Consider the following 144,179-nt stretch of genomic DNA (forward strand, 5'->3'; position numbering starts at 1 on the left):
TAAATGGAAAGGCAGTATCACTGACTTTAAGCAAATGGTAACCTAAAAATAAATACTATGGAAATGAAACAATGCCAAAAAATTATAGTCAGATGCCCTTGCCTGCCAAAGCATTGAGGCTTGCTAAATCCAAGTGTTTCTCTCTCTCTCTCTCTGCTAAAATGGGAGATTTAGCAAGACTTAAGAGAGGTATTTTTGACGGAGTTATCAAAGATAATCAGAAGTGAAAGAAAAAGAAGAAAACAGTCCCTGTGGATTTAGGGTTTGGGGTCAGAAACGCCCATGCCCTAATTCATCATTGAAGGGCAGGAACTCAAGGCAAGAGCCTGGAGGTGGGAGTTGCTGCATAAGCCATGGAGGTGAGCTGCTTACTGGCTTGCTCTTCACGACTTGCTGAACCTGCTTTCTTATAGAATCCAGGACTGCCGGCCCAGGGATGACACCACCCACAATGGGTTAGGTCTCCCCACCTCAATCATTAGTCAAGAAAATGTTCTACAGACTTGTCTAGAGGCTAATCTGATGGAGGCAGTTCTCTTTTTCCACATGACTCTCTCTTTGATCAAGTTGACATAAAACTAGTCAGCACAACAAATACAAGGAGAAAAGGTGGCAAGGATTACCAGAGAAGAGGGAAACAGCAAGAAAGTGATCTCTGGAAGGTTTCCTGGCGGGCCATGATCACCTTGGACCTATTACATAGGTCTACTCAAGCCTGGGTCTTTAGTAGTCTCCAGCTCCTGCCTCCAAAGTTAGCCCCATGGCAGCTCTGGAAACTGCTCCTTTAGAGCTAAGGAGAACAATTCTCTTTCTTACTGCAGGTGTGTTTTGTTCTTCTGTCCCGTAAGGGCTGCCATCTGGGATCCATGGTTTACAAGCTCTCCAGTGAGGGGGCTATTGTACAATAGTATCCTTAAGGAGGAGAGCAATGCTTATGGGGCTCGCTTTTCTGCCTTGTTCTAACAAGCCACCCTCTGTGCCTCTTCCTTGTGGAACCTCATACCACAACACAAGAACCTCTGGCCACAGCTGGAAGAACTCACAGCCCTGGACTCTGGGTGATTGTGCCTATAACTATCCCGATGCTGCAGGAATTTCACACAGGAAGGGGTACCACATCATCGCAAAGGCAAAGGCCAGCTTCATCCAGCAAAGATGGCCCTGACAACCGTCAGCAAGTTAGAATTGAAAACTCCCAGGTCAAGTGACCTTGAATGATAGTCTGCAGCAAGATGACACCAGGTTGTGCTACTTTAGAAAGAATTACCTAAACATTTCTTCTCCCAATATTATGGTTCCCACTTTAATAATAATAATAAAAAGTAATTTTAGTTTTTTAATTCATAATTTCTTTTTATGTCCATTTTATGTCCATGAGAGTTTTGTCTGCATGTGTGTCTCCGTGAAAACATTGGATTCCCTGGAACTGGAGTTACAGACAGTTGTGAGCTGCCAGGTCGGTGCCGGGAATTGAACCTGGTTCCTCTGGAAGAACGGCTCTGAGCCATCTATCTAGTCCCCAAGTATCTTTATAATGCAGGTAAGTTCCAGGTACTGCCTTGACAACTCAGAGATGAGTCACAGATGGTGGGTACCTCCTACCTAGATCATGGTTTGGTGCAAACGTCCCCCGTACCTTTTTATGTATGGGTCTAGGTTGCCAGATAAGCTTCGGGGAAGCGATTGGATGCTGAGGTCTTGACCTATATGTGGACAGATTTACTGATGAGCATGACTAAAGGTTACAGTAAAGAGTTAGAGGGTGCTACGGGAAGGGTGCAGGTCACTGGGAACATGTCCTGGGGCTATACGGTGCCTTCACCCCTTCCTGTGTACCCTTTCTCTGCTTCTAAGCTGCTGAGTTTTCATATGCTATTCCCATCCAGACAGACCAACACCCCTGAAACCATGAGCTAGCCAAATAATTCTCTTTACGTTGTTTTCTGGGCGTTCTGGCCACAGTGATGCAAAAGTACCTACTTTAGTCACTGAGATGGGGGCGGTATAGACTTCTGGAGCAGGAGGCAGGAGAGAGACCTGGACAAGGAACTGCACTTCTTTTTTTAAACCAAAACATCTTTTTAAAAGTTCCCATTTTGGCCAGGCAGGGGTAGTACATGCCCTTAATCCCAGCACTTGGGAGACAGAGGCACGTGAGTTGGAGGCCAGCCTGGTCTACAGAGTGAGTTCTAGGACAGCCAGGGCTACACAGAGAAACCCTGTCTCAAAAAGCAAAAAAAAAAAAAAGTTCAATTTTGAACCCCTCCTTTTAAGAAGTTCTTTATCAGCTAACTTGTACAAGTTTAGGATCCGTGTGTTTCTTTTCACCTAAGACACAGACCTGCTGATTAGAGAGGATAGTGAGTCTGACCTGAGAGATACCAGCATTCAAGAAGCCTGCTCAGACACATGAGAAAGGAACCTGCCTACAGACAGGGTTTCTGTTTTTACATTTTAATTGATTTGTTGTATGGGCATGTCTGCCATGATTCACATACGGAGTTCAGAAATCAACCGGTGTGAGCTGGTTCTTTCCCTCCACCAAGTGGGTTCAAGAGACCCAACTTGGGTCATCGGCATGGGCAGCAAGTGACTTTAACCACTTGAACTATCTTGCCAGGCCTAGCTGTGGGTGGAGCCACCCTACCCTGGGTATCTGTTACCATCTCTGCTGACCTCTGGTCTTCTTCAGGGTTGGAAAGGGCTAATCACCACCCCGCCCCTACTTACTAGTCTCCTCTGTGCTGCTGAGAATGCTGAACACAGATGGTACCCAGCTTGCCAAGACCACACATATAGCTAGAGAGATGGAGACAGGACCTCCTAATGCTTGTCCCTATCCTTTCCATGACTACACACTTCCCATTGCTCAGCTTCCAAATTTCAGTCATAGTTGGATGCTGTAGTAAGGGTGCAGCTGGACTCCAGGACGAGGAACAGTTCTCAGAGGCATTCAGGACCATACACCCACAGAAGAAGGAACCCAGGATCAGAAGGCCACAGCCATGCCATAGGTTCCATAAATTAAGCCGCTAAACATGCCCAACTTGCTCTAATTACCCAGAAGGCTGGCAGAGTCTGAAGGCTGCAGGCTTCATGGTGGGGTCATGGTGTGAGTCTAGCTTGTTATACGATCTCTGAGGAGCGATAAGAGAGGCGCGTTGCTTTTCCCAAACGCCATCTAGATGAAGTTCAGGATTAGACCACCCAGAAAGCGCCTGTGCTGTGCCACACTTCATAGAACACACGCAACATCTGCTGTTCCCAGCTGTGAGGGGATGCTGCTGACACAGAGGACATATCCAAGCCTGCGGTGTGGGCGGAGAAGCCAGGTGTTGGCTTGTGTTCTCGGGATCTGTATGTCCGCAGCTCTCAGAGGCTCAGGTCCTCAGCCTCTCATTCATAAAGTGCTAGTTTGGACTGTGTTTGTCTGCTGGGGTCACCACAGCAAAACATAAAGCCTGGGAACCTTAAGTGGCAAAAACATATAGTCTCAGTAATGAAGGCTGGGAGTCCAAGACAAGTGTCAGCAGAGTGAGGACCTCTCTCTCTCTCTCTCTCTCTCTCTCTCTCTCTCTCTCTCTCTCTCTCATATTTCTGGAGGTTTACTGGTAATCTCGACACTCCTGGTTGGTGTACCTACCACCATATCTATGCCTCCAGCAACACATCCTGTGTCTGGGTCCCAATTCCCCTTTTGTGTAAAGACACTGGTCACATTGGCTTGAAGGACACCGAATGACCCCGTGTTAACTAATTTTACTTTCAGTGACCTCGTGTGCAAAGGGCACCTCACAGACTAAGGTGGAGCAGGTGAAGCCACCACACCCTCTGCATTTCTTGCCATCTCTTCTGGTCTCCAGCCTCCTTCCAGGTTAGAAGGAGATAGTCTCCTTCTCCAGTTTCCTCATTACTGCCCTTGACAGATGTGGCCCCTCTACCTAGATGTGGCCCTCTCTGTCCAGATGTGACCCCCTCTACCCAGATGCAGCCCCTCTATCCAGATGTGGCCCTCTTTGTCCAGATGTGACCCCCTCTTCCCAGATGCGGCCCCTCTATCTAGATGTGGCCCTCTCTGTCCAGATGTGACTCATCTACCCAGATGCAGCCCCTCTATCCAGATGTGGGTTTTCTATCCAGATGCGGGTTCTCTATCCAGATGTGGCTCCTCTATTTGGACTTTCCAGACTTGGGGACCACAAGCTGAATTCTGTGTTTTAAAGTCTAGAGGATGGAAAGTTAGTTCTGCTGCCAAAGGCTCTAGCTGCTCTTCCAGAGGACGGTGGCTCTGATTCCCAGCACTCACATCAGGTGTCTTACAACCAAACTCCAGTTCCAGGGGATCTGCCACACCCTTCTGGGCTCTGCAGCCACTGCACACATGTGGTACAGACATAAAACATAAAAGTAAAATTACAGGGGGCTGGAGAGATGGCTCAGTGGTTAAGAGCATTGCCTTCTCTTCCAAAGGTCCTGAGTTCAATTCCCAGCAACCACATGGTGGCTCACAACCATCTGTAATGAGGTCTGGTGCCCTCTTCTGGCCTGTAGACATACACACAGATAGAATATTGTATACAAATAAATAAATAAATATTTTTTTAAAAAAAAGTAAAATTACAAGGTACACAGGTGGGAGCAAAACATAAAATAAAATTAAAATTTTATCCAATATGATATTTTATCAAAGCAATAAAAAATATGCCGAGAGTATCCATGCACCTTTTATAACCACCTTTTATTGCATGTTTAAAACTTTATATAGTGCCACCCAACTGACTACTCCCTCCGTAGTCTCTTTCTACTCCACAACTGATCTCTGAGACACATTCATGCCGGTACATACGTCTACAGTTCTGAGACATTCATGTCGGTACATACGTCTACAGTTCTGAGACATCTTTATGCCGGTACAATACGTCTATAGTTCATTCATTTTAGATGCTGAATAAATGGGCAGCTAAAACAACTTCTCTTTTTTCCTTTTGTTTCGTTGTTGTAGCTGGCCTTGCAAAAAGATTCTTTTCCTATCAGGTTTCTTGTTCTCCTCTACAACACAGACTCGGGAGTGAACCCGGAACGAGGAGAACATCCTCAGTTCTTCTGGCTGCTCCTAACCACCTCTCAAAAGCGGCTTCTATGGCTCTGCCTCCTACCAGTGTACCTGTGAACTCCACCCCACCCCATTAGAGCTGGTTTTATCAGACCATGTACAATTGTGCCAAGCTAATGGGTATGAAATGGGATGTTGATGGGATTTTAATTTGCATTTTTCATTTTCAGCAGGGAAAGTTAAGCCTTCTTTCTTGGCTTTATTTAAATGGTCTAATCCTTAGATATCTCTCCTGGTGATTCAGGGGAAGAACAGATTAGCTTTAAATTGAATTCTGGCTCCCAGTAACTAAGTCCTCCAACTCTCCTCATCCATGGGAAAGAAATCCGGTTACCTGAATTGTCTGTACCAGTTGACCTGGTGGAGGGTGAAGGATATAGCAAGGAAAGGGGCTAATTCTACCCTACTCCACCAGGACGGCTGAAGGCAGACAGTGCCCCTGGTGGTAAGCTATAGTATGGCAAGTACCGTAAAGTTTTAGAGCATTAATCGCATTAATCTTAGCCAGGCTCAGTGGCACAGAGCAATAATCCCAGGAATTTGGGAGGCTGAGGCAAGAGAAGTACAAATTCAAAGCCAGCCTGGAATACATAGAAAAACCCTGTAAACAGATGGGGAGGGAGGGAGATGGGAAGGGAGGGTGGGTGAGAGAGAAAAAGAGAGAGGGGGAAAGAGGATGAATATATTGGTTTCAGTATTTTAACTTACCTCCTGCTAAAGTCTGCAATGTCTGTCTAGCTGACCCTTCCCAAGATGGCTTTACCTAGAGACGCACAGAGTCACTCTGTGAAGCCTAAAAATAACACAGCCTTGAAACTGTGGGGTGCTCCTGACCCCATGGCTCCCACTCAGAGCTTCCACTTCAGCTAACCTGACCTTTGAACCAGGCCCCTTTCGTTGGGGCTGACAAACATCATCTTATTTTTTTTTTAATATTTTCTTTTAAATCCTCATTTAATAGAAGAAGTAGGGGCCAGGGAGATGAGGATAGTGAGGACCACTCAGCCTCCAGAAAGGCAGCTGTTTGGCTCCTAGGTCAGACCGCAGTGAGCTGGATATGGGGCATCAAGAGTGTCCACTCACCTGAGGGCACGCAGCATGTTCTTGCTGGTCTTCTCCCTGCATAGAGCCTCGTTAGTGGGCAGACGGGGGGGGGGGGGTGGCAGGAAGTCTCCTCATCCTGCAAACACACAGGACTTTCTCAGAGAGAAAAAGACGAAAGGATGACATCTGCCAGAGCACCCTGGGGCCTGCCAAGGCGGGCCCTGCTTAGCTGTGCTCAGGCCAGGACAGAATTTGGCTTTAACCAAACCCTAAGTGGAGAGCCAAAGCAAACAATAGCAGGACCCCTGCCCCGCCCAGGTCCTTACCACAGTACCTGGTGACTGGGACGTCCCCTGGGAGCTGTCTTTGCAGGAAATGGCCTCAGAGCACAAAGGAAGAGCCTGTGTGTGACCAGTGTCAGGAAGGCTCTGGTCTCCAGGAAGGAAAAACAGAGCCAGGACTAAAATCACAACACTTGGCAACAGGGAGTCTCCAGGGCACGGGGCACCTGATGAGTGACATGCAGGAAGCATGCAGGGGAGGGGGTGGATGCTTGGCTGGATCCGGTCCCATCCACGTTTCCCTGGCCATGCTGGGTGGGACACTTTCTCCAGTCTGGAAGCAGGAACAAAGATGGAGCTGGAGCCAACAGTCCTCTCTTCTTCTGCAAGACAAGATCCTGTGGTTGATTCGCTGATGGGTTCCATCACAGCCCCAGGACAGAATCACTTCGATATCATTGCCTGGGGCTAGCTTTAAAAACTATTTTTATATACGTATGTTGTATTTACATCATCTCCCTCTCCTCCCCAGCTCCTCCCACATCTCTCAAGCTTCTCAAGTCCATGGCCCCTTTGTCTTTAAGTATTATCATTACATATGTAATCAAAGAAATATGCTAACACAACCTGCTGCACCCATTTAGTGTTGCTTAAATGTACACTGTTTCTTTAGGGCTGACCACTTGGATAATGAATTAGGGCCTCATCTCTGGAGACAACTGATTCTCCCTCCCTCGGCAGTCTTTAATTGCCTGGAGCACTTCACTTAGGGGTGAGGCTGCACGGCTAGCATCTTTTAAAACTTCTGTTTTAGAGTTCGTACCATAAGAATAGCAGCTGCCTTTGCAGACAGCCACAGATACTGTAATGGCCCAGTGAAACATCGCGTTCAACCGCAAGTCCTGCACACTTGCCCAGTGCTCTCACAAATGTCAGCTGAAGCCACACGGCTCGCACAGTCTTGAGAGGATGATGATGCAGCCGTGTAGGGACCCAGCACTCCCAGGGCAGATGCTCAGAGCTGGAGAGGGGTGAGCCCAGAATAGGATCACTGTCCTTCCTACCTTGGTCCCACCTGCAGGTACTGAGCACCGGTCTCTTGCTGAGCACCGTGATGGAGGAACGCTAAGCGACAGAGCAAAGTTTCCACCTCCGATGTCGTGATGACAGTGCTGTGGGAGGAAGCGTCTAGACAGTGAAGAGACTGAGCGAAAGAAAGAGGTACTGACAGAGATCAGACCAAATGAGCATGCCTGATAGGCTTCCTGGGGGGAGAGGAGCCCTATACAGGTGACCAAAGAAAGAAGATGAGCTGAGTCTCAGGTGGGCCCTGTTGCCTCTTATCAGGGAGGAGTTGGAGTAAGAAGCAAGCAAGGCTTTGGAAATCAGCCCCTCCCTCTATACCCCTACCCCATCCCACCCCACCCCATTGGGAAACACTTGTTTAGCCAAGACTCCCATCTCCTCAACACTGAGGACCTTCCTTGCCCACTTTCCCACGGCCTTCCCTCCAGCATCAGCCCTTCTAAGGCCTGAATGTACTTTAAACCCAACTCCTTCCCCCACCTCTCCTGAGTCCTGCACCCAGGCCAGCCCCACTGTTGGGAGGAGACACTGGCTCTGCTCCGGTCCGGTGGGGGCGGATGGAAGAGGGGGAATGGGCTGCCCCTCCGCTGTTATTTTTGTTACCCACCCTATCAGCTGTGTGACCCTCTCCTTCCCACCCACATAGAAGGAGGAGGACCAGGTTCACCCAAGCATGGAACTTCTCAGGACCCACCAAGGAACTACCAGCTGGTACTGGGGTTCAGAGGAGCACAAGAAGTCCAAAAGTCAGGGACGTCCATTGGAGCCCCCCAGCCCTGTTTCAGGGTACCAGAGCTACACTGGGCACACCGCCCAGAACAGTGTTACAGCTCCAAAGTCCCTTTTGGGTGGAAAAACATAAAATATAAGGTGTGTGATTCCCTATCTTGCGACTATAAACCCTTCTGGTAAGGCAGATCCTGTCTTCCCAAATTTCTGCGTTGTCGCTGGGGTTTTCACACTCCTCCAGAGAAAAAGAGAGGCTGGGACTAGCAGTCCCCTGCCTCAGGACCCGACTGTGGAAGAGGGTGAGAGGAGCTGGGGCACACAGGCCCGCCCCAACGTGCAATGTCAGATTGATTAAGTTCCTCACGGTCCTGAGCTCCCTAATGTTTTTCTCTGAAATGTCTCAGCTCTAAACGATCGTGACCCAAGGCAATTTACAGTTTCTTCCATTTTTTTTAATGAAGTCTGATTTAATAGTCGGAATGGTTAATGGCCTCGTCTGTCACACATAATAAAACAGAGCCTAATTGTGTTTTAAAAAGGCCCTTTTGGTATGAACAGAAGCAACTTGATTGAATTGTGAGAGGGCTTTGGTGTGTGCTAAGATGGCTCGTGCTGAGTTGCCGTTCCGTTCTCCCCTCACCCGCCATCATCCTCTCTACTACAGGAATTTCCGAACTCCCCAAACCAGTTCAGATTCATGCTGTCTTGGCTGGCCTCCTCAGGATGCCCCCATCTCAATGCTCACAGGGATTCACACAGCCTCTTCTAATTATAGCCCTCCAGGCCCTCCCACGGCAGCAAATGTCCTGTACCCATTTCATACCTGGGAAAGCCAAGGCTGGCTTGTGCCCAAGTCTCCAGGGTGGTGGTGAGTCAGGGCCTTGGCAGCTGGCCCTCCTGCCCAGCCGGATCTTGAAAAGCTTTCTTCCGCTGTGGCTGGAGAAGGCCTACAGCCAGGCAGGTCTTGACATGAGTCCTGCCCTCTCAGAACCATTGTGGTGAGCCACAGAACCTAAAACCCATGGGGAGACTGCAGCAAAGAAGAGCCATTCACCAGGAACTGGGAGTTCATTTAAAGGGACCTGAGATACGTTTTCAGATCCTTGAGCAAATAGGGTTCTGTAAAGTATATACATGGTGCCCTCCTGTAGGAGAGACTGGAGAGTCACAGAGGCAAGACAGGGCTGCCACCCTGCCCTGCTACTGCCCCTGATATGTCAGTAACAACTGTGCAAACCTAGCCTGGCTCTTCCGCCAGGCACAGCGGTTTGTGGAGGTCAATGGGCCAAGGGAAGTCTGGCAGGGATGGCTGTCCCTAGGAAGGAGGACAGTGAAAAGGGCACTGGGCTCAGGATCCTATGACAAGACTGGCCCTAGGTTGCTCCTTTTCATCAACTCGCCCTGTGCCCTTCCCAGAGGACCAGCCCTGTCTGTAAAACACACCCTGGTCCTTTCCAAATCTGGGGACTTTGTGAGGTCACCTCCACACAAACCGGAAGACTATGGGAACTTTAAACAACATCTTGGAAGATAGCATTGCCCCTCCCCATCTTATAGTCACATAACCCCAACTTCAGTGAAAATCCAACTGAGGGTGAACAAGGGGCCCAGCTGAGCCTGTACTGAATGCGACAGCTGAAGGGCAAAAGGACACGTAGGTCTTTGGCCAGAAGGGCCAGAGACTGGGAGAAGCATGCAGAAATGACAGCAAATTCCTCTGCGCACGGTTGGGTAAGAGGCAGTCCATGGCTGGGCAGGGACCCCTGGCTTCTCCAATGGGATGGTAGGGGTGGTCTTGGTCCCAGGCAACTCAAGATACAGACACAGAGTAAGGATGGAGCTGTAGTCAGATAGAGTGGGGCTACAGTCAGACAGAGTAGGACTACAGCCAGACAAAATGGGGCTACAGTCAGACAGGGTGGGACCACAGTCAGAGTGGGGCTACAGTCAGACAGAGTAGGACTACAGCCAGACAAAATGGGGCTACAGTCAGACAGGGTGGGACCACAGTCAGAGTGGGGCTACAGTCAGACAGGGTGGGACCACAGTCAGAGTGGGGCTACAGTCAGACAGAGTGGGGCTACAGTCAGGCAGATTGGGGCTATAGTCAGGTTGGGCTACAGTCGGACAGAATGAGGCTACAGCCAGACAGGGTGGGACCACAGTCAGACAGAGTGGGGTTACAGTGAGTCAGAGTGGGGCTACAGTTGGACAGAGTAGGACTACAGCCAGACAAAATGGGGCTACAGTCAGACAGGGTGGGACCACAGTCAGAGTGGGGCTACAGTCAGATAGGGTGGGGCTACAGTCAGACAGTGGGGCTGCAATCAGTGAGAGTAGGGTTGTAGACAGAGTGGAGCCGTAGTCAGACAGAGTGGGGCTACAGTCAGACAGAGTGGGGCTACAGTCAGACAGGGAGGGACCACAGTCAGACAGAGTGGGGCTACAGTCAGACAGAGTGGGGCTACAGTCAGACAGAGTGGGGCTACAGTCAGACAGAGTGGGGCTACAGTCAGACAGGGAGGGACCACAGTCAGACAGAGTGGGGCTACAGTCAGACAGAGTGGGGCTACAGTCAGACAGAGTGGGGCTACAGTCAGACAGAGTGGGGCTACAGTCAGACAGAGTGGGGCTACAGTCAGACAGAGTGGGGCTACAGTCAGACAGAGTGGGGCTACAGTCAGACAGAGTGGGACCACAGTCAGAGTGGGGCTACAGTCAGACAGTGGGGCTGCAATCAGTGAGAGTAGGGTTGTAGACAGAGTAGAGCTGTAATCAGTCAGAGTGGGGCCTGGACAACACAGTTTCCACAATAATATGGCCCCTGTTTCTGTCTGGATGTATGCGGAGGATGAGTGGCCCCACAGGACTGTCCTCCTCTATGAATGTGTGTGGTGTGTTAAGAGCAGAAATCCCACAGCAGGCAGGGAGCTTATTGTCCCCCACTTCCCTCCCTCTATCTCCAGTGTGCTGGAATGAAGGCCGAGCAGGGCTGGGGAGGGGGCTTAGTTGGGTAAGAGTGAGGACCTGAGTCTGAATCCCCAGCTGCCAGGTACAAGAGCCATCAAGGGAGTGAGTTCCCATAATCCAACACTTAGGAGGCAGGGGTCACTGGTACTTACTAGTAACCAGCCTAACCCTAGGCTCAGTGAGAGGAATAAGGTGGAGAATGATAAAGCAAATCACTCAACAGTGTCTTCTGCCCTTTGTGTGTGCACAGGCATGGGAGAGGAGATAAGTTCTACTTAGGCACAGTTGTGTATTCTCGAGTTCAAGACCAGTCAGGGACAGCACTGCAAGGTTCCAACACATAAGCAAAACAAAAACTTTAGAAAAACCAGAAGCTTTTTCTTTTGATGCCAAAAGTTCTGACTAGACACAAGAACACATTCTCCTTGGGGACCTGAGCAGGGAAATGATTTGTTCCTGCTTGTCTCTGGCACCATCTTGTAAACATGAAGGAGTGTCCCACAGGGTGAGCTGGATGCTTCACTTGCTTTCTGTTTCCTTACTTAGTCTCTAATAAACATGCCCTCACTTGGTGTCCTGTGTCCCCTACCCTTGGGTCCCCCACTATTGTTTGTAACAAGGGCCCCTCTCCCTCTCTGTGCCACATGCAGACAGAGAAAGACGGCTGAAGAGACTTCAGGACAGGTGGTCTTTTCAGTCAGCATTGAGCCAACAGCTCCAGCGCTCAGGGCTTTCCACTCCCAAGGATCACGTGGCGTTCCAACCAGGTCCAGAGAGCTCTGGGCTGTGGCTCTGCCCCTATTTTCTTCGCGCCAGCACCCAGACTGGTGTATCCGCCTCCCTGCGACGTAGAAGTCTTGAGCAGAGGCACCAGGGAACATGGCATACTCGTATGGTCTCATAAGCTCCTGCTTGCATAGTTTGCTGCAGGTTTAGCGCTCAGGGTTGGTGGCATCATGCGGGTAGTATAGCTTTTCCTCAGAGGGCCTGCAGAATGTTTTTGTGCAAATGCTGGGCTCTGGAGGTGCCAGCAACATTCTCCGGTGCTCAGTTCCCTCATACTTACATCACTTTTGTGTCTTCTCGGTTTTTCTCGATGTGTGACAGCCCTCCCCTTCGTTCCAGCCAGTTAGTCTTTCCTACTTGTTCAGCCAGCGGCAGCTCTCCACCGCTCTTGTGTGCCCCACGCTTCTACCCTTTCCCTTATTCCCCACTTTAGTCTCCTGCTGCCTATCACGGCAGGCACAGCCCACTGCTTTTCTCTCTCGGCTGAGTCCTTCTCTGAGAATCAGATGTGTTTCTCAGCCCTCGTCTACAGAAACCCCCACTCGTCCACCTTATTCCTCTGCACTTATTACTGGCAAAACTCTGGAAACGGTCTCACTGTCCTGTCTCAAGTTCCTCAGCTCATTCTTTTTGGTCTGAATCCCTCGGGATTTTGGTGCACTGCTTACAGAAACCGGTATTATGTTGTCACCAACAATGCCCATAATTCTAATCTAATAGTCTTTCCGTTCATTTGTTTTGTTTTGTTTTGTTTAGTTTTACTCGCCAGTAATATTTGAAACCCTCTTTTCCTCCATGCAAGGTCAGCTCAAGAACATTAGCCCTCCAACATCACCCCCACCCGGTCTCCTTACCAGTGTCAACCCTTGAACTTTAGATGATCCATGAAAACGTCTATACCCCATTGCTAGCCATGTGCATTGCCTAAGTGGCCATCGGTTACCCAGCACTGGGGTCCACCTTCCTTCTCCAGCCTTGTCACCCCCCGACTTCTCACTGACATGCCCCGCTGCTAAGCCAACAGCTCCATTGGAACGGAGGAAACATATTAAGAACTCAGCTCTGGTTGCCCCTTATCCCTTCGTCCCATTCCCCATTCTTCTGGTGGGACTGGGTTATCAGCAACTTCGTACTCAAAGTGAAAACACCAGCATCCCCCATTGAGAGCAATCAGTTTGCCTCATCTTCAGAGTCCATCCTACAGCTCGCTGCTTCTCCTTCACTGCCACCACCATTTCATCTGGCTCATTTTGGCAAGGACCCTTCAGCTGAGCTCTCCATGACCAATCAACGGCTTCTCACAGTTCCCCAAGAGCTTGTGGCACAGAACAAAAGCCACGGTGTTCACCATGACTGGCAAAGGCTCCTGAGATCGGGCCCATCACTGCCATTTCTCTTTATCCCTCAGAGGCTTCCAGTTACACCTCGGCCACCCTGGATGTCCCCAGACTCCCTCAGCATCTCCCTCCTCAGCTGTGCCCCTTGTAGACAGCCACACAGCTTGCTGCGATGGGCCTCTGCTCGTACATCCTCTACCGGAGTCTTTCCCAATCACTTCTCGAGCTTTTGCCTAAGGCGGACTGGAGAGGATGGTTTCCTGACTCTTCTCTAGAAAATGGTTTCCTCCCAATGTCCCGTTACTCTCCTATCCAGTTGATTTATTTGTATATTGTTTATCGCTGTGTACACTCCTCCTCCTCCTTCTCCAAATTAATACGTAAATTCTATCATTCTGCACTTGTGTGCCCCAAAACTAAGGAGCCATCCGGGCACTCGCTCCAGGAAGAAGAAAAGAAGAACACAATGGCAGGCGTATTAGCCCTCTCTCCCTCAACCCTGGCTTGTTCTATTGCAGAACTCAGTATTGACTTTTCCTCTGGAAGACGGGGAGGAAGCCTGAAGACAGCCCCTGTTACTGTGAGCTCCACCCAGTGCTCTCTCGTGCAGTCTTGAATTTCACTCACATTCTCTTGTGGACCAGGTTTTCTCCTCCATCACTCCATCAGCTAAGATCCTGTGTGCTCACTGATGGCCTTCAGCTCCAGTCCCTCACTTGGGGACTGTCAGTATCAGGGGACATTTGACTAACTGACCTGTTTGTCCTCTGTAGTGGGAGGCTGCTCATTCGTTTCCTGGCCCAGACCCGAATAATCACACAGAAACTATATTAATTACACCACTGTTTGTCCTGTTATCTCAGGCTTCCTAATAACTAACTCTTACGTCTTAAACTAACCCATTTCTATTAATCTGTGTATCACCTCGAGGCTGTAGCTTACTGTAAAAGGTTTCTGGGCGGCTTTCTTCTTCAGCAGCTCTATGGCATCTCCCTGACTCCACCTAGTCTCTCAATATAACTCTTACAGCCTGGTTATATTCTGCCCTGTTATAGGCCAAAGCAGCTTCTTTATTAGCCAATGCTAATAAAACATATTCATAGCATACAGAAGGGAATCCCACATCAGTCCTCCAACCTCACTGGCAGCTCCATGTCCTTGGCTGGCTCCTCGCCACCTTCCCAAGCTCACTGCAGGGGTACCCCTGAGCAGCATGCCTTTCTCTGTGTATCTATAATCTTGGCCCCCTCACCCATGCCAGGGCTCTGTTCATACATACTCCTGTGTGTGACTCACCCTAATCAACAGCATTCTTTCTCTCCAGCCTGAAAGCTGCCCTGACCAGCTAGGGTTGAGTGACTTCTGAATGACACCTTCTCTAGTTTGCTGGGCATTTGATGCTTTGTTGATGAAGTACATGTTTCAGAATATGAAATTATAGGTTGACATAATTTTGTTATTGTGTTGTTTTCTTTTAGCACTTAAAAATTTATTGTCTGGTGACTTACTTTTGTGGTGAGACACTAGCCATCATTCCCCGGGCAGGCCTCTGCATGCACTATGCCATCTTTCCCTTTGACCTTTGAAAGATTATTTTCTTAGTTCTGATCACTTACCTAACAGTTTGACTGTGTGCTTATATAGAGATTATTTGTGTTTGTCCTGTATAGGGTTTATTGATATTCCAGACCTATAGGATGCTATTTTTGAGGAAACTTGGAAAATTTGAAGGAAGTAGTAATTATTTTTCCTGCTGACCGCTTCTCTTCCCCTTCTGACATTGTAATTACGTGTGGACTAAACCTGATGACCCAGGTCGGTGAAGCTGTATTCTTTTTTTCAATTAAAATGTTTTAGATTTCACTATTCTATTGCATGAATGTTTTTCCTGTACGTATGTTTGTGCATCACACTCTCACCTGGGGCTCTCAGAGGCCAGAAGAGGGCACTGGATCCCCTGGAGCTGCATTTATAGGCCAAAGTGCGCCACCATACAGATGCTGGGATTTGAACCTGGATTCTCTAAAATTATCTTTTGTCTGTGTTCTTCATTTAAATGATTTCAAGATTGCTGGCCTTTTCTTTGATTAATATCTGTCTTAGTTAGAGTTACTATTGTGATGAAACGCCATGACCAAAGCAGCTTGGGGAGGAAAAGGCTTATGTGGTTCACCTTCCACAGCAATGTCCATCACTGAAGGAAGTCAGGGCAGGAACTCAGCAGGGCAGGATCCTGAAGACAGGAGCTGACGCAGAGGCCATGGAGGGGTCCTCACTGGTTTGCTGTCCCTGCTTTTTTTATAGAACGGAACCACCAGCCCAGGGGTGTTCCCACCCACAATGAGCTGGGCCCTCCCATATTAATCACTAATTAAGAAAATGTTCTACTCTCTTGCCTGTATCCCCATAGTACACAGGCATTTTCTCAGTTGAACCCCCTCCTCTCTGATGATTCTAGCTTGTGTCAAGCTGACATAAAACTAGCCAGCACAGTATCTGTGGACACTTTATTAGATACGTTACATCTTCTGATTCTGAAATTTTGATTGGGGTCTTATAGTTTCCATGTATTCCTGTTGGCTCCTCAAAACAGTGACCAATCCCAGCACTCTGGAGACAAAGGCAGGCGAATTTCTGTGAATTCTGAGTCTGTATAAGAAAGCCAGCTGAGTTAGCCATGGGGAACAAGTCCATAAGCAGTATTTTTCCACGGCCTCTGCACTTGTTCCTGCTTCCACGTTCCTGTCCTGCTTGAGTTCCTGCCTTGGCTTCCCTCAGTGATGGACTGTGATTGGGACATGTAAGCCATAAAAACCCTTTTTTTCCTAAACTGTCTATGGTCATGGCATTTATCACAGTATTAGAAACTTAACTAAGGCAGTGAGCATGTGACATCGGCCCCTTCTTTAAAAAGCCAAAGAGACAGATAACAAAACATCTACCACTTTTACAATAGTTTCTAAAGTTTATTGTTGCTCTTTTGTTTATAATTATTTCATAGGCCTTCAGAGCTTGAGATTTGTTTTGATGTTCCACCATGATTATGGTGGGGTTCTGTGGAAGATAAACCACAGGAAAGGCACTGAAGAGATGTCTTCTCATATTTCACAGCAGAAGGCCGTACTGGTTACTGCAGATTGGTCTGCCATATCTTTCCAATTATCTAGCCCCCCAACCATGTTTCACCCACTAGTTTTGGTGTTCACTGGTGGATCCAGCCTGAACCAGTTAGCACAATGGTAGCTAGGTAATGGTGATTTACTCAGATTTATTGGCTGGCATCATTTGTGAGAAGATGCTCTATTTTCTCCACTGGAAACCATTCTAGGGTTTGATATTAATGTCAACTCCTCTGAGATCTGAAGTTATGGATTTTAGATAGAAAATCTATACAATATGGGAGACATTAAGATCAGATATGATCATGGAGGACCCGGTAAACATAGAACCTTGAAGGCGGGACAAAGTTGGCACATTCCAGGGCAAACGAGAAGGTCAGGGAAACTGAAACACAGCAGTGTCTCTAAGGGGTAAGAGCAGAGAGTGGCATGTGTAGGGCATGGGGAGCTTGTGGGGCAGGTTAAGGGGCTCTGGCTTCGTCCTTACAGCAACAGAGAAATAATGAGGGATATGAGGTGATCTGACTTGCTTTTTTGAAAGATCACATTTCTCTTACTAACTAGTCCCTTTTTAGGAGGAAGAAAACTTGGTTGAACTAGTTTTTTTCCAATGCCTTGGGTTAAGGAGGACAGGTACCCTTAGTCATAGCTACTGGTGGTGTACAATGTAGAGCTTTATGGAGGCAATTCTGCAGTAACTCAAAATTGCAAACAATTTGGCCCAACAATTCTACCACAGAGAATTTGTCCTATTTGCATATGCAAAATGACATAAGTATAATGTTACTCAATGAAACATAATTTATAATAGTAAAACACTGGCAACAATATGTGTTCGACAGCAGGGGACTAATTGAATATGTTATAACGATTTCACACAGTGGAATATTATGCAGTTGGCAAAAGAAATGAGTGCATTCTTAACTCAGTAACATGAAATAATTTCTAAGAAATAATAAATGACACAGACTCTAGAACAAATAGAGCATTTAAGGAGGGATGAATCATACAGTTGTGTCTCTGGTCATGAGCTCCATCTTGGAAGGATAGAATATAAACTGGTAATGGTGATGTCTTTGAGGGGGAATAAAGAGACTTTAATGGCTACTCTCTTACAGACTTTTCCCATTTCATTCTCTGCATGTTCATTTCCTATTGAAAAGTAGGAAGAACATTAGAAGATCTTTTGTCACGTAGGTGGGAAGCAGCAAGAATTGGCTATCGTTCGAGGCCCGTGTGGCCTGACACAGCTGATATGAGCAGGGGATAAGTGTCCTGTCCTCCACGGCCATCTGCGTTCCAAAGAACTCATCTCCCCAAGACAAGGGCACTGTCAAGACCGAGGGCAGATGGTGACGAGTGGGGAGGAAATCTTCATTCTCCAAGTGCCAACCTGGTACTGACCCAGTTCTCATCAGTATCATCATTGAAACAAATCCACTTGCCCCATGCCCTAGCCCGTATTCTGTGCTCCTTCTGCCAGCACAGGAGCCGTAGCATGGGATCTTCTCCCTCCAGTCATCCTCTTGCCTGCTGCCCAGCTTTGCCTTGGAAATCAGTTAACTCATTTATTCTCTGATATCACATACACACACACACATGCACACATGCACACACGCACACACGCACGCACACACACACACACACACACGGGTGCACACCTCTGTTCTCCCAAGGACTGCCACCACAGCATCTCATCCCACGTGACCTCTCAGGGTCACCCTCCAGATCCCTACCCCTCTCTCACATACCCACACACATCACCTCACTCACCAGGCTCAAAATGTACCTATCTCTCATCTTGTATTTTATAGAGGGCCCACATAATCACATAGGAAAATTATAATAATAAATGCCCTATTGATAACTGAACTCATACGTTCAGTGCCATTTCCCAATATGTTTACTGTGCTATTATTCTTTATCAAACTGCAGCTCAGTATTCTGTGCAAAATCACACGTCACATAGTACTCTAACAGAACACTTCCACCTGAACCTCTAGAATTCTTTGCTTCAGGTAACATACATCTCTTATATATACAGAATAAGCCTTTCCTAAGCATATACCAGAAAGCTTACTCCCAAGAGGGTTCAGTTTCTAAAACCAAAGGGATTATCTACATTTTTAAAAAGTTGTTGTTGTTTGTTTGTTTGTTTTAGATAGAATCTCTCTAAGTAGTCCTGACTGAACCGGAACATGCTATGTAGCCCAGGCTGGCCTCACATTCCTAAAGATCCTCTTTCTTCTGCCCTCCAAGAGCTGGGATTAAAGACATTTGCCACCACACTAGCTCAATATCCACATTTTAAAACTTCATTCCACTCACCAGCTTATGAAGCCCCTTGGGAATCACTATGTGTTGCTCCTGGTGTCCCCCTCTTACCATCTTGAGACTAGGAAGAAGTCAAAATTCCCTCAGACCGTCTCCTGAAGACATCAAGCTATCCTAAAAGGCCAGAAGCCATACTGACCCATCTTGAGACTAGGAAGAAGTCAAAATTACCTCAGACAGTCTCCTGAAGACATCGAGCTATCCTAAAAGGCCAGAAGCCTTACTGACCCATCTTGAGACTAGGAAGAAGTCAAAATTACCTCAGACAGTCTCCTGAAGACATCAAGCTATCCTAAAAGGCCAGAAGCCATACTGACCCATCTTGAGACTAGGAAGAAGTCAGAATTACCTCAGACCGTCTCCTGAAGACATCAAGCTATCCTAAAAGGCCAGAAGCCATACTGACCCATCTTGAGACTAGGAAGAAGTCAAAATTACCTCAGACCGTCTCCTGAAGACATCAAGCTATCCTAAAAGGCCAGAAGCCTTACTGACATTGCTTCTTGCTTCTTTGCACACAATCACGTCCAGTCCCCATCATCTTTCTCACAATTTCTTAGAAGATCAGATAAGCCATCCAATTTATTAAAGTCCCAGGAACTTAGCTTACAAGACTCCATTTTGATTTGGACTGTTGGGGTCTGAACACCAACTCAGTCCAAAGCAGTGGCTCCCATGGATTTTATCTGCCAGCTCTTAACGTGGTATCCGGCACATGAGCCTTACCCAAGACCACCTACACACTTCTGTGCTCAAAACATTTCTAGGCTTCTCTGCCCAAACTGATATAAGGTTTATTTATGAGCCACAAGGAAAAGGCAGTCTCATTACTTCACTTCTGCTTTCATTGCCAGCACCAAATGGCACCTTATATGGCAACCAACTGAATAATTTGTGGTTGTTCCAGCAGTCTGCCTGCTGGCCTAGAAAAGAACTTGAGGTGCTGGCAGACCTCAACACTCAGCAACACCCTTACACTATCACTGCCGGATGGGCACGGTGCCCTGTGGCATCTTGATGAGGATGGAGGTCAGCTGTGATACTACAGAGACAGTATCTGATTATACAGCCAGCCTGCAAGCATTGCTTAAAGCCCATGGCAGATGTCTGTTAGTGGCCAAAAGCTATCTGCTTTCCAGGCCAGAGGCAGGCAGTGGGAGGTGGGAGGGGGCTGGTATTCTTTATTCCTTCCCTAGGAAAGCTGAGCAAGGCATAAGTTAAGGAAAGCCACAGGGGGCTGCAGAGTAGAATAGCCAGACTAGGTGTGCTACAAAACTCCGAAAAGGGGGCTCCCTGCCTGCACCCACCTCTCTCAGTACCCAAGGAGGACCCAGAGACAGAAAGACCATTAAGTCTGTTCCAGGTCTCTCAGATACCTTTTCCCACCAGGTCAGAGCCTGAGAAAGGGGAGTGGCTCATCTTCTAAGAGCTTGATTGGCAGCCGATGTTCTCCTGTCTGTAATCCTCTTAAAATTGCCCCTGCTTCCCCAACCATTGCTGAGTGCAGCCCCACTCTCCTTGCCTGATGAGCGAGTTTGTAGGGAGCTGTCATGCTTTCCCACCATGTACCTGTTACTGAAGTGGACAGCTCTGTTATAATCCCCAGACCAATAGGAACAAGCTAGCACTTCCTTTTGACCCAGTCTGGAATTCTTGAATATAGGAGTTAAGTGGACTCCAGGAGGGAGTCTCCCACAGATACCCAGCTGCTAACAACTATCCCAAAGTTAATGTTCTCACAAGGGCTAGTGATCATACAGTCAAAACACATTTCTTTTCAGACGTAAAGTCAGAGGGCTGCCCACACCATCCGAGCTAAGTGCCATCATGTAACACCATATACCAGGTAAACAGGCCTGAGGTATAGGCTTCTTGTCCTAGAAAGAAACTACCTTACTAGGAAGGCCAAGAACAGGGCAGGTTTCAAATTATATATATATATATATATATATATATATATATATATATATATATATATATATGTTTTGCTCCCTCATGTTTTGCTCCCACTCCCATCGCCCCGCCCTACCCAGAGCCCATACTTCTGTGTAACAGGGCTCTTGGTCAACCCTCCCAGCTTTCTTCCCCACTTTGGTCATTCTGACAGCTCCCCTGCAACCTCTGTGCTGCAGATCCCCCACACTGCCTTATGATTTCCTCTGGTGGCAACCAGCAGCCAAGGGTCTCCCCATAGGGACAGTATTTCTCCCACAGTGGCCTGGCTGGTCAACTAACACATTTGATTTTAGACCTGCAATTAAAATATCCTCATGCACCAGCAAAAGCCATGACTGACCTCTCACGCTTTTTATGGCATTAGAAAACTTTTATGTGCCTATGTGTGTGCACGTATGAGGGAGAGGTGTTGTATTTGCCATGGTGCGTGTGTGGGTGTCAGAGGTCAACTTGCAGGAGCGAGTTCCCGCCCACTCTGTATGACCTGGGGATTGAACTCAGGGTGGTCAGGCTTTGCAGGCAGGTGCCTTTGCCCACTGAGCTATCACATCACACCCACTCGTCACCCTGACGACGACCCTCTTGAACCGCTTTCTACACTCAGCATCATCTTCCATATACCACATGTTTCAAATCATGGTTTCCCATGCCAGAGCAAAGCCAGTGTCTTCCCAGAGATGGTGATGACTGACCTCTGGGTTCCTGTTGTAGCATACACCTCCATACCGCAAGTAGTAGAGAGACATGAGGTGCCATTAGGACAACAGTACAGGGATGGGATGTAGCTCAGTGGGAGAGTGGTTGCTTAGCATGCACGGATCCTCATTTTGATCCCTAGCAATGCAAAAAAAAAAAAAAAAAAAAAAAACCAAGCTCACACATACAGAGAAAGGAAACCAAACTGCAGTAGCTACAGTTTTAGCTGAGACCCATGTAGTGTCTAGCTGCTACTTCCAAATGTGCACTAACAATAAGATGCTCTCCACAGGTTTTCAGGGTCAGGCTGAGGACCTCCACACTTACAGTCTGCCCATCCATGGCCAACAGGTACTTCACAGCTCATTAGAACTTGTAATCCCAAAAAAGCAAAGGACAGCCACCGATCAACATGGACCCTGTTTTAGGGTTTCTGTTGCTGTGAAGAGACACCATGACCATAGCAACTCTTATAAAGGAAACATTTAATTGGGGTGGCTCAGTTCCAGTTCAGAGGTTCAGTCTATTATCATGAAGCATGGTGACTGAAATGAAGCCATGGGACTGATGATGTGCTGGGGTCCTACATCTTGCAGGCAACAGGAAATAGTCTCAAAGTCATATTGAGAGAAACTTTGAGACCTCAAAGCCTGCTCCCACAGAGACACACTTCCTCCAACAAGGCGACACCTACTTCAACAAGGTCACACTACCTAAAAGGGCCATTCTCTGTGCGCTTCTGGGGAGCAATTACATTCACATCACCACATTCCACTCCCTGGTCCTCATAAGGTGTAAATAATATCATAGTGCAAAATGCATTTAGTCCAACTTCAGAAGCCCCCATAGTCTATCACAGTTTCAACAATGTTTAAAAGTCCAAAGTTCGCCTAGCAGTGGTAGCACACACCTCTAATCCCAGCACTTTGGAAGCAGAGGTAGGCAGATCTCTGTGAATTCAAGGCCAGTCTGGTCTACAGAGTGAGTTCCAGGACAGGCCACAAAGCTACACAGAGAAACCCTGTCTTGAAGAAAAAGAAAAAAGAAAATAAAAAAGTCCAAAGATTCAATGCAATTTCTTAACTGTAATCTCCTGTAAAATCCAAATAAAAACAAAGATCACACACTTTCAATATTTAATGACACAGACTAATCATTACTATTTCAAAATGTAGAGAAGAGAGCATAGTGGGGAAATACTGGACCAAAGCAAGACCAAAAACCAGGTGGAAAAACTCCAAACTCTGCATTTCCAATGTTCTGATCTCCAACACTGTTTATCTCTGTTGACTGCTGCACACTACCTTCCCTTAGGCTGGTTCCACTCCCTGTTAGCAGCTCTCTTCACAGGGATCTCACGACTCTGGCATCTCTAACATCTTGGGGTCTCCAAGGCAATCCAGGCAAATCTTCACAGCGTCACCTAATGGTCTCTCTAGGCCTCCCTTCAGGGACACCCTGACACTAGCCTCAGCAGCTTTCTTTTTTTTTTTTTTTTTTTTTTTTTTTTTGGTTTTTCGAGACAGGGTTTCTCTGTAGCTTTGGAGCCTGTCCTGGAACTCGCTCTGTAGACCAGGCTGGTCTCAAACTCACAGAGATCCGCCTGCCTTAGGCACAGAGGCAAATTCCATAACCCGCTTCTTCTGTCCTTAACTCCAAAGCCAGTGCCATGTGGCAGAACCCGCCACATTCTGTTGTCTGCTGGAGCACATGGCCCCATGTTCCATTACATCTTCATCAGCTCTCTGGTTTTGATTGTTACTTTTACTGCCTAAGCTTAGCTGTGTTGAACTTGCTCTGTAGACCAGGCTAGCCTCAAACTCAGAACTCTGCCAGTCTCTGTTCCTAGTGCTGGGATTAAATGTGTGCACACACCACCACACCCAGCTCTAAGTTTTCTTTAGTTCCTTTTCACGAACTAGAAACTTAGCTGGGTAGGATCTTGCCCTGAAGTCACCACTCCCTTTATTCCATTTCTTAATCCGTTTATCTTCTTGAACACAGGATTTAGTTCCATTCCACTGCCTGGTACTCCTTTTTTTTTCTTAAATTTTATATTTTGTAATTTACTCTGCTTGGCTTGTTCCTTTTCATTATAAATCTTCATTAGAGTTACCGCTAATATCCACACAACAGAGTCTATACTAGGCTGTTTTGAGATTTCCTCTACCAAGAGAATTAATCCAAAATTCTTTAACTGCAGGCAAATTTTTTGGACAAGGGTAAAAAGCACTTTCTTCACCAAAATATCATAAGAACAATCTCTAGGCACTTCTCCCCTGTAACTTCTTGAGCCCCCACATTTCTTCTCCCCACAGTCCATCAAATCACATTTAACACTATTGTCTTCCATGATCCTATTGTTATGGTCCATAGGGACAGAACCCAAGGCCTACATTGATGCTCCACCACTGAGCCATTCTCCCCAATCCAGAAATGGCTATATAACATCTTTTGATGGACTAAACTTGCTCTTTGATAATTTCATACATGTATATAATATACTGATCGCATGCCTACTCTCTCTTCTCTTTCCTACTCAGGTAGACCTCCTCCTCCCGACATGTCCCTTCTCCACACATCTTTTTATGTACGACTCACTGATTTTAACCAGGATTATCTGTGAACAGTTTTGGAACTAGCCATTGAGACTACAGGGCTCCCTGTTGAGCGTGCAATGGAATACAATGACTGCCTCTTCTCTCCAGAGATAGTAGCCCATAGTTACCAGGGAGGAGTCCAGCCCTATGAAGCCTGTTTCCAATCCATGCCTAGCAGTCAACAGGCCCAGGACAATGCAAGTCAAATGCCAGCACCAAGAGACCCTCTTCCATCTCTTCTCCTCCCTATCTTCCCACTTCATTTTCCTTTCTGCTCCCTTTCCCCATGTTCCGAGTCTTAGGGTGGTGCAAATGCTCTGTTTAGGTCTAAGCACATGGCTCTTCTCAACACCTTGAGCAGCAATGAATCTCTGCACTCACTGCTTTTCTAGGCCTGGGCTGCCAATGTGCGCATTCAGCGTTCAAAGGCAAGTGTGCTGAGTAAGGGAACTCTAAACTTTAAGAGTTCCCTTCACACAGCAAGAACAACTTTGGAGAACTAAACATGAGCTGTATACTCTAAGCCTTAGATGGAAGACACCTGGGTAAGATGTAGAGGCATCTGGTTGGAGGAAATGGGTTCACTTCCAGCCAGAGAAAAGGTCTCAAAAAGAGAAAGCAGGGTAAAATAAGACCACCACCATGGCTGTGTCCCTTCCCTCTCAGAGCCAAGCACCCAAGGGTAACTGTGGAAAATGAAAAAGTGACCGTCAAGATGGATGAGCCCCAAATTAGACATGATTGGCTGTCTGAACAGCCTTAGTTGGGAACAACAGAGATGGGAAATAGCAAAACTGTCTTTTTAGTCACTCTTTTCTTTGGGTGGGGGGTTGTTTTGTTTTTTGACACAGGGTTTCGCTGTAGCTTTGGAACCTGCCCTGGACCTAGCTCTTGTAGACCAGGCTGGTCTCGAGATTCGCCTGCCTCTGCCTCCTGAGTGTTGGGATTAAAGGCGTGCACCACCACCACCCTGCATCTTTTCACTTCTAGAGGAGTCACAGAGCCTGTGAACCATAGGAAATGGAGGTGGAGCTGCAAATGGTGAAGTAATGGAATTCTATAGATGCCTTGCTAAGGGCTCAGAGCACAACTTAGCAAACTTGGGACTTGACTTCTGCCTGAGCTAAAGTGTCAAGAGAGGAGCTTGAGGAGGGGTGTTTTAGCCACAGTAGGGACGGCAGGAGTCACCATTTGAGTTATGAAGGTGCACCTCACCAATGGTCTCATAGGTCTAGGGATCAGTCAGTTTCCCTAGAGAATGTTAGCACCCATTAAGGAAACAGGAAGAACAGTGAAAATGCTGACATATTTTTTTTTTTTTTGAAACAGGGTTTCTCTGGGTAGCCCTGCCTGTCCTTGAACTTGCTCTACAGAGGCTGGCCTCAAAGTCAAGAGATCCACCTGCCTCTGCCTCTTGAGTGCTGGGATCATAGGCATGTGCCACCACAGCTAGGGACCCTTTTTTTTGGGGGGGGGATCCGAACTCTACTTACTACTCAACAATTTGAGATGCTTTTATGTAATTAGCTTTTTATAGGTTTTAAATTTTTATGTTTGCATGAATATACTGTCTTAGTTACTGTTCTATTGCTGTGAAAAGACACCATGACCAAGATAACTCTTACAAAAGCAAGCATTTAACTTACAATTTTAGAGTCCATGATCATCATGATGGGAAGCACACAGACATGGTGTTGGTGCAGTAGCTGAGAGCTTTACATCCTGATTCATAGGCAGCAGGCAGACACACTGGGACTAGCGTGGGATGATGAAAACTAAGTTTGAACCCAGTGAAATACTTTCCTTCAAGGCCACATCCCCTAATCTCTTTCAGACAATTCCACTATCTGGGGAACCAAGCATTCAAATGAGTCTATGGGGACCATTATCATTCAAACCACAAGTGTATGTATCACATGCATGCAGAGCCTGTGAAGCTCAGGAGAGGGCATCAGATGCCCTGAGAATGGAATTACAGATGGTTTTGATTTTGAACTGCCATGTGGGTACTAGGAATTGAATCCAGGTTCCCTGAAGAGCAGCTGGTACTCTTAAGCACTGAGCCATCCTACCCTAATTGTGAAGCTATAGAAAACACCCAAAAATTAATACCCTAAAAGTACTTTTAATTGCAAACATTTAAAATGACATAAGCTGACCTAGCATCTGAGCAACTTATCAAAACCTTAACAATTGTTCACATCCTCATGCTATATTAACTAGTTCAACACTATATACATATCTGACGAACTGTTCAGTGTATTTGAATGCTGTTGCTAGTTGAGCAAACTCTAGCTCATTGTACATTTTGATTTGCAATGGACAAAATGTTTTGCTCCAAACACACTTACAGAAAAAAAAATGTTTAAAGAAAAACCAAACACACGAAACATTTTAGTTTTTATATTTAATCCCAAATACCAAATTTTATAGAACAAAAAAGACCTTTTCAGTCCCTAACCTAAGCTAAAAAGTTATATTTTACAAATCTATTATGGCTTGATGTTTGGATTCCTACACTTTTTTATCTTCTTGTGACTGGTAATTTCTGTTGAATGGCCTTCGGGAGAAGCACCAACTATTTCCTGTTGTGTACACATATAACATTAACTATAGAGAAAAATACACACCAAACAATGGTTCTCTCCGGCTGTTGGACTTCAGGTGATTTTTGTTAGTGGCGGTACTTTTGAATTATATAGTAGTTAAAAAAAAATCTGACACTAGCTGCCAGTTAAAGACCACAAAATATTTTGATGTATTTACAGTAATGTGATTGTCAAATAAGTTTTGGGACTTGCAGGCAGAATGTGGGGCAAGGGAACCCATTTAAATATATATCAAGCAATGCCCTCAGTCTTCTAAAACCACAATAAGTAATGCTGGGCACAATAAAAGTGATCAACTTGGGAACTCTGACCTCATTGACCACAGAAGCTAGCTAGACTCTGGTAATATAGAACAGGTAGGCATGGGCAAGGGCAAGGGCAGCTAGCCTTAAAGAACAAACAAAACCCAATACAGCATCACGGTGAAAGCATGCCAGATTTTTATGTCACATCACTGCTGAACCTTATCAATAATGCTTCCTTAAGCACATGAAGCTTCTGCAAGTGGACAGCAGAAGTACAGGAGGGAAATCCCACGCAGGCTCTGGAAGTGGCATCAGTGTCGCTACGCAGAAGTTGTTTCTCTGGATCCTTCTGCCTGAGTTATAACGTGAGAACTTTATTCTAAAGAGAACCAGAAGCTCTAGAAACACAACAGCCAGGTACACTAGTAATTCTGAGTGAGAGCAAACCTTTGGTTTTAACTCTTTGCAGGGCGTTATAAAGATGTGTATTGATTTTATGTTCTATAAATTAAGACACTTTGAACCAAATGAACGTTGTAAACTCTGAGGTATATTCAGTCTCTCCATCCGCCTCTTGCCTGGCCACTATTCAGCAACAAACCAAGGGCCTGGCAGAGGGATTTCCAAGACCCCAACTCCCCACATTCCTTGTGGTTTTCTCCATGCTTTGTTCAACTCAGAAATGAAGCCCTTTTCACCGTGTACCTGACCTCATGGCTTACTTTTGATCGGTGCTAGTTAGCATGGATTGTGCAGACTCAATGGTCTTGTGGACTGGGCATGGTCACTGTTGTCCAGCCTTTGAGAATGCACTAGAGTGAGGACAAAGTACACAGTGCCAAGTACTACTACTGAGGGCACAATATGGCCGAGCAGGCAAGATTGTTCTAGACACCCAGGGTAAGCAGAATGCTGCTGCCACACAGCTGACACTTGCTGCTGAGGTTCTGTGGTTGTTTAATCCCTTCCTCCGAGTTTGACACTCAGTTACTATCTCCCCGCTTTTCAGACGGTGAAGTTAACTAGTACATCGACTCCACGCTCTCTATGTTCAGAGCTCAAATGCTCACATTTCACCCTCTAACCATCTTCAGGATCGATACCCCATTATGAGAGAATTCAGGAAACGGAAATTTAAGACAGAATAATGAAATGCTTTAATCACAGAAGTAGGCACAATCAGACCTCTGATCCTTCACTACATGGGAAATGACAACCAAGGCTTACAACTATTACAACGTTCTGTTTAAATATCTGAAGGCTGAAGGCCTTTGAGATTTGCCCCATCACTGAAGATAGTGATAATTATAGCACACTTTTCAAGCACTTCTTCCTGTGTTCTTAAACAGTCTTTAGATGCTGCTACTTCTTCTGTTGAGAAACACTCAGGACACTTGTAAATCATACAGATTCTCCCATGACCCAGAAACTTGAATCTGTATTATTATGTTAAGCACATGAAGAACTACTACCCTCAGTGGCCATGCTGGTTGGAGTAAAGGCATACCTGTGGCTGTAATGGTCAGACATAAACTGGAAAAGTTCTGGACACACAGAACACTCATTCACTTGTGATGGAAATCTCACTCTCCTGGCATTTCTGTACTTAGCAAGTACGAACAATTATTTTGTGATAATGTATTTTTCTAAAGGTTTCTTTAATTATAGAGGGGTAGGAACAGAATGTAAAAAAGTAAAAGCAGGACAGAGGAAGAAGTTGACATTCTGGCAAATAAAACTGTACCATGCTATATATAAATTGTTATAAAGGCTGAGCACCAAAATCTAGTCCTCCAAAGTTTAGTTTGATTTTATTCACCTGTATTTGGTTTTATTTAAACCTTAAATATTGGGGCACTTAAATAATAGGATGGGGGACAGAATGCTTTTAAAAGTTAAAATTTTGTAACATTTTTATCAGTGATTCTCATTTTGGAAACAGTACTTTTCTGTGCCTCTTGCTTCCCTTAGCAGGTAGCCTGAAGTTCCTCCTTTAACAACTGCAGAGCACTGCAAGAAACCACGGTGCTTTACAGGCCACTAATTCTGTTACAGATGAAAGCATTCAATTATTTCTATAAAATTCAATTCCATACAGAATGCGTTCAAGGTTGACCAACAGTGTTCTAAAATGCCATACACCAGAGCCTGACTTCAAAGTTGAAATGAAGTAACTGTAGTTCTTAGGTAAAACTTTTAACAGAAAGGGGCAGCTAGACACTACTACTAAAATACTTAATTCCAATGGAAAATGGGCTCATTTCAATCTTCACTTTTCCAATGCAGTACACTTTTATGCATATAACCACTTCGGAGTCATATGTACAAGCATGGCATTTACATAACACAGTATAATTAAATAGTGCCAGTAACAAGTCAAAGGGGACAAGATCTCTTACTAAAACTTACATTTAAAAGCAGAGGACACAAACCTGTAGCTGAAGTTCAGCCAGCAAGGCTTCCACAGCAAATTGCTGTTGGGCAAGTGGTTAAAGACTGGCAATTTAATACCATCAAACACACTCAAGACTCTCAGGGAGTTCCCAAACAAATTTCAGCCATGTAAACAACATTTTCTGGTGCAGAGAGGTTACTGGTGCAACGCGGCACACTGCACTCCAGAGCACCCCATCTTCAGCTGATGTCCCCCACAGCCATGTTCCTGACTGCTCAGAAGCAGAGTCTCAGCAGGTAGACCTAAGCCACCTGTGGCATTGACCTCCAGACTGTTATCAGATGTGATCTTTATCGAAGCTTATGGTTGACAATCTTCTGATCCGCACTTTCAAGGGATGCTTAATAAGAAATGTCTGGGGTTTCTTCCACAGTCATTCATGCTGTGGGACAATGGTTTTACCCTGTAAAGATCTGTTTCTTGTACTTGCTTAATAAAATGCTGATTGGCCAGTAGCCAGGCAGAAAGTATAGGCAGGGTGACCAGGCAGGAAGTAGAGGTGGGACAAAGAGAACAGGAGAATTCTGGGAAGAGGAAAGAGTCAGCCTGCAGTTGTCATCCAGAGGAAGCAAGATGTGACTGCCTCGCCAAAAGAAGGTACCAAGCCACATGGCTAACACAGACAAGAATACTGAGTGAAGTTGTAGTCTGTAAGAATTGGTTAATAAGAAGCCTGAGCTACCAGACCACCAGTTTATAATTAATGTAGACCTCTGTGTATTTCTTTGCGACTTAATGACTGTGGGACATGGTGGGACAGAAACCTCAGTCAACACATCTGCAAAAGGTGCATTCTAAGACCTCATGCTAACCCACTCCAAATTACTCCCTAAATCAAATCCTTAATGCACTCACCATATCCTCAGAAGCACCTTTTCTTTGTTCTGGGATCACATCTCTTCTCATTTTCAGAACTTTTATAGTAATGAACAGTACTAATGAGGCAGAAAAAGCCAAAACAAGAGAAAAAAAACTCCTGACAAGTTGCAATCGCAAATCTTACTTACATTTTAACTATTATTGTAAACATTCTACTCTCAAGCTTCCTGGGAAAAATGCTTGGTCTATCACTCACTGACTTAGCCCTGAACTTACTTGAAGCCACACACAATGACCTTGACTTCTATTAATGTTTAAGAATGCAAATACTATAGTCCTTATGTGTGCAGTGCAGTATGAACTTTTTTTTCAACAAAGGATCAGTTAAAAGGATTTTTACAAATATTCATAAAGCTCTTCCTATCTGTGACCATCTCAATTTTAGAACTTGATATTTTGATGAAGTCTGTCAAAAATGAAGGTGGAGCCCACGAGATGATGGGAAGGAGCCAAGAGGAGTGGAAGGGAAGGAGGAAGACCCAAGTGCTCTTAGGTTCTTATTCTATGTATGGTTTAAGTGTGGGCACGCATGTGGAAATCAGAAGACCACTCTGTAGTCAGTTTTCTCTTCACCTTTCTGTGAGTTTGGGGGATCAAGTTTAGGGTTAGGAGTTTGCATAGCAAGGGCCTTTATCCATTGGGTCCTCTTGCTAGCCTCTAAGTATATACCTGAATAGCCAATGTAGTCTTAACCCTACTACCTCTTGGACATGTGTGGTACTGAACAATGGCTTCACCGGATGATATCAGCTGATTGATACAAGTTTCCTGTAGTGAAGGAATTCAATTTACACTGTGGAAAAGAGGGATGTGCAAGCAGTAAGAGCCCAAATACAAGGCTTAATGATTCCCCATGTTCTTCTGCCACTTCATACAAACACGGTCACGTGATCTCTAATACAAAGAACCAGCAGGACAGCAGGCTGGTCAACAGCTGTCCTAAGGCAGGGATGGACACTCGTCATACTACCTCAAGAGATGCTGCAGCAAGAATGTTAGCAAGGGTCTTTTCTACTGTTTACAGTTGGGTGTTACAGCAATTTTAGTAGTAAACCAGTTTAGGTTTTTCTCCCAATAATATATAAAAAGTATTAACTTAATGCTTAGCCTGTTCAATGCCAAATAGGGTTCTGCACCTCAGCTTTTGAGGTTCTCTTTTTCTTAACTCTGAAGTGTGGTTAAAATGACTTGCAGAATGACCACAAATGAGGAAAACACAGATTCAGCCATAGGAAGCATGGCTCAACCAGGATGCTTTTCAATTACTTCATGATGATTACGATGTACCTGCAAGATTAGGTTCTCTGGTACTTTTCAAGGAGACCTTAAAAAAAAAATAGAAACTGCACGCTGGCACGCATGTACACACACACACATTTTCAGGGCTAGCTTGAATTTCACCATATTTTGTTTAAATGTAAATGTTATCTACTATCACTAATTTGCCACAGGCATACTGAAATTAAAGCAAGAAACTAGTACTATGCAGTGTGCTTTGGGTAAGTAGGGCCAACCTGTCTGAGAAAGGAACAAAGCAAGTTTTTCTGTGTGTCACAATTTAAACACACACACTCTCTCATACCTACACATGCAAAATCCACATTTTTTTGCATTCATATAATATAGACTGTAGACACCAGAAAAAAAAGATCACCTTACACCAAAATCAAAACAAATCTGATCCCATCATGACATGGAAAATAACTCAAATGTTCTTTTTAATGCTAGGAAAATCGACCACCTTCCAATGGCAACAGTACACAGTAGAGCAAAAGTAGAAAGAGAACACACAGAGATGCACACAGATCGGTATAAAAATTGACCAGAAATCACAGAACATTTAGGCAACATTTTCTTAAGCAGAACTATTTCTTTAATACATTAAATAGACTAAGTATTTGGTGTGGATGGAAAATAAGTATTTCACAATTTTTACTTGAAACCATCTAAAAAGCCTCAGCTCACTGTTTAATTAAAAAAATAACCAAAAAACCAAAACAACAATAACAACAACAACAAAAAATCCACGTCATTGTCTTGACATTCGTGAAGAGAAGGTTCACAAATAACACACTTAACATCTCTATCATCACAGTGTGCAGAGATTGGTCACTAGGGACTACCAGAGAACAGCAACAAGGTCCACGTCTGCCATACTACATTACGGAGTCCATGGCGTCTTAGAAAACCCTTGGCTCCCACACTCAAAGTCTAGCTGGTAAGCACCTTGAGAGTAGGAGGACGTAAGACTTGAGAGCAAACGGCTCCAACTCTATCAGGGCACTGATTCCTTTACCTACTTTTGGTTGACACATTAAGTAATTTTAAGACAATGTTCACCAAAAAACACAGTATCACATTCTGGCTTCTTGAGCAGGACAAACTGGGAAATAAACCAAAGCATCGAAGACCATGTTTTCCCCTATGAGAAAGAAAATCTATCATTACATTGTTTCCATGTTACAAAACATTTAAACTTCACCTCATAAGGACACCACTGTACTCACACCTACACAGACCCATAGCATCTAGTTGCTACCCTCCAATTTCCTTTTTTCCATTTCTCTTTTTCCAATCAACTCTATTTGCTACTTTTGTTATTTATTGTAAATCTTAGGTTGCATTCATAGTAGTAAGCGATTAGAGGGGCACACAGGTCAATCCTGGAAATACTGGAAACGTTGACAACCATGAGGCAACCCACTGCAGTATCAATTATAATGACATCAAGGACAGAATAAATCCTGAGGACACCTTAGGTGGACAACTCTTCCCAGGACCCCTGGGACTTTGGTCTAGCACTGAGTGTTGCACATCTGAGACACTTGTCCCAGGCACAGCAGGGCTGGTCCCCTTCCTTAAGAGGCCTAGAGAAAAGAATTTCCAAGTGCATAGGAACATCAGGCTTTCAGTTGTCTTGCTAAAGGCTACTTCCTCCAAACTGGCTACACTGCTAGAAGCCTGGCCGGAAGCACTGAAAGGCTAGTTAACAATTAGTGGTGGTGCACCGGACTTCACTCTTGAAACCCATTTGCAGACAAGATTTCCTGTCTCCTACTCCGCCCAGTTACATAGTATCTTACCATATGTTGAGATTTTCTGAGCTAAATGAACATTAGAGTTCCTTGTATCTTTTCACATCCCTTTAAAATGTGAAAGCCTTCAATGCCAGCTACTCCCACATTCTTGTTTCATGTATGAAGACAATCAACTGAAGGTACTAGTAAAGATCTAGAGTCACACCGCTGTGTACAGGGCTCTCAGGAAGGTCGGCCTTGGGGGTCAGGGAGTAACAGCACTTCTCCAAAGCTTTTTGATTTGGCTTCCTGCAATGCTGCAGTCCCAGTCCCTGTGGCTTCTCTTGGTTTAGCCCACTAGAAAGCACTGAGTTTTACAGATCACTGCCATAGATTAAAAAAGCCAAATATTTCTGCCTTAAAACATTAAGGTCAAGAAAAGCTTAAGTGGAGTCTGAGGTAAAGCTAGTCAAACCTGTGCCCAATCTGAGTTTTGCATTCTGTCAAAAAAAAAGGCTGGCTATGTATGTGTATACACATGGGCATATTCACAGGATGAATCTGGTGTATTCCAAAAATTGGTTACTTTTAAATAAAAATTCATGCATTTTACCTAAACGTTACATATAACTATTCTCCTGATTTAAACTAATCCCGTCAACTTCCTCTACAAGCCAATACCCGCCTATACTCCTGAGGTGAGGACAGATGTGCACCAACCAAGCACTGTCCTTTTGCAGTCAAGTCAGTCCACAGGGGTCAACACTGAGAGTGTCAAAGAGACATTTTCTTAGGGACTTCCCCCAGGAAGAAGACTTTTGTAAGCCTTTATCCCACAGACAAACACACCCAAAGCCAACCCTAAAGTCACTGCTGGAAGGGTAGCAACTGGTTGGAAGGTGTAATAATCAGTGTTTTCCGTTAATTCTAAAGCTTTGCATATGTTCTTAAATCACTATGTTGTGGAATTTATTATTCAATGATTATTTTAAGTCAGAAATTGGGAACAAAATCTTTGTTCTTCAAAACAAGGTTTCTCTGTGTAGCCCTGTCTGTTCTGGAACTTGCTTTGTAGACTAGGCTGGCCTCAAACTAACAGAGATCCACCTGCCTCTGCCTCCCGAGTGCTGGGATTAAAGGTGTGTGCCACCACTGTCTGGCAGAAAGCAAATTCTTACCTTCCACTCAAAAACAGTAAACCAGAAATTTTGAAGTTTTTTTCTTGAGAAGGCAGAAGAATGTCATATTTTCTTCTCAAAAACAAAACCAAAATAAAAATGCCACAGTCCCATGTACAGAGCTAATAAGCCACCACACTTCTTCCTAAGAATCCTACATCTCTAGCATTAGTGAAACTTGGGATCCACGCTAAGACTAACGGAAGCAAGCAAAGGAACACTGAGGTATTAGCAAACAGAGGCCCCCAAAGCCTTAGAAAATCATGTCTATTGACCATAGCCAAGACAGTCAGGCCTGAAGCACCTTCATTTAGGTGAGTATTAGGTACAAGGAGCTTTACTTTGTGGTGGTACTGCTCAGTCTCTGAAGCAGCATCTCCTTGGGGTGGACAACAAATAAATATAATCTGCCGTGCTATTCAAGTTACCCCTCAGCACTGGGTGGACAGATTAGGGAAGAGGAATAGGAAAGTTTTACTGGGGGTAATGAATTTCCCATGATTTTTACCACAGGGCCTAAACATCAGCATACCAGGACTGTGGTAGATTTCATTTTAAATATACTAATCGTGTCACATAGGATAAGGTCTATAAGCAAATGAGGACTGTCTTTACTGAGATCTGAGATTTAAACAACATAATCACTCATCACTGTTAAGATGACCCTGCTGTTACTTTTTCTGAGAGTGTATGTGTGTATACTTACTAAATACAACTAAAACGTTGAGGCAGCTCATATATATAAGCTAGCTATACTGCCCACCCAGGAAGTCACACAAACATGAAACTAGGTCTTATCACAAAAGCATTCATGAGATTAACTCAGTATTTTATGACTCCTAGTTTTGAAATACACAAATTACACCAAGAAATAATCTGTCCCTCTATCTCCTTCAGATAAAAGGTAATCTGAACAAACCTAACAGTCAAGGAAACTTGAAGAGAAAAGGAACTAACAGCAGGTATCTGTCTCTCTGAAGACCACATACCATCATCTAATTGTACTAAAACTGACAATTCAGAATGTCCCCAAAAAGGAATGGAGATACTGTTACCATCTAAATTATATTAAATTCCAGAGCCACTTGTACAATTAAAACAGCAGCCCGAGGAATCCTAGCCTGACTGCGAAGAAGTGCACAGTCCTAAGGGAGAAACACTGATGAACACAGAAAACTACAGCTGACAGGAGGGCACAAGGCATGGAAGCCTTGGGGAGCAAAGTGTGGTACACAAGCAAGGAGACAAATAAGGAGTGGGATGTATTAGGTCACCAAGGCCTTATGCCACAGTAAGAGAAGGGTCCTTGGCTTGCCCTGTGAAAGTTGCACAGAGGGAACAAACAGGGCAAACGGGAAGAGCCAGCTTAGATTGTCTCATGGTACTTTATACCCCACCACCAGCCTAGCTACCCTCCAGCAAAAAAGGACTCCTAACTGTTCCAAGTACTTAACAATCTTTGAAAAAAAATGTTTTAGAGATACACTCGGGCAGCTCTTGAACGAGGTAGAGAAACCAAAAGGGCATTTGCTTTCTTTGATTTCGACTGGCAAAGCCTACTAACGTGACTGGAGTCTTGGTCAGGATAAACTGACAACCAAGGCACAACTAATGTCAAGTTAAAGAAACCAGGGGGAAATCTGACAGCTTAAAAAACAAATGAACTATACTACTACACTAAATTGCATATTGTTTAAGGTTAAAAAAAAGTCCTAGATATTAAACAATTTGCAAATATATAATATAGAATTAAAGGATTTAGTTCTTAAGAAAACACATGCCTCCAAAGCCACAGAGAAACCCTCTCTCAAAAAACCAAAAAAAGAAAAAAAAAAAAAACACATGCAGATCCCTTTTGGCAAAGTGACAGGCCCTGAAAGCATCAGTAATTCCCACAGGACTAAGCCCAATTCAAGGGCCAGGACACTTGCAGAATCACAGTGGCTGGGAAAACAACAGGCATCAGAAAACTATGCTGACTGACTAAATGTAATATACCACCATGCAGTCAGTGTTAACCGGTATGGCTCAGACTCTAGCAGGAAAGCGTCTTTAAATCAGAGCCCAATTCAGTGGTATTCCAAAGACTGGCCTAAAAAAGGTTTTCATATTCCCATTGATCAATAATGCAGATAACTTAAATCAGGACAAATCAACCAAGAGGAGGCCCTGGGTATCATCTGGAACCCAAACCATGGAGATGTGTCCCACTGCCGGCATCACTTTAGCCTGTCTGATAACCTTCCACCACTTCCAAAGCTGCCTGTGGCCTTGAACTATCCCGACAGCACAAGCTTTTCCTTCTGTGAAAACTTCCAATGAAGGGCAGTTTACAACGATTTTCTCCAGCAGCTCAGAAGCAATGATGCCCAGGACATTTCCTCTCTCCCAAGACGGGCGGCAGAAGCAGTGATCATCAGTGTGCAGCAACGAGTCCAGAAGCAACAGCAGCTCTCCATTCTGGTGAATCTTTACATGAGAGAGTGTTGTTAGGAACGAATATCTGAGGATTGGAATACAGTGAGATGACAAGCAGCCTATCACAAAGCAGTGCCACCTTCAAAAAAATTACAAGCTAAAGAGCTACTCTAATTTTTACAGTTGGGTGTATGCAGGTATGTATGTAATTATGATGCCCAATAGCCTCTGTGAGCTGGGCCTTTGGGGCTGATGATGTGACCGCAGTGCTGATCTCACTCAGCTCTTCACATGGCTCACCCCTTTTAGGTTATGTGTTAGCTCAAGCATCACTTTCCCAGATGCCTTCCTGTTGTCCTACCAGAAGCATCCTATCTGTCATACTCTAAACAGTACCCTGTTTACCTCCTACAGACACTTGAGCATGGGCTAAGTCAATTGCTATCTCAGCAAAGGCAGGAACTAGAGCTATCTTGTTCACCTTCACCCAAAGGTTAAGAAAGTTCATGGCACATTAACAGGTGAACAATAAATATTTGAATAAAAAATTACTATACCAAATTTACATGAACACATACATACGCACACAAATATAAGAAAATGGGAAATATCAAATAGAAAACAACAAATGTTGAAAAGTATTGAAAATGATTATCTGTACATACATGTGAGTATGGTTTCAAAGAGTAAGTACCAAAGGTATTTGTCTGCAAAAATACGAAAATTTACAAAAAGGAGATCAGGAAGTATTCTCCATTTGTATGGAGCTGCAAATGAGACAGGAATCAAGACTGAACATGACTGTTGTGTGCTGCAAAGCGGAGGACTACCAGAACAGCTGGAATCCCCTTATTGCAGAGCAGAAAGGTCTATGATCCACACACCCAGGATCAGTCAAGAACTCAGACTGCAGGTAAAAGCAGGCTAAAAATCTTGATAACGGCTTAGTTCCCAACCTTTAAAATTTTGAAGCTAGGTAATATAACATCCCATTTATGAATCACATACAGCACACTTTGAAAACAGATGGCCCCACCTGCTGACCACACCCCAGTGTCATGCTTATGTATTTGCAGAAACAAGTACATTTACCAAAGGTCTGTTTTGTAATACAATCTGGTAGTTAAGCGAAATGAGGCAGAAGCTCAGCTGCCTTTACAGAAAGATCCTTTATTATTAGACTGGCTTTGGAAGAAGGAAACACATACTGAGATGATTCTAGAGTAGCCCTGAAAATAATTATACTGTGACCTGTGCATGTTCTGAGACAAAAGTTAATCAACAGACCAACAGGTTATACAAGTCCATTATCATCTGGGGAGTCTGGTTCTAGGACAAGAGCTTACTCCCCACAAATCACTGGACCCAGGATTAACTACCCTAGCAGCCATCAGTGCAACTATTTACCACAATGACATCATGCTGTATTGTTTTGTATCAAAACAGAAATGGGATGAAGAGCCCAGAAGTTTCCAGTAAGGTTTCCTTCTAATGAAATTAAGCAGGAAATAAATACACACAGAAAGAATGATTGTTAAGATCCATTGGACACATAAAGGTTAAAGATTTCCAAGCTAATCCACTTTTCTTCCCCCAAGTTTGTTTATTTTTGGTAAAAGGCAGAAAAATTAGTTTCTACAAGGAAAATCTGCTTCTAAACGATAATTTGAAAATCTTAATATATATATATATATTATATATTAAAAAAGACACAAAAATAACGGAGAGTGGGAATAACAGATTAGGTACTGTAACTTTATAAAGGCTTGCCTAGACCAAGAAGCAGCACACACACCTCAGTTATGCAAACTAAAAATGTATACAAACAGCATAGTACTGCAATACTGGGTCTTGATACATTACCTGTACACATAACTACTACTGTTATTAATAACCTTTGGGACACTGTCTTATGCCCAACAAGACATCACTAAGTCTTTAAGTCTTTTCTTCCCCTTTTGGGGAGGGCATTTCTAGACACTAATTTTCCCATCTAATATTCAAATATAGGAAACAGATTCCACAAGGTGCTTTAATTGATGAGACCTCAAGTGCTGTTTTCACTCTGGAATTTTTGGATAGCAAACAGTCCACGGGATCATACACAAATACTATGACAGAGAGGTTGTTACACGAAGTCTCTTGATGGACTCGACTAGTGATGGGCTTTATGACATGCTCGAGCATCGCACTGAAGGGGATCCCATCTGAGTTAATACTTTGTCCAACCACTGCAGAGGGCCATTCAGATGGAGTTCAATCCAGCAAGGAGTACTTGTTACTGTCTGCCTCCTGTTTCAAAGAACACAAAAAAACAATTAGGAAATTAAAAGTCTGTACATAATAAAAGCTACCTTTTAGAATAATTATCAATTTGGTATATAGTATTATTAGTTTGAAAATAATTTTTATTACTAAAATGATGTAATGGGTTTTTTTTCAAAAATTGTATCTATTTATGTGGGGTACATGTATGCGCATGTGTGTGTACAAGTAAATGCAGAGGCCAGAGGAGCTGTAATGGGGGAAACAGTTTGGGTTGAGTGTCTTCCTCAATTATTCTTTACCTTGTTCCCTTGAGTCAAAGTCATCCATTGAACCTGAAGCTCCCTATACTAGCTAGAATGGCTGGCCAGCAAGTTCCTAGGATCTATCTGTCCTCAAATCCCAACACCATTCCATGCAGACTTGTCTGGTTCCTAGGAGTCTTAGAGATCAGTCTCAAGTTCTTATGCTTGTATATATAGCAAGCGCTTTTACGAACTGAGCCATCTCCTCAGAATTTCATCTTTTGAAAAGATTTACAAAAACATCCTTTTCTTCTCAAGTTACCTTAGTATAGTCACGGGATACCTATGAGAGAGAATTTAGGTAGTACTATTAATGAGGCAGGAGGAGAGACATAAACCAGGAAAGAGTGCCCTAAGGAAACTGACACATAAGGTCACCCTACTTTTAAATGTATCAAATGAAGCTTAAGTCAAAAAAAAAAAAATCAAATTTAAAGCCTGCTAACCCAAACTAAATCCTTGCCATACAATGTTAAGACTTGGAGCTGACTTTTCTCTAGAATCAAAATGAGCAACATCTTTGTCAGCAACATCCCTTGGGCTTCTCTTTTAAAAAGCAAAATTAAAATCTTCTGGTGCTTTAAACAAACGGGCCATTGCCTATTCCCTGGATCACAGAACCCTTGTTACTATAGTCTTCGGCACTGGCTTTAGCTCTATCTTATTTGCTACAGTGTCAGTTAATACATTTACTTTTGAGTTTTCAACATGACATCCTTTAAACATGAGAAAAGGCTATTATCAGCTCTCCATCTGCAAACAATTCATGCCCAATAGCATTTTGAACTGGAAAAATAGGGGCTAGAGATGGCTAGACAGTTAAAGAGTGTGTATTGCTCTTTCAGAGGACTGAACTGAGTTTGCAGTACCCACATCTGGCAACTCAAACACCTGTAACTCCCAGTTTACCCCTGAACTTCACAGGCACCTATATGCACACAAGCATAGATCCATATATACACAAGATACACACATATAGACATTATCTAAATGTGTGGGGGGAGGGGGACTAAACATCCAGGAATGTATGTAGAACTCTGCAGCACACAGAATCGCTGCCCTGCTCACAGGTTTTCAGTATGCTCCAGCCAACTTCCAAGTACAGGCATTTGAGTTTCCACGCCTGAACTTCTGCTGTGCTTGCATGTGCAGTAGGCTGGAGATACACACACTAACACGGGCTGACTGGGGTAATGCACTGAGACCACAGGTGGTGGTGGGGGGGGGGGGGTCACTTACCCCGCTGATCTCTAACTGTCCAGCTCTACTTCTAATCACACTGCTACTCTGCTGTCGGAATTGAGTTTCCCACACTGTCCTTTCCTATCTCTTGAAATCCATACGAATCTTCTAGAACCTAGATCACATGACACTCCAGAGAGCTTTCTTTGAATACAAAGTAAAGACGTCTATGATTTTATAAAATGACCTAACCTTTCGAATCTACCCTTTATGGTATTTAACATTCTACATTATGTTAAAATGCATGTTTACAATTTAGTCAAGTCTCCTATAATACAAGTGCATAATTTTTCAGTTTCTTATCTTCTGGCCTCCAACTTTCTTAACTAAGGACTTCATGTAGCTTATCATGGCCTTGAACACCTCATGCATGATACAAAAGCATTCCACTAACTGAGCTATGTCCTTAACCCACTTTCTTTTATTATTCTACATAAAGATCTGTATAAAGCAGATATAATGAGCTACAGAAGATGCAACAGAGACTACAAATAACCAGAGTGAAGACTAGAAATTGAGCATGGGATCCATACCGGTACTCTGCTCCCCACCCCTTCACAAAACTCATTCTTATGGTGCACATTCGAGTTAGCTGATAAACGGCTTCAAAACCCTGATTGACAGACTGAGCCAGAAGAGCTGCAAATTCCTGGTTGTTGAAGATCTTCAGATTACAGCCTAGAATTGGGAAATAATAAGATATAAAAACAGTATCATTTTAGAAAACAGTTTTTTTTTTTTTTTTTGGTTTTTTTGAGACAGGGTTTCTCTGTAGCTTTGGTGCCTGTCCTGGAACTAGCTCTTGTAGACCAGGCTGGCCTCGAACTCACAGAGATCAGCCTGCCTCTGCCTCCCGAGTGCTGGGATTAAAGGCGTGCGCCACCACCGCCCGGCTAGAAAACAGTTTTAAAGGGAATTTATGTTTAGAACGAGCATGCAATTTAGTTCCTAATTCCTAAAATCATTAGCAATTAGAAAGTTAGTGAAGCAAGCTGATATGACTTATGCTATTTTGACTGTTGATATGACAGTTTATTTACCTAGGTGAATCCATACCTGGAGGAATTTTACACACTGTTGCAGGGTGCCAGCCGTATCTCTGGTTACAGTTGGGGCTCTGCACAAAGATTGCACTATCACTTAGGCACTCGGCAAAAACTTCCCCACCTATGTAATACAAGCGTACTCCCCTTCCTAAAACAAAACATACATGGTTAGTTTCAGAACACTTAACTCTCTTCGTTGTTCCTGAGAGAAGCATCTAGAAGGAATTCTAAGGTGTATTTCCTTGACTTTTCTCAGTCATGCTTTCCTCCTGAGCTGTGATTCTGAAATATACCACAGCATTTTCCCCAAGAAATTTTAACAATAATTTCGTTTTTTTTCAAAGTAACACTCACAAAACAAAATTTAATATAGAAAAAGTACACAACAGTGAGACAGTTTCATACAAAATCACTTGCTGCTTTAAAATTTGTTTAAAAATTGAGCTAATTTTGAAAACCTTAACTATCGTCTGGGCAAATTTTCCTTAAAGACACCACTAGGTTAAGAAAAGACTCAAAACTATCTCGTCTACACTGCTATGCAAATGTCTACTTTGTAATACAATCACATACTTCAGACAAAACTGAAGTGCAGCAGATCAGCCTGGCATGCAGCAGTCAAACAACCAGCAAACCGCATGCAGAGGCGAATGCAGTTGTTGCCCTCCTACTGTCTGAGGACTCTGGAACTGTGAAACACCGAGACAGTGTGCCTGTGTAACACTAACATAATCCTTGATTAAACCCCCAACACAGGGGTGGGTGGGAAGAACAGCAAATAAGTACAAAGGCAGACTTTTCAGACTATTCCCTGATCACATGATAAACTAACAATCCAAAGTCTAAAAAATGTAAAAGATAATCTAAAATTATAGTGAACTAAAATTTTGCTGGGAGACACGAGCAAGGGCAGAGGAAACCACTAATTCTCTTTAAAATATAAAGGTCTAATAAAAAAACAGAAAATAAAACAGTGTAGATAAAATCAGGGGAACTGTTCCCTGGACACAAGATGACCTAATGTAATCAAATTTGAGAAACTCACATAAAGCCAACACATTCCCTAGCCATTATCATTTCACAATACATCAACTTTTGGTAATCAACATCGTTTTTTGCAGGAGGAAATGGTTAATCCCAAACAGGCAGAAGAACTCTGAAGAAGATAAAGAACTGATCAGACGATGCTCAGAATCTGCAGCTCTAAACTCTTTCCCCTCCAGTTAAAAACAAAACACTAAGGTTCCCAGAAAATCTGGGTATATGTGGGTTATAATCATGGAAACTTACCACATTAGATGACAACTAAGATAAAATGTGTTGGGGAATATTATTTTAAGTTGTATTACTTTTGTTTATGCTGTGGAACATTTGTTTAACGATGTAAAGATGTGTTGGCTTTTGTTTATGCTGCATTTGTTTAACTCTGTGAAGCTGTGATTCCTTGCCTGTCTAAAACACCTGATAGTCCACTAAAGAGCTGAACGGCCAATGTTGAGGCAGGACTGACAGGCAGAGAGGATAAAAAGGAGAAATTTGAGAAAAGGAAGGAGCAAAAGAACAAGGAGAAAAGGACACCAGGGGCCAGCCATCCAGCCACCCAGTCAGCCACGGAGTATGAGTGAATGTAAGATACACAGAAGAGAAATAAAAAGCCCAGAAGCAAAAGGTATAATTTAAGAAAAGCTGGCAAGAAGTAAGTCAAGCTAGGCTGGACATTCATAACTAAGAATAAGCCTCTATGTGTGATTTATCTCAGAGCTGGGTGGTGGTCCCCTCGAAAAGACAAAAGACAAAAATGTGTTGATCTTTTAAAAACTTACAACAAATCTATTAACGCAAACAAGATCTATGAAAAATAACCATTTTCATACTTAAATTAGGAGCAAATGGGAATATTTCACAGTTTGACAAGTTTCTTTCCTGTCTGGATTCTCGGGTCTACATTTCATCTCTTCTCCAGAATGCCCCACTTTCTACTGTGGAGGAGCAGCAGGCAGCATCCCACCCAGCATGACTGGGAAAGCAGTGCTGACCTCACACAGGCCAACGTGCTTCATGGGACTGTCAGAAATCCCCCACTCTATTCTGAAGCTCCAGATTGCATTCTGAATTAAATATAGGGGAAAAAAATGAAAAAGATCAAGACTAAACATTGCCTTTTTTTGACTAAAAGAGACTGAGCAAGTTAATCACTTTTAAAATATACTTATCAAAGGACTTCTCACTATAAAGAGTGTCAAATACAAACAAAAAAAAGACAGAAGTTTGTAGATTAAGAATCATCAAGGCTCTATTAAAGCGGTTCACAGATGGAGACAAAGTTGGGCTTTTTCATACAAACTTTAGACCTAATACCACATATTGTCTACACTATGAGTAAACTGAACTTTTCTTTCCACACAAAGAAAATAAGACATACCTATATGCCTTCTTGTCATTTCTACAGTAGCATTTCGGTTAACATTGGAGAGCAAACCCAAGCAGAACCTCTCCGAGTTCGATGGGTCTGTAAAGCCATCCACAGTAAGCGAGGGCTGTGAGGCATGGAAGGTCTCTCCAACCCTCTGGTTCAGTTCATAATATGCTATCGAACACCAAAAGGCAGGCTCCGAGTAGGTAACAGGCTGCAAATCTGAAGGGAAGAAATGCTGTATGAACAACTCAATACGAAACAGAGTGAACGCCATGAACACACTCCATGGCAACAGACAGGCTCAGGAAGTCACTGTATGAGCATCTATACTTGTTTAAACAGTTTAGACCACATTTTCAGTGTTTCATATAAAATTTATTTCCATATATCACACCAGATACACAATTTTTAAAAATTTCCCCATCTCATAAAGTTAATTTATGTTGGATTATTTATTAGTTTTCATCTAGTTCTTGTTGAAAACAAACAAATAAAAAACAAAACAAAACAACAAAAACCAGACTATGGGTCAGCCTGCTGTGGTTGGCACATCTCTAAAACACATGGAGAAGGTGATTCCAGAGAGGACAAAACATAAAGCCGAGTAAAGTCAAAAGCTACACCAAGAAGAGATATTACGGTAGGAGAAACAAACACTCCCTGACACTGTCTACCTTCCTACACATAAGAAGCACACTTCCTGACACGGTCTACCTTCATACATGTAAGAAGCAGAGTCAAGGACAAGTGTGCAAGTTTTGGCACCAGTGGACAATCACAGAAAATGCATATCACATGCAACTAATTTGTCATTTTGACTGAGATGTATCATAAGGAAGATCACAAGAGGAAAAAAACAAGACAATTTGTAAGATACATCTGAAATAAACACCCATCAAAATCTATACAACTTCATAAAGAACAGTTTCAATGACTCAGACTGCCTTATAAACCCTGCAATAGAAAGCAGCACCAACACATTGTATCCATCTTTCCTAATGTCACTGATATAAACCATATGAATAATTTTTTGATACATACAAAAATAATTCCCAGAGAGGACTTTTTTTAATCCAGTGAAAACAGTAGGAAGTAACAGCAACTTACCCAAGCTGTGATTGACAGGAGAGAGAGTGGTAGGAGACAACTCAGCTGGGGAGCCTACATCAGAGAAGAAAAGGATATTGACATTTCTCCAGAACTTACAATCAAGTACCAATAAAATGGTTCTGACTTTTTCACCAACAATAAATATACAGATAACTACACCCCAAGGATAAAAAAACACACGACTTATTTTTGTTTAATCCAGCCAGGGGCTACAACATGAGGTCCATATAAACTGACTGGTCTTCTCACCACCCAGAGGAGCCCACTACTGACAGCTCTTTGTGTATCTTTTCAGAAATAGTTTATGAAATACATCAGTGACTCTACTTCTGCTTTGTGTCCCCCCTTCTCAAAGCACAAAGTAATAGTTCTAAACATGCTCATGAGTTGTCTCATTAGAAACCATTTGTGCCTGTTTCTGTATTGCTCTTCTAGCTCCCTGTATCAGCCGGTGGCCTAACTTAACTTACATCACAGTAATTGAGAGTCGATTGCTGACTTTAGGAATCAAGACTGCAACTGATCTCACACCTCTGATTAGCCCTAATTTTTCTGAAAGGAACTCAAAAGTGCCAGGTCAAAAGGTTGGTGCCTTTGCAATTTTGATAGATCCTGGCTAAATTATCATCCACAAAGATTGTACCAGCACACATTCCCATTAACACCACCAAGGTATAACTGACAACAGACAAAAACATGGTCTGCACAAGCGCAGTCTTAATCCAGGATGGTAGTGCATGCCTGTAACTCCACCTCCTAGGAGGCAGAAGATCAGGAGTTGAAGGCCAACGTCAGCCACAGAGCCAGGTGGAAATAAGTACAGGTGGGCTACACGAGACCCTGTCTTTTTATTTGATTGTATTTCGAGACAGAGTCTCAATAATGAAGCTCTAGCTCCCCTAGAACTCACACTGTAGACCAGGCTGGCTTTCAACTCAGAGAGATCCACCTGCTTCTGCCTCCTGATTTCAAGACGTGTGCCACCATGTCAGGCTAAGTGGTCCTGTCTTAAATGGACATTTTCATTTACATATCAATTAGTTCATTTTTTTAGTTCAGTTCTGTGACATCTGCTTTTGCTCACTCTCCTCTCGCACTGATGGCTCACCGACCTATAGGAAGGTCGGAGTATCAATCAGGGCTGCAGAACATTTGGTCATTTGTTTGGTGACTCGGATTCTAAGGTTGACAATGAAGCCTGTATTGGGGATCATGTCACGTTTTAATAAACAGCTTTGAGAAGGGACACACTTGTCTGTATTGTGTCTAGGGTTTTCTCACTAAGCAGGACACTTGGCTTGGTTAGAGCTGAAACAATAAATCTCTTATTCAGAACTTCTGCATCAGTCTCAAGTAAGATAGTAAGGATTAGTTAACACATGAGACAGCTAGAAGGCTCTGTGACCAGACTTGTAGCAATTTAGATTTATGTAATTTTCTATGTTCGGTAACAATTTCAGCTGTATTTTGACAGAACACTCTTTAAGAGTTCAGGAGATTCTGCAAAATTCAAGCTAACAAATCTAAGAGATTTCTCTATTCTCTGAAGTTAACTTCTTTATTGAAATTGGCTGTACTAAATTCGATTTTCTTATAGAAATACCCAATTTTTTCAGTTTTTTGTAAATATTCTAAATCTAATCCAGAAAATACAAAGCATAAATACACAAATTGAGGAGGTAATCAATATAAGCAGAATTTAAACTACATTTGTTGTAAATGTTAAATACTCTTACAACAATCACAAGTACCACCAATCCCACGAGCAGCACCCTCTACATGTTTAGGCAAAGTCTCAAAAAGATCATGAAGGGCTGGAGAGATGGCTCAGGTTAAGAGCACTGACTGCTCTTCCAGAGGTCCTGAGTTCAATTCCCAGCAACCACATGGTGGCTCACAGCCATCTGTAATGAGATCTGGTGCCCTCTTCCGGCCAGTAAGCATACAGACAAAACACTGTATACATAATAAATAAATCAATAAATCAATCTCTCTTTTAAAAAAAAAAAAGGATCATGAAACACCATGCTCCACACGCTCCCAGTGCAATTGTACACCACGGTACAGAAGGAGACCGGGGAGGGAAAGTAACAGCACATGGGACACAGGTGAAGAAGCAGTCACCACAGATACAGACCAGAGAGCGAGATCTGGCAAACACTAATTTTTAGAAAACAATTTTATTACACACCATGTCCTTTTTTTTCATTTTTCTAAAAAATATTGACAAATCACAACAGGTACAAATGAGAAAGGTCAAAATATGCTCTAGAACAATGAACCAAAATCCACTGTATTTCCTGAAGTAGATATAAACAACTGGAGATGGAAGAGCTGCCCAATCATTCCTATCTTCTAACATTTACATATCTAAGACACTCATTAGGACCAGTAAGCTTGCTGTTGCTTAATTAGTCAGGTGTGACAAAAGAAAGGCTCATTATAAATTGTAAAACTTAAATTAAGCAAATACCACAATCTTTTTAGAAAGCATTCTTTTAAACAAGTGGTAACTGATCAATGAAACACTCATATTGTAAATGTGATGAAACAGGAAGTGCCTATCTACAGCGTTAAAACATCCAAAAAAATTTGTGTATATTCTTTGCTTACAAATTCATGCATGTTGGTAGGATGAGTTTCTCAGAAAAGGAGCACTGTGTGTTTTCTTAAGTATAAAGGTTCACTATCAAAATGTTTAGTCCTACCAAGAATTCATAAGTTGTATTTTTTTTTCACTATCACTGTGTGGTGATAGCTGCCAAATTAACATCCTTAAAAGGATGGTTTTTTAATCATTTTTTTAATTTGTAAGTACTTTCACCCACTTTTATTCCTATTAATTACTATCTTTTCCCCCTCTTTTGACATCTATGTTTTTTGACATCTATGTTTTTAAATTAACTAGAAATCTCATGCATTTGTAAACACTTTCCCCAGTTCTGGGACCCACTTTAGGGTATCTTTAAAGGTGATATTAAAACTTCGTTACAAAACAAAACAAAACAAAAAAAAAACACCTCAATTTCCTTTTTAGAGTATTTCTAGGGTCATATCAAAATTGAGTATCAAGTGCCAAAAGTCTGATATATACCTGTCACTCTATCCATGCTCCCAGACCCCAATGGTAGATATGCTATAATTGCTAAACATACTTAGATGCATTGTTATCAAAAGCCCACAGTTTACAAGGCCCACTCTTGCATTTATTATCTGTAGGTTTTGACAAATGTATAATATGCCCCTTCATTTTTACTATCACAGACATCAGCCTAAGTGCCTTATGGCTTTACCTACTCAATTCTTCTTACTCTATAACCTTAAGCTTTCTGTTAGAAAAAGGCCTGCCTTTTCAGGAAGTCCAGCAGCTGGAATTACACAGTATGTATGTGTCCTGTACAGATCACCATTTTTCATTTAATATATATATTTAAAGTTTCACCATGTGTTGTCATTTCTTCCACATGCTGAATGACCTGACACTGTACGGATGTATCACAATTTATCAACATCTTTGTTTTGTTCAAAATTTTTTAAATGGTCAAACTGCTCTAAGCGCCCAAGGTCACATGTTTTCAATTCACTTGAGTAAGTACCAAAGAACCAAACTCAGTATTGCATGTGGAGGACGGTGGTTGTATTTCAGAGCCACAATTGTAAAAGGGCAAAATACACTGACTGAAGAAAGCAAATAGAGGACCCAGAACTAAACCCAGCTACCTACAGCTATAGTGACCTATACACACACACACACCCCAAAACAAAAAAACACCCTGCCCACACTTAACACTATCAATTAGGAAAACCACTTTGGAGACCCCATCTCACAGAATATAGGGATTGAGCTGAGAGTACAGAGTGGTAAGATGCTTGCCTAGCATGCATAAGACCCTAGGGATTTCTATCATCAATCAATAAACTAAAGAATAGAACTTTTTCAATCAGATAAAGAACATGTATAAAATATTCAGCTAGCCAGGCAGTGGTGGCGCATGCCTTTAATCCCAGCACTCGGGAGGCAGAGGCAGGCAAATCTCTGTGAGTTCGAGGCCAGCCTGGTCTAAAAGAGCTAGTTCCAGGACAGGAACCAAAAGCTACGGAGAAACCCTGTCTCAAAAAATCAAAAAAAAAAAAATTCAGCTAACAGTCTTCCTTAATAGGGAACTATGCATGTCTTTATTCTATAATCATAAATAATACAAAAATATTGTTATTTTCCTTCAAAACATTACTGTGTGTGACATGAATGCCAAGGTGCATGTGGGGAGGTCAGAGGCCAACTCTGCAGCTGCTTGTCTCCTTTACCTTCATGTTGGCTCCAAGGATAGAACTGGATCCTAAGAAAAAAATTGTAGGCTGTTTTCTAGTTACTTAAGTTTATCCTTTAATCTCAAATATTTTTGTATGTTTAAAATATGTGACATGAGCCAAGTGGAGGTGTAAGGCTTTAATCCCAGTGCCCGGAAGGCAGAAGCAGGCGGATATCTGTGAGTTCGAGGCCAGCCTGGTCTACAAAATGAGTTCCAGGACAGATAGGGCTGTTACATAGAGAAACCCTGTCTTGAAAAACCAAGAAAAAAAAATACATCATGGCCTAGTATGGTGGTACATGCCTGTAATCCCAGCAACTAGGGAGGCTGAGGCAGGATGGTGCCTGCGAATCTAGAACTAGTCTAATCTGATGGGTTTTAGGCCATCTTGTGTGATCCTGTCTCAAAGCTTAAAGCAAAAAAATTAAAAATAATATATTAAGTACCTACAAAGTTCACAAACTATTAAATACAAGTTATTATTATTAGTAATACATTCTCAAAACCTTATTAGCTTTATATTAACCAACTTTAACTTATATAACAAAGTACCACAAATTGAATGGCTTAATATTACTCTCAAAGGTGCCAGTAGGGCCATGCTCTCTCACAGGTTTCAGGTCATACTTCTACTGTAGGGACATACCTCATGTTGTTCACCCATTCAAAATGTGGTAGACATCTGGGTTGTTTCCATTTGTGAAATGAAATATATAATGTTTACAACACAAACATTCTTGCGAGTTTTACGTGGACCTGTTTAAATTCTCTTGGGTATAGATCTAGGAGTGAAATGATGGGACTACGTAGTAATCTTATATTTAATTTTTGAAGAAAAACCAACTTTCCTAAAATAGTTACAACAATTTACATTATCAGCAATATATAAGTGCTCCACTTTTTCCACAACCTCACTAATAAGGAACAGTCATGTTCTTAATACAGATATCTGTAAGTATGAAATACTGATTCACTTGTGATGTATGATGTTCAATTTTATATGGTACCCACTTTCAATGCCATGGTAACGGCTACGAAAGATAATGTCACTGAAGCATACTGAGCAAGTATACATATTTGAAAATCCAAGTATCATATACATTAACATATGTAAATTGCTATTTTCAATTATCATTAGATTATCATCTATCTTTTTATCTACCATTCTTACAGTCAGACATAAATACTGGCTACAACAGAGGCAACTTTCCTGGGCATCTAACAGATGGAAGGAGTCAAACAACAAAACTGAATGAAAGCTCTCCCCTTCCCCCAACATTATTTAAAAATAATTTAGATAGGCTAGAGAAGGCGGCTTATGCCTATAATTCAACCACTCAAAGGTTATGACAGGTCGATCTGAGTTAGAGGGCAGCCTGGATCACACAGTAAATTTCAGGCCAGTTTGGAACTGTGGTGGTTTGAGTAAGATTTGGTCCCCCCACTGGCTCAAACATTTGCCTCCTGGTCACCAGGGAGTGGCATTATTTTAAAAGGATTAAAAGAATTAGGAGGTGTGGCCTAGTTGGAGGAAATATGTCACTGGACACTCTCCACCTATGGATGGGGATGAAGCTTTCAGCACCTGCTAGTGTGCAGCCATGCTCCCTGCCATCATGCTTATGAACTAAAATTCTAAAATAGTTACGGATGCACCCAACTAAATGCTTTCTTTCCTAAGAGTTGCCTAAAAGTTGGTCAGAGTCTCTCTACAGCAACAAAACTGTGACTGAGATAAAACTAATCCTTAAAATAAGACAAGCTGAATAATAAATCAAGCTAGACAATAACATCAAAGCATTTTCAAAGGTACCCTACTTGGTTTCCCTGGGCTTTAGCGTTTATTACTTGACAAACAGCTTAAAGTTTTGGAGTATGTAATATTCACTACTATATGCTAAAACTTCCCCAACACTGGACCTAATAGTTAATTATCAGAAATTAATCAAATTTAGTTCAGGAACAAAGTACTTTGTGTAAAAAAATTACTATTAATTCAGAACTCGCTATTAAATTAAAGAAGCACAGAAAAGCTGGTCTCCCTCTTCTGTTCTCACATCATTCTTAAAGGCAGGTGACTAAGATGACATGGTCTATTATGAAAGGTGTTTATTCACAGGGTGACTGAAACTTTGAAAGCAGTGTAGAATACTTGAGGGAGGACACTGAGTACTTTGTCCGGTAAGAGAAACACCTACCAACTGTGGAGTGGTACAATTCATTTTTTTTGACAACACCTAGTATCCATTTGGCAGCTCAGATATACTGTCAAGATAGGTGAGGTTCACTTTTCGATTACATATTCCAACTCTCTAAGTGTCAGCAAACACTGCTCCTGAACCAACAGTTTGCTTTCTCACCCTGGGATGGGTAGCTACTTCGTGAGCATGCATGTTCCATGCTCCTACTCTGTGGTTCTAAGGGTCAAACCTGAGCAGTCATGACAGCAAACACCTTTAGCCACTCAGCCAACTTACTAGGTCCCAGAATCAAGTTTTATTTTCAAAAATTCTTGATTTGTGGTTAGCTGAATCTAGTGATATGCTCTGAGATCACAGAAAGTCAACTCAATGACCAATTACTGAAAAGCTCGTATTTACCTGTGTCCATACTTTGGTTCAACTGTTGATCACTTGTTTCTCCATCTTCACTGATATATCCAGGTGGTGGCGTTTCTACAACAAATCAAATATAGTTGATTTGATTTCAGCTTTTTCTCCCAGTTACCATATGCAAGCAATGAGAAAACCAAAAAAAAGGATGTATATATGTGTGTGTACACACACACGAAACATCATCAAAAGCAAACTTAGATACTACTCTCTATGTGTATACATATACATCATTATATAATCTGTATCTTGTAGATGAATCCCTAAAGCAGACCTGTAACAAAACCCAGTTTTTCTGGCATATTTTCTTACACATTATTTAACATCTGGCTCATGCGTATGTATTCTGAAACAGTCAAGAGCTTAACTACAAAGATACCTCTCAGTAGGATTCAAAGACATTAGTATTCTCGCTCTTTTAAACTAGTGGACACCATGTACAGGCACGGACAATCGCTTGGGAGAAGACTGATGTACACACAGCTGGGATTGCAAAATACACTAAACTGTACTGAGCAGGTTACAGTAGCCTGACTCAGGATTGACCTACCCTGAATCCACCACCCCTGCTTAGATTTCTAACTGCCTGGCAGTTCTAAATGCCTAAGCAGAAACAACGTAAAGTACTTGCTGAAAATATTAGGATTCTAACATCATTTCCAACACATTTTTGGAATAAAATGTTTACATTCAGGAGGCACCTATAAAACTTAGTAAATTTCAAAGATAATAAAAACATGCATACAATTTTATCATTTCTGATTTTAATGGCAGAAGTCCAAAAAAATTTCAACAGTGTATCATTTTCAATTTTTAACAATAACTCAAAATAATGCAGACACACACCAGAAAAAAGATTCTGACATTATTCAAGGAGGCAAAGGCAGGAGGATCCCTGTAAGTTCGAGGCAAATCTGGTCTACACAGTAAGAGTCAACTTGTCTTTAAAACAAACTGCCTCCCCCATTCTCATTTAGAAGTCAGTATGGCAAAAAAAAAAAAAGTATCTTCATAGATCCAAATAAAAAAAAATACACACTATTTTAAATATTAAATGTAAGAAAATTTAAAAAGTTGATATCCGACAGTCTCAACATTGGTGTTTCAAAGGTCTAAGACGCAAAAAACTCAACTTTAAGACACTTTATCTCATTCTATTACCATCCTCCATTATTATTTATTTATAAACTGATAAGTTATCAGCATTAAAATAATGATAAAAGTTCTTTTGAGGGACTGGAGCAATGGCTCAGAATTTGAGAGCAGGTATTATTCTTGCAAAGAACCTGAACTCAGTTCCAGCACCAGGTCAGGTGACTCAACTCTAGGGAAGCCAACACCCCTTCTGAATTCTGTGGGTATCTGCACTGACATGCAAATAGACATACATATTACATATACTTTAAATTAATAAAAATAAAATTGTATTTTATTTATATTTATTCAAATCTAATTATTTGTTCAAATATTATATTGAAAATAAAAATTATAAAAAGAAACAAAAGTAAATTCTTTGGTTTTGCTGTCAATGGGAGCAGGAAAGCCCGAGTGTCCAGAAAAACTGGTGCATTTCCCTTCTAATTTGCTACTTTATCAAACACTAACATTTAAATAGTTAAAAGAATAAAGGGAGGAAAAAAGCCTAAACCTCTTAACATTAAACAAGAAATTATGAATAATATTGCAAGTAATTCGCTGGTGTGTGTCTCAGAAGACTGCGATACGCACACATTTTAATTTGTCTGCCTTATGAAGTAACAACAGTTGCCACGTGAAAGACTTAAACGCTTGACTTCGTGTCACACACATAATCCCACTCCACTTCTAGCCAGTATATAAAAAATACTCAATTCTCCCAAAAAGGAAATGTTTCAGTTTATGATTCTTCTCTTCCCTCACCTTACTCCTCTTCTTTACTAATGTCACAAAAAGTTTCTAACTAGCACCTGGGGGCTAAAAGCAGGTTGGCATAGGACAGAGAAGCCCTTAAAATGTACTCTTTTGAAATAAATCAATACTTAAATGAGCTATTAAAACCAATAAAACTCATTTTTCCCTAATAATTTAAAAATTATCTTCAATGGACAAATACCATTTTTATAATGCCAAATAAAAGTCTTTGATTCCCTGCATATTTCTTATTGCATAAAATAAAAGCTGAAATGGGATAAAAAAAATCAGAAAAAGATGAGGGAATGGAAGAGGCAGGTAGGTAGGGATCAAAAGACATAAAAACTTCAGAACACAAATAGTTCCTGATCAGTTTCTGCAAACAAAGAATAAGTATTTGTCTTTTTTCTAGTAAACAATAAAAACTATAGAGTTGGTACTGAATCGTGAAATATTACTGGGTCACATAAAACAAGAGATAAGAGCAGAATCTGAGCTTCAGCAAAATAGCTCAGCAGGTACAGTGTCTGCCACATAGGCCTGGCCACCTCATCAATGTCCCGCATTCAAGCAAAGGTGGAAAGGACAACTGAATCCAGTTGTCCCCCTCCTTTCACCCCACATACTCCACAGTTTTTACCAAAGAATTTGAGAACCATGTTGCTGAATTCACTCATTTTTTCAGAATTACCTTAGGCCCAGAAGAAATATAATCAAGCCCTTTATTTTCCTCAATGTGTTGCTATCTATAAAACTAAAATATTGCACTACTAAGTGTTTATTCGCAATAAGCATCAGCAAATTCCCCATGGGAAATGACTGCTTAGAGATGCGTGGTTATGTCTGTTCCAGGGACATAGTATGATCACGCTCTGGACTCCTCTCTACTTCAGCAGATATGACAAACTTACTAGGATCTTTTTCTTACTCCTCAGAGTATTTTGTTTAAAGTCACTGGAAAGAAAAGGAAATTAAAAGTAAACCTTTTATCGAGATAAACCGTTTAATGTGTTGGGCGCAGACCCTGCACAAAACCATCCCCACAAATCAGACTTCTCCATCTAGAGCCAAGAACATTTTGAAAATTAAACCACATTACTAACACTTGGCATTTGTTACAAGATTGCTATTTACCTAAGTTTTAAGAGATTTTCAAGGCAAAAATACCTGGGATGTAATTACTCTGTGGCTCAATTCCTGCTGGGAAATTAGTGTTTTCTGGAATGGAGTGGGTATAATCATCCAGAGGCGGCAGTTCTGTCAGGATCTCTGTGTGCCGAGGCACTAATACTGGAGGCAAAACTGCAGGAGTTAAAGAAATCAGAGTTAGTGGCAAGTGTGCTAAAGGGGAGGGGTCTTTACTCAAGGTTCTCACAGACAGAAGGCAGCAGCTTCACTTTTCAAAGTCTTGGCTCACCTGTCTGGTATTATGATACCTAGAACCTGACAAATCTCATCAGGGAGCTGACTTATGGAACTCACCATTTAAGTTCCCAAACTAAGGCTTATTTTTTACTTTGGGGAACAATCTGGCCCTGTAAATATTGCATTACCATAAGAATTTATAAAATTCCACTAGAAATGGTGAGTGAAAAGTCATCACTAAAGTCAGATGTAAAAATTTTTCTAAGACTCTAGGATTTTTTTAGCTCGCTAAATCTAAAGTCCTAAATAAACTTCACTCTATTACTTCTCTAAAAATGCTATCACTCTGAAAGCAGTCAGAATGGAATGTTGAAGGTAGGTACCAGAGAGACACATGGACCACTTTCAGCAGACAACAAGTCTGTGACATTTCCTCAATACACACCTGCCTGCCCAATAGAGTACGTTCCCAGGAAGTGGACACACCCCTTTTCTAATGTAGTTTAAAAAATAAGAAAGCATTTAAAACTTCCACCAAACTTTACATTAAAATTTCCCGGAGGCACAAGGAATATTAGCCTTTAGTCAGTCTTTTACTTTAAAACGAGGAAAACAAAACCAAAAACCACCTGGTTTTCCTACCTGGTGTCTCAACTCTCTGGTAGTGGTAAGGATTTACGCACACTTCATCTTTTTTCAGATTAAAAGCATATTCGCAGTTTTCAATTGCCTTGAGCTCATGATGGCTGTGAAGGTCCGGCCAGCGCCATAATCGGCAATATATAACATGTGGCAGCCCTTTCCGATGCGAAACCTGAAGACGGCCATCAAGAGACCTATTCGGAAGCAAGGGGAAAGAGGAAGGCATTTTTAGAAGGAGAGACGAGATGTCATCAAAAGGGATGAATTAATACACTAAGAGCACAATGAAGGAAACCACAGCCACTGAGTTAGCTTTAGTGATATTCAGGAAGAACAGTGCACTCAGGCTTGGATCTGATCAAGCAAGCAGCGGCACTAGCACCTGTCTCCTATCAGTGTCGTGTAACAACTCACATGCCAACGGAAGGCTAACTTCATCGGCAGGTGGTCTACAAAGTGTTATGTGGTTATACTTGAAAATTTCATGTCTACTTTTAATAAGCTAAATCCTCAAAGGCATTAATTCTGAAGCAACTGGTTGTCAAAAAAGGAAGTAGTATGAAAATGGTGGTAAATACCAACAATGATGTGACAGTAACTTACTGGGACTAACGTTGTTATTCAAGTGTGACTTATAATATCTGAGGCTTATTTATGAAGCTCACACAGAAATGCAAATGGTGATGAACGTGAGATGAAATGGACAAATACCAATGGGCTTACAAGAGAATGAAGGATTAAAAAAAAGATGACAGGAAAACAAGTTAGCCTACTGTTAATTGTGATGTAAGCGTTCATCAGATACTAGTATAACAATGAGATTAACAAGAAATTTAGAAAAAACTAGAATCTACTTAAAAATTAGGCCAATAACAAATCTGTCTAATCTTGGACTACAGTTGAGTATAGAACTATAAAAAGGACTTATTCTTTATGGGACACAATCATTGAAAGATTCAAAACTAAAATTGCATTGACCAAAACATCAGTTGAAACATTTAATATATTTTTAATACTGGCAAGCAGATAATTTACATGCTATGCCTTCTTTACAATAAGTTAACATCCTAGGCAAAAGTTACACTACGCAACCCCGTCAAGGTCTTCCAAAGCACACCCTCCCACCAGGTCTCTAGGGTTCAGAGAGGGCAGAATATTCACCTGGTTTGTTCAGAGAAGCTGTAAAGGCCTGTTGTATCCCACTGATCTACCGTATTTGGTGTACTCAGTCCCCAAATTTCAGAGCAAGTGCTGTGCATAAATTGAAAAACAAAAAGTTGATGTGAACATGGAAGCATGGTTATTCAAAGTACCATGATGCAAAGCATGGAGAATGTACAGAACACTTCCTTCACCCAGAAGATATACATGGCTTCACCCACCATGGGTCACTGCTGGCCACTATATTTTCTATATGAAGGAAGCCAATAAATGGAACATGTGACTCCAGATAAGTTATGATTATGTTTTTATATGAGAACACCAATGCTCACTAACCTAATGCAATCATACCTATAACATCCTTTCTAACTTCCTCTACTCAAAGACTTCATCCTATGTCATCAACCCCACTAACAAGGCTTCAGTTCATTACTCAGTTTTTAAAGAAACAGCAACAATAACAAACCCACTTCAATTAAAAATAGCTGTCAACTGGTGCTTTTAATATAGAAACAGTCCCACTGAAAATAAATACTTATCATTGAGTGTGGTAGCACACACCTGCATTCCCAGCACTTAGAGGATAAAGGTGAGAGGAAGAGGAATTCAACGCTTGTCTAGGCTACCCAGTAAATTCAAGGCCAGCCTGACCTATGAGATCCTGTCTCAAAAACAAATACGTAAAATAAACCAAGCAGACACACCCAGGACTAAAATGCCCCAGTTATCCGTCTGTACTCCAGTCTCACTGAAAGCTGTAACTGTTCTCTTGCCGTCGTCTATAAAGGGCACCGAAGATCACTAAAGTCACTCCATACAACACATCTTAAAGTTTCTTTTCGCATCTTTCCAGAGTATAGGCAAGCAAAACCACTATTACTACTTCATCTCAAAGTAACTACTGGCCTGTGGGCAAAGGGAAGAACTGAAATGGAACTTTCAGAATGGAGTTTTGGTGGCCTTATCTTTCAGCTATGGAGCTATACTCTTTAAATTAGTCAAATATATTTTTTGAAATTCAATTCCACTTTACACATAATACCAAAATCAACAAAATTTAAGAAAAAGGGAACATTTCTAATAACCTTGAAGAATAAATGACTGATTAAATTTTACATTTTCTCACCATTAGTTAGAGAACTGGATCAACGAAGGGCAATGGGAAAGCACAGGCTCTCCTGAGGCCAGGGACAATCTGAGGAGTGGCTCTCGACCTTCCTCAATACAATTCCTCGTTGCAGTGACCTCCCCCAACCATAAAATTATTTTGTTGCTACATTGTAACTGGAATTTTGCTACTGTTATGAATCATAATGTAAATATCTGTGTTTTCTGATGGTCTGAGGTGACCGTTATGAAAGGGTCTTTTGACCCCCCCCCCAAGGGGTCATGACCCACAGGTTGAGAACCACTGATCTAGACTGACCCAGGGCCCCTTAAAACAGCTATCTGGTTGCAGGACACCCCTGATTTAGAGTGCAAAGTAACTAGAACTGAACAGTTACTGGGAAAGGGGAGAAAGAGAGGGACAGACAGAGGGACAAAAAGGAAAAGGGGAAAAACTTAGAAATTTTCCTGTATTGCCCTGGTATGTTTTAGACAGCCTCACTTTTTAACAGTACAAACATCACCATACTACGAATGGGAAAAAAGTCAAACAATCTCAAGGTCCAAATCAGGAGCAGAAGGAGAGAGAGCACAAGCAAGGAACTCAGGACCACGAGGGGTGCACCCACACACTGAGACAATGGGGATGTTCTATCGGGAACTCACCAAGGCCAGCTGGCCTGGGTCTGAAAAAGCATGGGATAAAACCGGACTAGCTGAACATAGCGGACAATGAGGACTACTGAGAACTCAAGAACAATGGCAATAGGTTTTTGACCCTACTGCACGTACTGGCTTTGGGGGAGCCTCGGCAGTTTGGAAGCTCACCTTACTAGACCTGGATGGAGGTGGGCGGTCCTTGGACTTCCCACAGGGCAGGGAACCCTGACTGCTCTTCGAGCTGATGAGGGAGGGAGACTTGATCGGGGAAGGGAAGTGGGAGGCGGTGGCGGGGAGGAGGCAGAAATCCTTAATAAATTAATTAATTAATTAAAAAAAAAGAAATGAAATAATAATATAGATCTTCCTCTTGTGATTTTGAACTGAAATGAATAGTATACAGCTGATTAAAGAAAAATAACGGCATAACTGAGGCTGTTCTGTCATCGCATTAGAAGAACATTTCACTCAAGTTCCTCTGAGAACAACAGGACCACCATAATCTAGGGCACAAAGCACTTAAACTGTGTTCTATTGGGCGTGAAATAAAGCAAATAAAGAGCAACGGGTAAGAACATGAATGGACAGACGCATGACACAGACCTTAGTCTACTTCAGCCCGACCCCGGTCATGCCCCCATGGGAATCCTGTCTCTCACCTTCTCTGTTCCCTCAAACAGAAAAGCTTATTTAAAAACATCAATGCTGGCTAGCAAAATGCTTGCTTGCTTGCTTGCTTCTTTCATATGTAGTTCAAGCTGGCTTGAAACACACAAACGTGCTTCAGTCTCCCAAGGGCTGGGATTATGGTTGTACATCACCACACCCAGCCACACACTCTAAAACGGATCCACTGTGTAATGTACAAAGCAACTAAAGTATGTGTAGTTATTAAAAACACAACTTTAACATAACTAAACACAAAGGCAGATAAAGGGAAATTCATAGATTTATGATCCAGACAAGATTCTCCAAGCATAACACAGTAAGAGCCACCAAAAGGTTGAGGAGACTGATCCTACATCACAAATCCTCCTCAGCTCAAATGCACACAGACACAGAGCATACTAGCACAGAGCAGACTCCACTTCCAGCAAAGGTCAGGAGCTTCAATTAGGTAATTTTCCTCAAACCACAGTTTTAACCAACCAAATATAAAAAGCATTTAAAAACAAAGTAGAAAGACCGGAAGATGCAAACTGAAAGGTGTCAACTTGCAGGTAAGGAATGCTGCATTGGATGAGAGCTGCATTCCCAAGACTTTGTACTTGAGGGAAACCCCCAGTCTCAGTAACTCAGGATAACCAGAACTCACACATAAAATTGCAGCTTAACAATAAGTAAATAAAGGAGCCACTGGGGAGGGATCTTCAAACTATGACCTATGCATGAATCCTTGACTGACACACATAGACAAATCCACAGCGGTTGAGGAAACCAGTACTCGGAAAAGTGCAAAGAACTGATAATGCAATGGTTGCCAACAGTAGAGGAAAGTCTAGATTTTGAAGCTACTAAATACCTGCTAAAGCAAAACCCAACTCTTCAGAGGGTAGGCCAACAGTACAATGCTGTTTCCACAGAACCAGCACACAACTAACACACAAACAGAAACAGATCGGATGTGAGCTTTAGAGTAATTATTACAAATATGCTCATGAAATTAATGAACAGATCGGGAATCTCAAAAAATGTAAACTACAGAATGAATCAAACAAATGCTAAAGCTGAAAATTACCAACTCCAAAATAAAGAACCCAATGGCCAAAAAATAAATTAATGAACATATACATTAGTACAAATTACCTAACCAAGCATAGTAAAATAAAAAATTCAAAAAAAGAAGTCTTAACAATGTGTACATTATATAACAAGGGTAGACACAAATTAAAATAAATTAAAGTCTAGAGGGAAAATCGTTGAAACATTTCCAAGTCTTAAAATATTTTCAACTTAAAAAAAACAAACAAACAAGCAAAACACCTGAACTTAAACACCCAAGAGGCCTAGTGAACACCAAGTAATTTAAACTAACTACTCAACAAGTAATGGCAGGCCACACTTTCTTCTCTTAGAACCCTTCTGGTACAAATCCTTTTCAACTTTCTGAGCTCCTCTCAAAGACCCTCAGGCAGGAATTCCTGAGGGTTCACACCCCAACTCCAGAAGAAGTCACCTGAGTAGGCTTCAAGTTAGCACTTAGAGGAACCTCTCTGAACTGACATCCAGTGGCCCTTCTATTCTCTCTCTATCTCCACATCTTTGGCTTTGCCTGCATCCTTACTTTTTTTCCTTTAATGCTCAGTCATCTCTACAGAAGTCAAACTGAAATCACATCTTATCTCCCTGTAGAAACTACAAAATAAGACCCATTCTTGCTGCCTTTAAAGTCTTGTCTATTCTGGCAGCCGCCAGAGCAGAACAATCCATTACAGAGGCAGAAAAACAAAGTCTGAAGAAACAAAGAAAGTTGGAAGACAATGGAACATCTTTACAGAACTGAGAGAAAAGAACTCCTAACCCATTAGTCCACAAACAAGCAAAGTGGCCTTTGCAAAAGAAGTCAAGACACAAATATATACTGTGGAACAGAAACTTAATCAACTTGCTTCTAACAGACTCTGCAGGAAATAAATACTAAAGTTCAGGATAAAGGAAAATTACAACAAAAGAAAACCTAAAATTATGAAAAAAAATTAAAAGAGCTGAAAATGTTAATAGTTAAAGATAAAAGATGGTATTATTTTCTCACAATGTCTAAGAAATGGAGGGGATCAAGAAAACTTTGCAACTGAAAGAATACATAGATAGACGCAAGTTCCAGGGAATCAGACACCATTTTCTCAACTCTTTGGGCATACACACAGTACACACACATACATGCAGGCAAAACAGTCATACATATAAAACAGAATCATCCCTTTTTTGAAATAATATATTTGTCATCCCAAGAAACCCTCCATGCAGACATTTGCAAAGCTCCCACCAAGTATTGCCCAGGTACTTGCACTCTCTCCTAGGTTACCCAGGAAAGTGTAACTTTAGCTCTTTTCTTTCAGATTCTGGCCAAAGCCTGATCTTGCTTTCCTGTGATTCCTAGGGCTTTCACTTTCTCTGAGGCCCCTGCTTCTTCCACTTTCATGTGGTTGCTTTGCCAAAACCCATTGTTTTCTTTGGTTTATAGGGAACAGCTTCTCTCTTCCTGACAATTGCCAGGAGTTTTCCTGTTCTTGTCTTCTCTGAAATTGTAACAAAACTGTCCTTGAGCTTCTTTCCAAGTATATCTTCCAGTCCTCTTACTGATAAGTCTTAGAATCCAAGAGGTAGTCCCAAATTCCCTAGTAACAATAAGATATAAAATTATTACCAAAGATAAAAACACAAAAAACACTAACGACCCTGAAAGTATCTAAAGTTGGTTTTAAGATAAATGTGGGTTGGGGATTGATGGAGGAAGGTCATTGGTTAAATTAAAAGAAACTGCTTGGTCCTCATTGGTCAGAAGATAGGTAGGAGGAGTAAACAGAACAGAACGCTGGGAGGAAGAGGAAGTGACCTCAGACTCAACAGCTCTCCTCTCGGGGGCAGACTCCTCAGAGAGACGCCATGCCCCACTCCCAGGCAGACGCACGCGATGAAGCTCCGACCTAGAATCTTCCCGGTAAGACCGGTGCTCACAGATTATTAGAGATGGGTTGATCAGGATATCAGAATTAGCCAGTAGGAGCTAAAGCTAATGGGCCAAGCAGTGATTTAAAGAATACAGTGTCCGTGTAATTATTTCGGGGCATAAGCTAGCCGAGCAGGCGGCTGGGGTGTTGGGGGCTGCAGCTCTTATTACAACAGGGGATACATCAGAGACAGAGTGTTGGTCTAGCCTGTGGGAGGCCACAGTTCTACTCCTAGTAGGTACCATAGGAAGAAAAGGGAGTAACAAAATAAATGAAGCAAAGCCCGACAAAAAAATAAGAAACCAACACCAGAACAATCTCAGTAATTCTTTACATAGATAGGACACAGAGACACAGATAGACAGACACACACACACACACCCCTACCCATCTGTAAGTCACAGAAGATCTGTACATCGTTAACAAATTCTCAGGCATACATAAAGTATTAAAAAAAAAATCACCACATGCTGGGGCCATTAAAAAAAATCAAAAATTTTAGAATAAACAATATGAAACTAAATAACCTCTAAGTGAAAGAAGAAATAACAAAGTACACTTTACAATATTTTAAATGATAATGATACCACAGAATGAGAATGTTTGGGGAAGTGGGTAGACAGCTAAAAGAAGCTATAAAGACACATTTACATCGGAAAACACATTCAAATAAGCTATTTTGAATCAGAGTTGGTGGTGCAGGCCTGTATAATACCAGTTACTTACCAGGCTGAGGCAGGAGGCTCCCTGGTTAAATGCCTGCCTTGGCAATTTTGTGAGAAGTAAAAGGCACCTAGGGACACCGATTAGTGGCAGAAGTGCTGGCCCTGAGGGAGGGAGGGAGGCTGGCCTAGGTTCAATCCCCAATATTAAAACAGGAAGGTCCTGGGTTCAATTCCCACTCATATTAAAAAAAAATCAAATTGGTGTTTTAAATTTTTATAGAAAACTATGTGTGACTAATCAGCATTGCACTGGAGGCTCTAATTAGCACAACAAAGAAAAATTAAAAATGCAAACCACAGGAAAAGGTAGAAATATTAACTGTTTTCTTGGGACTAATGCCTTAACTTTACATAGAAATCCTAGGACAACTATGACAAACCTCTACAATGCACTGGAGAACTGAGCAATGTTGTAAGATATACAAGCAATGATAAAATCTACTGCATTCCCATTATTTCAGTAACAAGTTTAAAATGTAAAATATTTAAAAAGATTCATCAAGATATATAAAGCTTAAGTAACAACTAAAAAATATTGAGACATTTAAAACACACTGTATTCATAGGTGGAATGATCCCATATCAAGATGTTTCATTTTAACATGGTCTGTATCTTTCTAATCTACTACAGTCATTATTTTTCCAAAACTTTTTGTGACACTGCAGTTAATGAAACTAATCCAAAGTGTATGAAAATGCAAAGAATTCAAATGAGAGGTTTGTATGCTATGCGTCTATCTGTGTGTTTTTAGGGCCCCCACGTGCTAAGGGACTCGACTAGTGAACTAGGGAAGTACTCTATCACGCAGCCACACCCCTCACCAGTGTAACGGATTCTGAATATACTGATGAATCTCAGAATCACTCTGCTGATGGAAAGAAGCTCAACATTTAAGGCTAGATACTGAATTGATTCCATTTACATGAATACACTGAACTGACAAAGTCAATTCAAACCAACATTGCTTAGGGACAGAACCATTGGGAAAGAACTGTCCAGGTAACTGACAGGTCCTATATGACACATTGGTGCCTTCATTGATCAAACCTAATTTGTCTGAACACCCAATCGATACATGTGATTCATATACAAAAATTTTGTGAGGTTAACAAAGTAAAAGTCAGAAATAGTGGCCCAAGCCTACAATTTTAGCATTTGAGAGACTGAGACAGGATCTAGATCCAGTTCAAGCCAGGCTGGGATATATAGTTAAGACCTATTCTCAAAAACAGCAACAGCAATATACCCTTACACTCAATTACATTTCTATGCATTGAAACAATCTTAGTGGAAATGAACAAGAAACAGCTCTGTGGTACTCAATGTGGAACACAGAACCTGCTGTACGAGAACAAAGGATCTGCAAAGACTGCAGATAGAAAAAGGAAGGTCTAAAAAAGACAAGCAATATGAAATAAAGTGTCCCTAAAGAAACAGGCTTTTTTGTTATTGTCCTGTCTGTTTTGTAGTACTGGGAGGCTAACAAATTTTATTTTCTCAAACAATGACACCAATACCCCAAACACATCAACTCTACATTTCCTAGTTTATTTGACTGCCTAACTTCATGACATTGTAAAACAGCTTAGCTACTGAAAATTATACCAAAAGAAAATGGTCTAATAACTTCTGACTAAATTTAACAGTTTACTAATACAATTTATGAAGAGTATCATATGTATGTGAAATACGATATAACAGACCATAGAACATCTACAATGATCTCTTTGCATTACTATAAAGACAGATGAGCAAGCACACTTGTGTTTGCATCTCATTCAAAGCCCCATAGTTCTTTGTATAGAACAATTTCTCTAGGGCAGATTATCACAGATGGATTATATAGCTTTCTTGCTTCTATATTCACCCTGAAGAAAACGGGCATGGAAAGGAGAAATGAAACATCTATTAAAACCCTAAGGGCACAAATATGATAACCATATTCATCAGCATACAGACATACTAGTTATCACTGTACTCATGAAATTATTTAGCAGTAAAGTTGGAAGAAATCCTTATCAACTTTCCCTACTAATCACACTCACAGGAATTACTGCAACTAACATACTTAAGTTTTTTTTTTTTGGCCTGCCTAATGGTTCAGCAGTGAAAGAAAGCACTTGCCACAAAAGCCTGACAACCTGAAGTCAACCCAAAGCCACATATCTAAAAGCCAGATGTAGGGTGTCCAGCACGTGATCCCAGCACCCTGAAGTGAGAGGAGAGGTAGAGATAGGCAGGTCAGTGAGCTTGGAGAATGTAGCAACAGCAGATCCTGTCTCAGCCAGATGGAAGGAAAGAACCAACTCCTAGAAGCTGTCTGACACTCACACCAAGGCACCTGTGCTCATATACCAAATCCTCCCTACACACAAATTTTCTTCATCTAAAATAACAATAAGCTCACATTTGAAGCTCAATTTAAAATCTAACATGTAATTTGTAAGCTGTATAGAACACATATTTTATAAACTAACATTTTGTACTTCATTTCAAATACCCATGAACATGTTTGTGTTAACATACTTTTACATGAAATACATGTATATCTGTGCATATACATTCTACTGAACAATAAAAAGCAGCAGTGAGAACTCAGTTCAAGAAAGCACTCACTCACTGGGCCTCCAGTACAAACTTGCTTTACCAGCACAAAAATTGATCACAGGTTTCAGGCTACCCTGGATTACATTTGAGTTTGAGGCCAGTGAGTGAGATTGAGTTATACAGTAAGGGCCTATAGCACATCTGTAACTTGGCTTTTCTGGCACGTTTAAGTATCTTGGGTGTAATTTCCAGTAGTACAGAAGGAAACACCAACCATGAGTGCTTATGCCTTGTATCCAATACTCAGGAAATACAGTAAGGTAGAGCTCTGAGTTCAAGGTTGGGGGACACTTGGAAATTTGGAAATGGGGGCGAAGGAAGAAAAAAAAGCACTAACTTTGGCAAAAAAAAAGACATACTGCCCAAACCCAACAAATCTTTAAACTAGTTTTTCTATTCATACTATTTGTATGATTTACAACTATAACTAAACAACCACTGTTTGAGCATTTTGTTTTTTATAACGTTCTTTGTCTAAAGAGAATGTCTCCTCTGCAAATCAAAGTGGGTAAGAATATAGGATACCCCATTTAAAAATGAAAGCAGATTGAAAATTGAACAAAATTAAATCGGTCAATCAATTAGAGAAGAGCCTCAACAAAACAAGCTTCACCCGAGACTCTAGCTCTTGATGAGTAATATACTCATTTAATATGGATTTGTAGGGAAGAAATCTGTAACTAAGAAGCCATAATTACTTTTAGGGATGACTAAACTTTCATTTTTAAGTATTTCCAAATTTGTATTTTTGATATACAGGAGTCAACGATGATCATAATAACAAAGGAAACAAAGTAGAAACAACTGAATACTCTACCTGCCACCAACCTACACAAATGGACAAGACATCTACCTCTAGAGAGTGTGTGTGCATGAAGAGAGCCTTGGGAGCTGGGCTCCAGGAGCTACGCACCTGTACGAAACCTACTGATAACGAGGACACCCAGATGTCTGTCCTCTCTTCGTGGTTTGTTGTTGTTGTTGTTGTTTGTTTTGTTTGTAACAGGGCATCTCAGACACTACCTGATCTGGCCAAGAGCTTCTAGAAATTCTGCTATCTCACCTCCCAGCTCCCAATAGGGATACGCTGGGGTGGCAGACTGCACTGCTGCTACACTGGTGTTTATGTGGGCGCTGGGGTCTGAACTCAGGTTGACCCACTAGCCATCTCCCCAGGCACATCCACTGTATTTTTATGACAGTTTCTCTCCTCTGGTCTGGAACTCACCTATCTCTGTTCACCTGACTAGGTACTGGGATGGCACTCAAATCCCTGAGCTTACCTGTGCCCTCCTTCCAGTCCTCTCCATGGACTTTCCTTGTTCCTTCTATCATACCAAGAAAGGAGCTTTGGAGCTCTTGTCTTAATATATTAGCAAAGGAAACAGGTGAACACAATGAGTGAGTTCTCACTGACGAAAAAGAAATAAATTCCATTAAAATATAAAATTCTACCTTCTAACTCAAGAAACTACAATACAGACCAGGCACAAGTTCTAGGACAGCCAGGACAGCCAGGGCAGCCAGGTCTTGGCCCAGCATGGCAATGAATGACTTTAAGTTCTGAGATTTGGCTTTAAGGATTTCTAGGGGGGTGGAGGACATAGCTTAGCTGGTAGATCGCCTCCCTACTATGTACGAAGCCCTAGGTTCAATTTGAGTGAGAGATGGCCCATGTCTACAAGTCCACATTTGGTGGAGAAAGGAGGATCAGGAATTCAGAGTCCCATTCTCTCAACACGGTAAGTACAAGGCTACTTGCATCACACACACACACACACACACACACACACACACACCAAAAAAAAAAAAAAAACACCCTATCTCTTAAAAGGTCTCTTGAAATTCTTGATTGTTCCTTCAATTTGTCAGGCGCAGATTACTTCCCTTTTATAACCTCATTTTATCACCAACAGTTCCTCCTTGGTGGCCTTGTACTTGGGGAAAGGCCCTGTGAAGGATCTAGGTCCACTCAGTAACTAAGAACCCTCCTTGCTCTGCTTGCACCCCACAAACTCTCCTCCTGAGATGATGAACTGGTTGTCTTCCCTCTCCTTCATCTCTACTCTAAAGTAACGAGGTTAAAGTATTGCCTAAAGCTCAGAGTATTTCCTCTGCTTTTTATAAAAAATACATCAAAATTGGCATCTTGACACTCTCTCTCCCTTCCTTTCTTCCTCCCTCCCTCCCTCCCCCTCACCTCCTTTTAGAATGTAAGCACCTCAAGGACTTGGTAAGGAGATTTTCTCAATATTCTAATGTGCCTAGCACACTGTCAAAACTCAATACTGAAAGATAAAAAAGATATGGTAGACATTTCACATCAATATATACCACATCAACACATTAACTATGCTTTATTGGTTCACTTGCAAAATTTATACTGTATAGCACAAACCTTAATGGTTTTTTTTAGTTTTATAAAATACATAAATTGTGTCATTTTTAACTGTCTAAAAACCATCCCTCATGACCCTTTCTCAGTTTTACCCCTCTAGTCCCTACTGTCAGGGTAACTGCTAAACTCTCTTTCTCACCTTAGAGTCTTCCTGAATGCCATAGAAATGGAATTATATACTGTACACTTCTGGGGTTCAACCTGACTCATTCAACACAATGGTCCTAAAATTTATTTATGTTAATGCAGGGCACAATTCTTTCTATGTGTTTGCTGAGCTTTCCATCCCCTGAACAGAACAGTTTCTTTAGTCAATGTTTTCTGATCAATACATACCCAACCTGTCAGCAGGCTGTAACTGTCAGGACAAAAGCTATGCAACACATACATCCACTGTGGACAGTTTCCGACTGGTGTTGGGAACTACCTAGAGTTCCTGTGATATAACCAGATGCAATGCTTGGCTTACTGAAAATGGACAACTCTTCTTCCTGAGTGGATGTACTTCCTCCCTCATTACCTGAGCGCTCCAGGGACAGTCAATTTAATTATTCTGGTGACTGTACACTGGCTATTTCCTTACGGTGTCAGTTCTAGTTTTCTAGTGACACTGCATTTCCCTGTCCCAGCTGGTCCTTTGTATCTTTTATGACATATCTCAATCTGTCCCTTTAAAACCCGAGCCACCCATCTCTCACTACTGAATTATAGAGTTCCTTACAAACTCTGCGTCTAATCCTCTTTCTAAATATGCCTCACCTATTTTTCTCTCTCTGGCCTATTCTTCTAAAAACTCTTCTGGGGAGCAGTTTTTAACACCAACACAACTGGGTGTAACTTTCTCTTGACGTTAGTGCCCTTTAAAGAGAGAGCCTATTCACCCCCAAGCCACAAATATAAAATGTAGTGACTCCCTAATGTGTTTCCCTAAACACATGTTATGGTTTTAACTCCTGGGTGAGAAGCATGATTCACCTAGAATTTTCTGAGACAGTGGAACAGAGGGTCAAGCTCTTCCTTCCATACATATACCCACTGTTCCAGAGCTCGAGGAAACCCTGTCTCCAAAAACCAAATAAATAAGTAATCAAGAAACGAATAATCTATTTAATCTTCAGCAGGCTGCTGTAAATCTGCTTGCCTCACACACGACACCATTTAAAAATATGTGGGGCTCCCCTGTGTAGTTCATTCTTTACTGGGAGTCTGGTCTCCATTTTCAGAGCTGTGTGTGCCCAGTGTGCCTTGTGGTACTTTAGGTCAGCCATAGTGGGTTCTGCACTTTGTGTGAATAAAAGCAAAATCTACAATATCATTCATTTTCTCTTCTTCCCACTGGCAAATGTGATCTAAATTTTGTTTGTGTCTCTATCACCTTATGCTACTTCAGCTCACACAGCTTGCCATGTGACACAGTGTCAGTCTAAAAGACAGACAGACCTGACCATGCTAGATAACATCTGATTCTTCTTCCTTCCTTTCATTCATTTCTCTTGGCAAAGCTTTGAAATGTCATGGAGAGATCTTAGGTCTTATATCCTTTAGGCAGACTGTATTCCTAAGTATTTTAATGAATTGTTTTCTTATCATCACACTTCCATTTGTTTGAGCTAGTACTTGTAAAATATTACTGGCTTCAGGTAGACAATGCATCTGTGAAGGACAGCCGTGCCGCGCTGAATTTACTCATTTGCTTTTCTCTGCACAGAAAGAAAGGTGATCCACTCCTTTACCTTTGTTTTCTAGACTTTCCATTACTCACTGAACTCATACTTCCTCCACTGAAATAATGAACCAAAACACAGGAATAAGTGCTTTTGTCTAGTTGCTGATCTTAAAGTCTTCCATAATTAAATGTATGCCATCTCTTTTCTTAAATGTCCTTAATGAGGTAAGAGACTCCAATCTGCTGGGCGTATAAAAGGACTATGAGTTTTGCTAAGATGTGTTTGATCTTAACCTTCAGGTTTCTCTGCTGTCAACTCAGTGAATTACAATAATTAAATATTGGAAGTTACATACCTATATCACAGTTAGCATAATATACATTATACTCAATTATGAAGTAATTTCCTTTTATTGAACATCACTTGAGTTCATGCCAACAATTTTTATCTATGTTTCTAACAAATACTGACCTCTAACTTTTAGAGACATCCTTGTCAATGCCTGTGCCCTTCTTTGGTTTGGCATAGCCCTTTCTTAGATACAGACAGACCCAAAGGGGAAACTTAAGATATAGAAGGGACCCAAAAGGGAAATACTCTTGATATCTTTTTCTGTACCTATAAGTGGTGTCACAATGCAACTTGAGATATTTCTACATGTTCCCTGTCTTTGAAAACTACCACAGACATACAACATCCTTGGCCATTGAAACAACTTAGTATCAAGTCTAAAAATGGTTTGTGGGACTATCTCAAGCCACTTGAAAATTATGAGCTTTTAAAAATACTTAAAAATACAGCCAATGCTGAAAATAGTATAGACTTTAATAATACAGCATATGGGCTTTCTAATTTTATTTTCCCATATAGTCTTTAACAATTCAAAAAATAGTATCGCAAATGAAGAAAAATCCTAATAAAAATACATCACTTTAATCTTTCAAATTAGATGCAGAAAAACCTGGAATATACACCAGACATAAGACAGGGATGACTAATAAAAAATGGAATCTTGTAAAAGTCAAGGCATAGATTTCTGCAATTCTTTAATTTGGTTGTAAAGAAATGCTTTTAAGGGCCTAAGAAATGGATCAGTGGGTAGAGCAACTTGTAGTCAACCCAGATGACCTGAGTTCAAACTCTGGGACCCACATACTTATGTAAGTTGTTTTCTGACTTCTACATACCTACTCCTCTACAAATAAATGGTTTTTAAATGTCTTTATAATGTAACAACAAATACTCAAAATTTAGCATACCACCAAATGGAAACCAACTCCCACTTATAAAGCAAGGGCTTTCACATGCCAAGATTAACTGTTCAGGGAATGTGCAGACTGCCCTCTATTTATCCCTAAGATGCACCTGTCAGAAGCCACCATACACAAGCAACAGGGAAAAATCTTTTCATTTATTTATTTGAAACAATGTCTCACTATGTGGCTGGCCCAGATTCACTATCACTATGTAAACCACGTTGGTTCCACCTCACAGAGATCCACCTGCCTCTGCCTCTGGAGTTCCGGGATTAAAGACATGAAGCATGCCTGGCGTGAGAAAACTAAGTTAACTTTTTCATTATAAACTTTTGCTTAGTATCTATCTTCCTCTACCTAAATGAAAATAATTTTCCATTAACACCCCTTCCTATCCCCTACCACCCTAGCAAAGTTAAGAGAAACTATATCCTCTGAAATACAGGCAAGAGCCTAAAAGGTAGTTTTAAAAGGAAAAGGCCAAGATGATTGATGTTAGTGTCTCCAAACGTGCTTCAGGTCCCATTTCAGCATCTACTGATCAGTTATCCAGGAGTTTCCAAAGCGCACTTCCTATAACATATCCGGTAACAACCCCAAAGCAGTGTTCTTGAGAACAAAGCCTACACCAAAGCTGAAAACGCAGCTCAGCTGGTGAAGTGCTTGCTACTCCAGCATGACAGACTTGAGTTTAGACACAGTGCCTGGGAACAAGTTAGGTACAGCAGCAGATGCCCGGAATCCCAGTGCTGGAAAGGCAGATAGGTCATCTTGCTACTCGATGACTGGCCAAGTCTTCCTGAATCAGCGGGCTACAATTCAGAGAGCTCTACTTCAGTGACTTCTGTCCACTGTCACTTCTGTCCTCCACATACCCAAAAACACGGGTGTACATATTGTATGTACATGTACACAGGCACACACAATGGCAGAATGATGATAATAAAAGGAAATCCCAATTAAAAATGGCTACAATAAAATATTTTCTGAAAATAAAGTGTCTTACAAATGCTTGTAATGTCCCTCCAACCTCGTGTTTGTCTCCATCCACCAACATGGAACTCAGGTCCAAAGGAAGACACACAACACATGGAATACGCTGGCCTTGGTGAAAGCCCTCCTCCCACTGTCCAGTGCTAACATGTCAAACTGTATTCCCTAAAGCTATCACAAGGTTTCCTGTCATGTCCAGACACTTATAAATGGCAAATACTTTTAGGAATTAAAAATTCTGCCTGATCTAAATCAAAATCTTGTACAACATTTAACTATACTCCATCTTCCCTGGACTGTCCAGGTGCCACTTCTACAGCCTGCCGAGTGCAGGATTAACAAGGGTTCTGATTTGACAAGAAGGTGAGGCCTTGCACAAGTCCAACACCCTAATGCTGATTCTCTTCCCTCTACATTCGGTCAGGAGCTAACTTCTCAGGCCATTATGCCTAGATCATGCAGACCCAGCATTGGGTTCTCTTCCTTTCAACATAACTTTCGCTATCTTGCTATCTATTCAGTCCCTGGCATAACATTTGCATCTTTGGCCCATCATACCCAAAAAGGCAGGCCACTCTAATCATGAACTTTCTTTACGAAAATGCTATAAAGAACAGCTCTGGCTGGCTTCTCACTTTTTAAGCTTCTCCAAGAAGTCAGGTACTAATCTATGCATCTCACAAACCTCAGCAGACACCAAACAAACTGAGAAATCATTCTGAAGACCTTCAGTTTGAAGACCAGAAGAAATACTACCACAGATCCTACTCTCTTCAATCAAGTTCTATTTTACATAGTCTACAAGTGAGTGATAGGTTTAAGTATAATAATGCTTAAGCTATCAAGATGGCTCAATGGGTAAAGGGGAGCTTGCTGCCAAGTCCAATGACCTAAGTTTAACACCTAGGTTCCCACATGGTTAAAGACAAGAACCAATTCCTTCAAACTGCCCTCTGACCATCACTCCTGTGCCATGACATGATGTGCATACCCATGCACACAAAGACACAAACACACACACACTCTAAGACTGAAAAGTGTGTTTGCACAGACTGAAAAGTGTGTTTGCATGTGTAACAACACTTGTCTCAGGAAACCCTCTGTGCAAGTCATACAGGAATGCTGTGACACTTCAACTGTGAACATCGGTTACAATCCACTGTTCTCAAATCTGTGGTCTGACTTCCATCTTAACAGTGTTAGTCCTGCCAGCAAGTTGGACAGAAGCAGGACACAGCTGGTCAATGTTCCAGCTCTGTTCAGAAAAACAAAAAAGAAAAATATCTTGTTCAGAGACAATGGAGAGCACGTGGAGTAATGGAATCCAAAATGAGCTTAAACTGTGAAGGGAGAAAGCTCTGGAAGTGAACTGAACATCTGTCCATGTCTCCCCACAGGGTTCACTGTAGGTTCTAGGCACAGGTTGAGGGCCAGCCCTAGTCTGGGGGGGACATCTCTCCTCAAGAAAAGAATGCAGTACAGTTTTTGACATTCACAAGTCTCTCCCTTCAAGATGTTCAGCGGTTTTTAAGGCTGATGACAAAGAACTAAACTCAGAGTAGAAAGAGACAAAAGTAAATTCGCTAGATTTTGAGGGATTAGATGACAGTCTATCAGGTTTGTATCAAAATCCCAGGAGAGCACTGTTTGTAGATGAGGTGTAAGGCAACACAGACCTACATCCAATTAAAATGCAACCAGACCTAATACATTTCGATTAGCCTCTCTCACCATCTACCTTACACTGGTAGATTACTTTCATGAAATTAACATTTGCACCAATTACAATTTCTTCTGTCTTTGAATGTTTTTATGCTATGTGATGGAAATACAATCAAATTTACATGACATTTGAAGAGGTAGGAAAATGTGAGTAATAATCTAAACAACAATCAGGCAGTATTAGTAGACAAATAAAATGTTCCAGATATTAAGAGCTGGAAAACACTTTAATGTAATTATAAGCATATCATGAAAAAGATAAAATGGACAGTTTTTATACTCCATATAAAAAACTAAAACCAAGGATCATTTGAAGAACTTATTATACATATTTAACTATAGACTGGTACCATCTACCACAAATACAAAAATAAAATCAGTAATAGGCGTGTCAAAAGGGGAAAAAAACCTAAAAATTCAAAAGGAGTGAAAGGAAAAAAGAATGCCAAGACTTGCAATAGTAGAGACATTTAATTTTAGCCCAAGTACAGAGAAGATTTAAAGTAATATAAGATAAGCTAAAGTGGTATCTTACTATGTCTCCGCTACACTTTCCACAGGTGCTGTGCTTACCTGTCTCGTCAGGGCCTACTACACAAGCCCCTTAAGTACTCTATTACAGACCAGAGGAGAAAAGAGTAACCAGTACTCCTAAAGACTGTCCCGAATGATTATGACCTGCCCAGAATGCAGTTAGCTATACAGGAAAAGTGTGTGAAAACTGAAATAGCTTCAGTTAAAATTGGAAACAGATTAAGGATAGTAAGCAAACAAAACGATTGTCAGTACTATTTTACCTAGGATGAGTTTCTCCCTGAAGTCAACACAATACATTATGGTACAAGAAAGATCTTTGCTTTCTTGCCTCATATGTTACAAACTAATATTATAGGAGCTGTTTAATCTGAGCATAATTTGCTAATTTTTACAAAAGATCAAAGGTCCTAAGGCTGGTGTGTTTTCTCTAAGAGAGTGATGATAAAAATAAAATAAATTCTGTGTGGGCTGGAGCAATGGCTCAGTGTGCAAAAACAACTTGTTGCAAGAACATGAGAGTCTCAGTTGAAATTCCCAGAACCCAAAATCCAGACACAGTATGAGCACCTTTAATTCCAGAGCTCCTAAGGGCAGGCGGGAGGCAAAGACAGTTCCCTGAAAACTTGTGACCCAGCTAGCCCGATACACACAACAGGAAAACACAAAAACCTTGTCTCAAATAAGGTGGACAGAGAGAATGCCACCTGACACTGTTCTCTAGCAGCCACATGAATGCTGTGTCATGTGCGCATGTGTGTACACACATACAAACACACACACACAAGCACGATTAAAACAACTTTCATGACTGAATATATTAGATATACAAATGGGCTTTGAATGTGTTATAACAGGAGACCCCTTGAAAACCTTAAAAACCATAATGTAGGCATCTGAAAACCATTAAGAGTCTCATAAGTGCCTTTCAAAGCATTTTATAGGATGCTTAACCACGACCCAAGCACTTTCACAATTTATAAACAGAGCATATAAAAACTGTAATTGCATGCTAAGGCTGATAAAAAGTATCATTACTTATAACCTCAAAGTTCTACTCTTGAATTTATAGTCACTGATCGCATTGGTTTTACAAATAAACTATATATTTGAATTAACTAAATTTTACATAATACAATGTTGCCTTAACAAAACCTTTTCTATGTAGGATGGGTAATACAATTAAATGTCTACAATTAATGCACATCCATCTGAAAAACATAAAAGGAAAGTGAAGATGTGGAGTATGTGTTTGTTTCAAATAGATTCTACTGGGGCTGGAGAGATGGCTCAGAGGTTAAGAGCATTGCCTGCTCTTCCAAAGGTCCTGAGTTCAATTCCCAGCAACCACATGGTGGCTCACAGCCATCTGTAATGAGACCTGGCGCCCTCTTCTGGCCTGCAGGCATACACCCAGACAGAATATTGTATATATAATAAATAAATAAATATTTAACAACAACAACAAAAATACCAAATAGACTCTACTCATGGCCAAGGCTTGTATCTTACAACTCTCTCTGGGCAGAAACAGGACATATTCACACACCACCACCTTTCCCACACGAGGAAGCAGTAAAGTCAAAGCCACATCCACTTTGTTAGGATCCAGTCTCAGTACTGGGTAAGCTAACTCAAAACCAGGCAATCAAAGAGCTCCCCCATTAGTGCTCCACCCAGAACCACACTTAACCCGCACAATGCATAAATGGGAGGGAGAATTAGCCTCTTCTGAAGTATACACCCATGTTTAGGAATAAAAGAATACTACAGTTTGGGTTTCAAATAACTTCCAAGTATCCTCATTTACCCAGACATGTAAAAGCATATGAATGTGACACCAGAAAAGAAGTTGACAATCTGAACAAATTCTTTACTCTGATGTTTAAAAGTTTAGAAGATGCAAAAGAAAAACCAAGTATCAATGACCACACTAGAAACTTATTGTCCTGAAGGAACACCAACCTAACAAGCAATATGAGCTTTACTGAGGGTAACTGGATGAAAGAGAAGACCTGTGATACTTTTTCCAACAGTATATTCTAGGCTGACCTTCAACCACATACACATACTGCTTCCATGTTTCTAAGTAAACAGTTCTGGAGGCAGGACGTATGTATCACGTTTTCTTCGGTGAAAATCGTTGCCAAGAACATGAGGAGTCTCTGACTGTTTCTTTAGTTATTACCTGACCTCTGGGTTCCCACACATGTACGCATAATGGCTATGGCCATTTTAGGTCCATAACTTGTTCTTTTATAACTCCATTCCCATCAGAGGTTTTGATTTTGCTTTATTTTATTATAGCTAAAAATACTAAACATTTTTTAGTTTCTTCCCTGACTCAATTCCCATTATGATTTTATGACTGAGTTTTCTCCCTTTCCCTGCTCTTAAAAATGCAGAGACAGGAGGATTTCCTGCAACTGTGTTGATTGGCCCAGGTTGGTCCAGTTCCACATAAATTGCTCTGCGCCATCTGTTCCACTGCCCAGCATAGTAAGAAAGCTGACTAGTGCTGCTATCTTTCCAGCTTCTAACTCTCTGAGGCAGCTGGAGGTGGGGGAGTAGGAGAACAGAAAGCCAGGGCTGTTCTGGGCAATTTTAATCCCACTCTGTATTAGTGGGGCAAAGGGCAAAAAGGGGGAAACTGCTCCAAGTCAACAAAACAAGTATTTTAGCTGTAAACACTTGCTATATTGTAAGCCAGTATGTTCTCCACCAAGTGACCTTGTAATTTTAGGCTTGTAAAGTCTTAAGGTATTTATTGTATTAACAACTTAGTTGCATTTGAAAGTGAATGAGGTAAAATACATTTTGTATCACATTTGAGATAGCTGTTTGAACTGGCCTTAGATCACCCACAACACTCATGAACTCAGGTAGCTGAAATTACCTTTCCCACGCTCACTTCCCATCTTTTACACTATATAACTGAGGTGACTGAATTTCAGATTAAAACTTACTGTTTAAGGATATTTAGTAGTTAAGCAATGACTAATAGGCCAGGTGGAGGTGGGAGACAGAGAACACTAAGAGTGGGGGATGTAGTCAGGAGCAGAATAGTTGCCTAACGTGTAGGCCCTCTATTCAATCCTTAGCACCACTAGAAAAACAAAACTGTAAGATAACAAAATTAAGCTGCCTTCTGGGTCTTCTGAATTTAGATTTCAACAATTCCATCCTTCCGAGTCACACTCAAGTGCAGTCTGATGTCCCTGCACAGCATGCTGTGGGTTCCTGCTAACTTCAGAATCAGCTCCACCATCACTAGCCCCTCAGTTTATGCTCTAAGGATATCTTCTCACTGGGAATGAGAAATCCTTCACCAGTCCCTTGTCCCCAACTTCTACCATCTCCATTCCAGTGCTACTCCTGTTGAAACCGGTTTCTCCTGATTAATTTCTACTCTCTACCACAGAGACTCCCTGGGACAAAGCTTCCCAGGGCTTCCTTTGGATGGAGGTCCCTGGGCGTGTTTCTTTCCTAATAAGTACTATCCCTGCAGAATTACGTAAGTTTACCTCCTTCACAACAAGCAAGCAATTCAACAGCAAATCCAGCACATATGAGCCAAGCAGTGGACACTTAAATTATTTACAAACTAAATGCTACCAACCACAGAATGAAAACTTAACAAGCAAAACTTGACTTAATCTTAGCCAATTTGCTGTGAGTCCTGTGATGTCCACTTCAAACACAGGCCAGCTGTAGTCATTTTGAGACCCAGCACAGCCGTCAGTCCAATTCTGCTCGCCCTGCACTAGACTGTCACCTGCACCCGCCCACAGCACCACCACCTCTCCTCCCCTCAGCATTTCTCTGTTGGCCAAGATAACTCAGTAAGATACACTTTTTAAAAATCTTTTTTAAAAAGGCAGTTTGGGAAAAAAAAAAAAGTCCTTATTTGCTCCTTATGTTATTTAGTCACACTTTCAAACTTCCCCAGCTCTCTAAAATGCTGAGTGTTTTTTTCTTCCTTTCTGCCTTGGAATCTTTACACTGGCCCTTTCCCCTGGCTACAAGACTGTCTCCCTGGCAACCAGCTCAAATCTGACCTCTGCAGCCAAAACAGCTGTGCAACCTCCGCCTCACATGCTTGCATACCACCCCTGCACTTGTCTTCTGAGTTCATTGCTTTCTCAAATTATGTTCACTTATTCAACAGGTAAACTGACTTAGGAACTTTCTATCTGCTCATCACTACGTCCCCATTTGTCTAAAATAATACACACACCAAGAAAGGTAGCTTAAGATATACATAAACAAAGTAAAAATGGCTGTCTACAAAACAAAGCAGAAACAATCTACTCCATCTGACAAGTAGGAAAGTTGGTGTTCCTGGGCTCCATCACTACAGGCCCCGAGTGTGTATCTCTCAAAGCTCCCTGGAAACAAGCACAGCCAGCCCTCGCCTACAGCACTCAGAACATTCTGTCTTTTGGACACACACATGCAGCTGTAATGTACGCACAAACCACTGGAACATGCTTTCAAATGACCTGCCACGATCCTAACTGTGGTACTTAGCTATAAAATGATTAAAATTCTACTCAAAATTCCAACCTTGTAAGAAACAGGTCCTTCCAGTGCACAAGTCCGGTCTCTGAGACACGGCCTCACCTACAGTCCCTGCTGGAGCGTGTATCTCGTCAGGAGACAGCAGCACTTTTAACTATTTACTGACTGACCAAGGAAGAAGGAACTACTAGCCAGTACTTGTCAGCGATAGCTATGGGCATCCGGTTCCCTTCCATTCAATGACTCTATTCAAATTTCAATCATAGAGATGAAAATAGCAAACAACTTCAAGTAATGAAAATAAAACAAATCTCAGTATTGCTTGACTAAACTTCACTACTCAAGAAACTAAACTATAAAATAAACAGGATTAAAGAGAACAAAATAACTGTATTTTAACAAGCACTATGTACAGATGCCCTCTCTCCAGGTGCCTTCCACATGCCCGGCCCCGCCTCACTTACCTGGGGATGGTGACACACTTAGTATTGCAGTTCTGAGTGGTGATGGCTTTCTCGAGCTCATCTAATCGTCCTGTTTTCTTTAGCTTCTTCACCAGACTTTTCACGGCTTTCTCACACCACTTTTCTTCCTGTCCGTTCTGTTCCCCGCCACCTGCTCCTCCAGACCCACTGGCTGATTTTTTCCATCCCAAAAGTCTTTTCACCACTGGCGGAGTGAATGGCAAGATGGACGACATTTTCTTACCAAAGGTTACAATCCACACTCAGAAACAGCCTGGAAATATACCCTAGAAAAGATATTGAAACATTAATTTTAAAACTAAATTAAAGTAGTGATTTTCAACATGCTATCGAATGCAAACCATAGCAAACAGAAATTCGAATTCTTCAATCTGGAAATCAATATTCAGTAAAATGCTGAATTGTACCAACAAATCCTTTTAAAAATCAGAATGACTCAAATCTTAGGCAAATATAATTTTTCAAATAAAAATCTTTATAAATGCTCCGGACAATTTTACTAAAGCCATTTCTCTCTACTCTTAAATTTTTACAAATTAACACTTGATAATAATTAAAATATTTTCACAAAGATCAATTTTTCTTACATTTTTAGAACCTCATTCTAGTCTCAAAAGATTTAGCAAAAAAATCAAGGCTTGGCATATACATAGTTAAGTAGTGGACTACTTGTCTAACATGAACAGGCTCTGGATTCAACCCTCCCAACAATGAGGGTGAGGGAGACCTAAAATATACACAAACCAACTGTTCACAGAGTTTGGGTTTTTAAAGACAGGGCTTCTCTGTAGCTTTGGTGCCTGTCCTGGAGCTCATTCTGTAGATCAGGCTGCCCTCGAACTCACAGAGACCCACCTGCCTCTGCCTCCCGAGTGCTGGGATTAAAGATGTACACCACTACCACCTGGTTTTTAAATTTTCATTAAGAATAAAGAAAATCAAGCACACTTGTGGAGAAAGGCTCTATTCAACCTCGTCAGCTTTAATCCTACCTATTCCTAACACCCGTTTTCACTGTTACCTAGATTTTTCTTTTTTATTATGCCTACGCATGGCAGAAGAGGGCACCAGATCTCATTACAGATGGTTGTAAACCACCATGTGGTGGTGGGAATTGAACTTAGGACCTCTGGAAGAGTAGCCAGTGCTCTTAACCTCTGAGCCATCTCTCCTGCCCCTTTACTGTTATCTAGTAATATACACAACAAAATTAAGAACAATTTTGCTTCCTACATCAAAATGCCATTCTCTGATATCTTTTATTTTATGTCAAAGAACAGGCTTGTAACAGTAACCCTTCAAGCATCAAGTGCAGGCATTAGCTACTGATTTCCCTATGGACAATGTTGACCTTTACATCACCACTGACGTTTCTTTCCCCTACTATGAAAAACACTTTGCAGCTGTAATAAATACTTATTTGTACAATATCTGATGAGACCAGAAACTACTATGTAAGCATGTTTCTGTGTACCTTTTGGTACTCATCAGAATTAACTTGCTTTTTCACTTATTTTCTATGCACTTACCACCAAAACTATGCCAGTCCCTTGCATTAAATTTTCAATCATACAAATCAAAAAAAAATTTTCAATGGACTGTTTTTTTATTCTGTACACTCACATCCTAGAGCAGTGTATCGTTCCACTCTGAACTGAACTAACAATACCCTGACCGGCAGCATCACTAGGAACTCCCTTCACCTCTGTGAGCTAAAGTTGTTATTTCCCAAATACCATGTCTTTATCTTTTTTACCTACTGCATCTTTTGTTTCATGGGGTAGTCAATCCCGACAGAGACACAGATGTCTATAAGACTCTGTTGGAACATATTTTTTTTACACAATATTATTTACTTTTAGAAATAGTAATACCCTTATCCCACTTGTTGCAATGATTAAGATATGTGTGGTACTACCTTAATTTTCCTTAAACAAAAAAAAAGTAAATCTCTGATAACTATGTCAATTCTCTAATTTAGTACCCATAAGAAGAGTATAGAGATCCTCCTCTTGATCCTTATCAAAGCCTGGAATCATCTATTATCCATCATTTGCCTGGTTGGTTCAAAGGAAAATTTCATCTTATGGTTGTTTTGAGTCCAGGTGCAAAACAGACAATGGAATTCATTTGGATAGTTTGCTGCCTGAGTCACTTTAAATCTACAACAGTCCCTACCCTCAACTTTTGTTTTTCTTCATAAAACTGATTCAGGAAGTAACATCTATGTGACTTTACATTCTCTAATTGTTTTCCTTGTGGGGTCATAAATTCATAAATTTATTCTTCTATCCACACAACAGGAGGTTAGCTATACATACTTTAGCTTTTATTTCAACCTCCATCAATAGACACTGTGTGGTTTGTATCACATTATTTATCTATAAGCCAACAATGTTCTACCTGCTGTACCAATTTGCAGGCTAAGAACTTCTATCATCTTTCTATGCAATATGATTGATCACCCTTTAATGACCAGTGGCAAGATCTATTTATTAGGGTTACTTTCTCAGTCTATTCCATCTATTATTATCTATAATTCTTTAAAGGAACTTTCCCTCATCAGTTAGGGCTGTGTGTTTAACCTAAAACACATTTACTTAAAGTTAAATCGGGTTAAATGCTTAAGTATTTCATTTTAATGTCTATTATTTCTATTAGTTTCCTGGGGCTGCTGTCATGCATTACCACAAACATTACCATAAGGGCACTGGGCTGGGGGTTCATCAGGAAGACTCATAACAACCTCATCTCAAGATCTGTAAGTGTATCTGACAAAAGACCTTTTTTTATCCAAATAAAATCACATCACAGGTCCTGGACAGGTTGGGGGTGGGGGTGGGATCCATTCAGTGCACTATAACTCTGGTTTATTCTCATGTCCCTTCCTCTAACACTGGTTTTAAATAGTCACTTGTATGATCTTACTATATATAGAAAAAAGTCTAACATAATATCAATGTAATTTCTAAAACTAAGATTATTATACAACGTTTAAGATTTCTTTACATCTCTATCTAATGAGGACACTCAGGAAACTCCCTTAGAAAGTCACCTAAAATAGTCACTTTCTCCAGCAGTGACAGCAATGTGAGACAGATCTATTTCTTTGTGCCTTCCACTTAAGAATTATTCTTTTCCTTAAATTTTATACCCATCATGTAAATGTTTATACATTTCCAAAGTCACACTACATAACAAGTGTCTGCCCATCCTATCAGCGTCTTGCCTTTTTAATCTGTTGTTTTACAGCTATGAACACAAACATATATCTCCACCCACTCTCACCATATCAATCCTTTTTATTACGTACGGTACTACTTTGTAAACTAGATTTTTATACCAGCTTTATGTCCTGAAGTCATTCTTTATCAGTTCACACAGTGAACTTGAAGACAGGCCAAATTAAAGTATCCAAAGTGAACCACAAAGGTGTGAACAGGGTGGAGATCCCAGAACATCCAGGAAGAAATGTTAATTATACTTATTTAATGTCTAGTCTTCCCGACTTGAAATGTCTCAGCATGTTGAGCTCCAGCCAAGTACAGTTCAGTGGGTAGAGCACTTAGAGCAAGGATGAAGCTTTGGGTTCAATGACCTGCAGATCAAGGGGGAAAATACTAAAAATTCACATGGAAACAAAAAAGATGTAGAATAGTCAAACTCAATTTTGAGAATGAAAAAGGAAACTAAGTGACCTACCTTACCTTATTTCAAGACTTGAAAAGAACCAAAAACAAAAATTAAAAAGCCTAAACAGTCTTAGTAATTACAGAGTAGGTTCAGAGGGAAAGGTTACGATTCTAGTGGGCAAGGATGCCCAAAAGAGCCTACAGATTAACAGCCTACTTTCTACTAAGGCACCAAGTTAGTCTACATTCCAACAATTTTCCAACACGTAGACGAAAAGCCTACCCCTTCCTCACATCATTGTTCATGGCTGGACAGAATCTTTAGCTCTGGAGGAGAAAAAGAGTATTTTTATGACCTTAAAAACTTTTGACGAGGGGGCTGGAGAGATGGCTCAGCGGTTAAGAGCATTGCCTGCTCTTCCAAAGGTCCTGAGTTCAATTCCCAGCAACCACATGGTGGCTCACAACCATCTGTAAAGAGGTCTGGTGCCCTCTTCTGGCCTGCAGACATACACACAGAAAGAATATTGTATACATAATAAATAAATAAATATTTAAAAAAAAACTTCTGACGAGCAGTGGTGGCGCACACCTTTAATCCCAGCACTCGGGAGGCAGAGGCAGGCGGATCTCTGTGAGTTCGAGACCAGCCTGGTTCCAGGACAGGCTCCAAAGCTACAGTGAAACCCTGTCTTGAAAAACAAAAAACAAAACAAAAAACAAAAAAAAAACAAAAACAAAATAAAAACTTTAAAAAGCACCAACCATTAATTCCTATAAAGTAAGCCATCCAAGTTAAAGAATACTTATATGAAAGTTCCACTGAGGGGCTGGAGAGATGGCTCAGAGGTTAAGAGCACACTGGTTGCTCTTCCAGAGGTCCTGAGTTCAATTCCCAGCAACCATATGGTGGCTCACAGCCATCTATAATGAGACCTGGCGCCCCCTTCTGGCTTGCAGGCACACAAGGAAGGAATGCTGTATACCTAATATAATAAACAAATAAATATTAAAAAAGAAAGAAAGTTCCACTGAAAGGTAAATGGACAACTCACAGGTTGGGGCAAGTTTTACAATATGTGTATCTGACAATGGACTGTAATTTAGAATGTATAAAACTAACAAAATAATTTGTTAAATAAGAGTAACAAATTACAAATATTTAATCAAAGAGAGTAAAAGATCATACTAGGGAATGTTTAATACCACTACTGTCAGAAAAATGTAAATTAAAACCAAAATGAAATACTATTTCATCACTTACAATGGTTCTCAATTTTTCTGACAATGCCAAGAGTTAGTGAAAACACAGACTACCTTAATATCCTACTGGTACAGTGACTGCCTAAAACAGCACAAACAGACTAACTCAGGTGTCAGCAAAGCTGGCACTCCAAGCATATGTCCCCTGCTCCAAAATAAATAAATGTAAACAAATTCTTCAAAAAAATATGACACTATGTTCATTTTTAAAAACTGACCTATACAACCTGAGAGTTTGGTGATACATGCCTGTAATCTGAACCCTCGGGTGACTGAGGCAGGAGGATTACAAACTCAAATCTAGCTTGGCAAAATTCACTCGTGGACAGAGATGGAGAGGAGGAGGAGAGCTGTGTTAAGAATGCTCATAATAAGCCAGGCAGTGGTGGTGCACACCTTTAATCCCAGCACTCAGGAGGCAGAGACAGGCAGATCTCTGTGAGTTCGAGGCCAGCCTGATCTACAAAGTAAGTACCAGGACAACTAGGGATACACAGAGAAACCCTGTCTCAGAAAAACAAAAACAAAAACCAAACAGAAAAGGATGCTAGAGTGATGGCTCAGCGGTTAACAGCACTTACTCCTCTCAGGGCTCAGGGTCAGCTCCCAGCACCCAGATCAGGTAGTGGATGTGATGCCCTCTGATCTCCACGGGCACCAGCAAGCACATGGTGCACATAAACTCATACAGGCAAATAAACATATATACAAATAAAAAGTAATATTCACAACCATAATTCACTATAGCCCCAAACCGGAAACTATCAAAACTAGTTTAACATTTTGAAATGTAGTATATTCAAACAAGGTACCGCTCAGAAACAAACCCAGCCAACTATTTACACAACATGGGTAAATCTCAAAAGCACCATATATACACAGTTTGATGATTTATGACTTCCCAAAACAGACAGAACTAATTTAGGGACAGAAGACAAAGTGGCTGTCTCAAAAGCACGGAGGAACAGAATGGGATGCCTACCAAGGCACAAAGCACCCTTTTGAGACAGTAACACTGTTTCTCGTCACTCACATGAGAGCACACAGCTATTCAAACCCACAGAGCTGAAAACTTGGAACTATGCACTTTCAGATGTGTATTGTGAGTGAAACAAAAATCGATTAACAATCAATTAAAAGGGCAATAGCATGTGAACAAATATACCAAGATGCTGATAAATGAGTTAAATGTCTTCAAAACCTTCTCAGAAGCTTCCCCACAGCAGTACACACTAAGACCCTAACACCAGAAGGGAAGAAACTACCTCTCCAGGAAATCTAAGCCCCGAGGTGTCTTCCCACAACCTGTTACAGGATGTGCAGAACAGGGAGCCACATATTTGCAAGAAGCCTGGGGAAAATTTTTGTTTATTGTTTTGAGAACAAAACTAAATGCCCAAATAACAACCAAGACAAATGTATTTAAGGCTATTGGCTATGACTGTCATAATAGAGCTACACTATGGTAAAAACAAAAAAATTACAAAACATATTAAGCATGTTCTCAGAAGGACTTCCCACTTTTTAAAGGATCATTCTCAAAGCAGGGATTCAATGAAGAACTAGGCTGCTTAGAAACAACTGTCATGATCAAACTAAAAGTCATACTCACTTCCCTCAGAAGGGAAAAGCAGGCAGCAGAGCCTCAAAGATTCATCCAGGACATCTACCCAAGGATCTCCATTAATGTAGCTCCGGGTCCCATTTATGGACATATTTAGTCTGTCTACCAAGACTGCATGACAGCACTGACAGCTTTCAAAGTTTATAGACACCAAAAAAAATGCAAGCAGAGTTAATTAACTGGATTCTAGAACTTTCCTTAGCAATAGAGCAGACCCAGTGGGCAGGTAGAGTCTGGTAAGCTGGGGAGCTGTAAGGCAATAAAGGAGCAACAATCAGAACAAGAGCTGTTCAACTACCAACAAGAGCTGACAGATAAAAGACAAGCAACAGTACAATACATCAAGCTTCAATCTGATAAAAAGGCAGACATATAAAACCCCATCAGATGCACAATAATCTTTGTAACACTAGCAGGAAGCAAAGAACATACTTATGGTCCTGTTGTATTCTTACTGTACCACAAGTATGCTCTAGGGAAGCTAACTATATAACACCATGTGGCACAGTCTCTTTCTAGTACAGAGAACATGATTAATTCAACCTTTGGACGGGAGAGGTACCGCAGAAGTCTCAGATAGCTCACAGGCTGCAAGTTCAGCATGTCTTCTGAAGTGAGGAAACAATTTAGGAGCTAATCACTAGAACGTGGGTTCTGGAAGCACTGTGACAGAACATGAGAAGGGTTCAAGCCAGCACAATTTGTGCTCATCAGGAAGACTGTAATTTCGCATTAGCAACAGTCATATTTTCACCCCAGCAGGTTGAAACTAGGTGTGGTCAGTCACCAAGCTCCAGGGAAGGCTCAACGCTGTTGCCCTTAAAAACGGTATAGAGCCATGAGGATAGGCAGAGGGGGGGTCTTCCAATTAGGACGCAGGCATCAATGCATGGGGCCTGCACGATCATTCTGAGCTGACATTTTAAATCTTGCCATACTTCAATAATTCACTTTTTTTTTTACAGTATCTGTCGTCAGCTCTGAACAGCGACCTGTAGGTGTCAAACTTGTGACCATACTAATAAAATCACTGAAGGAAAAAAAAAAAGACTAATTCCGGAGACAATTCACATGTACTAATTAATGACCAACTAGATGTGGGCATTTATGATTCAAAGGTATGTGGGGTTGTTTCCTGGTCTAGCAGGCAAATATGCACTGGTGCATTCAACACCATGGGGAACACGGTGTGGGAGGGTATACACACTGTTAAACAAGCAGATGTGCTTCGCACACAGTTAGGGTCACATAAATACAGTAGAGCGGGAGAGACTAGACAGGGTACACAGGCAAGTGGGCCAAGCTCAGCAGACCAATTGTAGACCAGCAGAACCAGCTTGCTTCAAGGCCATTTAGCCTGCTGTGGCTACTGAGATCTTTTAGGATAAATCCTTTTCCTGGATTAGTGGCTGATCCATGTGTCCTGTGAAAAACTGGCAAAAAAGAAAAAGTCTAAGACTTTATCTTGAAAGTTCCTATACTCAGTCGGGCAGTGGTAGTGCACACCTTTAGTTCCAGCACTCAAGAGGCAGAGACAGGTGGATCTCGGTGAGTTCAAGGCCAGCCTGGTCTACAGAGGAAGTTCCAGGACGGGCTCCAAAGCTACACAGAGAAACCCTGTCTCGAAAACCTAAGTTTCTAGATTTTTGGTTCAATTATTCCAGTCACAAGAATTGAGGCTCAAAACAAATAACTAAACCTCCTGACCATCAGCAAGAACACAAGTCCTGGACTTCTCTTCAGGAAGACCCCAGCAGCTTCCCCCACTGCACTGTAGTTACAAGTGAAGATGTGACCTTGCATATCTCAATTTTTTTCTATAAAATTGCTTCATGAAAATGAAAATACCTTAACTATAAACCTGTTCTGAGTTATTTGAATGACATGACCTGTGCTACCACATATGTGTCCCTTATCTTAAGGACCAATTATGACCAATCTGGAATCAAGCAAACACTTAGTTACCAACAATAACTTTCCCTATCATGGTAACCAGGCTGACTGTCATTTCTCTGGATGATTCTTACATTATGTCATAACATTTTCAGCAATACTTATTACGATACTGGGTGGCCACTTATTGTACTTTTAACAAGTATTTAGCCACTGCTTGAAATGTAAATGCATTGAAAATAAACTGACAAGACATAGCAATTTGTTCCAAGTTGAATACAAATGGAACAAAAAAATAAAACTCAACTTAAAAGCCTACCACAAAAATGTGAATGAATCATTTATAGAATAGCAAGGTTTTCTTCAACAGTGTGGCAGCAGCTCACTGGCATGAAGAGTTTTGCTTTCTAACATCTGCAAGAACTAAAAACTAAGTTCAGAGGGTACCTCTTTCTAATTCCAGCAAGAAGTGGTAGTTATATAATGAGGGTTTTGAAAGAACAGAAGACAGTCTTTACTGCCAAAGACAGTTTACAAAATACCTTACTAAAACTGAGATCCCAAGATTACTCACTGGAAAGTTTCAATTAGGTAAGATCTGACTATCAAGTTTCTAACCAAGTCTTCTAATTACTGATAAATCTCCAAGCTTTACAAACAGCATTATTTACATATTTTATTGAACTGTGACTCCTCTCCTATGCACTCTTCAACCGTTGTTCTTTTTTAAACCATTTTGATGCAAATGATACCAGAGAATATGCATTCTAAAAACAAACAAACAAAAACCTCCAAATGACTAGGATGGTTTTTCATCCTCTGATATTATCTTCTGGGATACAGAAGTTCCATACAAAAGCCCTACAGAAATACAATAAATTTATGAATATATTTGTGTATGAAAATGTAGTATTTGTAGTTATTTTGGACTCGATATCCATCAAAATGTTATCTAATTTTTCCACAAAGGTCTCACACATTGAGCTAAATTTATTCATTCCTCCAAGTTATCTTTATTATTGAGATGGGATGTTAAAAACAGCAAGGTTCTAAGTATGGCTTACTCTATATGTGTAAGCGGCACTGCATTCCATTTCCGGCACCAAGAACACACACTTCATATTAAACGTCCCTATCCTTTTGACCCACTGTGAAATGTTAGGACTGTACAGTCATCAAATATAAAGCATGCAAATACAGTAAAAAAAAGTTCTACCCCTACCTTGCTACTTCCATTCCCTTCTAGGTGCTTCTTAGAAAGAACCATCCTGTCTGCCACTGTTCACTTAGGAGTTCTGCCACACTGTATAATCTAAAATTTTGTACACTTAAACTTATGTTGAACCCAACTCTGGTCAACTAACTTTCTTCACTCAGTGTTGTAGCTACCTGTGCTGACCTATACATATGAAAACCTGTATCCTACCTAGCTCTCTCACTCTAGCTGAATACAGCAAGGCATTGCATGGCTCATGGCCACTGGTGAGTGTCATCTTGGCAGTTACTAGAGACCCTGTTTCTACTCTCAGGAGTACTCCATGTATGCTCTAGTACACACGCTTTCTACACCATGTCAATGCTGTCCTAGTGCAAGCACTTTTAAACTCTGTAACCGTGAGTACCACAGCACGCACACTTCATACTGCAACCTAATGAGCATTCATTCATGCATACACTCTGCAGAGCCATCTCCCAGCAGGCTGTACTCTATTTCTCCAATGAACCATGACGGAGGAGAACCAAGGTATATCAGTTTTAAAAATCAGAAGGAAAAAGGTAGGTAACAAGTTTTGATTCTGTGTTTGTAACATCTTAAATACATAATAAAGCCTTGAAACATACTATCAAGGAGAAATGGTACAGAGGACTCACAAATGAACAAATTTATCAAGTACTACCAAAGTAGTTATACCAATTACTAACTCTCCAAAGAATTATGAGCCTATTCAATTATCACCTGACATTGTCTGAACCTTCTAAGTTTAGCTATAGGATGAGTTTTATATACAGGGATTATGATAAGGACTTTAGTGACATCTTCACCACTGCTGACTATTTGGGGCTCTATTCTTAGCAACCCCTTGTTCATATTCACTATCTTTTGCAGACCCCAACTTCTTGGTGAATCATAAATACAATCATTGACTACCTGAAGAAAAATGGCAAAAACAAAAAAGGAGCTTCAAGAAAATTGATATATACATAGAGGAGAAAAAAATTCAATCATCAAGACGACAGAGCAACACTGACGCAAAAGCAGCATGCGCTCCGAGGGAGCAGAGGAGAACTCTCAGTGTAGTAGCTGAGGAAGACAGAACAATCACCCCCATCCACCCACACACACAGCCATAGGAGTAAAAAAAATACATGAAAACTCCCCAAAGGTAGAAAACAAAAAGAGCAGAAATGTGAAGAAAATAAAATAGGAGGAGCAATTCTGAGGTCCAAGGTCCAAACAGGAGTTCCAGAAAGACAACAGAGTTAACAGAGAGGAAGGTACCAAAGAAACCAAGGAAAATCTCCAAACTAGAACACAGATGTTTCAACATGAAAGAGGCCATCACAACTGAAGTACAGCAAAGGGTCAAAGCCCACCTAAGCCATAGTTGATGATAGGGAAACCTCACAATGTGGAGGAAAAAGCTGGAAGTTGAGGGATGAAAAAACAGGCCATACAGATCAAAGGACGAGAATGGCTCTGGTTTTCCCAACACAGCACTAAGTTAACTGAACAATTACTCTCAATCTGAATTTCTATTCTCCCAGAAATGAGGTGACTCTGTTCTGATTTAGTGATGACCGATGCTACTGAGTGTATTTTCAAATGCCTCTGTCCATCCTTGTATCGTCAGAGAAATGTCCATTTGAGTCCTTTTACCCATTTTTTAATTCTTTTGTTCTAGAACTCTTTAAATAAACACTCTGGACACTAAACCTTTATAAGATACACTATTTCCAAATATAATCTCTCATTTTGAGAATTATCTTCACATTTTATTTTCTTTAATGCACAAAAGTTCATAAAGTTCCAACTTACCTTTTCTGTTCATGCATGTACCTTTGGTGAATTCACAAAACCATGCCACATCTCATATCAATGAGCTCTAACTTGTCACTCTTTTCCTTCCAATTATTTGTACTTCTGGAAGCATTTCTTTGTAATTAACTGTTACAGAGTAGTAAAAACACTGAGACATTCTCCATTTTATGTTTTGCACTGTTAGAAATCTAACACTGTGTATCCTATCCTTATAGTCCGTCACAATTCAGATGAACCATCTTAAGAGCTGTTGGAGCCACACACAGTTAAAGGCTATCATGCCAGACAGAATAGCTCCAAAATATGTAAGAAACTAGTAATAATAGGGACATTTCTGCAAAGCAAAACTACATGTAGGAGATGAGAGCAATTACTTTGCACTTCAATTTCCTATATAGTTGCTTTTGATTTGTGTACTATATGTATAACTATTACCTATGCAGAAATTATTAAATTTCCTGTCCCTAAGACAGATATTCTTGGCACACTACTCTAAATCTAAGAGGCACAGCTGTACAGGCACTTAACGAGGTAAGGCTCTGCTGTCACACTGTTTCTAGTATCATAAAACTAAAAATAATTTAAATGCCCAGCAAAAGAGTAAAGGCACTTGCCACCTCTGGGCATTAGTGGCCCACATCTTAAATCCCAGCACTCGGGAGGCAGAGGCAGGCAGATCTCTGTGAGTTCGAAAGCAGCCTGGTCTACAGAGTTAGTTTCAGGACAGCTAGGGCTGTTACACAAAAAAACCCTGTCTCGAAAAAAACAAAAACAAAACAAAACAAAAAGGGTACTTGCCACCAAGCCTGATGACCTAAGATAATCCCCAAAATACTTATGTTGAAGAAGAACCAATTTCTATAAGCTGTCTTGTGACCTCCAAAAGCACACCATGATATGTGCACGCACAAGTGTGAATGTGAACACAACACACACAACATGTAAAATGTATAAAACCTGAATGCTAACATAACCAGAACAAAAGGCATTTGTCATGTACTGACATAAAACAATCTATGAGATGAACTTCCAAGTATAATATTTGACCAATGTGCTAAAAGGCACTATTTGTCCAAGTGTGCCTGTAGGTGAACAAAAGCTTGGTAGCACTATTTGCCTTTGCAAAGGCAGGTGAGTGGCAAAGACTTGTGTATCCTCTGATTATCAAGACAGACTAACACACTCCCCACAAGTACACCATGCCACATTTAACTGTGGCTGTAGTTTCTTTTACAATTACTGTTTCACCTTCCTGTGATACTAAAATCCAGCTATAAACTACTATTCCCTAGCTCCTCCCAGAAGCAAATGTTTCAATAAAGCAGAAGCTTGACTTTTGACTTACTTTTCCTACTATCACCATCTCTCCCTTTCTCAACTCAACACATGAGAAACTTTGTAGTCTATTTTATCTGACACTGCTGTGTGTTCAAAGTAGAAGAAATGGTCCTGACCTGTGTCTGTGCTAGCATGTTTGCATGTCACCACAGGAAACCGAGAGTGGACATGATCACACAGACCTTTGATCCCAGCACTAAAAGGCTGAGTCAGGAAGATCTCATGTTCCTCTCCTGGACTACACAAGGTGACCTTCTCTGGGAAAAGTAAACAACCAAACAAATCAAACAGTATTTGGATAAAATAGTTCATTCCAGCAAACGATGATGAAAGTAGCACAACCATTTGGGAAAAAGACTATGAAACTTGACATTTCATCTAAGGGAATAGGAGAAAATCTGGCAAGAAAAATCCTTGCCAAAAGCTCAAATGGAGAACAGAAGCAGGAGTCAAATACAGAAAGCAAATGCAGGGCTAGAGAGGTAGCTCAGTGATAGAGCACTTGTCTAGGATGTAAGAAACTCCAGGTACAGTCCCTGGTGATAGACAGACAGACAGACAAAACATGAGAGAGAGAACGAACATGAGAGAGCAAGCAAATATAAACTGTTCTTTCAAATGGCTGAGGAATATAAAGTATTCCCTAATACATACTTGAATTTTTACTTCAACAGAAACTAGAACTGGGGAAAGTGGCTCAATAGGTAAAAGCACTTGCAGCACAAGCATGTGTACCTGAGTTTGCATCCCCAGCACCCATGTAAAAAGGTAGGAGGGGAACAGAGACAGGAGCATCACTGGAGCTTGTTGGCCACCAGCCTAAGTGTAAAACAGAAAGCTGCAGGTTCAACAGAGACACTATCTAGAGGGACTAAGGCAGAGATGAGAGACACCTCATGTCCTTGAGGTTCTGGCCTGGGTGTGCGCACCCCTCCCCCCCCCCACATCCTACATATAAAAAATAAAAACTGAGGTGGGATCGTCACTGCCAGCTCAATTACCTTAATTCTTCCTACAGAACCTATAAAAGGTAGAGAGAGAACCAACTCCATAAAACTCTTCTCTGACCTCCACATGAGCACCTTGGCACACACACCCACATCATACACAACAATAAGTAACAGATTTTTAAGAGAAACTCAAAGTTAACTATGTTAACAAAAAAAATTGAAAAGAGAATGATGAATGCCTTATAGGATATCTAACGCTCCAAGGGAAATACTGTAAGAATCACTACTTTAGACTGTTGGCAAACACAGCACACTAAACAGAGAAAAACATCACAAATGACCTGAAATTTCTTGTGTTAATCAAAGAAATCACTAGTAAGAAGGCAATAATAAGGATTTTTAAAATTAAAACAGAGTAGAGGATATAGCTCAGGAGTAGTGTTTGCTTAGTAATTCAAACCTCACCACTAACCCAATTAAAATATATATTTTAAAAAATGAAAACCAGATTCTTCAATTCTCTTAGTAATAAGGTTCCTTCCAAAGTTTTAAACTAGTAAAGAAGAACCTAAGTCAGCCTCAAGGAGGATGGTAAGTAATGTGCCTTCTAAACAAGAAGAAAACATTCACATGTGCAATTTTATGGACTGTTACAACCAAATGTGTGTCTGGATCTAACCCCTGAAGCAGGCAGTTAGTTCAATGAATCCACCCCACATAAGGGGTAAGCTCTATGTAGACAAGCTGTTTCACTTAGTTCAGTGAAGCTCTACCTGACACAGGGAGTGAGCCCTGTGTAGACTACCTGTTCCATGCTAGCCAAATGTACACATTTAATAGGCTGTGTGGAAGCTGCTTCTCTATCATCAGCTCGTAAGCATCCCAGACCATAAATGCACACCAGCACAAGACTGCACAGGCCCAAATGCAAGTCAGCAGAGTGCCATGTTTTCTTAATGGCCTTTCCAGTCCCCAGGTCTGTTTTGTCTACTCTTGACGGATCACCTAGTAGTCCCACATCAATTATGTGGCAGTGCTTGTAGGCTACAAATTTAACTCAGCACATCTAGAGCAGCTGCTGCCAATACAACTTTCTACAATGGTAAAAGTGGTCTTTGCCTGTGATGTCTAATACAGCAGCCAATACCTATAATATAGCCGTCTAAAGTTAGATGAAAATTAACTAAAACAACATAAAATCTAACTTCAGTTCCTCAGCCAAATCATCTGTACTTCAAGTGCTGAACAGGTACCACATCTGACTGCTACCTGACACATACACAGCCCAGGCTTCTATAAAACTCCTGTTCCGCAAGCAAGCTTTAAAGGCCTCTGTGAGCAAGAATGCCCACTCCCCCTTCCTACTATTACTACCAATTTAAAAAATTATTTTGAATCTTTTCACAGAGTATTCTTCCTTCCTGAATACATTAAACCTACAGGTACGCAGCCAAAAAAGAGAAAGAAGTGGGGCTTTGCAGATAACTCAAAGAAACACAGGCCTTCCTTCAGCTGCAACTGCATAAAAGCTACTTACAGACTTTATAGACTTTTGGCCAACAAACTCCACATTTTCAAAGCTTGTACATCTAAAAAAAAAAAAATCAGTAACAATTTCACATTAAGTTCCAAATGTTAACAAGAAACTTAGAATTTGTTCAGGATTTCTTCGTGGGTACAACTGTAAAGACAGTGTCTGTAGAGGCCAAGACTAGAAAGGAAATGGGGGGCGGAGAAATGAAGAGGTGGGGGAAGAGGATTAACCAAACTAATGATGTATGAAAGAGTCATATGGAAACCTACTACTTTGGAAGACAATTTAAAAATAAAACAAAATAAAAATTTGAAGGGGGGTATCTGCACAGGTAAATAATGCTGTTACTGAAAGTCATGCATTATTAAATGAAATAAATCTCCAATGCCAGGCTATAAGATACCGTTCTATGAGTTATTATGAGGGAGATCTCACCCCTACCCCCTCCAACATGTGTGTGTATATGTGTGTGTGTGTGTGTGTACGTATAAGCTATTGCCATATCTCTTAGTTGGCCACCAGAACTAGATAATTACTCTATTACCAAAAATATCACACTTTGATTTCAGCACATAAAGGAATCACGTTATAACTGAGCTGGAAGATTCCCCCTGCCAGCTTTTACAGTACTGAAAGGGAAAGAAAAATCAACTGTTTGATCTAGCTGTAGTCTTTTGAGGTTATCAACCTGCCAAGCAAGATGTGCCCACAGGTGCAATAGTGGCATGACTGTTAGGAGATAACAAACTACTTTCTGAAACTGTAAACCTGGCAAAAAGCTCTTGACTAGAGAGGTCCCAAGTAAGGAAAAACCCACTACTGGTGTTTGCTAAATAAGCAAGGCATCCAACCACCTTCTACATAATTACAAACTAGCTTTTGCAGTGAGTGGGTGACGGTTAGCATATAGATCATAACCCATCAAAGTGCTCAGAATTAAAAGATGTGATGAGTATTCAGCTCTACACAAGACATCTCTATCACTCTCCTCCAAGGCTTAGGGAATATCAACCGTCGAGGAAGCAGAAGAAAAAAAAAGGAAGAACAGAAGATGTGAAGGAGACTGCTGTGAAACATCATCTTCTGGGCATGGGGACTGCTGCAGTGGTTACCTGCACGAGACTGGAACCATCAAGAGTCCATTATGGACAGAGGAGGGGCTCATAAGGTTCCATAGCTATAGGCAGTCAACAGTGCTGGGAGGGGAGTCATATTCCTCAGAGGCACAGTCACTACTATGTTATCCCTTTTCCAGTAAATAATCCACAACACATGCACATGCAAGCACCTATAATAAATAAAAGAGCAAAGGTTATCTTTGTTGGGAAGGGGTTTGGTGGGAGATGGGGGGAAAATAATAACAGCTAATGGGGGGGGTCAAAGAATATTATGCTTGTGTAAAACTACGAAAGAATATTTTTAAAACAAACATAAAAAACACATCAAATCCCCAGGCAACTGTACTAAGATTAAGCAAAACTGACTGAGCTACAGACCACTCACACTGCAGAATGTGAGGGAAGAGGACAGATCACAAAATCACCGTAACGTATCTAGCCACCTGGTCAAACTAGAGGCAATGCCTAAATCCAACTGGACCGAGAAAATTTTATTTTCCTAATCAAATTACTGAAGTGAATTAAAAACCGCAGTTAAGGACATAAATCTAGAATCATAGCTAAAGGCATCACCACGACATTACAAAAATAACCAAAACTGACCAGTGACAGGCAATCAGTCCCCGTGCATTTTTAATGAAAATAAGTAGTCTCTTTATTACAGCTAAGACGCTTTACTAAAAGGTCACCAACAATTATTTGATAGAGATTTAGAAAATAACCCTGAGGTATGAAGTAGGACCCAAATAAATAACCAAAGTCGCCAGGCATATTGGCTTATACCTGTAATCTCAGCATCTGGTAGGCTGAGTCAGAAGGACTAATGAGTTCAAGGCCAGCCTGATCTACACAGAAAGTTTGAGGCCAGTTTGAGAAAATCTGATCTACACAGTAAGCCCCATCTCAGGAATCTTTTTTTTCAAAACCAAAGCTAATAAAATGAAGAAACAAGAAACCCTGACCAGAGGCGGGTGCATTGTTCACATTTGCTCTGTCCAGGAAACTTGTAGTATACTGTTTCTCAAAGCCTGAGAGAAAACTCTCACCTAACACCAGCAGGCTAAAGAAAGGATGGACTTCTCTCCAGATCTGATGCTGTATCCCAAAAGTCACCTTTCCTGAGAAAGAGCTCTTGTATACAAGATAATGTGGATCTTTCATGAAGTCCTTGGCTACAGCACAATGCTCTCTGCCCCATCTGTAAACCATCCTGAATAATCATCTAAGTATATTAGTAGTTAACAGGGTGTTTAAAAGGGTCTTCCCCAAACCAAATTAAGTTAATTGATGAACATTTACTGCTAGGCTTTCAGGTCTGGTGCTGCTCTGAATGGCCCCAGACATGCTAGTCAAGTTTGGGATACTCTTCTGTGTCTTGAAGATTATCTCTATTATCCCCTCCAGGCTGTTATCTGTTTTCTCTTAACAAAGACAGTAAGCTAGAAGTCCCCCATCCTCCTATCTACTCCCCACCACACCCTGTTAAGCCTCCCACACTTCCCATCATCTACTAGTTTCAATCTACTGTGGACTTAGATGCCAGATAACTTTGTCAAAAACATTTTAAATAAATACTAACAGGTTCTAACTAAGGACCTGAAAGGATCCGCCTATGATTTAAGATACAAACTTGTACAACTACTAGGCTGAAGGCCTCACTGCCCAATGTCTGTTTCTCAACCCAATTAATAGGAGGTCAGGGATAACAGTATTAGCAAATCATTTGCATTAAGAGCCCAGATAACTAACTGAAGAACAAGAACGTTAAATTGAGACTCCTGTCTCAAAGTATGGTCTCTCTCAGTTCTCTAATTTTATAACCATCTTAAGAAGTAAAAGCTACGTCTTCCACGTTTAGTAAAAAAACCAAGACTTGGGAGTTTAATTTACCCAATACCGGATGTTCTATTGGGAACTCACCAAGGCCAGCTGGCCTGGGTCTGGAAAAGCCTGGGATAAAACCGGACTCTCTGAACATAGCGGACAATGAGGACTACTGAGAACTCAAGAACAATGGCAATGGGTTTCTGATCCTAGTGCACGCACTGGCTTTGTGGGAGCCTAGGCAGGATGGATGCTCAACTTACTAGACCTGGATGGAGGTGGGGGTTCCCTGGACTTCCCACAGGACAGGGAACCCGGATTGCTTTTCGGGCTGGGGGGAGACTTAATTGGGGGAGGGGGAGGGAAATGGGAGGCGGTGGCGGGGAAGAGACAGAAATCTTTAATAAATAAATAAATTTAAAAAAAATTAAAAAAAAATTTACCCAATACCACAATGAGAAACCAAATACCAGCCTACTGCTTTTAGTCCAAGCCCCACCGCCATTCCACTACATGGCAATGCTGCCCAATCCCGCATTCTTGGCTTAACTATTTGCAAACAATATTCCTTTCACTGGAACCCAAATGACTCAAGTTCCTTTTCTTTCCTTAACCACTCTCTTTTACTAAGGGCAATGGTTAATCAAACTGAGACCAAAGTAAGCTTAGCAACTGAGTATCTGCTCAACAAGCATGTTTCTCAAAGATCAGCCCTATCTTCTCCAATTTGAAGGAATTGCAAAGTGGCAGACACTACCCCCCACCCCAACAAAGAGATTGTTCTTAGTGACATAGGAGCTAATACATCCCATCTGCCCTAATGCCATCCTTTACACTTGATAGAAAGCAGTGCAAGCATACTTCAAGAACCTACTGTGAATGAATTTATTGAATGCTCAGGCATAATTCACTCTGGGACCTTGGTCATCAGATAGGAGTTCTTACTTTTCTAATTCCACTCGGGAATACTGGTGTGACCAGCCACAGAAAAAAGTATGTGTGAAAATGGGCAAGTGTTACTTGTCCAATAAGAGTGATACCAAATTCTTTATATTAAGTTTCTGACACACCTTTGCAATACTTAGTGAAAAACATTTTGCACTTACAGAAACCAATGGCCTAAAAATGTCTTTTCTGCTTCTACACAAAGCATCCAAAAAGATATGCCTCTCTCCACCCCCTAAAAAGGATTCTTGTCCCAAGAATATGAATAAACCTCCATCTGCCAGACTGCACTATATACAGCTCCTGCATGCACTACAAAAGCACCTGTATAAAAAAGGCTGCTGCGAATAAGGCTTCTGGAGTCCAGAGCACTAAACCAACAGAATCAAAGCCCAGCAAGAAGGGAAACAGGCCCAAAAGTCAAATCTGATAGTTTTGACAGAATATAAAAACTCAGAAGGTCCTTATCCACTAGTTCATGCAGCTAAACTGAGTTAGTTTGTTCATGTACATCCTCCCTAAGGCAAAGGCCTGAATAAAAGCTACATTGTTACCTATAGTATCAATTGCTGTCCTCATTCAGTACCACCTCTGTTCTCCTGAAGGAAAAGGCTGTGTACAAAACAAGCCCCAATATACTTACCGAGAGTTCAAACACACAGTCAAGCCTAACAGGCCCCAAACAGGAAATTACTCTGCAGTTTTCCCCAAGACTATTACTTTGTAAACCATACAGATTGCATAGCTGTTTAGTGAGTAGCACCTTAGAACCGTGAAAACCAAGCTTTGCTGAACACCTACAACATGAAATCACTTGAGATGCAGCTACAATACAGGAAACGCCAAGCTGACACTCTAGAAATGTCCAAAGATCAGAACAATTTTTCTTACCACATCAGGTAAGTTTATGCAAAAACAAAGACATTATAAAAATAACATGAGTGTTACTTTATGAACTTAATATAAACATTTGCCAAATGACCTAACAGAAAAAAATTCCTTATGGAGTTGTTTCATAGTTAAATGGAAGGAAAGGAAAAAAAAAACCCTTAAACTATAATACTTCTTCCATGTCTGGATTCCATCTGCTTCAATAACTCATGAATTGAAACTATTCCAACTTCGTTTTAACTACTTAGCACTTCTCTGTAAAGGAGAAAATTGCTTTTTACAGGGATCAAAGTAAACTAATAGGAAAGATATTTCCAGTATGGCAGCAAAGGTATTCTTGTGTTAGGCTCAAGAGAAATATCCTCTCTCAGTGTTAAGGGGTCAGCTGAAATCACGAAAGGGACTCTAGAAACTGACATATCAGGGTACCACTGTTAAAAAGATGATCTTCAGCTTAGTTTGCCTGATGATTCATTTATTTACAATGTCGTTTTATTAGTTTAAAACATTACCATTTAGAATATTCCAACAAGGCCTGACAAAGGCGGTACGCTGTTTCTGAATTATTTTCACCTGGTCATTTTTTTATTTTCTTTTAATTCGTGGGACAACAAACAGGTAGTATTTGCCTTTAAGGGCGAAAGGAAGGGATAACAAAATCAACCTCGATTTTTGCTTTCCTTTTGTTCAGGATCACAAGGAAACCATAACACGCAAGGGTGAGAAGACAAAAGTACCTGGCCCAAGGACAGTCTCCCTAAAACAAAATAATCCAAGCACAGATCGTGAAAACCAAGTCTGAAGTATGTGCAATCAATTAGCATGCTTCCGAAAGGCGTGTGATTAGAAACTAATAGGCTGCACCCACGGAGCAACTTTCCCAACTGGTGGAGGATGAGCCCGGGAGTCTCAGCCACGAGCGTGTTTGTGAGTACACACTGCGATTAGGGACCCGCGACTGTTACGCTTAACAAAGACTACAGGAAAGAGGATTGGGGGGGGGGGAAAAAAAGGAAAAAGTGGAAGCAAAGCAAAGTACCACACGCCCCTAAGTCGGCTCCCGGGCCCTTCTGCAACGCAAACCGCGAGCGCGGCCGCGAGCCGGGATTGAAGCGGGCCGCAAGCAGGCTGGGCGGGGCGGGGGCTCGCGGCCCTGCCCACGGCGCAGACCCCGGCCCGCGCGCCACGGCCCGCCACACCCCACACGGGCGGCCACGTGACCCGGCCCCGCACACCCCTGCCCGGGAGTCCCGGCGCCCCGGCTTTACCTGCACCCAGCGCCAGGTCCCGCCCCGTCCGAGCCGAGCCTCGGACCTTTTGTTCCTTCCTCTTCCGACGGGCTCCGCGCCGCGGGAGGAGTGGGCGCGCGCAGGCGGAACTGCGCCGCGGGGCCCCCGCCCCGCCCCCAGGCCCGCGCTCGCCGCGGCCAGCGGACGGGTGGGGAGGGAGGGAGGGCGCCGCCAGCTCCGCTCGGCGCGTCCCCGCGCCCCGGCCTTGCCCGCACCCCGCGCCGCCGCCCTCCTCCCCGGCCGCGGCCGCCGAGCACCTACCTTCGGGCGGCTCGCACAGCGCTCGCGAGCTGCAGGCTGGCGAGCTGCTCCTCCGCCGCCGCGCGCGGTAGCCCCGCCTCCCTCCCCGAGCCGCGGGCCTCGCCGATTCGCCGGCGCAGCCCCGGGCTGGCACCCTGCCGCCCGCTGATTGGCGCCTGCGGCCGCCCGTTAGGCGTGAGGCACGCCGGCCGAGCGGGACGCGCACGGAAGACGGAGGGAGCAAGGCAGGGACGGAAGGAGGCCGGGCGCCGCGGGCAGGGCCGGGGGCCGAGCGGGGCGCGGGCAGGCGCGGGCCGCCGCCTCCCGCCTCCGGCCCGACCGGCGGCACACGCAGCCAATCAGCGAACGGGGAGCCCGGGGTGTGAGCAGCGTGTCGGGGGGCCTGGAATCGGAAGGGAGACGTCGCTCGCTGATTGGTCCCGCCTTCCCCGTCGAGCGTGAGGCGAGGCGCGGCCGGGTGGGGTGGCCCGCCCGCGGTGGCGCTGGAGTTCGTGTCCGGCGCGCTCCCACGGGGCTCGTGGAGAAGCGCGGAAGGCAGCGCAGCCTGCCACACCCGCAGACCCCCGCCCCGGCGCCTCTGGGTGGAGCGCCGTGGCTAAGCCCTCGCCCACCTCCGTCGTGAGGCCCGAGTGGACACGTGCTCGGGCCCGGGCCCGCCCCCAACCCGGTCTGAGCCTCTGGGCCGGCAGAGCTCCGCAGAAACCCGAGTGCTGGCCGCAGAGGGGCGCGCCCTATGCAAATGAGTGGGCGGGGCCTCGTGGAGGTGGGGGTCGCGAGCGAAAACCCGTGGAGTTGAGAGTTCTTGTCTGAGTGCTTGGGGTTAATGCTGGGCAGCTGATAGGGGTTTTTCTCCAACCCGGACCTTGGGTCCCGAATGCTCAATGTAAAGTGTGAGCCCCTGGATGTGTGCTCTTGAATTTGCTGCCCCTGGTCCATTTTACCTTCACTGTGCCCCTGTTGCTAGGCCCCAACTTTTCACCTTTACCTATGGAAGAAGAAAGTCCCCAAACTTAAGACTGCCCACATCGCTGTAAACAGATTCATCAGTAATCTTGATTTTAACTCAACTCTGGCAGCTGAAAGATTGAGCCCCAGTGTTAAGCACTGGGGAGCATCATAAATCCAAATTTGAAATGCCTCTTTCAGGTTGCCAGCGGTAAAGACAATGCCAGAAGACAGTTTCCTTGAATGTTTGTCGTGCTACCTATCTCTTCATATGTTTCCTGGGAGATTCAAGTTAATCCAGTAAGCCTCACTAACAATACTGAGCAGTCCAGGAACTTGAAGCAGTTATGAGTGAGGGATGTCCTCATATGTGAGGGTCTCCCAGAGGAGGGGCCTTTATTTGGACCTTGAGTTATTTGGTCATTCCTCGAGATTTACAGGTTTTTTAGATAGGCTTTCAAAATCGCCACCTCTGTTATCATGGGAGAGTTGTGACGAGCATTCCAGCTGGTTTTGAATGCAGCGCTAATCCAAATCCAAGGCTTTTGACAGAGTGGAGCTCACTTGCAATGATAACACCGACTTACACAGTTGTGTGCTGATGAAATCATAAATGTAAACATGAAGAGAACAAGACCTGAAACTAAACGAAAATTAAGGATCATTAGCTTCCCTTTGTGGACAAATATTTATGCTAACATGAAATTCCCCTTCACGGAGGGTTTTGGGTGTTTCTTCTGTTAACAGTTTTAGAGGAAAGCCATATAACCCCCGTTTTAATATTTTGTGGGCCAAGGATGTACTTCACTGGAAGAGCACTTGTCTGGCCCACGCTAGACCCTGGTTTTACCCCCCAGAACCACCAAAATAAAAGTTGAGTTTGAGAGGCACCACTTAAGGAGATCTCTTGTCTCAACCTTCCAAAGCTACCTGGGGGTGTGGTTAAGGCAAATGGTGCTCAAGTTGGAAGTAGGAAAACTGGTTCTGGCTTGCAACCTTTCTTTATACTGATAGAAATCAACAGCTTTAATACAGAATGGCCTCTTAAAAGTGGTCTCGAAACATAAAATATAATTGTGTGATTCATATGTGGATTTGGGTGTCACAAGAGTAGTTGTCAAGGGGAGGGGCAATAGATTCTAGAAGAATATGCTTCTTGAATTGGAGTTAAACCATCTCTCCAAAGTGTCAAACTTTGAGATCATAACTCCTCCATTTAAAAAGCCTTCCAAGATCTAGAGCAGTGGTTCTCAACAATATCATATCCTGCATATCATTACATTATGATTCATAATAGTAGTCAAATTTCAGTTGTGAAGTAGCAACGAAATAATTTTATGGGGGGGGGGTCACTACAATATGAGGAACTCTATTAAAAGGTCACAACATTAGCAAGATTGAGAACCACTGCCCAAGGGGATCTAGAGGACTGAAGAAAGAAACGGGCAACCTGGCTACTAATGCAGTCTCCAAGGGGACTGAAATGGGAGCATGCCTGCTACCCCTCGGTTAGAAATGCATCTACACCAAAGTGGGTCAAGAGAAGCTGAAGGCACATGGAGCAAGGGTTACCATGGCAACAATCAGCTTAGAAATCCACTAGAGTACCTGAAGATCTATAAGTAGGTCCCTATTGTATAAGTGATATTGAATGAGTCTGGTTTTTTATATGAATGGACAGCAAGTTTAACCCTTCATTTCTCAAGCCAACATAAAATCAAGCCGAAATCAACTCAAAGTGCATTTGAAAGACATAAGAAAAATTATAACTTTCTGGAAAAAGCCTGAGAGGCATGAGTAAAAAATTTAAATGCCATTGTCAGTTCTTTTATAGTTTGGCTTAAAAAAATAATACATGCATCAGTTTTTCCAAAGATCCAACTCATGTTCATGTCCTATCTGTAAATCTCTAAATCCCTTCTGGTCTGCTCAGACCAAAGTTATAGTACCTGTGTTCTTTTTTTGTTGATGTTGATTTACACACATACCATGACTTTACCTGGATCAATGTTTGGATCTATGATTTATTCATACAGTAATGGGAGTTTCTTAACTTCTCATATGTTCTTACTTTGTCTCCACATCTAAATTGTAAACTTCTGAATGTCAAAACAGTTGCCTCCCAGTTGCCTCCTCACACCCTTACCAACATGCTAATAAGTGATAAGAGGTAAAATACAGTGTTAATATAGCTTGCAAGTAACATGTATCACAGGTCTGCACTGTGTAGTGGGTACCATCCTTCTTTGTAGTTCTCTATGTGACTGTTGGGTCTCTTCTCAAGATTGATGTTTGCTTGTTGTGGTGAGACGAAGTAGCAATGAATATTATTACATAAGAAAAGATACGGTTATTTGAAACTGAAACAATAACGACTGAATGAGATAACCTGAGAAAAAGTTATAAAGAACAACTACATGGTTACTTTTTTTTGAAAATTTATGAGGATATTCAATCTCAGCTAGATTTGTGTACCAGTACAGTGAATCTTCATGTTGAAATAAATTTGTACTGATGATGTTTACACATACCTACACACACCCCAGAGGAGAGAGAATGCAGAAGTGCCTTATTTACATGCTAGGTTTTGCTAGAAAATATTTAATATATAATGGGAAATATTAAATTCAACAGGCGTTCGTCAGGCATTTGTTATGTACCTACCATAAAAGTATTGGCTGATCATGGAATATTCTCATTCTTTGGCCAAATTCCCTCTTACAGAGAGAGAGAGAAGTAAGAGGTAGTTTTTGAGAATTAGAGATTGTAACACAAATAGACTTTTGTTGAAAGAGAAAGCTGCTACCTACCTAGAGCCTTCACCTTACTGACTAGTGCTCTTGGTACCAGAAGGTACTCTGCAGGCTATTGAAGGAGACCTGTAAACACCTACACAGCTATAAATGTTTTGATCTCCAATGGTGTCCTGCCTGCAGGATATGCTAATGCAATGATGGCACAAATCATGAGGGAGTCACCAACCAATCAATCTCTGACTTGACTCAAGGCCCACTCCACAAAATGGAACCCATACCCAACACCACCTGGGTGACCAGGAATCTGGGACTAGAGAGCCCAGGGGCCTGGAGAATAACCAATACTACCATCTTCCTAGATGAATACAGTGACAAAATGACTCCTAATGACATTCTACTATACTCACAGATCATTGTCTCGCTCAGACATCATCAGAGAAGCCTCCTCCTGAAGCAGATGGAAACAAACACAGAGACCCACAGCCAGGAAATATAAAGAGAATGAAAACCTTGAAACACTCAGCCCTAAACAGGATGTCTCCATCAAGTCCTTCCCCTCAGGGTTCAAGAAACCCTGAGAAAAGAGAGGCAAAAAGAGTAAGAGCCAGAGGGGATGGAGGACACCAAGGAAACAAGGCCTTCTAAGTGCAGCAGGCTGACACACATCTTAACTCAGAGACTAGCATAGTGTGCAGTGTACACAGGACCAGCATGGGTCTGCACCAGAGGATCCCAGAGCTGAAAGGAGAAGTGGACACAGTTCCCTCATCCCTAGACCGTAAGGAATCTCCAATCGATAGCCATTTGCAAATGAAAATTTAGTTTTCTCCAAGAAGGTCTCACTGGGAAAACGAACTACTCTTAAGAGCAGGCAGCGTGCCCAGCAGGAGATGGCCAACCCTGAAAGACCTCAGTGGCATCGCTGGAGGTACTTGTCTCCTGTCTATTATGCTAGGGCTTTTTTTTTCTGTAATCTTTTAATTTTATTTTTGTCTCTCTCTTTTCTATCCTTCAGGTCCATATACTATGGCTTCCAGGTTAGTGTTTTAACAGGGTCCCTGAGTGTGTAAACATGTGGGTCTCTTTGTCTGCATCTGATTTGTTTCTTTCGTTGGTCTGTTTCTCTTCTGTTTGTTTCTTTTGTCCTATTCTGATTTGTTTGTTTTGTCTTATTTTATTATTATCCCTTAAAAGCCTGTTTGTTTTCTAATGAGAGATAGAAAGGGGGTGGATTTAGATGAGAGGGAAGCGTGGGAGTAGAGGTAGGGGAAACCATAATCAGGATATATTATGTGTGAGAGGGAAAAAAATCTATTTTCAATAAAAGGGAAAAAAGTGAGACATAGAGGTAGGGATTTTACAAATTAAAAATTATAAGACAAATTTACTTTGGTTGAAAATAGTATGGCAAAATAAATTGTATTTCTCATTCTCTGATAATCTATTACATTATTCTCATTTACATATTTAAATCCACAAATGATTATTACATTCATTGGTCATTAGAGAATTCATAAATGATTGTTGAAATGTTATTTGGAAAATTGCAGTACAGTTCCAGTACATTGAACATTCCTGCCAAGGCATTTAAACATTATCAGAGATCTACATGTTTGGAAAAAGCTAAACAAAAGCCAATGTCTAAACCCTGCGAGAACAATATACAAATTGTTTAAAGTTCTTTGTGAAGGAGAATAATATGCTAGTCAGATGTCAACAATAGGGCCTTATGCCTTGATTATAATAGTCTGTGTGACCATATTGGCTGAGCCAGGCTGCTGTTAAGCAGGACAAGTGTATGAAGGTAGAATACTCTTGAGGAGTCAGTCATGTTAGTATAATTGCTCTCATGAAGAACTTACTTAACTTGGTTGATGTAATTAACAATAGATACATAATCAGTGTCCTGATGACTAAATTAATGAGCTTCAGTTGTTGTCCTTATTGTAAATAGTCCTTTACTGTGACAAAGACATTTGCTGGAGGATCTGGTGATTGTATTAGCTGATGAGGGGCCAAAATGTAATTAATGGTAGAAAAGAACCAATTATTGTTGTCCTAAAGCCTACAATGGTAGGTTTCAGGCTACAAAGAGACTCCATGTCAGCGCTTCCCTGTCTCCATGTAACCACAGAGCCTGATTGAATGTTTTTACTCTGCTGGGAAGGAAACTGAGACTCAGGCTCCCCCAGAGTTCTGTGAACACTCACACAGCATCTTCTTCTCTGGTTTTGTCCACCAACTCTGACTGCTCCCCACACCATGCTGCCAAACAACTGTTCCAAGTTTTCACTTCCTCCGTCTTCCGATTTCCATACATTCTATGCATATGAGCTCATGTCTAATTCTCAGTGAAAGCAGAGGCCAATTTCCTACCCTCACCTAAACCTCTAGTGACAGACAAATATGTTTGACTTCCGTATGTACTCTTCTACTTCTGCAGAAGTCTTTCTTCTCTTTCTAGAGGCTTTCTTCCGTTTGCCCCCACTGTCTTTCACTACCAGCCTATGTGAGAATACCTCCCCATCAACACACTCACAAACACCAAAGTCACACTCCAACCATGGGCTTTTTGTTTTGTTTTTCTTTAAAACACTTATCACTATCTGGAATCATGTCCATATATAGGGACTGATCTATCTTTTGTCACCCTCCTGCTGATGTAAACTCCACATGACCAGGAGCCATATCTCCTTCTGTCACCATAGTGTCCTTAAGCATGTCTACCTGGCTCAATTCCTGGATACATAGTGACCCTCAAATATTTTTTAATGGATAGATAATTTCACTCAGACTCAGTATACCAAAGCTAAACTGGTTATTATTATTTTTTATTTGCTCTAACTGTGTGTCTTAGCTCAGTTCCCTAGAAAACAGCCTGAGACATGGTATAGTTCCTTTATTTAGGAGATATGAGTCCATGACATCAGTAGGGAGATGAAAAGCCAAGAAAAACTGACGAACAATGCATTATGATACAGTTTTGTACCAACAATGATCCAGGATAAGCCTTGAAGAAATAACAGCTTCCTCTCTACAAGTGCCATAACCCATTCAAACAGGATATCGCTAAGTATCGTGATGGACTAGTCATAGTGCCGTGGGATATCTGAAGTAGGAAGGGACATTAAACCCAGTTGGCCAAAGTTCATCCCTAAGATTCCAGCTGTGTTATCCATGTTTCTCCATAGCAACTCAGAAAGCCGGGTGCCATGTCCTAGAATCTAGAAGTAGCAGAAAGAAGCCAGATGCATAAAACTGGTTGGTCTTAGCAACTAAACCATAAAGGACTTACTAAGTCTATTGGCAATAGGCTGGAGCAAAATAGCAGGTCTTAAAAGACCTGAGAATATATCAAACTGAGGCTAATCACAGTCATGGGCATTGCAGCAAAGGTAGGCCAGCTTTGCTCTATTCAGACACTACAGCCAGCCCCCATCACAGTAAGCCCTGATTGTCTGTTAAATAAGTGAATGCATCAGCGACATTACCACTTACTCGCTGTACTTAGGATCCTAGCGTCATCCATGAGCTGCCCCCTTTCTTAGCTCCTTTGTGTCACAATGAAAGCAGAATTCCTGTTGGCTCTACTACCTTAGCATCTCCCGAATCTCTTCAGGCTCTCTGCTGTGGTTCCTAGTGTCGTCACGGAGTGGAATCGTTGCCGTAGCTTCTTAACTTCCTGACACATTCTCACCCCGGCTGCCAGGCTCTTTAAAACACTAGTATATTGTCTAAATGTAAATCTGATGCTACTACCTTATTTTCCAGGATGAAACTACAAGTCCTTAGCGTAGTCTGAAAGGTCTCCTATAATGTGTAAGCAGACACGTTAGATTAGCCAGCCATAGACTGCGATAGGTGCTGTTTCACAGGAAGAGTTGGGAAAGTAAGCAGTTGACACTTAGGGGCTTCTGTTTTGTCATTGGGAGCTGCTTGTCTCCTGCAGTCATTGTAAACTCTACAAATGAAACACAGGGAGGTGCTAGGGAACATACAAGTGAGGAATGCCTGCTGTCTCGGGTTTTCATCCTGGTGACAGTGCCTCAGAAAGTCAACTAAGGGACCAATACTTATTTTGGTTTAAGATTTCAGAGGTTTTAGTCCATGTCACATGGCCCCTTTAGGAGTTTGTGCTGAAGCAGAGCATCGTAGTGGAGCACTTGAAGCAAAGCCGTTCACCTCATGGCAGCCAGAAAGCAAAGGAAAAGCGACCTGGATAGAACAGGGGCAGGGAAAAGATCTCACCTTCATGAGTACACCCTCAGGGACTTCCTCTCCAACTGGTATTGCCTTCTTCTCTATCATCTCTGTGACCTCCTTCCTACAGCTGGGCCCCACCTCCTTCTCTGTCATCTCAGAGACCTCCTTCCTCCAGCTGGGCCCCACCTCCTAGTCTCCATCATCTCAGTGGCCTCTTTCCTCCAGTGGGACTGTACTTCCTGAAGTTTCCATCATCTAAATATTCCATAACTTATGACCACTTCATTGCGTCAATCCATTGAAGGGAGAAAAGCCATGATCAATCACTTGCCCTACAGAAGCCCCATCTCCAAATATGACTGCACTTGCATTTTAGGTTTGCCTCCCTTGCACCTTGGCCTTCTGTATCCTGATCTGCTGAGATGTAACACGCCACACCATGAGCTCCCACCACAATATACACAACCCCAGCCATGCTGCTCTCTGGGCAACAATGGACTGTGCCTCCCAAAATGTGAGCCAAAACTAACCTCCCTGCCCCCCTTAAATCTTTCTGGGATTCAGTCATCCTGAAGAAAAGTAACCCAGTGGTTGTGACAGTGTCCTTGGTGAGTGCACTGGGGCCTGTTGACTTGAACAGTGATTGGGTGGATGTGTGCAGACAGCCAAAAGCTGACATGGAAGCCACACAGCTCCAGGTTCCCCTCCCTCACCTTCCTTATTCCTCCAGATGGGTGAGGGCCCGTCCTCCTTATGGCAGAGTTCTCTTTAGCAGTTTCTTTTCCTCCCTCCTTCCTCTTTCCCTCAAGAGTGAGAGCTTTGAGGTTGAGTCTGAATCTTGAAACTGCCTTCCCAGGCTTAGGTACAGGCCTGGGGAACAGTGGCTGGAATGTGAACAAAGAAGAGCACAGATTTGCAGCCTCATCCTGAGCCTCAGCTCAGCCTCTGCCCTCCACGTGCAGCTATGATGCTGGAGAGAAAGGCTTCCTACTTGCAGCAGCTCGCCAGAGAGAAGTGGCTGAACAACCATGTTTCTGAAATGCGTTCTCCACATCTTTACGTTTTACACTGAACTCTCGCTGTTTAATTGTGCTGTATCCCTTGAACCCTCTTTCCACCCACCTCATCTGCAGCTTCCTCCTAGGTTCATCATGCAACATCCATTTTGCTGGCATCTTTAGCGTCGTCCTGGGGCTTTCTGTTCTGTATGCATAAGGTTTCTAAGACCCAGGCTTTAGAGGTGTAGTTTATCACTAAGAAGCACGGATAACAACCATTTAAAAGTATTTTCACACATATTCAGGTTTATTGCCACAAACATTCTCTACTCCTTTTGCTTTGTGTGAAGCGCTGAGGAAGCCCTGCATGAAGGCCTGAGTAGGTGTGTATTCCCGACATGGGCACAACCATGCCAAGGACTCTATAACCTCAGTCCCATGGGAAATAGTAAAGTCCACCCCTCTCCCCTGCCTCCAGTAAGGCTCAGAGGGATGGTAAAGCCTCCTCCCCCGCGCCACACCTCTGAGTAAAGCTCAGAGGGTAGGCAAACTCCCCCCCCCCCCCCCACGCCTCCAGTAAGGCTCAGACGGATGGCAAAGCCTTCCCTATCTGTGTGCAGATGTCATAGTGTGCAGTAAAATGACCACCATAGCTATCTCCTGCCAGATGTTCACAGCCTGGAAACCACTCCCCTATAGAGACCACTCCTACTGAGAACAGCCAAACTTGCCTCCTTGAAGCCCTGCCTTCTTATTTATCAGTGCAATAAGCCTACCTCTTGTTTAGCTGCATGTAATAAACACCAGGGCTTCCAGGTTACTGAGGTTTCTCCATCATAAATAAAACCCAGCCTACCTGAGCCCAGTACATGTGTCTGTGTGCCTGTCTTTTCTTCATCTCCTCCACCACGGGTTAATCCCTGGAGCCAGGCAAAAGACACAGCCCCTTTGGTTTGGTTTACTTTAGTTTAAGCAGGGCCTTGCAGGGTAACTCAGGCTAGCCTTGAACTTGGGGCTCTCCTCCTGAGGCATCAGCCTGACATTTGCTGGGATTACAAATGTACACCATGTGCCTAGCATCCATAACTTAAAACAAACAAATAAAAAAGCTTTATTAGGATTTATTTCTCCTATTATAAAATTTGATCATTTAAAATGTGCAATTTTATGGCTTTTAGTATATCACAGAACTAGCCCCACAATTTCATGTTTTCATCAAACCTGTTCTGTAAACATTCAATTCTCAATTTTGGTCCACTATCTGGTTTTGTTTGGTTTGGTGAGAAGCGGGGGTCGAGACAGGGTTTCTCTGTAGCTATGGAGCCTGTCCTGGAACTAGCTCTTGTAGACCAGGCTGGCCTCGAACTCACAGAGATGCACCTGCCTCTGCCTCCCGGGTACTGGGATTAAAGGTATGCACTACCACTGCCTGGCAACTGTTTTTTAACTTTCATGAAGTTATCTATTCTGAATGATTAATACAAGTGGGGTCATGTGGTATGGGTGGGGTGGGGCTGTGGCATCCTTCACTTAGTATAGTATTTTCAAGGTCCATTCTTTTTATATTGTCTCCTTTTCATAACCAAATAATATTTTATTACACAGACACCAAATTTTATAGAATCATAATCACTTTCAGGAATTACCCACTTTTTGTTTCTTATGAAAAAGCTGCTCTGAGAATTCCTATACATTTCTCTACTTCTTTTTTTCCCTTCATACTAGGGATCAAATTCAAAGTCTGTGTTGGACTTCAGAGCTAAGTCTTCTATTTTTCACATAGTGATTTGCTAGAAAAAGCTCCTGCCCTTCTGATTCTCTATCTAAGTATGATTCCCAACACTTCCAAATTTTATAAAAGACTAGGTATGGCTGGGCGATGGTGGCACACACCTTTAATCCCAGCACTCGGAAGGCAGAGGCAGGCGGATCTCTGGGAGTTGGAGGCCAGCCTGGTCTACAAGAGCTAGTTCCGGGACAGGCACCAAAGCTACAGAGAAACCCTGTCTCGAAAAAAAACCAAAACCAAACAAACAAACAAAAAAGACTAGGTATGGATATCACAGCTCACTACAATGGTAGTGGCTTAGATATATATTACACATACGCACAAGCACACACACACACACACACACACACACACACACACACACACACACACACTCATGCCTGTGCTGGCTCACCAAACTAATGAAACAATTGTCTGGCTAATGGCATTTTAATGACTTGGGCTAAAAGATGCCAGGGAGCCATATTGCCCTCCCCAGCTTCTTTAGCAAATGATTTTGAAAACGTGCTCTATATCAGCTGTGGGCTCTATTGGGAAGTCAAAGAGCAGGACAGGGTTCCTGTCCTCAAAGACGTGTCATTCTGTTACAAGAGACAGTTCACCTGGTCTTTGTGGTCAGGGCAGCCAGCTGCAGCGCAAAGAATACTGACGTTAGCCAGGCAAAGAGCCAGATAAACATACACAGAGGCCCAGACATGAGGTGCGTGTCTGGTTAGGAGGAGAGGGTGTCGAGAGAAGCTGAACAAGAGGGGCCCCACTGTTAAGGGTTTGGCTGCCAAGCTAAGGAAAAGCTCCTCTGTTTGATGGAGAAAATAAAAGTTTGAGCAGAATTAAGCATATACACGGAGTGTGTGAGCCTCGGAGACAAACACGAGGAAAGGAATTCATGGATTGCTTACCTCCCAGTCTTCATATGAGAATCAGTGTGTTTATCTCTTAATCACAGCTTCCATTGGGTCCCAGCTTATGATGTTTAATTTTGTTATCAGCCAAGCAGCAGTAGGTTGGAGTCTCTAGCACCCGACTTTCATGGGTCTTTTCTACATATCCATCGTGGCTCTGCGAAAGTTGATGCAAAACCCTCCTGAGACCAAAGCTGTGTGGCTGGAGTCATCTGGCTACGCCTGCACTCACACATCAAACGGGTCGTGACGTTGCCTATTGACTAGCAATCTGTACATAGGATTCTGGTATTATTTTGTAAAAGAGAATGGAAACACAGAAATGGAACAGTCAAGTGAAGGGAAACACTGGCATAAATAAGCTTATTTTGGGAGGGGGATGATTAGGTGTGTGTGCGCGCATGCACAAGGGCACACGTGTATGTCCACATGTGTGCATTCACTACGGGGTACAAGTAGAGTTCAGAGGACAACTTTGTGGACTTGGTTCTCTCCTTCCACCGTTAGTGAGCTCCAGGGGATGACCTCTATCTGTTTTTCAAGGTAGGTTCCTTTACACACTGGTCCATCTCACCTTCCCTGAGGGAGGACTTTAATAATATGGAACAAGGAAGGTTTTTGTAGGTTGGAAGGTGTGATCTGGCAGGAAAGGAGAACTGGTCGTGTAAAAGAATGGGTACACCATGCTATGGTGCTTACCTGGAGCTAGGGAGTGGGAACCAGTGCATTATGGACTAAGAGCAGCATTGATGGTTCAGGGCTGTGTATGTTCTCAGTGGGGGCAACACTGGGTTTTTCCCTCTTATGCACAGAGCTCGTAATACATGTGGTCTAGCAACAGACATACAGCGTATCCAGGGCATTAAATTTTCACGGCAGAAAATCTAAAAACTGTAAAGGGCATTCCTGTCATTAGCAGCAATGATAAAATGACTAATTAGGGAACCCACCTCTCGCCCCGTGGTCCAAGTAATCCAGTACGAGGTTCAGACATGGAGCTCCATCAGATGCCCAGGAGGATGAAGTTCTGAGAGCATTCAAGAACATCTCATCAAGATGATTGCCTGAGGGGCTGGAGAGATGGCTCAGTGGTTAAGAGCATTGCATGCTCTTCCAAAGGTCCTGAGTTCAATTCCCAGCAACCACATGGTGGCTCACAACCATCTGTAATGGGGTCTGGTGCCCTCTTCTGGCCTGCAGACATACACACAGAATATTGTATACATAATAAATGAATAAATATTTTTAAAAAAAAGATGATTTCCTGAATTTACCTGAACTCTGCCTACCCTTTACCAGCGGATAGGCACTGTGCCTGGAGGCTTCCTCAGGATGACCTCTGATGGTCTCCTTGCTCGCTGAGGTTAAAGCATAGGCGCTGAAGGCATCATCCATGAAAAAGGGGCGTACTGAGCTGCAGTGCCTTGAGAAGGCAAAGAGTGCATGAGACCTTAGGTGTTTAGATGCACTGGGGAGAATATTAAAGCAACCTTCTTTTTGTGTTTTGTTTTTATTTGTTTGTTTGAGATAAATATTAAGTCTTTTCCAGGTCGACAAACCTCTCCGCTGATGCACTACCAAATTAGACCAAATTAGAAAAAGCCCAGTTTTAATGGATGTCAAAGCTCCTGGAAAAACATGGAAAGGGGGAAAGGAGAACCAGAACGACCACCGGAGAAGTAAAAGGGGAGACTTTGTGTACGTTCTCTGGGGGGCAGTTTAAATAGCCTATGGGAGTAGTCCTGACCCTCCCTGGGGAGGGGTCACCATTTGGTGGGCTTTTGTGGAGGTGGGGTCTGGACTGCAGCCACTCCCAGGGGAGGGGACTTGGACCTCCAGCTAAATAATAGGTTTTCTCTGTATAGCCTTGGCTTTCCTGGAACTCATGATGTAGACTAGGCTGGCTTCAAACTCATTGAGTTCCACCTGCCTCTGCCTCTAGAGTGCTGGGATTAAAGGTGTGCACCACTACTGCCTGGCAGGAGATTTCTTCTTGAAGCATTTTTTGACTCCTTGAAAGCAAAAAGAAATACAAATACAAGAAGGAAGTTTGAAAGTTTAACAAGAGATGAGGAAATACAAAATTGATTTAATTAAAAATATTAACTGAAGATGCAGTGGACAATGGTGGACATCTTAACATGAGACTAGTCAAAAGGTCTGGGCTTCCCTCCAGCCACGTCGCTCAGCCTAGGCAGAGATTATATTCAACAGGACTGGGACTTTACTGGGACAAAGGTGACTCCACAAAAGTGATCCTGGGAGGGGCTTGGTCCTGCCTCAGGTTGGTCTACCAGACCTTGTTGACTTCCCAAGGTTTTAGCCCCTCAGAGGAGTGGGTGGGGGATGGGAAGTTGGGAGGTGGGGCTGGAAGAAAGGGAGGGAGGGGGAACTGGGGTTGGTATGTAAAATGAAAAATAAAGTTTTTTTAAATAAAAATATGAAAAGAGAAAAAGCGATCACACTGGCCATCCACACCCCACTTGCCCTTTAGATTTCCAGTACCAACGCATGTTAGTTTCCTGTGTCAGCCTGCAGTTTTCAACCCGAGTTTCCTGTTGATCTGCATTTACGTAGGCTGGGAGATGAATGCCCCTGAGAGCAAGCTCAGCAGGACAGGTGGAGCACTCCATGTACAGACTGTTTTGTGTCCCTTCCTTCCCTGTGTGACCTCACACCTAACCAATGCCTCCTGGGATCACCGCACACATGAGCGATTACTCCCAAATCTTTGTCTTGGGGTCGGCTATGAGGTAATCAAGCTAGGACAGTGATGGAGCACAGCTTCTAAAGGAGGCAAGGAGAGGGTGAGTCTCGTGGTGATGGAGCACAGCTTCTAAAGGAGGCAGAGTCTATGGATCAGAGGACACAGGAAGGCCCAAGAATGTGAAGTTAGGGTGCTGGGAAGAGCGGCTGGAGTGGGGTGCTTCACACTGGGACTGTGCTACTATCGTTGAAGTGCTATGAGGTGACCATAAGGTTTAGTAACGCAGAGGATAAGATCACTGTGGGCGACGATGGCAGAAGCCAAGGCCAGGGGCAACCCCACCATTAGAAGGATTGTTATAACCTGATCCACTGAAGAAGGATTCTTTTCTCTTTGGTTGCCGCTCGTAGCCCTGTATAGCCATCTGCGCTGTCCCACAGAGAGAAAGCCAGTAGGGAACACAACACAGCATTCGAGGAGGAGATGGGAGAGGAAGAGGATCCTGGTGGTATGAGACTTCCTGCAGTCAGGGGTCTCCACAGCCAGATTTCCACTTCCTCCACAACTTTTCACTTTGGTTCTTTTTAACGTCAATAACTTGCTAGTCCTCTACACCCCACCCCCACATACATACTGGTTTGAATTGCATTCCTATCTTCCATCTGCAGCAACAATAAAATGACTAATAAGGAATTTCACCTCTCGCCCTGTGGTCCAAGTAATCTAATACAAGGTTCAGACATGGAGCTCCATCAGATGCCAAGGAGGATGAAGTTCTGAGAGCGTTAAAGAACATCTCATCAAGATGATTACCTGTGCTTACCTGAACTCTGCCCTTTGCCAGCTGACAGGCACTGTGCCTGGAGGCTTCCTCAGGATGACCTCTGACTGTCCCCTTGCTCACAGAGGGCATCATCTAAGTTCCCTCCTGCTGCCCCCTGCTGAGGACTTTCACTGTACTTTAGAGTTTTTTGCCAGAAAAACTAACTTCTTGGGGACAGAGAGAAGGCTTAGTGATTAAGAGCAGGTGCTGCTCTTGCAGAAGCTCTGAGTTTGATTCCTAACACTCACATTGGGTAACTCTCAACAGCCCCAAAGTCCGGTTCCAGGAGATCCAACACCTTCTTTAGGCCTCCACTGGCACACATAGGTGCACATAATTCAAAATATTTTGACAAAAAAGTTTACTTCTCTTAAAGAAGTAGGAAGGATTTTCTTTGCCAGAAGAAAACTTAATAGTCAATTGTTTAGTCACTCTGGTTGCCTAGAAGCTCATTGGCAAACATCCAGGCCATATCCTGATTAGTTTTATCCTTCACTTCACACAACTTAGCACCTGGGAGAGGGGAACTTAAATTGAAGAACTGCTTCAGTTTGGTCTGTGGCCATGTCTGTAGGGCAGTGGTTCTCAACCTGTGGGTGATGCCCCCCTTGGGGGGGGTCACATATCAGATATTTACATTACAATTCATGACAGTACCAGAGTTACAGTTATGGAATAGCAACCAAAGACTTGTATGTCCCGGGGTCACCACAGCACAGAGAACTGTATTAAAGGGTCACAGCACTGGGAAGGTTGAGAACCAACGTGTAAGGCTTCATCTTGGTTGATGACTGAGGGAGGAAGGTCTGTCCACTTTGGGTGGCATCATCCCTAGGCAGGTGGTCCAGGGATGGATAAAAAAGCTAGCTGAGCTTAAGGGAGGGCTTGTGTGTAGGAATTCTTCCATGGGCTCTGCTTCAATTCCTGCCTCCAGGCTCCTGCTTTGAGTTCCTGCTCTGTCTTTAATGTTGACGTGTGACCTGAAAGTCAAAGCTGAAATACAAGTCCTTTCCTCCCTGTGTTGCTTCTGCTCACCGTTTATTGCAGCAATAGAAATGCACGCTAGGACGTCCCAACCTTGTACTCTACATACATGAATTTGGAATTTTATATTTCTTAGATTTTAATATTTATATTTTACTATGTGTTTTATAACTCATCTTCATTTATGGACTATAGCAAAGAATATATACTAATATTCAATCTGAGGAACGTTTCCTCTCTGGGTGATCCTTTACTTTAAAAATATGGAATTAAAATTTTTGCTTTGCCTGTGGCTTAGTGAGACAGAAGGTAAAATCCGTGGAGGAGAGGGATCAAGGAACTGAGAGCAGGAAGGTCAAGGGTAAACCCTCCACCAGAATAGTTTCCCAGGGGTTGTCAGAACCTCACCATTGAAGGTCACCTTTTCTCTTTGGTTGCAGCTAGCAGCCCTTTGTAGCCATCTTTGTTGTCCCACAGAGAGAAACCAGCCAGGGAACACAGAGTCGGGGGTGGAGAGGAGAAGGTAAGAGAATCCTGGCGGTGTGAAACTTCCCCCAGGGGAGACAGTAAATCCTGAAGCACCCCCTTTATTCTCCAGCAGGGCAGTTGTGGATGGCAACAAAGGAAACCAACCCAACTAACCCCAAAAGCAAAATCAAAAGCGCCATGGCCCAGAAACAAAACATGAGGATCAGAGAGTAAATAGGACACAAGCCGTGGCTGCCTGGGTTCCTGGACTCCAGGCAGCGTCCACAATGAGTTCAGCTCCTGCAGAGTAATGGGGGCCAAATGGCCCCATGTTGGGTGGTGTGTAGAAGCTAAGAAGAGCACTTCAAAGGAAAACTGTTGCTGGATTCGGTGTAAAGTTGCTGCTTTGATGAAAGCAAGAGGGAAATTGGGGAAGATGAGAGAGATATTGGCTATGGTAATATAACCAATACCCAAGAGTCACAAGTCCCCTGCTGGCCCTCCATCTGAAGCACCTGAAGCACACAGGCCACAGCAGGAATGCTGATTCCTTATGAGCTGCTCGGTGCTGGAAGAGAAAAACACTGAAACCTAAGTAATGAATAGAGTCAAAACCAAAGCTAAATAAATAAACAAGTACCCCTCTCAAAATGAGCTTGCACACTAATTATTGTAAGGCATTTGAAGAAAGCAATGATAACCCAAAGAAGCATGATCAAAATCAGCAACTGATCTACAAATTTGCTCTGTTAGAAAATGAATTGCAGAACTAGGCTGGGAAAGACTGAAGGAAGTGGGAATGTGAAGATCCTTTCTGCGGTGCTATATGAGCACACCATTCCACTCTCCAGCTATAGGAGGAGCACTCAACTCTCCAGCTATAGGGGGAGCACTCCACTCTCCACTATAGGGGGAGCACTCCACTCCATTCTCCAGCTATAGGAACACTCCATTCCACTCTCCAGCTATAGAGGAGCACTCCACTCTCCAGCTATAGGGGGAGCACTCCACTCTCCAGCTATAGGGGGAGCACTCCACTCCACTCTCCAGCTATAGGAACACTCCATTCCACTCTCCAGCTATAGGGGGAGCACTCCACTCCACTCTCCAGCTATAGGAGGAGCACTCCACTCCACTCTCCACCTATAGGAGGAGCACTCCACTCCACTCTCCACCTATAGGAGGAGCACTCCACTCCACTCTCCAGCTATAGGAGGAGCACTCCACTCCACTCTCCACCTATAGGAGGAGCACTCCACTCCACTCTCCACCTATAGGAGGAGCACTCCACTCCACTCTCCACCTATAGGAGGAGCACTCCACTCCACTCTCCACCTATAGGAGGAGCACTCCACTCCACTCTCCACCTATAGGAGGAGCACTCCACTCCACTCTCCACCTATAGGAGGAGCACTCCACTCCACTCTCCACCTATAGGAGGAGCACTCCACTCCACTCTCCACCTATAGGAGGAGCACTCCACTCCACTCTCCACCTATAGGAGGAGCACTCCACTCCACTCTCCACCTATAGGAGGAGCACTCCACTTCCAGCTATAGGAGGAGCACTCCATTCCACTCTCCACCTATAGGAGGAGCACTCCACTCTCCAGCTATAGGAGGAGCACTCCACTCCACTCTCCAGCTATAGGAGCACTCCACTCCACTACCTATAGGAGCACTCCACTCTCCACCTATAGGAGGAGCACTCCATTTCACTCTCCAGCTATAGGAGGAGCACTCCACTCCACTCTCCACCTAAAGGAGCACTGTTGTAGGAGGCCGCTTTAATAAACTAGAGTAATAACGATCCTTACCAAATGAGGTTGCTGAGAAGAATTAAACACGGTGTGGCACACGTGAGAATAGTCAAGACAAATGTCTCTTAGGATCTTGTAAATGCTAACCATAGCTATTAGTAACAAGAATAAGGATAAAATATTACAAGCCAGGTATGGAGGCACACGCCTTTAATCCCAGCTCTCGGGAGGCAGACACAAGCAGATTGCTATGATCAGTCTGGTCTACACAGTGAGCTCCAGGCCAACCAAGACTTCATTGTGAAATCCTGCCTAAAATAAAATAAAAATGCATAAGGTTTTATTTCTGGCTTGATTAAAAATATTTTCTTGCTGGGTGGTGGTGGCGCACGCCTTTAATCCCAGCACTTTTGGAGGCAGAGGCAGGCGGATCTCTGTGAGTTCGAGACCAGCCTGGTCTACAAGAGCTAGTTCCAGGACAGGCTCCAAAACCACAGAGAAACCCTGTCTCGAAAAAAAAAAATATTTTCTTGTGTGCCCAAGTCCAGAATAACAGCAGAAACTATTATGCTCGGTTAGCAGAAAAGCATTAGTCTCCTGTTAGGTCACATATTTAATGTGATATGGGATTTCTTAATTCAGTAGCTCCTGCTTTAATCCTCCTGTAGCAATGGTCGCATCACCATTCCAGTCTCTAACAAGAGACAGCTGATAGAAGCGTGTAGTAATAGGTAGAGCGGCGGCGGGGCTACGTCCCCAAAACCCCAGCCGCCTGCCCAGCTAGCTTATGCCCCGAAATAATTACACGGACACTGTATTCATCTAAACACTGCTTTGGCCCCTTCCTATCTAGCCTCTTCTAGGCTAATTCTCACATGTTAATTTAGCCCATTTCTAATCATCTGTGTAGCGCCCCTAGGTGCGCTTACCGGGAAGATTCTAGCCTAAGTCCATCCTGGGTCGGAGCTTCATAGCGTGCGTCTTCCCTGGAGCAGGTAGCATGGCGTCTCTCCTGCGTCTGCTCCGGAGAGCAGAGCTGTGGAGTCTGACCTCACTTCCTCTTCCTCCCAGCGTTTTGCTCTGTTTACTCCTCCCACCTATCTCCTAACCAATGAGATGGGCCAAAGCAGTTTCTTTTAATTTAACCAATGACCTTCCTCCATCAGAAGCGTAAAGTCTATTGCTGGGGGTCCTGTTCAGAGGTAGCAAACTGTAGGAAGTGCCCATCCTTTTCTGATGGTGGAAGTCATATTACTGAGCAAAGTCTAAGGTTAGCCTTGGCTTTCTTCTATAGTCTGTCGTGCTTCCTACGCTAGAAGCTCATCCACTCGTTTTCCTCTCTGGGTTTCACAATCCTTCGTGAGATGGATATGCTGGGGACTGTGATCGGTATGTTTCATTTCCTCAGGTTTCAGAAGAGTGGATGAAGATCTAGGGTTGAAGTATGTGCTCTAAGGCAGCCATCTAATCAGTAGTGGAGTCAGGACTGACCTATCCAAGTCCACTAAACTAGGTCTCTTCTGTTGGAAATGGCACTGGTCAAAGCATCTTACAAGAACGGTACAGATGTCAAGGAATACAGGCCAACCAATCCCACACTCAGGCTAACTACTTAATGAATGGGTGTAGCCTTGTAACTGTTTACTAAAAATACAATGATGTTGGATTTTCCCCTGCTCTGAGAACATAGAGAACTGGAGTTGTTACCCTAGCAGAGTTCTAGTTTAGCAAGAAGATGAGCAAAAGCAAGAAATTCTTCCTAAGTCAAAAGAAATGAACACCCAACTCTAAGCAGAGAGCAGTCTCCATTCACTTGCTCAGCACAGTTTGCTTGTTCCTTCTCTAGTAGTGGCCTCTTTTAAACCTGTAGGGATTCTGCAGAGGAGCTAATATTCTTAAACAACTTTCATTTATAGGTTTAGGGACAGACTCCTTGCCCAACCTATGCAAATCTAAATATCCTTGCCTAAGACCACCCACTGATACTTTTAAGCAACTTAGAAAATGGGCCATTCCTCAAGACCCATTAAGCCAATCCATGGGGGCGTTTAGTTGACATCAATATAGTTTATACTACCAGTGATGTCCTAGAGTTTGAGTGGTCACTCTAACAGAGGGGCTTTTAAATGCAGATTGGAATCAATAGGGCGAGCACTCTAGAACTGAATACAATTCAATTTAGATAGACACCCACTCTGACATGGAAAAGGCAGGTCTGAAGCGAGACAGCAGGAAGGCAGTCTGTGGAAGAAAGCTAAAGTGTGCAAGAGAGAATGATACTGTCATTTTTGGAACCAAAGCTCCAATCATTCTGAAGAACCAGTGGTGTATCTGACTCTCCCGTTATTGGGATGCCCAACTCTGTTTTTGCCTACAAGCTGAAATATCCCTGGTTTTTGCTTACACAAAATCACATCGCATGTTTTTGTTATTTGCAGCTAATGCAGCTGTGAATTTAATTTCGCTAATTTCTGCATCCCTCAATTTTAAAAGCAAACAGGGGAGGGCACACTAGCTTTAATCTCAAGTTGATCAAGTCTGATTTTTTACACAAAGGGAAACAGTTCTGTTCCTCTCCATTCCCACCCAGGAAGTCATTTCTTATTCTCTGTCCATGCCTAAAAAGAAAATTACATGTTGGCTGCCCACTTTAATTGTTTGTAATCACTGAAATTTGCAGTCCTATCCTGTGGTGTGTTCTGAGACCTCTCCCTATGGGGCACGATTTAGTGTGCGTTGTTGGCAGTAGCTGTAGCAATTAGAAAATTGGGAGATGTATAAAATCCAGGGGGATATCCATGTTGTCATTTCTTTCCTATAGTTGGTGTTGTTAGAAGTGTGTAGAGCTTTAGGAAAAAATCCAGCAGAACCATAGGCTCTGCTGACATCCAGAGTTCAGTGTGGTTCAGGAACCACTCACCAGCCTCAGTGGTGAATCCAATTCAGAGCACCAAGATCCCTTGCTTGGCTTCCTAGAGGCGGCAGGCCAGTGTCTTTCCAAGGCTATCTTCCTCACAGAGACATGTGTCTTTTTCTTTTGCTTCTCTTCATGGTTATAGTCATAATACAGAGCCAAAAAGTGGCACCTCCTTTGTGTGTGTGTATCCTGTTCCTGCCATCAAACATAGCTATAAGAAGACTAACTTAAACGAACATATAGAACAGAGGTAGCATGCTCCCAAGCATATTTCCTCTTTGGAAACAGGAAGGAGCCATTTGAATCACATTACCTGGGAAAAGGGGTATAATCAAGCCGCAGGATGTAATTTGGGGTCCGAGAAAGCGCTATTAACTTGAAAGACTGGTTTCCTATGTGGCCCAAAAGCTGCTTCCAAAAACAATCTCCAAAGGAAATTAGCAAAGAACTTTCCAGCAACATAAGCATCCTTAGACTCATTGCCAGTCTTCTAAAGCCATTGCTCAGAAGGGAAACCATTCTTTAGACATAAGAGGCTAGTGTCCTTGCCTCCAGGAAAAGCCAAGGGACAAAAAGCACAAAGTAACCCAACTGCTCTGCTAACAGTGATGTATTAGTTCCTAGGAAGTCACCAAGGATTCTGGGAAAGTGGCAATTTGGAACTGAGCAAGCTTGATCTTTACCATCCTTGATATTCTAAAATAAATCCCCAGTGTATGAAAGGGAAAAAACAAATTAAAAAGTTGTAGTGTTATCAAAATATGATCAAAAAGATAACCAACATATGTGAAATAGCCTTGGAGTTCATTTTCTAAGCATAAAAGAAACAAAATTGCATGAATGGTCGATCTACCTAAAGCACACTCTAAGAATAAAAACATTTATAGGATAAAGGTATGCTGAATCTGGGTATGCCTAATCCCAGCACACAGGAGACAGAGGCAGGCAGATCTGTGAGTTCAAGGCCAGCCTGGTCTACAGAGCAAGTTCCAGAACAGCCAGGGTTACACAGAGAAACCCTGTTTCAAAAAACAAACAACAACAACAAAATCAAGCCAAAAAACAAACAAACAAAAAACCCCAACCCCCCCAAAAAGTATATTGAATGCAAAGAGTAAATAGGGCATGGCTCATAAACTCTTTATTCTTACTAAATGCTCCCACAAAATGATACAGAAAAAAGTGCTATAGCTAAGGTAAAACTGAGTTTTTGTTCTGTGTTTCGACTTTACCTTAATCTGCCTATGAAATTAGAGAGGAACTGATGGCATGGGGGAGGGGGAGACAGACAGAACAGATAAGATCGCTTTACTGTAACTAAAAGAAAGAGCCCATAATTTGCTTTTGATATCCACAATGGGGTTTTATAGCATGGGAAAAGGCCTGAGAGGCAGACTTAATCAGGAGAAGGAAGACAGATCAATTCCTGAAGCTCCGCGTCTGAATGACTGAAGCTGGCTCTGGATGACTCAGAACCTGCAGTCCCTAGCTCTGGGGAAGCATCTCTGCTGATGGCGCTGGAACTATTGAGCACTGACAACCTGAGAACAAGGGGGAGGTGGTGCAGCTGCAGTGGAGGGCCCCAAGTAGACCTAACCATCTTGCTCCCATGGGACCAAGAGGGAAAACAGCTGATTGGGTCAAGAAGGTCAGGTGCCAGGATCCCACCCCCCCCACCCCTGTTTTTCCTCTCATCCTATGCCAGGAAAACATTTCAGCATTCAGAGTTTAGGGGAAGCCCATCACATGGATACATAGTGATCCCAGAGGAGACTGAGGCAGTTGGGCAGGAGCTGGGCGGATGCATGGGCCATCAGCTTCTGGTTCTCCGTGTCCTCCCTGTACCTAGCAAAGGATCACTTGAAGCCCAGTGTCCAGGAGGAAATACGCTGTGCTGAGGTCAGGAGCCTAATAGAGCCCAGAACACTCAGCAGTGAACGCCAACACAGCCAATCCCAAGAGGTCAGGTGCCCTCCAAATGGACCAGGTTTAGATTGCGTTTCCATGAAGCTGACACTGTATGTGTGTGTATGTGTGTGGGGGGGTTGCTGCTGGGAAGTAATTAGCACTTAAATCAAAGGAGGCAGGGGTACTCTCCCCAGGGGAGTACCAGCTCTCCCCTGACCAGTCTGAAGGGACGCCCGAGGGTATGATGATGGGCTGTCCATATTTAATCAGTTCAGCACAAAGCCTCAGCAATACTACTTTTTCTTACTATAGCAAAGTGCATCTTGAACAGTCTGCGACCTGACTGACAGCCTCCCCTCCTCCCTTTTCCCTCCACTTTCCATCCTCCTGCCTCAGGGTCCCAGTGCTCAGATTAATCCAGCCTTTCTTTCCTTTTCTCTTTCTTCCAGAAGTTTTTCTTTATCGTCGTTTGTTTATGTTTTGTTTACTTTTTGTTTTCAAGACAGGCTCACCCTAAGCTTGCCTTCAAACTTGTGATCCTCCTGTCTCAGCCCTCAAAGTGCTGGGGTTACAAATGTGTACCACCGCACCTGGTATTTCATGGATCTTACTTTTGCTATTATATTGTTCTGTGTTTTCCATAAAAGGTATATAAAATTACCTGTGTATAAAAGCATGCATTACCTTTGCAATAAAAGACACAATAAATACTTTTATTAGATAAGATCAGAAGGGTAGCATCATGGTTAAACTTACTTTCTGTAAAGTGAAGAGCACCATAAAAATTCCAGACTTGTCTATTTCATCATTTTTAAAGACAAAATCCAGGCATCTCCTGCGCAGATATCAATTATGTGTGCATGAAAGTCCAACACACCCTTACCTAATGAAGCCTGTGCTGACAGGGATTAGCGCCGCTGAGATTTACGGCCCTGCGAGGCTCTCCCCAGTCCCTGGCGCCATCTGTGGTGCGGTGAATGGTTCTGGGAGGATCCTATGAGTCACTGGAACCCAGTGAAGAGTCTGGCGAAGCTCCGGCAACAAACAGGATATGGTAATAATTCTCGTGAGGCTTCGCCCACTTCTGCTGTGGTTCCCTTGACATACTCGCTGGTTCCCCAGCCAGCCTTCGGAGCATTCGTGGCTCTGGTTTGGTGCACGAACACCCAGAATCAGGCAAGAAGGGAAACTGAATGTGTAAGCTTGTTGCTTCTCTGGGAGGCCCCGGGGAATGGAGGTTCTTGCTAGAAAATAACACGATGAAGACAAAAACCAGCAGCTAAACTGCTTACCTGCAGTTCTAGAACATTCGAGGAACATACATCCCTAGATAATAGATGAGCGCTTATTATCCATCAACAGTTATTATGACCCCTCTTTCATCTTTATAATCTGCTTGCTAATCTCATCTCCCATGGGACTCAACACAAACGATTTCTAAACTGGGGCAGGGCTGAGTTGCGCTTAACTGCAGGTTTTCTCCTCTGGGAGATTCCCAGAGGCTGCTCTTTTTAGGACCTCTATGTACCTGCCCTTAACTGGGGTTTTCCAACAATGCAGGTCGGTTTATCATTGTTATCATCTTTACTATCTTGGAGGTAATGCAACTCATTACATGACAGTCGAGTGTGTGTGTGTGTGTGTGTGTGTGTGTGTGTGTGTGTGTGTGTATACAATTAAAGAAAAAGAGGCCAGGACTAGAGAGATGGCTCAGTGGTTAAGAGCATTGCCTGCTCTTCCAAAGGTCCTGAGTTCAATTCCCGGCAACTACATGGTGGCTCACAACCATCTGTAATGGGGTCTGGTGCCCTCTTCTGGCCTGCAGGCATACACACAGACAGAATATTGTATACATAATAAATAAATTTTAAAAAAAAGAAAGAAAAAGAGGCCATGAATCTGAAAGAGAGCGAGGCAGGGGAAACCCTACAAAACAACTAATTCTCACACACTCAGCCACTCGGTTTCCATGCCCAGACAGAGCCGATTTTTTTTATATCCTTCCAGCGTCATTTCATGAATATAAAATACATATAATTATACGAATATATGTCATTTTGAAAAATGGATGGGTCATGCTGTTTATACTGCTGTCCCTGGCTTTAAATGCTTTCTTGACATCCGTTTGTATACACTGAGGATACAAAGGTGTAATTGTCTTAGTCCGTTCTGTGCTGCTGTGGCTAGATGACAGACAGAGAAACTGATTAGGTGAGAGAAATGTGCTTGGTTGTTGATTCGGGGAAGTCCTAGAGCATGGTACCAGCATTTGTTTGGCTTCTGGTAAGGGCCTTCTGGCTGCAGCAGAATATGGCCCAAGGTTCCCCAAGGCTGAGAGAGACTGAAAGGTGGAATCTGTAGCCTCAAGCCTTGTAATGATGGCGTCAACCTGTTCATGAGGCCTCCACTGATGGAGGAAGGTCATTGGTTAAATAAAAAGAAACTGCTTGGTCCTCATTGGTTAGAAGATAGGTGGGAGGAGTAAACAGAACAGAACGCTGGGAGGAAGAGGAAGTGAGCTCAGACTCGACAGCTCTCCTCTCGGGAGCAGACGCCTCAGAGAGACGCCATGCTCCCCACTCCAGAGAAGATGCACGCATGAAGCTCCGACCCAGGATGGACTTAGGCTAGAATCTTTCTGGTAAGACCGGTGCTACAGTTTATTAGAAATGGGTTGATCGGGATATCAGAATTAGCCAGTCAGGGCTAGAGCTAATGGGCCAAGCAGTGATTAAATGAATACAGTTTGTGTGTTGTTATTTCCGGTAAAGCTAGCCGAGCAGGCAGCCGGGGAGCTGGGGACCGCAGCCCCGCCGCCCAAATTACTACACTCCACCCTCATGTCCTAAACGCTTCCCATTCAGTCCCACTTCCCAGCACAGTTGTGCTATGGATGGTTTGCGTGTAACATATGCACTAGTTCGGGGGAGACACATTAAACCTTAGCAATAATGTTCCACAGCAGCATTCAGTCCCCTTCCAAAGCACGGTCCCCTCCTTCGTCACATCCTGGTCTTTTCATGGGGTAGGGCTGAAATCTGTGGGTGAGATTACAGAGGACCAAGGGGTAATTGCAGACTGGCAACTCAGAAGTAACAAAGATAATAAGGAGCTTTGGGTGGCACCCTGGCCTGGGACACGACTGAAGCTGGTGGATCCTGCAATCTGTGGTTTAAGCAACAGCATTGTGTCAGTGCTAACTTTCTGGGTTGGACCATGTACTGTGGTTACGCAGAGGATCAAGAGAGGCTGGGGGGGGGGAATAGGACAGATCACCTCTGCCCCTCACCACCCTACATGCTGCTGCTGCTTCTTTCAGTGTGGTTTGTCATCTACACAGCAGCCAGCTCATCCTCTGCAGCATGTACCGTTTCCCTGTTTCATGGTTTAGCATCTTTCTCTGTTGCATTTCAGATGCCCCCCGAAGCCCCGTGTGAACTCACAGGACGGGCAATCTCCCCCTATATTCTGACCTCTCACTGTCTCACTAGGATGGGCAACGGCAGCCACACTCTGTCTTGTTTCTAGGACAAGACAAGCCTTTCTGCTTGAGCACTTTTGCTTCTGTCGCTTTCTTTAAATGGACATTCTTCTCCTGACTTTTCTTTTCTTTGAAGTCTTAATTTAAGCATTGCATCCTGAGGGGGAGCTCTCCCAAAACTATCTGAAATTATCTACGACCCCATCCACACTCTCCATTCTCTCCTAAAACACCTTCATTGTGATGCCTTTGCCTCCATACAATTCACCGACCAAATTCAGGGGCGTCGAGTATATCCACAGAGTCACCGTGATCTGGTTCAGAAATTTTTTATGAACTCCATTAGCTGTCAAACCCTTCATGCCTACTTCAGCCTTTGAGCCTAGATAATTAACCACCAAGCTACAGTATATCTCTACAGATTTGACCGTTTTTCTAGTTTTATAAATGGAATCACACAATATAGAATCTTCCATGTTGTAGCTTGCATCATGACATCCCTCCTTTTAATGGTTAAATAATATTCCACCGTATGGATATACTTCATTTTATTTATTCATCAGTTAATGGAAATTGGGTTTTTGTACATCGGGATATATATATTCATACGATGTATATTATATATTTATCTCAATGTATATACATATGATGTATATAATATACATCGTATAAAAATATCTGTAGAAGCACTATATATTATATTATTATTATATATAGATATAACATTTTCACTTCTTTGGAGCCCTCCTTTAAGGATTAGCTAATTTTGACAGCACGGGGCAAGATGGCAAATATTCTTTGGCTATGTGGAACAGATAATTTGTAGAAATGACCAAATGTAGCACGAATAATAAAAACCCAGAGACAGATGTTGGGGTTCAACCTGAAGATCAGAAAAGCAAAGCAGCCAGCCACTGGCTGTGACCTCTACTTCAGACTAAAAATGGGCAATCCTGCCTCCACAAATCCTCAGATTGAGGCTAAGTTGAGACCTGTCTCCTCCCGTCATATATTCCTCTCTAGTGCTGGGATTAAAAGTGTGCACCACCACTTCCCAGCTTCTATGGCTAACTAGTGTGGCTGCTGAAATTAAAGCTGTGTGCTACCGCTGCCTGTATGGCTGACTAGTTTGGCTGCTGTGCTCTGATCTTCAGGCAAGCTTTATTTATTAAAACACAACTAATATACCACTATAACCAAACACTACTACTGCCATGAGAGCAGCAGACAGTCAGCCTAGCTGCATGCCAATTAGATTTGATTTATGGACACTGAGATTTGAAATTTAACACGATTTGCACAGGCTGTGAAGTAATATTCATCTTTTTCTCCCAATAATTTAAAGGTATAAAAATCATCATTGAATTTCCCAGGCAAACTAAAAGAAGAGGCAGGTCAGACTCACCCTCGTCTACACATGTTTCACCAACCCTTGCTCTGAATACGCCAGGCACGCACTGAAGACCTCCTGCAGGTCCCCAGTGAGTTCCTGCGGGCCATGTGCTGAAGACCTCACACAGGTCCCTGGTGAGTTCCTGCGGGCCATGCACTGAAGACCGCGCACAGGTCCCTGGTGAGTTGCTGGCTCTCCATTTCCTCACAGGAAAACTCAAGCTTAATAGATGGCAGGCGATCCATATTTGGTTGTATTAATGGACTTGGATCTGTTTCATCGATGCCATATCGGTACTTTTTTGGGGGGGGGGTTCAATTTTGTGAAACTACAGACAATGCTGCCAGGAAGGCTTCTGACATGAGTGTAAATGTTTCTAAGTTTAGTGGATCTGACAAGTCCTCTCCTTACGAAGTTATGCTGACAGCAGATGTGCCTGGGATAACACAGGTCACTGTCCAGCGGGCAAAGGAACATAGAGAAGTGAGTGTATCTATCTGGAATCTGAGGGACTTGAAAAGAATTTTTGAGTTCATCGTTTATACAAAAATGGAAATTAATGCCTTATGTTTTGAGTGTGTTGCAAGAAAGATTATTTTGTAAATTAAACATTCTTAAAATTGGCTTACAAAATAGAAGGTTTCTTTATGGCATTTCCAAACATACTTGTTTTTGGTTGACCCTCCTCCACATCCTTGGTTGGACCCTTTCATCTCCTGTCTCCATCCTTCCACTTTCAAACCCTCTCCACCTCTTTCCCTTAAGGCTTCTTTTCTCCTCTCCCGAGTCTCTTTCCAGCTTCCTGGCCTCTGTACATACTCATTCCCCATCAATACATAAAATTTGAGGTTAAGGTCCAGATACAAGTAAGAACATGCAATGTTTATCTTTCTAAACCAGGGTACCTCACTTGATATAGAATTTTCCAGTTCCATCCATTTCCCCACAGATTACATTATTTCATTTTTCCTTATGGCTGAATAAAATTCCATTGGATATGTGCACTACATTTTTATTATCTGTTGATCAGTTGATTGACATCCAGGCTGATTTTGTTTCCTTACTGTTACAATAGAGCTGCAACGAACAGGTATGAGCAGGTATCTCTATAGCAGGATGTGGAGTATTTAGGTATATGCCCAGATAGTATATCTGGGATATGGTAGTGCTGGGTTTAGCTCTCTGAGAAACTTCCACACTGACTTCCACAGTGGCTGCACCAGTTTGCGCGTCCACCTTGAGCAAGAGCTTCTCCCTCCCCTCTCCCTGGTCAGCATTTGGTGCCCTTTGCTTTCTTGATAAAAGCCATCCTGACCGAGGTGAGAAGGCATCTCAGCGTAGTCTCAATTGGCACTTCCCTGATACCTACAGCTGTTTGTTGGCCATGTGTATTTCTTCTTTTGAGAACTCTCTATTTAGTTCCTAGTCTCTGTTTAGACTGTTTTCTTGCTGAACTTACCTTCTGAGTTCTTTGTGTATTCAGGTTAATTGCCCATGAGATGCACAGTTAGCTAAGTTTCTGCCGGTCCATAGGTTGTCTTTTCACTTGGCTAAAGGATTCCTGTGCTCCAGAGGTCTTTAATTGTTTGAGATTTTGTTTGTTGGTAGCTGGCATTATTTCCTGAGTGACTGGATCTTTTTTTTGTGTGTGTGTGTGGTTTTGTTGTTTTCTAATTTGTTTTGTTTTGATTTTTTTGAGACAGGATTTCTCTGTGTAGTCCTGGTGGTCCTGGAACTCATTCTGCAGACCATGCTGGTCTTGAACTCACAAAGATCCATCTACCTCTGCCTCCTTAGTGCTGGGATAAAACGTGTGTACCACCTCTGCCTAGCTAAATTTCTTTTAGATTATATTTATTTTTATTTTGTGTGTGAGTGTTTGCCTGAATGTGTGTCTGTACTGTGTGTGTACTGCTCGCAGAGGCCAGAAGAGGGCGTCATCCCCTGGGACTGGAGTTATTGGCCTTTGTAACCTGCCATGAAGGTGCGGGGAAGGAATTGAATCCTAGTGCTCTGAAAAAATAGTTAATGCTCTCAAGTCCTGAGCCATCTCTCTAGCTGCGAGTTCCTGGAATCTTATTCAGAAACTCCTCACCTGTAACCTAGTCTGGAAGTGTTTCCTCCATGCTCTCCCTAGGAATTTCACAGTTAGGGTCTTTGACCTAATTGAAGTTGGTGTTTTTTTTTTTTTTTCACACAGTGAGAGATGAAGCTTTTCAGTTTTATTCTTTTACACACAAATACCCAGTTTCCCCGGCACCATTTGCTAAAAAAGCTGTCTTTTTTTCCGTGAGTCTTTTGGCATCTGCATTGGTTACTTTTCTGTTTCTGAGATGAAATACCACACCCAAAAGTAACTTGGGAAGGAGAGGATTTATTTTAGTTTGTAGTTCCAGAGGGATAGAGCCCATCACAGTAGGGAAGGTGTGGCAACAGGGAAAGCCTAGGAGGAGAGGCCGGAAGCTGGTTGGTCACATTTTATCTGCATACAGGAAGCAGAGAGAGAACAGGAGTGGGGCCAGGTTATAAAACTTCAAAGTGATGGACTTCCTCCAGCATGGCATCTCCTCCTAGTGGTTCTATAACCTTCCCTAACAGCGCCACCAGCTGGAGAGCAAGTGTCAAATGCATGAACCTATGAGGGACATTTCTCATTCAAGCCACCACAGCGTATCTGTTACAAAGCAAGTGGCTATAGCTGCATGGGTTTATGTCTGGATTTTCTAGTCTGTCCCTTCAATCTACTTGTATGTTTTGTGTCAGCGCCTGCTGTATTTATTATTCTGACTCTATAGATAACTTGAGACTTGTATAGAAGAGATGACTGGGCAGTTAAGAAGACTTACTGTTCTTACAGAGGACCTGAGTTCAGGTTCCAGTACCCACATCCATTGGCTCACAACCAAGAGTAACTCTAGTTCCAAGGGTTCTGCTGCCCTCTTCTGGCATCCATGGGCATTGCATGCACACAAACTGGCAAGTAGACACACATACACATAAATAAAAACAGTAAAAACATGTAACTTAAAAGCTAGCATAGCAATATGTTTCATCTTACTCCTTTTGGGTCAGGGTTATTTTGACTATTTTTATGCTTCTAAATGAATTCTAAAGTTCCTTCATTCCCCATTTGTGGAGAATGTCACTGTTATTTTGATGGGGATGTGTTGAATATGTAGATTTTTTTTGTAGGCTCTCCATTTTCAGAGAATTGACTCTTCCAAACCATGAGCATGGAAGGTCTTTCCAATTTCTGTTGTCTTCTTCAACTTCTCCTTGGAGTATTTTAAAGTTTTTTTTATAGAGGTCCTTTACTTCCTCAGTTACGGTTACTCCAAGGGAGTTCAGGAAGAGTGAGGGGGTGGAGTGGACCCAGTTGTGAACGAGATTGGTTCCTTGATTTCTTCCTCAGAGCTTTTGTTATTGGTATACAGGAAAGAAATTTTTGTGTGTTAGTTTTGTTTCCTGCCACTTGGCTGGAAGGGTTTACTTATAAGTTCTAGAGTTTTCTAGTGGGAACCCTTAGGGTCTTGTATATAGAGAATCATATTACCTGAAGTAAGGGTTCTTTGGCGTCTTTCTTTCCTGTTTGTAACCTTTTAGCTTCCGTGTCTTATTTTTTTTTTATTGAGAAAAGAAAAAAAAGTATCCTCTTCCTCCCAGCCTCCCCTTTCCCTCCTCCTCCTCCCACCCCTCTCCCCCTCCCCCAAACTCCTCTCCCCCTCCCTCTCCAGTCCATAGAGCAGTCAGGTTTCCCTGCCCTGTGGAAAGACCAAGGTCCGCACCACTCCGTCCATGTCTAGGAAGGTGAACAACCAGACTGGCTAGGCTCCCACAAAGCCAGAACATGAAGTAGGATCAAAGCCCCGTGCCAATGTCCTTGGCTTCTCATCAGCCCTCATTGTTCGCCATGTTCAGAGAGTCCGGTTTTATCCCATGCTTTTTCAGTCACAGTCCAGCTGGCCTTGGTGAGCTCCCACTAGATCAGCCCCCTTGTCTCAGTGGGTGGGTGCGCCCCTCGTGGTCCTGACTTCCTTGCTCATCTTCTCCCTCGCTTCCGTGTCTTATTGCTCCAAGTCTTCCCAGTTCTGTGGTGAACCAGAGTGGAGAAAGTGGGCATTCTTGTCTTCTTCCCGATTCCAGGGAAAATTGCTTTGAGTTTAGTTAATGTTAGCTATAGATTTGTTGTTTGTAGCCTCTATCATGTTCAGATGTGATGCCCAGCTTCTTAGAACTTTTAAAAAAGATTTATTTTTATGTGCATTAGTGTCTTGCCTGCATTTATGTCTGTGTGAAGGTTCCAGGTCCCTTGGAACTGGAGTTACAGACAGTTGCGAGCTGTCGTGGGTGTTGGGAATTGAACCCAGGTCCTCAGAAAGAGCTGCCAGTGCTCTTAACTGGTGACCCATCTCTTCAGCCCCATCTTAGGACTTCCACTGGGAAGGGACTTGGGTTTTATCAAGTTTGTTTTGCATCTATTAAAATGATCATGTGATTTTTATCTTTGCATCCATTTATGTAACAAAGTAATCGATTTGGTATGTTGAGCCAACCCTTCATCTCAAGAATGAAGCCAACTTGATTGTCATGGATGATTTGTTGGTGTATTCTTGGATTCGGTTTGCAAGTATTTTGTTGAGAGTGTTTGCATCTGTGTTCGTGGGGCAGTAATTTCCTCTTGTAGCTGTGTTTTATCTGGTTTTGGTGTCCTTTTTGCTAACACAGCTTGGAAGTGTCCATTTCTATCTAATAGAAGAAGCATCACTGATGCTCTGGTAGAATTCACTAGAGTATCTGTCTGACTCTGGATTTGCTTTAGTCTGGACATTTTTAAAATTACTATTACTGCTTTAATCTTAATGCTAATTGTAGATCTTTAAGAATTATTTAAAACATTTTTCTCATTTTGGTTTAATTTGTCAGGTGATAAACCTCTAGAAATGCATTTCTTTCTTATCAATCTAAATTAAGTGGAGCTAGGTTTTAAGGCATGTCTCAATAATTTTCTGAATTTCATTGTTACGAATTTCCTTCTCCCCCTTCCTAATTTTACTAGTTTAGATCTTCTCTCTCTTTTAGCTAGTTCGGCTAAGCGTTTGTTGATTTGCTTATGTTTTTCTTTGAAGAATTGACTCTATTTTATTTACTCTTTGTGTTGCATTTGGTTATTTCCTTTTCATCCATTTCTGCACTGGTTCTAATTAGTTCTTTTTGTCTACTGGTTTTAGGTTTGGCTTGCTCTTATTTTTCCAAGACCCTAAAGGGAAATCATTTGCTACTCTCTGACTTGCTAATGGTGGCACTTAGAGATATAAAGTTCCCTCTTAGGATAAGGTCATGCTGAGTCTTCACTTTCACTCAAGTCCTGGCACTTTTTTCTATTTTCTTCTTTTTATTTATTTATTTATTAAAGATTTCTGCCTCCTCCCCGCCACCGCCTCCCATTTCCCTCCCCCATCCCCCAATCAAGTCCTCCTCCCTTGTCAGCCTAAAGAGCAATCAAGGTTCCCTGCCCCGTGGGAAGTCCAAGGACCACCCACCTCCATCCAGGTCTAGCAAGGTAAGCATCCAAACTGTCTAGGCTCCCACAAAGCTCTATTTTCTTCTTGATTTCTTCAATGGTCCAGTCATCATCAACAGTGTGCAGCTTCACCTTTGTAAGTTGGACTATCGATTCTACCCCACTGTGATCAGATAGACTATAAAGCGTTGCTTCCATTTTCCTGTATTTATTAAGACTTACTTTGTGTCTCTATTTTAAGGAAAGTTCCATGGACTGCTGAGAAAAATGTGTGTTATGCAGTGTTCACACAGCATATTCTGTAGATATTTATTAGATAAAGTGCCATTTGATCCGGGTATTTCTCCATTTACTTTTTCCCAGATAGACCTGTCAATTAATGAATGTAGGGTACTGATGCCACTGTTATTATTGTGCTGGTGCTAATTTGTGGTTTTATGTTTTATCAAATCAGGTGCATCCATGTCCAGCGCACATATATTTAGAACTGTAACATCCCTAGATGATTGTTCCCTTAATCATCATGAAGTGACCTTTTTTATCTCACTGTCTAGTCCTGGCTTGAAGTCTATTTTGCTAGGCATTAAAACAGTGACACCTGCCTGTCTGCTAGCTCCATGAACTTGGAATACCTTTTAGCATCTTTTAACCTTGAGTAGCATCTTTTTGCTATTCTGAAAAGTATATTTCTTGGAACCAACAAAAGGGATCCTGCCGTTTGATCCATTCTGCTGGTATGGTTCTGTTTTGTTTTGAAAGTGTCTCACTATGTAACCCTGACTGGCTTGGAACTCATTGTGTAGACCAGGCTAGTCTTGAACTCAGAGATCCATCCACCTCTGCCTCCTGAGTGCCAGGATATTCTGGCTAATCTGTCTTTTCATTAGGGAATTAAGCCATCTGTGTTCAGAGTTATTATTGAAAGGTGTGTGCTAATGGCTGCATTCTGATGTTTTTGTTGTTTTCCTATTCTTCTCTTGCTTAATTACAGCTGAAGCCTGAAATATTCTTTCCTGCATCCTCACAGATATACTTTGCTTTTTATTTTTCTACATCCAAAAGTTTCTGCCAAGTATGTTCTGAAGAAATGGTTCACCGGTCACAAATTCCGTTAGCCTGATTTAAAAAAAAAAAAAAGATTGCCGGGCGGTGGTGACATATGTCTTTAATCCCGGTACTCGGAAGGCAGAGGCAGGCAGATCTCTGTGAGTTCAAGACCAGCCTGGTCTACAAGAGCTAGTTCCAGGACAGGCTACAAAGCTATAGAAAAACCCTGTCTCGAAAAACCAAAAAAAAAAAAAAAAAAAAAAAAGAAAGAAAGAAAAGATTTACTTATTTATTATGTACACAGTGGTCTGCCTGCATGTATAAGAGGAAATGCATAATAGATGGTTGTGATACATGTGGTTGCTGAGAGTTGAATTCATGATCTCTAGAAGATCAGCCCGTGCTCTTAACCTCTGAGCCATCTCACATCACCCGCCTTTAGCCTGTTTTTATCATGGAAAATTTTTCTTTCTTCTTCAATTATAACAGGTAGTCTGGGTTAGTAGCAGTGGTCTCTCAGAACTTGAAATACATCAATTCAAGCCCTCTTTTTTTCTGTTGAAAAAACTGTGGTTATTATGATGGATTTGCCTTTATATGTGACTTGGTGTTTCTCGCTTGCCACTTTCAATATGCTTTCTCTCTTGGGCTCTGTGTGTGTGTATATGTGTGTCATATGCAGTTGAGTGTATAGGTATGTACGTATGACATGTGCATGTGTGTATGTGTAAATGTATGTGTGTACTGAGGTATTTGTGTATGTGTTGAGGTGTGTATCTATGTATATATGTATTGAGACATTTGTATGTATTGAGGTGAGTTATATGCACTTGAGTGTGCAGGTATGTGTGTGGTACATGTATGTATTGAGGTATTTGTATGTGTTGCAGTGGGGGGGGGCATTCAAGTGAGGTACTGGTGTGTATGCACATGAAGAAGGCAGAGCAGGACATGGAGTGTTGTCCTCTTTTGTCCTCTGCTTTATTGCCTTGAGACAGGGTCTTTCATTGAAGCAGAAGCTCACCACTTAGCTCCCAGGATCTGCGTATCTCTTCTCCTCAACACTGGTGTTATACGTGACCTCGCCCAGATCTTAAATGGGTGCTGGGGATTCGAACTCATGCAGAGGAAGCATTGTTACCCCCTGAGCTGGCTTTGCAGCCCCAGTATATTTTCATAACTCTGCATAATGAGTAGCTTAATTACTGCATGTCAAGAGGAACTTCTTTCTGGTCAGTGCATTTGGTGTCTTAAGTGGCCCCTGTATACACTCGGATTAGCATCTTTCCCTAATTTTGGGAAACTTTTTCTTTAATTGTGTTGAAAGTGTTTTCTATGCTTTTAGAACGAAAGTCTTGTTCTTTAATGCCTGTGGTTTTAAATTTTGATCTCATTAATATGCCTTTGTCCTTGATAGAGTGGTCCAAGTTATTCATCTTATCTTCAAGCTCAAACATTCTCTCCTCTTCTTGATCCATTCTATTGGTGAGACTTTCCATAGAGCTTTTCTATTAAACCTATGATGGTTTTCATTTTTAGCATTTTAATTTGTTTATCTTCAATATTTCTATGTCTTTATTGAATTCCTCTTTTACGTCTTGTATCAGATTATTTTATTCAGCTGTTTATCTGTGTTCTCCTGTGATTTGCTCAAGAGTTTATTATCTTCTTTGGTTTCTTTGATCATATCTATGATGATCATCTTTTAAGTTCTTTGTGATTTCATTGAACTCACTCTCGTTGGAGGTCATTATTGTGGAATTCTTCATTTATAGAAGATTTGTGCTGCCTTGACCTGGAGGTGCGTTAGTGATTGACTGTATTGATTTGTTTATTTTAAATTATCCTTATTCTTTCAAGCGCAATGAATATACTGCTCAGGAGGGACGATGCTGTGTTAGTGTTTGTTTTTTTTTCTCAGTTAGACAGTTATCTGGGCACCAGGCATAATCGTGTGTTGTTAGGATATTGTCTCAAAAGCCAAGCATTGTCAGAGGATAAGGCTACGATGAAATAACAGTACTAAAATAAAAAAATAACCCCCCTTAAATGCCAATTCATTAGGAAGCAAAAGGTCACTGATAATATGAAAACTAATGTTTAAATTACTTTGAGTATGAGTGAAAAGGCAAATAAGAAGAATAAAAACAATACAAAATAATTCAAAACAAAGGCAAAAAACAGTAACCAGAAAACTTCCTACTAATGCTATTGATTATTATGGAGCCAGCACAAGGGCAGTGGAGGGGAGAACTGTATACATATGAAAATCATGGGGGCAAAGGAGGAGGTGAGGCAGTCTTGACTGGAGGTTGGCTGAGAAGGGAGGGGTAAAGGAACCCGGTCAAATGATGTCTCTTGTGCCCTGCTCTTGGGAGGCAGAGATACACAGTTAGGAGTTACAGAATGAACTCAGGTAAAAATTAACCAGGGAGCTGCATCTGAGGCCCTGGGTAGGAGAGTTCCCAGCATAGAGTTCTGCTTGTGTTTTCCCAAAGAGGTTAGGGACAGTGCTGCTTCTTCCAGCAGCAATGCCTGATGCACTCAGGGCTCTGGATAGCCAGAGCACCTTGTCCCAGCCTCAGTGGACACCCTTCGTTAGAGCCCTGACACTGAGCAGGCATGGCTGACTTCATGGCTGATTCCAGCTTCCGTTTATATGTGGTGCTGATACCACAGGACACAAATCCTTAGCTCTTACTATCTGGAGTGGCGCAGGGCTCCCAGACAAACAAAAACATTCCTATCAGGCCTGGCATTCCAGGAGCTTTGGCGCTTCCTCCCCGCGAGCAGACCAAAGACCAGCCCTTTCTTAGGCAGGGATAACTTTTTCACTACAGAGCCCCGTGAACAGTAAGGCACATTTCTGACCCTCCTATCAACTAGAGGAAACGATATCAGACCACGGTGCTCTTCAGCTTTTCCTTTTGGCTCAGTTCTCTTTCCAGCTGACAGCGGAGCTCTGAGGATTCAGAATAGTGGCGGATCTACCCAGCACGTGTGTTGAGTGATGTACGCACACACTCGTGAATGAATAAGTTTTTATTTGGTGTAAGACAGTGGTCACTTTCTTACGATGTCGCAGTTGGCAACTGACTCTGTCCTTGATGGGTTTCAGAGAGTAGAGATGCCATTTTGGCAAAGACAGCCCTCTTCTTGGCTTACAGACAAAGAAGGCAACTCAGGAATACTGAGTCACCTGTCTACCTGGGATGGACAGACAGAAATGGCCTCAGAGAATATAACTTTCTCAAGTTCTGAAACATCTCTCAGCCACATGCCTTGGTTCTTTTTTCCTTGAAAAAATGACCAGCAAGTGGTGACTTCCTAACGAATCTGTTCTACACAGCGAGTGTCCCTTATCAGGGACATGGTGCAGCCGCCTGCCTGGGGTGACACGGTAAGTCAGAAATCCATTGGCCTCAAAGACAGAATAGAACAGAACGATGGGGAAAATGTGAGGATCAGCTGGAGTGGGTACCCCTGGAATACCCCCCAGATGACGCCTCTGATGCCACTCTTCTCTGACAGTGGAGGCTTATTGCATGCTGCCTATGGAGCACAGACTGCCCAGCTGTTGTCTCCAGGGCCTTCTGAATACTACAGCTTCCGAGGGTAGTTTCTGTTGAGGTACATAAAGTACTTTTTAACTGGCTGTGTTGGTACATTTTGGAGGATTTTGAGTTGAAGGCCAGGCTACATAATGACGTTCTGTCTGAAAATAACTAAATACACAGGACAGGTGTCATGTGACCCAATAACTAAGATGACACGGAGACGACAACAGCTGCCTCTTCAGGGATCCAGAAGGAACCGCTAACACAGCTTATCACAAAGGAGCTGCTCAGCCAAAGCTCTTGGTGCCTGAGCTCCCATCACATTTGTGAGTCAAGAGTGAGATTCACTCTTACTCAGCACTTGCTGTGCACCGGGTCATTTTCTAGGTGTGTGACAGCCGGCAAAACATGAGTGTCTGCTGTGCTCCATGAGGTACTCTCATTAGCATGCGTACGCCGACACACAGAGAGGCTAGGTGACTTGTCTATGTTCGCACAGTTAGTGGTCCTATGGTCCAAACAGCAGCATCTTAGCGTGAGTCCATAGATACATTGACTTCTTCCTCCCGGCTACACAAGCTATGATTACAATACTTTAACTGAAATGGACTTTGGAGAGGAGTCATTTAGCTGTTTCTTTTTTGTGTGAGTGGGAAAGGTATGTTGATACAGGATCTCATTTTGTAGCTCAGGCTATCCTAGAATTTACTGTGGAGCTCAAACTCTTAGCAATCCTCCTGCTTCAGTCTCCCAAGTTCTGAGATTATAGATACACAGTACCCTATCAGAGTTGTTTTTTTCCTTCCTTCCTTCTCTTTCCACTTGTGTGAAAGATTTTTCTTGGGTAGATACTGCCCATGTGTCTAACTCACCCTAGATAGGGAGCTCACAACAAACCAGCATATGGATAATACCAAAGTCTGACTTGGTGAACCATTATGTTTTATTGGGATTACTCACAGGAATATGGGTGAGGGGTTACATATAGGAGCACAAATGACCCAAAGACAGATGTGTTACCAAAGCCCACTCCAGCATGGTGACCGCTCACAAAGCTGGGAACCTGAAACCTGCTGAACGGCCTGCAGGCAGTTCAACAGATTGGAGCATGTCCCTTCCAGGTGGCTCTGTAGGGCTGAGCCTCTTCCAGGCAGCTTAACTGTTCTTTGTTTCTTCTAGAGAGTTTGACTGTTCTCTGCTTCTTCCAGGCTACTCGCCTGCTCTCAGAATCCTCTTTGTAGCTTGGCTTTTCTGAGAAAGATGCTGAGCTGCCCTAACAGTTTTCCCTTGGGAAGGAAGGAGTTAGTGAATCTTGTCAGTTTCAGGGACTTCCTGCAGCTACTCGGAACTGTTCAGCTTCTATCTTAAGCAGCTTCCTGGTTGTGTTTCATCTTCACTTAGAACGACCTGTTGGTTCACCTTCCTGAAAAATCCTGTCTTAAGAAGTTTCCCTCAAAAGGGGAGATTTTAATGGGGGTGGTGGTGGATGACATCACAAGTAGAACAAAAACTACACAACCCTTCCTTCATCTCCACCCCACCCTCTCGCCGTCTCTCACTTTTTCATTTTTTTATTCTCTCTCCTCTTCTTTCTTTCTTCTCTTTTCCTGTGGTGCTAGGGACAAAAATCCAAGCCCTTATACATGATAAATGCTGTATTTGTTTTCTCTCTTTGGCAACAAATTAGCACAGTGCAGTGGCGTTGCACACACACACACACACACACACACACACACACACACCAGTTATGAATGACAGGGTGGGAAGGTTGGTTGTCCCAGAAGTCTGTAGACTCAGTCTGCAGTGTAGAGGGTTAGCTCAGGTCCTCCCCTCCAGGTATCACCAGGTGGAAACTACTCAGCTGGCCCAGTCTTCCATCTCATCCCAGGCTTCTTCTTAGCCATGGCTGCTGGGAGAATTAGTACCTTGTGGTTGTAGAGCTGAGAGCTGAGAAGTCCCAAGGGCTACCCACTGTCCTCTACCATGTGGTCCTGTGACGGCAGCAGGCTCTCTCAGGACCCACAGTGGGTGATCTTGCTGAAGGGACTCCCACTGATGGCAAGGCTGTCCCAGAGAGTTTGCTTAGTGTCCCGGAATATTTTCATCTCTGCCATGTAACTGAACCACACTCACAGGGCACAGACCTGGCAAGGATCTTGAGAGCCACCCTTACGTGACATTACCTTGGAAAATGAAAATGGGGGGGGGGAGTTGGAGTCTTCAATCTCTTTCCCATGCAGCAGCTGATAGGAGCAGCCCCTCCTCACCCTACCACCAGGCATGCTGGGTTGTCTTATTTTAGAAGCCCTCACATCTCTCCAGCCCCCTGACAAGTCCTCAGGCTCTGACTTACCATGACTACATAGCAAGTCCTATGTCCTTCTAAGGCACCCAAGGATGGTGCCCATGAGGCAGGGGTGTCACTGAGAACTTCCTAAGGGCAGTAAGTGAGAAGACTGGTGGCCATTGTTAAGTATTTTTTGACTGACAAGCCTCTCCGCCAATATAATAATCCAAATTATTATTTTATTATAGAAATAGAAAAAGCCCAGGTTTAATGGATGTCAGCACTCCCCAGTGGTCGCCTGGGAAAACATGGAGAGGGGGGAAGAGAACCAGAGCACCCACATGTTTGTTCTCTGGGAGGGCAGTTTAAATAGCCTGTGGGAGTGGTCTTGACCTTCCCTGGGGAGGGGTCACCCTTTGGCGGGCTTTCTTAGAGGTGGAGTCTGAACTGTGACCACTCCTAGAGAAGGGGGCTTTGACTCCCAGCCAAACATTCTAGACTCCTTGTATATATGGATGCCAGGGGGCTGGGTGAAGCTCCCAATCAAACATTTTAGACTCTTTGGCTATATATGGATGCCAGGGGGCTGGGGTGATGCTTCCAACCAAACGGCCATGTCAAGAGGAAGTGATCTGGTTAGTGTCACCTCGGCCCTCACTGTCATTCTTTGTGTTTCTGGCAGCAATTGTAGCCCCTTCAGATGACACCCCCAAGCTCAGATCCCTAGCCTCAGAATTCTGGGTCAAACTGCTTCCCTGTGAGTCTGGCAGCAGGTGAAAGTGGGCTGTGCGGGAGCAGCAAGGCTTGGTGCTAGGAAACAAAGCCACAGGCCAGATCTCTGTGGGGGCAGGGTAATGGCTGTGTGTGTTTGCTTAAGAGATAAGGGTCCCTAGTGTGGTTTGATAAGACTCCCAGGAAGAAGAAAGGCAGAGAGCCACAGGGTCCAGCAATCACAAGTGCTGGAAAACTCCCCACAGTGAAGCAGGAGGAGTGCGGCCTGGTAGAGTTGGTCAAAGATTAGGGTCAGGAATGCACCCATGACCTTTGAAGCCGCTCACGTGCTGGCATCTCTCAGCGTCCAACTGAACCCTGTGCCTCTGCGACAGGGCACACAGCTCTTCCCATCCTCTAACACAAGAGAGCTTGGCTTTTTCTCTAGGGGTGGAGGGGCGCTTTTGAGCCCTCTCGGTTCTTCGTTGTTTCACCCATCTAACCAATATTTAAAGCTGGAAAAAGAATTTGTTTGTCTTGGGGATACTGACAAGATCCAGAGTTTACACAGTTAATACAGTGGGTGAGAAAGAAAGCAAACACACAGGCAACTGCTCCCCATCGCCAGACTTAGTAGGGCTTAAATCGTGTGGAAGAGCTTGTACCCCTCAAAGTCCTTATGCATATGCTGCAAAGAGAGTAAAGCAATGTTGCTCTCACTGTGCTAACAGATGCACTTTATTTTGCTTTTATGCCAAAGATAAAAAGCCAGGGCTTGTGCATGGAGGCCAGCTCTTTAACCATGGAGACACACTGTCCCCCACCCCCAGCCTAAAGGATCTTATTTTATAATCCACATGATAAAAAAGGAAAGAACTTCCAAATGGCCATTTCTAGGAGGCCTATAAAGAAAGACACCTGGCCACAGGCTTGTACTAAAGGTCATTCAACCCGTGGCGTGCAAGGATGGTGTGTCACTGTGGCCACTGTAGCTGAATAGGGCAATTTTTCATGTTGTACCCGGGCTTTAACTCATGCCCTCTTTAGTTCAAAAGTTAACTCTCAGCTCTCCCTGAAAATCCGGTGGGGGCTAACCGCCAAGGAACAGATGCTGTTTTTAGTGTCATCTCAACAGTCAAGGCTTTGTCCAGCCCTCCCAGGTCGGAGACTCACGCTCCGTTCACTTCTGGCATGCGCATCCTGCAGCAGTCCCTTCTGGACCGGCTGAAGTTGTGTGTGTATGGGGGGCGCCTTTCCAGGCAAGCACTGACCACTAAAGCCGCATCCCGGCTCCTCCCCCTTTCCTTTACTGAAGGCCCTGTGTTCCAGGAGAATGCTGACGACGCGTTTCTCGGCTTTCAGTTCTCTCTATGGGGATCTCTAGGTAGAAGAATAGAGAGAAAGAGAACGGGAGAAGTTGAACAGCAGGGCGGTTTGTGTAAAGATGAAAACATTTGATTCCGTTCCTTAACTGAAGCCCCATTCGAGTGCCAGCGAGGGATTCTTCAAGGCCCAAACCCACATCAGGAGGGGAAATTGGAGAGCAGAAAACAGCAGTAAAACTGGAAACCCGCGATGCAACTAGATAAGGGGTAATTTGCTTAGCAGACCCAGAAAAATGGAGACAAAATCGAATCCTAAGCCAACAGTACAAAATGTGGGAAACCAACTCAATTTGTAAGCCAGAATCCCCAGAAGGCTCCAGAGTTGGCAGCAGCAGGCACTTCTAGAAGTGGAGGTGAGGGCGAGAAGAGGTAAAATTAGAAGGGCTGGCTGCGGGCCCATGCGTGAAGCAGTCTTCATTCTCTTCCTGTGTGCCTATAACGGGGGGAGGGGGCAGCCTCTCCCCTAACCTGGA

The 144,179-nt window shown here is 42.6% G+C and overlaps 1 protein-coding gene across 4 annotated transcripts; it reads right to left on the bottom strand.

The window, feature by feature from the left end:
- Window positions 1-38,580: 38,580 nt before the first annotated feature.
- Window positions 38,581-101,303, bottom strand: Smad2 (SMAD family member 2). 4 transcript variants are annotated; one of them, XM_075968243.1, is made up of 11 exons: window positions 101,166-101,303; window positions 79,543-79,829; window positions 57,217-57,306; window positions 56,056-56,249; window positions 55,216-55,350; window positions 52,147-52,221; window positions 45,234-45,287; window positions 44,133-44,345; window positions 41,721-41,858; window positions 41,198-41,342; window positions 38,581-39,144 (listed from the first exon to the last, which is right to left on the bottom strand). In XM_075968243.1, exons 2-11 carry the CDS (start codon window positions 79,776-79,778, stop codon window positions 39,021-39,023), a joined length of 1,404 nt encoding a protein of 467 aa, XP_075824358.1. In that variant the 5' UTR covers window positions 79,779-79,829; window positions 101,166-101,303; the 3' UTR covers window positions 38,581-39,020. The 4 variants fall into 4 exon arrangements, with proteins under 4 accessions (XP_075824358.1, XP_075824360.1, XP_075824359.1 ...); XM_075968244.1 differs by lacking the exon at window positions 101,166-101,303 and adding an exon at window positions 100,884-101,006 and having other exon boundaries at window positions 38,873-39,144; XM_075968245.1 differs by lacking the exon at window positions 57,217-57,306.
- Window positions 101,304-144,179: the final 42,876 nt, after the last annotated feature.

Source organism: Microtus pennsylvanicus, chromosome 4 (genome assembly GCF_037038515.1).
Source record: "Microtus pennsylvanicus isolate mMicPen1 chromosome 4, mMicPen1.hap1, whole genome shotgun sequence".
NCBI classification, from domain to species: domain Eukaryota; kingdom Metazoa; phylum Chordata; class Mammalia; order Rodentia; family Cricetidae; genus Microtus; species Microtus pennsylvanicus.

Excerpts from the sequence above, each read along its gene's own strand:
- Smad2 (XM_075968243.1), bottom strand. The coding sequence starts at position 79,778 with ATGTCGTCCATCTTGCCATTCACTCCGCCAGTGGTGAAAAGACTTTTG. Across the intron at positions 45,288-52,146 it reads GAACCAAAGTATGGACACAG|GCTCCCCAGCTGAGTTGTCT; the intron begins GTAAATACGAGC and ends TCTCTGATGTAG. Across the intron at positions 39,145-41,197 it reads GGGTGGGGAGCAGAGTACCG|GAGGCAGACAGTAACAAGTA; the intron begins GTATGGATCCCA and ends TCTTTGAAACAG.